Genomic DNA, 134237 nt, shown 5'->3' with positions numbered 1-134237 from the left:
TACCAACCCTTTAACCAGCTCCAAGGTCAATCTAACCCTTCCCTCCCACGTAGCCCTCCAGTTTTCTACCCATCCATGTGCCTGTCTAAGAATCTCTTAAATGTCCCAAATGCATCTGCCTCTACCACTACCCCTGGCAGTGCGTTCCACACACCCACCACTCTCTGTGTAAAATACCTACCTCTAACGTGCCTCCTTACACTTTCCTCCAAACGTTTAAAAGTTGTGCTCCCTCATATTAGCCAAATTCCTCCCTGGGAAACGGGTTCTGCCTGTCCACTCAATCTCTACCCTCTTATCGTCTTGTGACTCTACCAAGTCACCTCCCATTCTCCTCCACTCCAAAGAGTAAAGCCCTAGCTCGCACAACCCAAGGCACACGCTCTAATGTTGCAGATTTATTTTTAAAAAACCCTGTTTGGGCCACATCTGGAGAATTGCATTTGGTTCTGGCTGCAGGTCACCCTTGGGCGAGGTGTAGCACCTGCTTAGCCCCCCCCCATCGATCGGGGTGAGGTGAAGATATGGGAGCAGGTGGTGGATGGTCGTATGAGCAGCCGGTGCAGGTCACAAGTCCTGGCTATGTGACACCAGGCAGACAACCTCTGAAGAGCATTGATAATGGCTGGGGTCACCCGTCTTTGTAAGGACACTGTCCAGAAGGAGGCAATGGCAGAAAAATTTGCCAAGAACAATCATAGTCATGAAAAAAACTCATGATGGCCTATGTCATACGACACAGTGATGATAGTGAGTTTGGCCCAACATTGAGGGTCAAAGATCTATTCCTGTGCTGCTCTGTTCTCTGTTCAAACACTTAATCGCAGGATTTGGCAGAGAGTGGTCAGGACATTTACAAAGACAGGTGTAAGAAAAGGGCCCGAAGGATCATTGGGGACCTGAGTCACCCCAACCACAATCTACTCCAGCTGCTACCATCTGGGAAATGGTATCGCAGCATAAAAGCCAGGACCAACAGGCTCCGGGACAGCTTCTTCCACCAGGCCATCAGACTGATGAACTCACGCTGATCTGAGTGTATTCCTATGTTATATTGACTGTTCTATTTATTATAAATTACTATGATTGCAACACTGCACATTTAGACGGGAATGTAACATAAAGACTTTTACTCCTCATGTATCTGAAGGACGTAAGAAATAAAGACAATTCAATCCAATTCACCTCTTCACGCAGAAGCAAATGCCCATTTGAAGTAAGCGTTCTCCAGCTGAAGCCCAACACAAAGATATCACCCTCAGAATAATTCATTTGAAGGAAAAGCTTGGAATTTTATAAATTGAGACACAAGAGATGCTAGTGCCTGGAGCAACAATCTAAATGCTGGAGGAACTCAGTGGGACAGGCAGCATCTTTGGACACGACCACTACAGATGAAAGGTCTCAATCCAAAACGTCAACTGCCTATTTCCCTCCATAGATGCTGTCCGACTGGCTGAGACCCTCCAGCATTTTGTGCCCTACAATTTTATAAAATCTGTTGTACTCTGAAGCTGTCCCAGCCTGTGAAGACCTCAAGGTCAATGCGGAGTTTATTGTCATAAGCACGAGTACCTGTGTGCTCAGGTGCAATGGAAAACTTACTTACAGCAGCATCTCAGGCACAGAGCGTGAGATAAGCAGCGTTCACAATAAAAAGCACTAATTATATGTTATTTTTACAAGAAAGAACACAATTAGAACAATAAAGTCAATTTTAATGCAAGGTGATCAAGGTAGTCACGGTGATTGGGATTTTGTCAGTTGGTTCGAGAACCGAATGGTTTCAGGGGACTGTTTGCTCTTGAACCTGGTGGTAAGGAACTTCAGGCTTCTGTACCTCCTGCCCGATGGTAATTGTGAGAAGATGGCATGGCCCTGACGGTGGGGATTCTTGACGCCGGATGTTGCCTTATTGAAGCAGCGGCTCCTGTAGATACTACCAGTGGTGGCGAGGGATGTTCCCATGATGTATTGGAACTCTTTAAAGCTTAGCCACTTTTGTAACTATCTAACATGCAATCTGTACACAGCTAAGCTCCCCACAAAGGTCAACGTGACCGGTAACCAGATAACGTTCTTATTTTAGTGACTGTTGTTAGTGTAGCCACGAGACATCCAGAGCAATTTCTAGGACATCGCACGAGAATAAAACTGGATTGAGTATTTGTAACGTTCAAGAATCTGCTGATTCCGTAGAAGTTTCTCACAACTAAAGTTCTTTCTCTGTGCCACAGAGTTTCATTCAGCAATCAGGTTCAAAAGCTCAGCACATTTTCTGCACAGCACAGCTCCATATTAGTCAAAGCAAAAGTAAATTTATTATCCAAGTACAAAAACGTCACCATATACAACCCTGAGATTCATTTTCAAGTAATGCAATGGAATTTAAGAAAAAACTATAAATAAACAAAATCTGACAACCTATGTGTAAAAGGAGACAAATTGTGCAAACTACAAAAAGATAAATAACGTTGAGTGGGAATGTCTGAGTTGCCGAGTACTTGGGAGTGAGAAAGAAAATGGGGGAGGAGCACCAGAGGGAGGTGATGGACAGGCAAAGAGATAAGGTGAGAGAGGGAAAAAGGGATGGGGACTGGTAAAGGGGGAGATGGGACTATTGCCTCCCTCTGGTGCTCCTCCCCCTTTTCTTTCTTCCATGGCCTTCAGTTCCCTCCTATTGGACTCCTCCATCTCCAGCCCTGTATCTCTTCCAACAATCAACTTCCCCGCCCTTTACTTCACCCCTCCCCCTCCCAATATCACCTACCACCTTGTATTTCTCTTCCCACTCCCCCGACCTTTTTAAATCTACTCATCTTTTTCTTTTCTCCAGTCCTGCTGAAGAGTCTCGGCCTGAAACGTCGGTTGTACAGTCGGCGTTTCGGGCCAAAACCCTTCGGCAGAAAGAGGCAGTCGTTTTCGCAGAATGGGAGCCCAGGGGAATGGCCCTCTCCAAAGTGGGCAAGGTGAGGAGGTTTGAGAACTTCCACGCACGCGAATTTGGAAGGAGCCTCTTCGGCAGAGGACAGTGGGGGAGTGGGATCTACTCCTGCAGGAAGTGGTTGGGGAAGTTCGGTGGCTAGAGGCATTGACCTTTAACTGTGCAAATGACGATTTTCTCACATTTTTTAGGGAGCAGAAATATACACAAAAACAAAGTATTCAAGCACAGCATTTTCTGCTTTCAGGCATTTAGAGTCGTAGACCCTTACGTCACAGAACAGGCCATTTGGCCAATCATATCCATTCTGATGTTCATGCTCAACCACTCTAATTCCATTGGCCTCTGTTACGTATGTTTCCTTCTACACTTTCCCCATTTAAGCTTCTGCCTTAAACATAACAATTATATCAGATTCTACCACCTCCTCTGGCAGCATGTTCCATATGTGGTTAAATTCCTTCCTCTCACATTGCAGTTTGAGTTAGTGGTTAGGAAGGCAAATGCATTTATTTCAAGAGAACTAGAAAATTGCAGAAAGAATGTAATGCTGGGACTTCATAAGGTATTGGTGTATACCTTATGAATTTGCACTTGGAGTATTGTGAGCAGTTTTGGTCCCCTTATCTACAAAGGATGTGCTGGCACTGGAGAGGAGCCAGAGGAGGTCTATTACAGTGATCTTGGGGACGAAAGAGTTAATGTATGAGGCTGGCTCTGGGCATGTACTCATTGAAATTCAGAAGACCAAGGAGAGAATCTCATTAAGACTTACCAAATGTCGGAATACCTCAATGGAGTGGATGTGGAGATGATGTTTCCTGTGGTGGGGAGTCTAAATCCGGAAGACGCAGCCCCAGAATAGAGAGGCATGCATTTAAAATGAAAATAAGGAGGAATTTCTTTAGCCAAAGGGTGGTGAATCTGTGGAATTCATTGCCACAGGCGGCTGTGGAGGCCAAGTCAATGAGTATGTTTAAGACAGAGGTTAATAGATTCTTGATTAGTCAGGGCATGAAGGGTTATGCAGAGGAGGCAGGAGAATAGATCAGCCCTGATGAAGTGGCAAAGCAAACTCAATGGGCCAAATGGCCTAATTCTGCTCCTATATCTTATGGTCTTCTGTTTATGGTCATCTTAAACCTGTGTTCCGTTTTTGCTTGATACCCTGAGAAAAAGCTTCTGTCTACCCTATCTATGCCCCTTATAATTTAAGAAACTTGTTTACCAGCCTAAAAATAAGGCCCAACTTGTGACCAGTGACCTCAGTGCCCTTACAACCTGTGTCTGGTAGTATTGGTCAACAGTAGTGACATTAAAACTGGGGCTGGACACTTCTTATCTCTGCACTCTTGAAAGGACAAACTTTGATGTATTGCTTAAACTCACAGTCAACATTCTCGAACAAGTATTTTTGACGGGGTTCCAATTGCATGAATAATGTTGTATTTGATGACAGGATTTGTTCAGTTAGATAGAACAACTCTTGTCATATTTTCCACTTGGAGCATTGAGCAACTTTTGACATTTTACCAAGTTAAATAAAACAATGGTTTATCCAGCTAATTTTGTTTTGAGTCTTCAGCACACTGTGCTGAACGCTTTGGAAGCGTGATATAGGAAAACGTAAGCAGAACAGTAGGGTATTTTTTATGACATTCATGCCGTGTGTTCCCTCGGCGAAAATTTTCAGCTCAGTTCACACAAGCCGCCAGCCTCTTTGAGGAAGTTTGGGGTAACCCTCAGCGACAGATAACTGTCAGGAAAAAAACTTGCCTTTCACTTCCTCTGGAAAACCCAGCGTAGTTTCAACCAATGAAATCTGACCTTTGCTCCAAAGGAGGACCTATTCTCAAATGTTTGCACACAGCGAACTTCCTGTAATGTATCGCTGTGCAGATAATCTATTCCTGCAATGCTGGTTTAACACCTCTGCTATTCTTTGAAAACACTCTTCCATATCAATGTCTATAACAGGGAGACCCATCAGCCACAACCCACTTCTCATTGGTGCCATTAGACAGGAGATACAGGAGCCTGAAGACCCACACCTCCAGGTTCAACACAGTGTCTTCCCATGGCCATCAGGTTCCTGAAATGACCTGAAAACCCCGAATACCAACTGAAAGGACTTTTATTATCAAAGTGTTTATGTACCATCAGGTACTACCGAGATTCATTTTCTTGTGGAAAAGAAGTACGATAGAATTTATGAAAAACTATACATAAACGACGGCTGCCACCAATGTGCAAAAGAAGACAAACTGTGCGAATAAAAAAAAAGTACTGAGAACATGAGTTGTAGAGTCCTTGAAAGTGAGTCTGGAGGTTGTGAGATCAGTTCAGAGTTGAGGTGAGTGAAATTATTCCACGCTGGTCCAGGAGCCTGATGGGTTGTAGGGTAATAACTGTCCCTGAAGCTGGTGATGTGGGACCTGATACTCTTGTACCTCCTGCCTGATGGTAGAAATGAGACTAGATCAAGGCCTGGGTGGATGCTGGTTCCTTGTTGCGATGCTCCTTGTAAATGTAATACAGAAGTATAGTGGAAGACATTCTGACTGGTTGCATCATTGCCTGATATAAGAACTCCAATGCATAGGAAACAGTTCAGAGTTGAGGTGAGTGAAATTATCCAAGTTGGTCTGGAGCCTGATGGATATACAGTAGTAACTGTTCCTGAAGCTGGTGATGTGGGACCTGAGGCTTCTGTACCTTCTTGCTTCTGTAGAGGTGAGAGGGAGCATGGTCAGAGTGGTGGGGAAGAACATACTGTACATATTTCAGACTACATTTATTTTCTCTCATATACCGTCTGGGTAGGCTCCAGCCTCTTGGCATGAACATTGAATTCTCCAACTTCCGGTAATTCCCTCCCCTCCCTTCCCCTATCCCAGTTTCACTCTGCCCCCTCCCCCAGCTGCCTAACACCTCCCTCATGGTTCCGCGTTCTTCTACTACCCATTGTGTTTTCCCCTATTCCTTCGTCACCTTTTCTGCCTATCCCCTCCCTGCTTCCCCTCCCCCACCCCTTTATCTTTCCCCTTACTGGTTTTTCACCTGGAACCTACCAGCCTTCTCCTTCCCACCCTCCCCCCACCTTCTTTACAGGGCCTCTGCCCCTTCCCTCTTCAGTCCTGACGAAGGGTTCCAACCCAAAACGTTGACTGTTTGTTTCCACGGATGCTGCCTGACCTGCTGAGTTCCTCCAACGTGTCATGCGTATTTATTTTCTCTGTCCTCTTGTCTGGGTGTGTTGTGTTTATTTTGTTGTGTCACTTATGTTTGATCCACGCTCAGTTAAGTTTGTGGATTGGAATTGGCTTATGATTGTCACGTGCACTTTGATGCAGTGAAAAGCTTGTTTTGCATACTGTTCATACAGATCAAATCATTACACAGTGCATTGAGCTCCAATATGGTTAAAAAAATAACAAAGCGAAATAAAATGTAACGCACCAGTCCTGATGAAGGGCCTGGGCCTAAAATGCCGTCTGTTCATTCCTCTCCATAGATGCTGCCTGACCTGCTGAGTTGCTCCAGCATTTTGTGTGTGTGATTCTCTGGATCTGCAGAGCCCCTAGTGCAGAATAATGAGTAAAAGCTGCCGAAAATGTACAGTGCCTCAGACACTCAGTGAGAGATATGGTATTTTACCAGGGCTCACCTTGGCTCTTCGCTACCTTTCCTTTGGATGCCTCCAAGTGCCGTGGTGTTGTTAGAGCACTGACTACACAGTGTAAGCTCTCCCCGTACGTAAAAGTCCAGAGGAGGTTTACAAGAATAATCAATTATATGATCAATCCAGTCTGTTCTCTGTTCGTCCATCACTGTCTGGTTTGGATCAGCTACCAAACAAGACAAGAATAGACTCCAAAGAACTGTCAGGGCTGGGGAAAGGATTATTGGTGTGAAGCTGCCCTCGATCCAGGACTTAATCTGCATCTAGAGTCAGGAAGCGAGCAAGCAGCATCATTGTAGACCCATCACACCCTGGACACCACCTGTTCCAACTCCTTCCTTCTGGTAGGCGCTTTAGATCACTGTATGCCAGGACAAATAGGTACAAGAACAGTTTCTTTCCGTATGCCATCAGTCTTATGAACACTTGAATTTCAGTCTGTTATAAACCAAGTCCACCTGTACATACACAGGTACACCTCATTGTATTAGTTCACGATTATTTGCACTATTGTTTTGTTTGCTTTTTGATTCTGTACAGCGAGAGCTCAGGGAAACCAGCATCAAATTCCCTGTATGTGTCCACATACTTGGCGATAATAAAGGATTCTGATTCTGATTCTATATGAAAAAGGGAATGAAAGGGTTAACATATGAGGCATGTTTGATGGCTCTGGGCCCGTACTCACTGGAGTTCAGACGAATGGGGGGAGGGTGGAATCTTTCTGAAACCAAGCAAATATTGAAAGGCCCGGATAAAGTGGATGTGGAGAGGATGTTTCCTGTAATGGGGCTGTCTAGGACCAGAGGGCACAGCCTCAGAATAGAGGGACGTTACTTTAGAACAGAGATGAGGAGGAATTTCTTTAGTCAGAGGGTGGTGAATCTGTGGAATTCATTGCCATAGACAGCTGTTGAGGCCAATTCACTGGGTATATTTCAATTGTAGTTTGATAAGTTCTTGATTATTAAGGGCATCCAAGGTTACGGTGGGGGTGGGCTGGAGATATGTCTCTACCACAGGTCACCTTTGGTCAAGGCGTAGTACCTGCTTGGCCCCTGGTCAAGGTCACATGAAGCTACGGGAGCCGGTGATGGTTAGTCGTATGAGCAGCCGGTGCATATCACAAGTCCTGGTTATGCGATCCCAGATGCCATGCAGGCAATCTCTGAAGAGTATTGATAATGGCTGGGGTCACCCATCTTGTAAAGACACTGCCCAGAAGAAGGCGATGGCAAACCACTTCTGTAGAAAAATTTGCCAAGAACAATCACGGTCATAGACCATGATCGCCCACATCATACGACCTGGCACGTAATGATGATGTCATACAACACGGCACGTGATGATGATGATGAAAGATAAATGGGAGAAGATGGAGAATGGGGTGGAGGGGGATAATAAATCAGCCATGATCGAATGGTGAAAGAGACTCGGGTCCTTAATGATGGATGCAGCCCTTTTGGCCTAATTCTGCTCCAATGTCTTCTGGCCTTACGTAAGCATCACAGCTTTACCTCTGCTGGAAGCTGCACAGTGAAAGCTGACTGACAGCCGCCAGCGAGTTGGGGAGCCTCTGTGAATGATTAAAACAGAACTCCAAATAAGGAAATGCAAGTTCTGCCAGAGCAAGATAAGAGGTCAGCATCAACAGCTGTGCAGTAACAGCTGCAGGAAGGACTGATGTCCAGATGGTAGAAGGTCAAGAAGGCTAATTGGTCACCGCAGACCTGTTAAAACCTGTGCCCTAAGGTCTATTGGAAGTGACAGTGGAGAGGGCGATGCCTCAAAAAGGTGATATCCATCATTAGGGATCCCTGACCACCCAGGACATGTCCTCTTCTCAAATCTACCATCAGGGAGGAGGGACAGGAGTCCAAAGAGACTAAAGACACACTCAGCATTTTTAGGAACAGCGTCGTTTCCTCCGCCATCAGATTTCTGAATAGACATGCCACAACTGGGGTCTCGTCACTAAGTCAGCATGCTGTCTAATGTATCATGCACTGTTTACTGTTTATCTGTGCTACATGCATCTTGAGTTATATTTCAATCATTTATTTATGGTAATCTGCTGTGTATGTTATATGTCTTGTGGGTTCACTATATGTATCAGCATCCGGTTGAATACCAGCAGCTTATATTGTGAAATTTGTTGTTTTTGCAGCAGCAGTACAATGCAATACATAATAACAGGGAAAAAAAACTGTGAATTACAGTATCTATGTTAGTTAAATTAAACAAATAGTGAAAAAATAGAAATTAAAAAAAGGTAGTGAGGTAGTGTTCATGGGTTCAATGTCCATTCAGAAATTTGATGGCAGAGGGGAAGAAGCTGTTCCGGAATCATTGAGTCTGTGCCTGTAGGCTTCAGTACCTATATATATTTCTTAGTTTAAGTTATAGTATATTTTATATATGGCACTGTATTGCTGCTGCAAAACATCACATTTCATGACATCATGACATACACCAGTGATAATAAACCTGATTCTGATTCTGATAATCATCCCCAGGTGGGTGAACACCCAATCCGTGCCCATTCTATACATGGTGAATGAGACTGGAATTGGTTTGTTATTGTCACATGTTCCAAAGTACAGTGAAAAGCTTGGCTTGCAATCCGTCCATATGGATCATTAAAAGATTAGCCTTATTTATTTGTCACATGTACGGTACATCAAAGTAATGGGGGAGGGGGTTGGTACTGCTCAGGAATGAAATAAGCTGCTGCTGAAAGTTGTAAACTCAGTCAGCTCCATCTTGGGCACTAGCCTCCCCAGCATCCAGGGCATCTTCAAGGGGTGGTGCCTGATAAAAGGCTGCATCCATCATGAAGGACCCGAGTTACTGACATGATGATGGAAGCCTGCGCACTCCCAGAGATGGAGGACCTTCATTGCTGCCCTAAACGCCAGCGGTGTAACGGGAAGTAGAAGAAGAAGAAGGAATTTAACAACGGAAAGCATGTAGGAAGCTCTTGTTAAAGGTGTTCATAAAAATTCCAGGACGTCAGGCAAAACTAACTTGGTTTTGTGAATGGAAAATCTCTTAACCAACTTTCTGGAGTATTTTGAGTGGAGAAAGATGCAAGGGTCTGTGTTATGGTTCACCCAGAACAACTGCATTGTCAGAGGACTCTCTGATTTATGGGCTATTCTCTGGGACACACACACACACACACACACACACACACACAGAGAAGGACGTCAAGTGCGGCTGGAAGATCATCAACTTGGTCAGAGATGCCCTTTGGTCTGTCAGAAGCTTGTTGGTCTGTCAGCACGTTGAGATGTCCGTATTGGAATGCTGCTGACTGGCTGCAGGTGTAGGTGCTGAGCGACGCACTGAAGCTCAGTGCAGACACTGCAAGGGCTCAGTGGAGAAAGACCGCAGTGTAGGGTCCCTCCGCTACTGGACAAGGAGGGTCTGGGTTGGGTGAGAAAGCCCCTCAATTACTGTAGTAGTGTATCACCCCAGGGGACCACACGAGTGGCAACAGTCCTACTGGCTTTAAGGAGTGTAATAAAACTCTACTTAACACATTGTCTAGGAATGTAAGAGTGAAAAAGCTTATTCTTGTAAACATTTTTATTAAGAATAAAGTTTAACTTGGTATAAAACATTGAAAAAGTAGGACGTGCTGAGGGTAAAGGGGAACTGGTTGTTTCCTCTACTTTTATCTCTAGAATCAGAATAAGAATCATAATCAAATTTAATATCACCGGCACATATTGTGAAATTTGTTGCCTTTGTGGCAGCAGTACATTGCAATACATAATAATAGAAAGAAAAAGATCAATTACAGTAAATATATATAATTCTATTATTCTATTAACTATTATTCATAATAGTAAAATTAAATAAGTAGCACAAAAGAAGTATTGAGGTAGTGTTCATGGGTTCAATGTCCATTCAGGGATCAGATGGCATTTGACATGTTAATTGCAGCAAATGAAAACCCGCAGAGTAGAAGGTAACATGTCAGATTGAATGGAGACAGGGTGACTGACAGGTGAAATAAAGTAGGCATTACTGGATCTTTTCCAGGTTAGAAGATTAAAGATTAGCTTTATTTGTCACCTGTAGATTAAAACTTCGAAACATACAGTGAAATGCATCATTTGCATCAAACCAAATCAGTGAGGATTGTGCTGGGGCAGCCCGCAAGGCTTTCCACGCTTCCGGCGCCAACATACCTTTACAAATAATGGCAGGAATTGAACAAGATTGGTGAAAACTGTGACAAGCGGTATGCCACAGGCATTGACGATGGGGCTTCCACCTTTCTACAATTTACGTAAATGACGTGGATACAAGGACTGGGGGCATGTTTACTAAATTTACTGATATCAGAGGCGGGTGGGAAAGTAATTGGTGAAGATGGAAGAGAAGGCTACAGAGGGACAGGTTCAGTGAGTGGGCCGAGTGCTGGTGAATGGTGGGAAAACGTGAAATAGCCAATTTTGACAGCAAAGGAAAGGATGATGTCTTACTGAGAGGATTTGCAGAGCTCTGAGATGCAGAAGGATCTTCGTGCCCAGGTTCATGATTTGAGAAAGACTGGTTTGTAGTTACGGTAATCATTTGGAGATTAACTGATTTATTATGTTTATCTCTTGGGGTGTCAGGGTGGAGATACATCTCTACCAAAGGAGGTGTGAGGTGCTCCTTCCCTCCGCTAACCTGCAGGTCACCCTTGGGCAAGGTGTAGCACCTCCTTAGCTCTTCTCCCCCCCACACCCCCGGTCAGTGTCATATGAAACCATGGGAGCAGGTGGTGGATGGTCATATGAGCTGCTAGTGCATATCACAATTCCTGGTTTTGTGACCAGTGACGCCAGGCAGACAACCTCTGAAGAGTATTGATAATGGCTGAAGTCACCCGTCTTGTAAAGACACTGCCCCGAGGAAGGCAATGGCAAACTATTAAATTTGGCAAGGACAATCATGGTCATGGAAAAGACCATGACCGCCCAAGTCATATGACACGTCACATAACGAATGGATGCTCTCTCAGGGAAATGGCATACTGTAACAAGAAAGTTTAGAGTAAAGAGCACATAAACAGTCCCCTCAGCCCATCTTGTCCATGCCCATCCCATCTGCCCACATTAGACCCATACCACTCCAGGGGTGGTGTGGTAGCACGGTGGTTAGCACAACACTTAACTGTACAGGCGACCTGGGTTCAATTCCTGCTGCCTCCTAAAAGGAGCTTGTACGTTCTCCCCATGACTGTGTGGGTTTCCTCCAAGTACTCCGGTTTCCTCCCACAATCCAACAACATATGGGTTGGTAGGTTAACTGGCTATTGGAAATTGTCCCGTGATGAGGCTGGGGTTAATTCGGAAGTTGCTGGATGGTGTGGCTCGAAGGGTTGGAGGGGCCAATTCTGTGCTGTATCTCAATAAACAAATAAATTACGAAATATAAAAATGTATAGACACAAACATATACACACAAATCCATATACTGTCTATGTATATATTTTTAATGTAAAATAAATAAGTAGTGCAAAAAAAGCGCAAAAATATCAAGATAGAGTTCATTAAAATAAAAAGTCTCATTCTGCGTGGAATTTCACCTACTTGTCACTGACGTAAAGCAAAGCTACTTTGCCAGTCATCCTGAAACCACATCCCAGAAAGGGAATGGAGGAGAAAATGGTAAAGAAAATATTCTGCTCAGTGAAACTCCATTGTTTTGCTGAAAGAAAATCTCTGAAGAAACAGCAGTGTTTTTCTGCTGAGTGTCCGTCCCTGTGTTCACAGAGACTCCTATATTTGGCAGGGCCGCAACCTAAACAAGAAGTGGAAACTCCACACGCCCAGAATTACTGGAAATAGTCGGTGCTCAGATATAATTCGTAATAAATCGAGGCTTGGGCTGCAACCGTCCAAAACAACAGCTGGCTTCTTCCAAGCCTCCCGGCCATACTCACACAAACAGACAGGAAATGGGATTTTGATACCCTCACTGCTTTGCTGTAGTTTGGAACGTCAATCACTCATTTCCAGCTGAATTATTTCAGGAAGCATGAGTTATTTTGTGCCTTAATTCACTTTATACAGTGAGCTCGGTGTTGATTATTCAACTTTTCCCATCAGGTTTTCTCTCTTTGTTCCAAAACAATGAGTTGCCTCATCAATCTAACAACCCCCCTGTCCTGCCAAACCCGTACGTTCACTGTTCTCATCTGGAGATATAAATGGGCCCTTTGTGATGTTTTCCTGGGAGTGTTAAATCAAATCTAGACAAGTATTTGAGTGAGTCTACAGGAACGATGCCAAGGGAGCTGAATGTATCCAGATAAATAAATATTCACATTCCAGTAACAGAACATGTGTTTTGTTAATTTATATTCTGTTGCAAAGCTATTTAACTTTAACTCTAGTCCAAGTCCAGTTTATTGTCATTTAATTATCATTTCGTTTTCTGATGACTCTGCCATAGTTGGATGCATCAGCAAGGGAGATGAGGCTGAGTACAGGGCTACGGTAGGAAACTTTGTCACATGGCGTGAGCAGAATTATCTGCAGCTTAATGTGAAAAAGGCTAAGGAGCTGGTGGTAGACCTGAGGAGAGCTAAGGTACCGGTGACCCCTGTTTCCATCCAGGGGGTCAGTGTGGACATGGTGGAGGATTACAAATACCTGGGGATACGAATTGACAATAAACTGGACTGGTCAAAGAACACTGAGGCTGTCTACAAGAAGGGTCAGAGCCGTCTCTATTTCCTGAGGAGACTGAGGTCCTTTAACATCTGCCGGACGATGCTGAGGATGTTCTACGAGTCTGTGGTGGCCAGTGCTATCATGTTTGCTGTTGTGTGCTGGGGCAGCAGGCTGAGGGTAGCAGACACCAACAGAATCAACAAACTCATTCATAAGGCCAGTGATGTTGTGGGGATGGAACTGGACTCTCTGACAGTGGTGTCTGAAAAGAGGAAGCTGTCCAAGTTGCATGCCATCTTGGACAATGCCTCCCATCCACTACATAATGTACTGGTTAGGCACAGGAGTACATTCAGCCAGAGACTCATTCCATCGAGATGCAGCACAGAGCGTCATAGGAAGTCATTCCTGCCTGTGGCCATCGAACTTTACAACTCCTCCCTTGGAAGGTCAGACACCCTGAGCCAATAGGCTGGTCCTGGACTTATTTCCTGGCATAATTTACATATTACTATTTAACTCTTTATGGTTTTATTACTATTTAATTATTTATGGTGCAACTGTAACAAAAACCAATTTCCCCTGGGATCAATAAGGTATGACTACAACTACATGTATAGCAGCAAATGAGATAATGTTTCTCTGGACTAGGGTGTAAAGCATAGCACACACAACACATAACACACATATGACACACAATAACTTAGGAAAGTAGGAACTAAATCTACAAATGAATTACGCATAGATAAACAAAGTAAAGTGCATAAATTAAGTATTGTAAGGTACAGAACCAATTATCTGGTGACGCTTCAACTGTGATGCGGCAGGGAGTTCAGAAGCCTAACGGCCTGAGGGAGGTAGCTGTTTCCCGACAAGATCGTTCTTGTCTTTATGCATCAGAGCCTCCTGCCTGATGAGGATGTTGGATGGGTGGGTGGGATGCCTGACAGTACAAAGTCCTGATAAGTGTCCCCGATAGATGGTAGGGAGACCCCTATGATCTCCTCGGCTGTTCTCACAGTCCTTTGTAGGCACTTCCACTCCAATACTTTGCTGCTATGACTTCAAACACTGTTTCAGTAGATATAGACACAGGAAACTGCAGACGCTGGAACCTGGAGCAAAAGACCCAGTGGGTCAGTCGGCATCCATGGAGAGAGATGTATCAACGTTTTGGGTGGATCGAGATCCTTCATCCACTGAGGTTTCTCCTGCTCTTCAACTCTGACCCTGACCTACCAGGTGACAGCTGTTTGACAGCAACACACTAAGAGCTGGAGGAACTCCGCAGGCCAGTCAGCATCTGTAGAGGGAAAAGATAAAGATTAGGTTACTCTGTCACATGTACAGTGAAACATCAAAACGTGGTGAAGTGCGCCGTTTTGCGTTGACGACCGACACAGTCTGAGGATTGCGCTGAGCAACTCACAGGTGTCACTAACATAGCATAGACTCAGCTCACTAACCCAAACTATCACTGCTCGTCCTTGTAATACAGGAGGAAACCAGAGCACCCGGAGGAAACCCACGCGGTCATGGGGAGAACGTATAAAATCCTTGCGGACAGTGGCGGTAACGGAAACCCAAATCGACAATTGCTGGCGCTGCAAAGGGATCGCGCTAACTGCTCTACTACTGTGACAACCAACATTTCTGGTCCGTGGAAGGGTCTCGTCCTATCTCATACTGGTGTGTGCCTGTAATGCTGCTGCAAGCAAATTTTTTATTGCACCTGTACATCAACGTATTTGTTCACATGACAATAAACTGAACTTGAAATGCCTCTGACTGAACCTTGACAGTGCACTTTTGGTTCACAGTCAGAATCATCAGAATAAGCTTTATTAGCACTGACATACAGTACTGTGAAAAAGTCTTAGGCACCCTGGATTTCTTACATAGCTTCAGATATGATCTCCGCTGAGTCCTGATCTCAGTATCATTGAGTCTGTCTGGGATTACCTGGAGAGACAGAAGCAAAGATACAAAGTTGATTTGATTTAGGTTTTTTTTACTGTTATTGCTCTTTATAGTATTTTTTTTGATATTTAGAAACTTTCCATTTCATTCTTTTGAAAGCATCTTCGCTTTACAGTATATTTTTACATGTGCCTAAAACTTTTGCACAGAACTGTAGATCTTCAGAGCTGTTGATACCCAAAAACTTGCTTACCCTTTTCACTGCTGATCCCTCGATGAGGACTGGTGAGTGTGTTCCCTCGACTTCCCCTTCCTGAAGTTCACAATCAATTCCTTGGTCTTACTGACGTTGAGTGCAAGGTTGTCGTTGCGACTCCACTCAACCAGCTGATTTATCTCACTCCTGTGTAACTTCTTGTCATCGTCTGAGATTCTGCCAACAGTTGTGTCATCAGCAAATGTTTACAGCAATGTTTAAAGGTCTTAGGCACATAGCTAAGGTTCCTAAGACTTCTGTGCAGTACTGTAGTAATTTTATGTATTGAACTGTAGCTGCTGCTACAAAAGTAAAAGCAAATTTCATGACATATGTGGGTGATGATAAACCTGATTCTGATATGGGTCTCTATTGTGGACTGAGAGTGGGAAGGAGTCAGGGAGAGGGGAATCATGGTTGGGGAGAGGGGAGGGAGTGGGAATCACCAGGGAGACAATCTGTAATGATTAATAAACCAATTGTTTGGAAATCAAATGACCTTGCCTGGTGTCTCAGGGCTGGGGTGTGTCTGCACCTGTGTCACTGGCCCACCCAGCACTCCTTCTCTGCCATCTGTCCCACACACCTCCCGCGTTGCTCCTCTATCGCCATTCCCAGCTTCCTTTGATCTGGACAGATTCACAAGCTCACTCTCCACTCCATGATGACAAATACAGTACTGTGCAAAAGTCTTAGTCGCCCTACCCTTGCTCAGTACTCTACACTTGGAGTAAGTTACAAGGATATTTATGGGGCTTGAGGACCTGAGCTATAGGGAAAGGTTGAATAGCTTAGGACTTACTAATATATGCCAATTGCTTGTATACTTCTGTAACACGCAGTAAGGTTTCACTGTAATGGCCTCTCTGCAATGTTCCACTGCTAAGGTAATGGTTTCTCTGTAGCAGCAATGTTTGGGTTATGACTAGAGATAACAGGGCTTTGGAATGTGTGCTATCCAATGAGAGGCATGTTGTTCTTTATTGTGGAGTCTAAGAGCAGGGATTTCGTGGTCATTTGTCAGCAAGAGATGAAGTGAGCGAGGGTCTGACGGTCAGCGACGCTCGGGGGAGGTCAACGGGGAACGAATGGACGAATCCGTGAGCACCAACGTGCATATTAGGCTGTTTCATTAAAATGGGCCCTTTTTCCTTTTATTTACTTTACTAACCCTATAGTCAGATTAAGATTTATAAAGTTCAATCGTTTAATTGCATACAGTGTACTGTCTGATATTTTGCAGTTCGGATTTGTAACCGGGCTACACATCACGCAACATCCACACAAATGAGATTTCTCAGTTTGGCTGGGCCAGAGGCTGCCTTCCCCTGGACATACATTTGCTGGCCAAACCCAACAGTTACACTTCTATCAAATTGCCCCTCATTCTGGAGTGTAAGAGATTGAGCGGAGATTTGATAGAGGCATACAAAATTATGAGGAGTGTAGATAGGGTAAATGCAATCAGGCTTTTTTTCCACCGAGGTTGGGTGAGACTAAAACTAGATGAAAACTGGATGAAGGATGAGATATTTAATGGGAACCTGAGGGGGAATTTCTTCATTCAGAGGGTGGTGAGAATGTGGAACGAGCTGCCAGCAAAAGTAATGGATGCGGGCTCGATTTCAACATTTAAGAGAAATTTGGATAGGGACTGCAGATGCAAAGGGTTTGGAGAGATATGGTCTGGATCTAGGTAGGTGGGATTAGGCAGAAGATCAGATTGCATAGACCCGATGGGCTGAATGGCCTGTTTTCTGCCATGGTGTTCTATGACTCTAAGCCTTTTTACTGTTTCCATGTGTTATAGGTTGACATTGGTTTCTGTTAGTTTACAATAAGATCATAAGACATAGGAGCAGATTTAGGCCATTTGCTCTGTCATTCCATCGTGGTTGATTCATTATCCTCCTCAAACACATTCTCCTGCTTCTCCCCGCCACCTTTGATGCTCTTACTAATCAAGAGCCTATAGACTTCAGCTTTAGTATGCCCAATGACTTGGCCTCCACAGTTGTATGTGGCAATGATTACCGCAGAGCCACCACCCTCATCATCTCCGTTCCTCCTTACCTCTGTTTTAAACGGATGTCGCCTTCTGGTCCTAGACTCCATCACGATGGGAAACATCCTCTCCGTGTCCACTCTAACTATGCCCTTCAATATTTGATAGGTTTCAACGGATTCCCCCTTCATTCTTCTAAACTCCAGCAAATACAGGCCCTGAGCCATCAAACATTCTTCACACGTTAACCCTTTCATTCCCAGAATCATTTTCATGACCCCCCCCCCCAGTCCTTCTCCAATGCCAGCACATACTTTCTTAGATAAGGGGCCCAAAACTGCTTGCATATGCCAAGTGTGGTCTGCCAATGCCTTATAAAGCCTCAGCTGTAATAATCTGCAAACCTTTCAACAATGTTTGCACAACAGACTTTGGCCACTGTTTTGAAGGGTGTGACCAGCTGATTTATTTTGAAAAGACTCAACTCCCTGAGAAATCTGTGGACACAGGGATGGTTTATGTTTGTTAACAACACAATAGTGGTTTCTCAAGTTCAACCTGCAATCAAAGATTGTTAATGTCTACCTCTGTAAAAATTAGCCTCACTCAACAGCTGTGTCTCCTGTATAATGACAGCATGTACTTTCACCCCATCTCTGACGTAAGAAGATATCTCCAGTGTTTTATGGGAACAGTTTTCAAACCGCGTTTGATGCTGAGCCAGAGAAGGAGACATCTGCTCAAGTGTTTGGTCGAAGCAACAGATTTGAGGAATACTTACTCCATTCGGTCCATCAATTCAATCCTATCACCTAAGAGCACAGTCCCATTAATCCCACTCCCCATCTCCTTCCTCCCTCTTTTTGATACTTTTTATCACCAGAACATGGCCTCTTTTCATTACTATCATTAGGGAGGAGATACAGAAGCCTCAAGACTCACACTCGATGTTTTAGGAAAAGGTTCTTCCCCTCTGCTGTCAGGTTTCTGAACGGTCCACGGACTCGTGAACACTGCCTCGTTATTCTGTTTTTTGCACTATTTATTTTGGAATTTACAGTACTGGGTAGCGGATTGGAGGTATGTCTCTACCAAAGGAGGTGTAAGGTGCTCCTTCCCTCCACTAGCCTGCAGGTCACCCTTGGGCAAGGTGTAGCATCTGCTTAGTCCCCAGATCAGGGTCACGTGAAGCCGTGGGAGCAGGTGGTGGATGGTCGTATGAGCAGCTGGTGCACAAGTCCTGGTTATGTGACCACTGACACCAGGCAGTCAATCTCTGAAGAGTATTGATAATGGCTGGGGTCACCCCTCTTGTAAAGACACTGCCCAGAAGAAGGCAATGGCAAACCACTTCTGTAGAAAAATTTGCCACTAACAATCTTAGTCAGGGAAAGATCATGATCACTCACGTCATACGACATGGTAAATAATGATGATGAATTTATAGTAATTTTGTACCTTGCGATCTACTGTTGCTGCAAAACAATACATCATATAAGTCAGTGGTAATACACTGGATTCTCATTCTGACTGACCCACATCAACAGATAATTTTCAATGTATCAGCACATCACTGGGATGTGTGAGGAAACTGGAGCATCTGGAGAAACTCTGATCAGTCATAGGAAGAACAGGCAAACTCCACATGAAGAGTATTAGAGATTAGGATTGATTGTCTGTCTCTGTTTATATATAATCTTTATTTTCCTATAAATCCCTGCAAGAAAATGAATCTCAACGTATCATACAGTATATGTACTTCAATAATAAACTAACTTTGAACTTTAAATTTGGTTCCTTACAAGGAAAATTAATCTGCATCAGATTAAAAATATTCTGTTTAGATGTTGAAGGGGGGCTGCTTCATTGAGCACCTCTGCACCATCTACCACAAGCCAGACTTCCCAGTGACCAAACATTTAAATTCCAATTCCTATTCCCATTCCGACGTGTCCGTCAATGATCTCCTCATGCACCAAGAGGGGGCCACCTTCAGGGTGGAGGAGCACAATTTATATTCCACCTGGGTAACCTCCAACCTGATGGCATGAATATCGATTTCTTGAACTTCCAGTAAAAAAATCTGCCCCCCACCCCATTCCTCTATTACCCTCTCAGATCTTCTACCTCTTCTCACCTGCCTATTACTTCCCCTGGGTCCCACCCTCCAGCTGTTTCTCCTATGGTCAACTCTCTTCATTCCAGCCCTCTACCTTTCCGACCCACCTGGCTTGACCTATCATCTTCTAGCTAGCCTCCTTTCCCTACCCCCAACTTTTTACTATGGTGTCTTCCTCCTTCCTTTCCAGTCCTGAAGAAGGGTCTTGGCCTGAAACATTGACTGATTATTCATTTCCATAAGTGCCACCTGATCTGCTGAGTTCCTCCAGTGTTCTGTTGGTCTGGATTTCCAGCATCTGCAGAATCTCTAGCATTCATGGTAAAATTCATGACTTCAAAAATATGCATTATACCATGTCTTAGTAAACATAAAATAATATTCTTTATTTGCACATGGAATAGACTAACTTAATAACTCAAGATTCAAGCAACACACACAAAATGCTGGAGGAACTCAGCAGGGCAGGCAGCATTTTGTGTGTGTTGCTCCGATTTCCAGCATCTGCAGATTTTCTCGTTTGAACTCAAGGCCCAGGATTGTTTATTGCCATTCTTCGGGACACGAGTGTAAAGGAGAGCGAAATGATCCAAAAGCACAATAAGTACAAGCGTAATGCCCTGGTTCATATTTTTACTGTTATGCTGTATGTATTTCATTTTGGCAGTTCTGTAAGAGCAGTCTGCTCTGCTTTCATGCTTGTTTGGTTTATTGTTGAAGATAAGAGATGAGGAGAACTGTGTGCCATCCAACTAGGATGGCTGGATTTAGGGGGGGGTTTCTCTGGTGAGGGACACTAATGTTGGGCTTGGTGGCTTTTGTTCGAGAGGGGATGAAGAGAGAAGATGCTGGGGAGAACTGGTCGCAGCGTACAATCTGGTGGGAGACCTGTTTGCTCGAGATGGATTGCGAGCGACGTTCGGAAGGTGGTGTGTGTTTTCACGAGGGCCCAGCGCGTGAGTGACAGAGAAGTTGAAGATGAGCTCTAACTTGTGCACAGTTGACTGTTTAATTAGAATGGGCCCCTTTCTTTTTTGTTATTCTTTACTAACCTTTTAGTTAAGGTGCATAAATATAATTCCTTTAATTGTATACAGTGTACTTACTGTATGTTATTTCATGGCATTAATTTGTAGCAGGGTAGCAAATGACACAGCGTCCACACAAATCGGGGTTTGGGGTGGGATTGCGTGCACCTCAATCTCACTATTGGCGGGGCTGGAAGTTGTCTTCCCTGGACTTATGCAGCCAAGGAAACCAGGTTGCTTCATAAGGAACACAATAAATATAAATTTAAAAATACTCTTATGAAACACAATGTACAAACAACTGAGTGTGGTTGTATGATTACACAGAGCGAATGTACATACATACACTGACAAATGGTTCAGAAGCAATTGTGCATAAGGTGACTCTGACAGGAAATGGTAGAGTCACAGTGACACTTGGCAAGAGGAACTCTTCGAGTTAGTAATAGGACAACTGATATCACAACAGGACAGTGACTGTGTCAGTGTGGGTATGAGGTGTGGAGTGACAGTGAATGGGGGATGAAGGGGTGGTGAGGGACTGTGGAGAGGAGTGTGTCAGTGTCGGTATGAGGAGTGGAGTGACAGTGAATGGGGGTGAAGGGGGTGGTGAGGGACTGTGGAGAGGAGTGTGTCAGTGTCGGTATGAGGAGTGGAGTGACAGTGAATGGGGGTGAAGGGGGTGGTGAGGGACTGTGGAGAGGAGTGTGTCAGTGTGGGTGTGAGGTGTGGAGTGTCAGTGTGAAGTGACAGTGAATAGGGGATGAAGGGGGTGGTGAGGGACTGCGGAGAGGAGTGTGTCAGTGTGGGTGTGAGGTGTGGAGTGTCAGGGAAAGGGGGATGAAGGAGGTGGTGATGGACTGTGGAGAGGAGTGTGTCAGTGTGGGTATGAGGTGTGGAGTGTCAGTGTGAAGTGACGGTGAATGGGGGGGATGAAGGGGGTGGTGAGGGACTGTGGAGAGGAGTGTGTCAGTGTAGGTATGAGGTGTGGAGTGTCAGTGTGAAGTGACAGTGAATGGGGGATGAAGGGGGTGGTGAGGGACTGTGGAGAGGAGTGTGTCAGTGTAGGTATGAGGTGTGGAGTGTCAGTGAATGGGGGATGAAGGGGGTGGTGAGGGACTGTGGAGAGGAGTGTGTCAGTGTCGGTATGAGGAGTGGAGTGACAGTGAATGGGGGTGAAGGGGGTGGTGAGGGACTGTGGAGAGGAGTGTGTCAGTGTCGGTATGAGGAGTGGAGTGACAGTGAATGGGGGTGAAGGGGGTGGTGAGGGACTGTGGAGAGGAGTGTGTCAGTGTGGGTGTGAGGTGTGGAGTGTCAGTGTGAAGTGACAGTGAATGGGGGATGAAGGGGGTGGTGAGGGACTGCGGAGAGGCGTGTGTCAGTGTGGGTGTGAGGTGTGGAGTGTCAGGGAAAGGGGGATGAAGGAGGTGGTGATGGACTGTGGAGAGGAGTGTGTCAGTGTGGGTATGAGGTGTGGAGTGTCAGTGTGAAGTGACGGTGAATGGGGGGGATGAAGGGGGTGGTGAGGGACTGTGGAGAGGAGTGTGTCAGTGTAGGTATGAGGTGTGGAGTGTCAGTGTGAAGTGACAGTGAATGGGGGATGAAGGGGGTGGTGAGGGACTGTGGAGAGGAGTGTGTCAGTGTAGGTATGAGGTGTGGAGTGTCAGTGAATGGGGGATGAAGGGGGTGGTGAGGGACTGTGGAGAGGAGTGGTGAGAGACTGTGGAGAGGAGTGTGTCAGTGTGGGTATGAGGTGTGGAGTGACAGTGAATGGGGGATGAAGGGGTGGTGAGGGACTGTGGAGAGGAGTGTGTCAGTGTGGGTGTGAGGTGTGGAGTGTCAGGGAAAGGGGGATGAAGGGGTGGTGAGGGACTGTGGAGAGGAGTGTGTCAGTGTGCGTATGAGGTGTGGAGTGTCAGGGAAAGGGGGATGAAGGGGTGGTGAGGGACTGTGGAGAGGAGTGTGTCAGTGTGGGTATGAGGTGTGGAGTGTCAGGGAAAGGGGGATGAAGGGGTGGTGAGGGACTGTGGAGAGGAGTGTGTCAGTGTGGGTGTGAGGTGTGGAGTGACAGTGAATGGGGGATGAAGGGGTGGTGAGGGACTGTGGAGAGGAGTGTGTCAGTGTGGGTGTGAGGTGTGGAGTGTCAGGGAAAGGGGGATGAAGGGGGTGGTGATGGACTGTGGAGAGGAGTGTGTCAGTGTGGGTATGAGGTGTGGAGTGTCAGTGTGGAGTGACAGTGAATGGGGGATGAAGGGGGTGGTGAGGGACTGTGGAGAGGAGTGTGTCAGTGTAGGTATGAGGTGTGGAGTGTCAGTGTGAAGTGACAGTGAATGGGGGATGAAGAGGGTGATGAGAGACTGTTGAGAGGAGTGTGTCACTGTCGGTATGAGGTGTGGAGTGACAGTGAATTGGGGATGAAGGGGGTGGTGAGAGACTGTGGAGAGGAGTGTGTCAGTGTGGGTGTGAGGTGTGGAGTGACAGTGAATGGGGGTGAAGGGGGTGGTGAGGGACTGTGGAGAGGAGTGTGTCAGTGTGGGTATGAGGTGTGGAGTGTCAGTGTGAAGTGACGGTGAATGGGGGATGAAGGGGGTGGTGAGGGACTGAGGAGAGGAGTGTGTCAGTGTGGGTGTGAGGTGTGGAGTGTCAGTGTGAAGTGACAGTGAATGGGGGATGAAGAGGGTGATGAGGGACTGTGGAGAGGAGTGTGTCAGTGTGGGTATGAGGTGTGGAGTGACAGTGAATGGGGGATGAAGGGGGTGGTGAGGGACTGAGGAGAGGAGTGTGTCAGTGTGGGTGTGAGGTGTGGAGTGTCAGTGTTAAGTGACGGTGAATGGGGGATGAAGAGGGTGATGAGGGACTGTGGAGAGGAGTGTGTCAGTGTGGGTATGAGGTGTGGAGTGACAGTGAATGGAGGATGAAGGGGGTGGTGAGGGACTGAGGAGAGGAGTGTGTCAGTGTGGGTGTGAGGTGTGGAGTGACAGTGAATGGGGGATGAAGAGGGTGATGAGGGACTGTGGAGAGGAGTGTGTCAGTGTGGGTATGAGGTGTGGAGTGACAGTGAATGGGGGATGAAGGGGGTGGTGAGGGACTGTGGAGAGGAGTGTGTCAGTGTCGGTGTGAGGTGTGGAGTGACAGTGAATTGGGGATGAAGGGGGTGGTGAGGGACTGTGGAGAGGAGTGTGTCAGTGTGGGTATGAGGTGTGGAGTGACAGTGAATGGGGGATGAAGGGGTGGTGAGGGACTGTGGAGAGGAGTGTGTCAGTGTGGGTATGAGGTGTGGAGTGTCAGGGAAAGGGGGATGAAGGGGTGGTGAGGGACTGTGGAGAGGAGTGTGTCAGTGTCGGTATGAGGTGTGGAGTGACAGTGAATGGGGGATGAAGGGGTGGTGAGGGACTGTGGAGAGGAGTGTGTCAGTGTGGGTGTGAGGTGTGGAGTGTCAGGGAAAGGGGGATGAAGGGGGTGGTGATGGACTGTGGAGAGGAGTGTGTCAGTGTGGGTATGAGGTGTGGAGTGTCAGTGTGGAGTGACAGTGAATGGGGGATGAAGGGGGTGGTGAGGGACTGTGGAGAGGAGTGTGTCAGTGTAGGTATGAGGTGTGAGGTGTCAGTGTGAAGTGTCAGGGAAAGGGGGATGAAGGGGGTGGTGATGGACTGTGGAGAGGAGTGTGTCAGTGTCGGTATGAGGTGTGGAGTGACAGTGAATGGGGGTGAAGGGGGTGGTGAGGGACTGTGGAAAGGAGTGTGTCAGTGTGGGTGTGAGGTGTGGGGTGTCAGTGTGAAGTGACAGTGAATGGGGGATGAAGGGGGTGGTGAGGGACTGTGGAGAGGAGTGTGTCAGTGTGGGTATGAGGTGTGGAGTGACAGTGAATGGGGGTGAAGGGGGTGGTGAGGGACTGCGGAGAGGAGTGTGTCAGTGTGGGTATGAGGTATGGTGTGTCAGTGTGAAGTGACAGTGAATGGGGGATGAAGGGGTGATGAGAGACTGTGGAGAGGAGTGTGTCAGTGTGGGTGTGAGGTGTGGAGTGTCAGGGAAAGGGGGATGAAGGGGGTGGTGATGGACTGTGGAGAGGAGTGTGTCAGTGTGGGTATGAGGTGTGGAGTGTCAGTGTGGAGTGACAGTGAATGGGGGATGAAGGGGGTGGTGAGGGACTGTGGAGAGGAGTGTGTCAGTGTAGGTATGAGGTGTGAGGTGTCAGTGTGAAGTGACAGTGAATGGGGGATGAAGAGGGTGATGAGAGACTGTGGAGAGGAGTGTGTCAGTGTGGGTATGAGGTGTGGAGTGACAGTGAATGGGGGATGAAGGGGTGGTGAGGGACTGTGGAGAGGAGTGTGTCAGTGTCGGTATGAGGTGTGGAGTGTCAGGGAAAGGGGGATGAAGGGGTGGTGAGGGACTGTGGAGAGGAGTGTGTCAGTGTCGGTATGAGGTGTGGAGTGACAGTGAATGGGGGATGAAGGGGTGGTGAGGGACTGTGGAGAGGAGTGTGTCAGTGTGGGTGTGAGGTGTGGAGTGTCAGGGAAAGGGGATGAAGGGGGTGGTGATGGACTGTGGAGAGGAGTGTGTCAGTGTGGGTATGAGGTGTGGAGTGTCAGTGTGGAGTGACAGTGAATGGGGGATGAAGGGGGTGGTGAGGGACTGTGGAGAGGAGTGTGTCAGTGTAGGTATGAGGTGTGAGGTGTCAGTGTGAAGTGTCAGGGAAAGGGGGATGAAGGGGGTGGTGATGGACTGTGGAGAGGAGTGTGTCAGTGTGGGTATGAGGTGTGAGGTGTCAGTGTGAAGTGTCAGGGAAAGGGGGATGAAGGGGGTGGTGATGGACTGTGGAGAGGAGTGTGTCAGTGTCGGTATGAGGTGTGGAGTGACAGTGAATGGGGGTGAAGGGGGTGGTGAGGGACTGTGGAGAGGAGTGTGTCAGTGTGGGTATGAGGTGTGGAGTGACAGTGAATGGGGGTGAAGGGGGTGGTGAGGGACTGCGGAGAGGAGTGTGTCAGTGTGGGTATGAGGTATGGTGTGTCAGTGTGAAGTGACAGTGAATGGGGGATGAAGGGGTGATGAGAGACTGTGGAGAGGAGTGTGTCAGTGTGGGTGTGAGGTGTGGAGTGTCAGGGAAAGGGGGATGAAGGGGGTGGTGATGGACTGTGGAGAGGAGTGTGTCAGTGTGGGTATGAGGTGTGGAGTGTCAGTGTGGAGTGACAGTGAATGGGGGATGAAGGGGGTGGTGAGGGACTGTGGAGAGGAGTGTGTCAGTGTAGGTATGAGGTGTGAGGTGTCAGTGTGAAGTGACAGTGAATGGGGGATGAAGAGGGTGATGAGAGACTGTGGAGAGGAGTGTGTCAGTGTGGGTATGAGGTGTGGAGTGACAGTGAATGGGGGATGAAGGGGTGGTGAGGGACTGTGGAGAGGAGTGTGTCAGTGTCGGTATGAGGTGTGGAGTGTCAGGGAAAGGGGGATGAAGGGGTGGTGAGGGACTGTGGAGAGGAGTGTGTCAGTGTGGGTATGAGGTGTGGAGTGACAGTGAATGGGGGTGAAGGAGGTGGTGAGGGACTGTGGAGAGGAGTGTGTCAGTGTGGGTATGAGGTGTGGAGTGTCAGGGAAAGGGGGATGAAGGGGTGGTGAGGGACTGTGGAGAGGAGTGTGTCAGTGTAGGTATGAGGTGTGGAGTGACAGTGAAAGGGGGATGAAGGGGTGGTTGGGGACTGTGGAGAGGAGTGGCAGGTAGTGAGGTGGAAGTGTTGATCAGCTTGGATTCTTTTAGAATTACACTTAAACTTGTGGCAAAGTGTCTTTTTAATTAAACAATGTTTATTTATTTTCTCTAATGACTACTACAGCATAAATTTAACCTTTGGCAGATCCATCATTCCTGATTTGGATCAGGGTAACTGACGTTGGGTTTTGAAGTAATAATAGAGTTCAGCTGTCTTTACATGGGCTAGCAGGGATAGCTAGTTCCACCGGAGACTGTCAGCACTCAGATCAAAAGTCCGCTATTTACGCAGAGAGCACCTCCCAACTTTACAACCAGTTAGTGCTGGGTACATGTAGTGCAAGTTCTCAGAAGCAATGACACGTTTCCCTCTGACGACACGGATTGGAGAAACCAGAAGCAGGGTGTAGTCATGTTCGTCACAGCCCGCAGCAGACAGGAAACATTCCTTTATTGGAGAGCGCTTAAACAGAACTGAGGCTCCCGGCCTAAAGCAAACAATAATATAAAATATCTCCTACAATGAGGAGAATTAACATTGTAGGTCCCAAGGTAAACTTTTACAGTTTGTAAATGGCAAATGGTTGGAAAATGTGCTTAAAAGCATAAATTCTCTGAGTCAAAATCAAATGCCTTACTTATATCTTTCAATAATCTTTTGTGAGTTTTGTAAGCAGCTGCCAATCCTGCTAAAATTTGTGGTTCTTATCTCTCTTTGAACGCCTTCAATAATCGTTTCAAATTTCAAAGTACGTTTATTATCAAAGTATGCAGACATTATACAACCTTGAGATTCGTCTCCAAATGGGCAGCCACGAAACAAAGAATCCTGGAAAAAAAAGCCCCATTACGTGCAGAAAAATAATCATGCAAACAATAAAAGCACGCAAACAGCATTCTGAACTGAAGTCCACAGCGAGTCCATCTCCAGACCCTTAGTTCAGCGCCGAGTGAACATCACAGAGTTTTGTAGGCTGCTGCCAATTCCAATGGCATTTGTGATTTCTTCCCTCATAGACTATAGAACAAAGAATAGGAACACAGAACACAGAACAGGAACATAGAACTTAGAACCTAGAACAGTACAGGCTGTTCGGCCCATTTATCTTACAGTTTCTTATGACATCGAAAGAGCCCACTGAATATATGTTGGCTTTCAGATTATCTCCAGCAGTTCCATTCTCAAACACTTGCAGTCAGCAGGCAGAACTGTGGCAACTGTACAAGATGTCGCTGAGACCATACTTGGAGTGTTGTGTGCAGTTCTGGGTCACCTAGGAAGGGTGTCTTTAAGCTGGAAGGGGGCAAGAAAAGACACAAACTCAGTTTATTGCCATACACACAAGCTCATGTAGGCATAGATGCAATCTACAAGCCCGTTACTGGGACTGGAGACGCTGAGTTGTGATGAGAAACTGAATAGCCTGGGATGTTTTTCCCTGAAGTGAAGAATACTGAGGGTTGATCTTCTCGGCACAGTAGACTAGCGGTCAGCATAACGATTTACAGTGCCAGTAATTGAGTTTCAATTAATGCTGCTGTCTGCAAGGGCTGTTGAATCTCTGTTTAATTTCTGATCCTTGGGGTTCTTCCAGGAGTCGGAATGACGAGCAGTCTAATTCCAAGATTTCAGTTTATTTTAGAGTACAAACGAACATATGAGTACTAAGTAAACTAAATAAAGAGCTGAGAAACAATGCCAAGGGATGTATGCATGCAAAGACAAAGGAATAAAGAAGAAGCCAAGAAGCCCAAGATAACATCTCTGAAAAATAGACTTCTCGAACTTTTTTCCATAGATGCTGCCTGGCCTGCTGAGTTCTTCCAGCACTTTGTGTGTGTTCCTTTGAAAAATCTATCACTTTTATAGATAAGACATTCCTTAGGTAGAGATAAATTAGTTAACAGGCTCCACAATTAAAGCAATTTCATCACGTGGGTAATGTGCTAATACTCAGTCAATGAAAAATGAGAAAGGTAACACACCGTTAGTTTAGCTGCTATACCGCTTTCTGCCAGTGAGTGTGAAAAATACGCGAGTTTGTTAAAAAGTACAAATCTTATAAAAAGTAGTATTAAAAGGAACAGTGGTTTCCAACAGGAATTTCTACGTTCTCCCCATGACCGCATGGGTTTCTTCCCACACATCAAAGAAGCACAGGCTAGGGTTAGTGAGTTGTAAGCATGGTGTGCTTGCGCAAGGACCGTGACGACTCTTGCAGGCTGCCCCAAGCACATCCTTGTAGAGAGCTGGTCGTTGATTTCACTGCAAGTTTCGATGCTTCAACATACACATGACAAATAAAGCTAATCTTTAGAGGGGTACAAAATCATAACGGGTGTAGATAGGTGAGTGGTCACAGGGGTAGGAGAAGCTAAATGAGATGGACTATATTTAAGGTGAGGGAGGTAAGGTTTAAAGGGGATCTGAGGTATATCTTCTTCAGGTGGTGGATATGTGGAGAAAGCTGCCAGAGGAAGTGAAAGTTGGGTACTTGCTGAATTTCCTTAGTGTTCTGAGGAAGTAGAGACATTGCTGTACTTGAAATGATCAACAACCACAGGAGCACTGTTATTTTGCCTGGCCAGCTGAACGAGTGGCCCCAGGTGTGATATGTAGGGAAGGGCTAGCAAGCTGATTTATTTATTTAGAGATACAGGGCAATAACAGGTCCTTCCGGCCCAGTGTGCTTCTGCCGTCCAATTACACCCATGTGATCAATTAACCTAATAATCCATACGTTTTTGGAATATAGAAACTGGAGAGCCCGGAGGAAACCTACATGGTCGTGGGGGGAAATGTTAAAACTCCTTACAGGCTTGGGTGGGATATGATTGCGGATCGCTGGCACTGTAAAGGCGTAACACTAACCGCTATGCTACCATGCCGCCCGTCCCATCGGGCAGAAAATACAGAGCCACACGCCCAAAATGCTGGAGGAACTCAGCAGGTCAGGCAGCATCCGTGGAGATGAACACACAGTCGACGTTTCGGGCCGAGACCCTTCTTCAGGACTGGAAAGGAAGGGGGGGGAAGATGCCAGAGTGAAAAGGTGGGAGGATAGCTGGAAGGTGAGGGGGTGAAGCCAGGTGGGTGGGAAAGGTTAGGGGCTGGAAAGGAAGGAATCTGATCGGAGGGGAGAGTGGACCATAGGAGAAAGGGAAGGAGGAGGGGACCCATGGGGGGGGGGGTGACAGGCAGGTAAGAAGAGGTGAGAGGCCAGAGTGGGGAATAGAAGAGGGGAGGAGGGGAAAGAAGAAAACGCAAAAGTTTGTAAGCACATACTGCGAGGCTCAAGGGCAGCTTCCGCCCCTCTGTTATAAGATTATTGAATGGTCCCTTAGTGCGGTAAAATGGACTACTGACTTTACTATCTATCTCTTATGATCTTGCACCTTATTGTCTACCTGCCTGCACTTTCCCTGTAGCAATTTGTTCTGCATTCTTTTCCATGATCCCACCTGAGTGTACTGTGTAATGAAATGCTCTGTGTGGGTGGCAAGCTGCTCACTGGATCTCAGTGCATGTGAAAAGAATAAACCAATTCTAACAGTTTACCAACTTAGCTGAAAAATTTTAGCTGACATCAGGAACCACGAAGCAGCCAGGAAAGCAATGGGAGTAAAATTCCTTGGATTCTGCTCCCAAAATATGCAAACATTTGATGTTCTTTGTTAAATGGCAGGGAGCTGATTCATTTCATTATTTTCCATGTGTCACTCACCTCACAGTCAACTGTTCTGCAGGTCTGTGGCTTCGGAGTCCGAGCAGTAACAATCAAAATGTTCATCCTGCCAAAAAGAAGACCGCAGGAATTTGAAATGGAAGATCTTGAAAAACATGGTGAGCCCACTCACATCTGGAAGAGATTTGTGAGTCAGTCATAAAAACAAGAAATTCTACAGATGCTGGAATCCAGAGCAACATACACAAAATGCTGGAGGAACTCAGCAGTTCAGACAGCACCTACGGAGGTGAACAAACAGTCGACGATTCAGGCCGAGACCCTTCATCAGGACGGGGAAGGAAGGTGGGGGGGCAGAAGCCAGATTAAGAAGGTGGGGAGGGAGAGCAGTACGAGCTGGCAGGTGATAGGTGAGACAGGGTGAAGGGAAGGTGGGTGGGGGAGGAGGGGTGAAGTGAGAAGTTGGGAAGTGATAGGTGCTGAAGAAGAAGGAATGCAAAAGGTGAGGACAGTGGACCCTGGGAGAAAAGGAAGGAGGTGAAGAACCAGAGGGAGATGATGGGAAGGTGAGGAGAAGAGAAGGGGCGTAAGGAGGAACCAGAATGAGGACTACTGTCATCAAAACAGTAAGATGCAAGGTCAATAATCCAACATATCATACCAGTCCTGATGAAGGGTTTCAGTCTGAAGTGTTGACTGTTTATTCCCCTCCATGGAGGCTGCCTGACCTGCTGAGTTCTCCCAGCATTCTCTATGGACGTCCACTATCTGCAGAATCTCTTGTGTGTTGTACAAGAGGGCTGTTCAATAAAAACTGTCCTTGAGCCTGGTGTTACGAGAAACTAGCCCACACTGGGGCCTGAAGCATTCACAGCCACATCTCAGCTAATCAGTGTCAGCGCGATGGAGGCTGAAATACCAGTCTTTTCTGGCGTCAGATTTAAATTACGGACCTCACCAATCTGAGTGATCTATTTTAACTGAAATGCTTATCCGTCCTAATAACATTCAACAGATACACTAAAATATGGCAGAGTTTGCCTCTAATGATTATGAAACCTGACTTTATCGTCAGAAATACTGCTGACCGAGTGGGTTCAAGTTCCTGAGTGTCAACATCTCTGAAGATCTATCCCAGGCCCAATATATTGATGCAGCTATAAAGAAGGCACAACAGCGGCTATATGTCATCAGGAGTGTGAGGAGATTTAGTAGTATGTCAACAGAGATTCCAGCAAATTTCTGCAGAAGTATGGCGAAGAGCATTCTGACTTGTTGCATCACATCACCATCTGGTATGGAGGCTCCACTGCACGGGACTGGAAAAGGCCGGGTGTTCTCAGCCAGCCCCAACGTGGGCACCAGCCTGCCCACCATCAAGGACATTGTCAAAAGGCATCACCAAGGACTCCCTCTACCCAGGCGTGCCTGCTTCTCATTACACTCATCCACCATGAGAAACAGGAGCCTGGAGACGTACACTGAAGAATTCTCCAACAGCTTCTTCCCATCTGCAGTCAGATTTCTGAACGGCCCATGAACCCAAACTATTTTGCTCTTTTTGCACCACTTAATTATTTTCCTTATCTTTCTTTTTGTAACTTACAGTTTTTTTTAATGTATTGCACTGTACTGCGGCTGCCAAGCTGCAGGTTTCATGGTATACAGCAGCAATAATAAACCTGATTCTGAAATGCTGTTTAAAAACCGGCAGTTTAACCTTGCAAGACGAATGTGGTGTGTTGAAAGCCACATGAACGGCGTGAGCTGGCCTCGGTAACGAGGGGCTGCAAACACGTGAAGTGCTTTGGTCATGTCCAGATGCCACGTCTCTGCTCCCTGGTCTGCCCGGGCCGACAGCCGAGCAGCTGGGCAGCAGAAAGATCAGCAGCCTGCTGACAATTCCGTGTGTCTGTGTGTGTGTGGGGGGAGGAGGGCAGGCGAGGGTTAAAGAGTGGCAAATGGCCTGTTTATCTTCACCGCTAACTGTTAATGAAGCCACTTAGATAAAACCTGAAAGGCTAGTTCCCCAAATTAGTGTTTAGATGCAGCGGGGAATGCGGTAAACAGTCACAGTTACAGTTGTTTATACTGGCTTTCTCCGTGGCTCAAATTCTTTAGGATTTGAGGAGATTTGGTATGAGCCAAAAACTTTTGCAGATTTCAGTTCTACTTCCCATTCACATTCCAACATATGGGTCTCCTCTACTGCCACAGTGCGGCTACACTCAGGTTGGAGAAACAACGCCTCACATTCCAACTGAGTAGCCTCCAACCTGATGAAAGGAACTTCGATTTCTGGAACTTCTGGTAATTTGCACCCCAACTCTCCTTCACCTTTCCCCACTCTTGTTTCCCTCACACACCTTCTCTTCCTCACTGCCCAGCAACTCCTCCCCTTTCCCTTTCTTCAATGGTTTTCAGTCCTCTCCTATCAGACTCCCCCTTCTCCAGCCTTTACCTCTTTCACCAATCAACTGCCCAGCTCTTTACTTACCACCTCCCCCTCTCCCGGTTTCACCTATCACCTACCACCTTGTACTTCTTCCTCCCTTCCTCCCCACCTCCTTACTCTGACTTCTTCCCCCTTCCTTTCCACTCCTGATGAAGGGTCTCGGCCTGAAACGTCGACTGTTTATTCCCATCCATAGATGCTGCCTGACCTGCTGAGCTCCTCTAGCAGTTGTTTCTATTGGTCTTGCAGACTCCTACAGACCTACAGACGGGCAGCGTAGTAGTGCAGTGGTTAGTGCCAGACAGCACTGATCAGGGTTCAATTCCTGTCAGTGGCAGTAATCAGTTTGTGCGCTCTCCCCATCACCACGAGGGTTTCCTCCGGGTGCTCTGGTTTCCTCCCACAGTCCAAAGAGATATGGACTGTGGAACAGCTACGCTGGCACCAGAAGCATGGTGGCACTTGCTGGCTGCCCCCACCACATCCTCGGACAGTGCCGGTCATTGGTGCAAACGATGCATTTCACTGTACGTATTGATGCACATTTGATAAATCCAGTTAGTTTTTGATCTTTAAGTGGAGAGCATTCTGACTGGGCGCATCACTGCCTGGCGTGGGGACTTCGATGTGCAGGATCAAAAGAGGCTGCAGAGGGTAATAGGCTCAGCCAGATCCATCACAGGGACTATATCCCCACCAGACGAAGCAAATACAAAACAATGTAAAATGCAGGCAAGCCTGCTTCACTGTCCAGTAAGATGGGTTTTGAGAGTGTTACTCACACATCTTCCCATTGGAACCCATATGCCTAGGAATCCAGGAAACTACTCACCCCTTCGAACAAGGTCCTCTGACACGGAAGGAGGTACAGAAGCCTTAGGTCCCACACCACCAGGTTCAGAAGCAGTTATTAACTCCTCAACATTAAACTGATTCTACAACCTACGGACTCATTTTCAAGGACTCTAAAACTCATGTTCTCAGTATTATTTATTTATTATTAATAATATTCTTCTTCTTTTTTGTATTTTTATTTATTTGCACAATCTGTCTTTTGCATATTGGTTGTCAGTCTTTATGTGTAGTTTTTCATTGATTCTATGTATCTACTGTGAAAAATGAATCTCAGGGTGACATAAATGTGTTTGGATAATAAATTTAATTTGAATTTTGAACCCTTCATTAGCAGTTTTGCAAAACTAGTTTGTGTGCGCTCACTCAGATGCTCAGGGAAGGGGATGTGAGTAAGTGCGAGATAGGTGACGTAAAAGGAAGTGTGGTTTCCTTTTATTTCCATTGTTGGTAAATTCAATCGGAGGACAACATAGAGATGTATAAATACCATTCTAGGCTCTTTAAACTGTTTTGCCTTGCAAATATTCTTGAAGGTCCAGGTATTTTGATGTGCTTCCCTAAAAATCAGAGTTGTAAATTCAAGTTTATTGTCATTCAACCACACAACATTGTTCCTCTGGGGCCAAAGTGCAAAACGCAGTCCATACAGTTACAAGCAGCACATATAGCAACACACAGTATGTACAGTCAGACACAGCATGCACTGTACATACAGTCTCACACAGCATATACAGTCACACATACAGTACATACAGTCACACACAGCACAGTCACACATACAGTACATACAGTCACACACAGCACATACAGTCACACATACAGTACATACAGTCATGCACAGCACATACAGTCACACATACAGTACATAGTCATGCACAGCACATACAGTCACACATACAGTACACACAGTCACACACAGCACAGTTACACATACAGTACATACAGTCACACACAGCACATAGCCACACACAGCATATACAGTCACACACACACAGCACATACAGTCACACACAGCACATACAGTCACACACAGCATAAACAGTCACACACAGCACATACAGTACATACAGTCACACACAGCATATACAGTCACACACGCAGCACATACAGTCACACACAGCACATACAGTACATACAGTCACACCCTGCACATACAGTCACACACAGCATAAACAGTCACACACAGCACATACAGTACATACAGTCACACACACAGTACATACAGTCACACACACAGTACATACAGTCACACATACAGTATGTACAGTCACACACAGCACATACAGTCACACCCAGCACGGTCACACACTGTACATACAGTCACACACATGGCATAGGCTAAAGATTGACAGGTTGACATAAAGTGCAAGGTGCATGTCTTTGTAAGACAGTGTATTGTCACTGACACTATCTCATTATGTTCATTGCTGTGCAGCTTCAGAAACCTTGTCATTTTAAGTGCAGCAGAGACGACAGGCTTTGCTTTTCCTGTAACGTTTGTTGCCACGAAGGTTTCATCCTACTCAAAAGGTTTCACTGTTTTGAGTCTGCTCTTTCAGATTCGCCCCTGAACCAGACCACCGTACCTCAAAAGAGTTTCGAATCAAGTTCCTTCTGAATATTAGCACCTTCCAACAGCAAGACTTCCATTCATTTGACAATGCAAACAACTAAAGCATTTCATCAGACCATCATCAAACATATATCGACATTGGGCAACATAGCACAGTACACGTCCTTTGACCTATGATATTGCACTGACCTAAGATCAACCTAACCCTTCCCTCTTTCATAGCCCTCCTTTTCTTATGATCCATGTGCCTATCTAAGAGTCCCTTAATGCCCTTAACGTTTCTACCACCATCCTTTGCAGCATGTTCCATTTCTCTTACTTCTGACATTCCTCCCTATACTTTCCTCCAATCACCTTAAAACTATGCTTCCTCTTATGCCGTTTTCACCCTGGGAGAAAGTTTTTGGTTGTCCACTTGATCTGTGCCTCTTATCATCTTCACATCTCTGTTGAATCGCTTCTGATCTCATGACAACTTGCTATGCTTGATCTGTGAGGTACATTGGATACGCTAAAATAAAGGAGGAGAGGAAAAGAAGAGATTTGTGGCGGCATGGTAGCACAATGTTTCACAGCACCAGCTACAGGACTGTGGCTCAACTCTTGCTGCTTTCTGTAAGGAGTTTGTACATTCTCCTCATGACCTCTTGGGTTTCCTCCCACATTTCAAAGAGTTAAATTAAAGTAAAGGCATCCGTTAGTCTTGCGAGACCATGGATCTGCTCCTGGAAAGTCTTCACTCTCCAGGGCGCAGGCCTGGGCAAGGTTGTATGGAAGACCGGCGGTTGCCCATGCTGCAAGTCTCCCCTCTCCACGACACCGATGTTGTCCAAGGGAGGGGCATTAGGACCCATACAGCTTGGCACCGGTGTCGTCGCAGAGCAATGTGTGGTTAAGTGCCTTGCTCAAGGACACAACACACTGCCTCGGCTGGGGCTCGAACTCACGACCTTCAGGTTGCTAGTCGAATGCCTTAACCACTTGGCCACGTGCCCACACCAAAGAACTAGGGGTAGTAATTTGTGGGCATGCTCTGTTGGTGCTGGTAGAGTAACTGATTTGATTTGTCACAAGTGATTTATTTCACTGTATGTTTTGATGTACAAATGACAAATAAAGCTCATCTTTCTTCCTAGAGAATGACCTTTCATTGAGGAACAATGTTTAAAGCTGCAGGGAAGGAGGAAGTGGAGATGGGAAAGGGAATGTCTGTGACATGATGAACAAGGAGAGTATGGTGGTGGAGATGGTTGATGAAAGTTCATTGATATAGAGTGTTAATTCTCTCCCCACAGATGCTGCTTGACCTACTGAGTGTTCTTTGCACTGTCTTTACTTCAGATTTCCTGCATTTGAGGTCTATGTTTCTTCCTCACCTGTTACTATTGATGGAGAGGAAATGGATGAGGTGAGGACCTACAAGTACCTGGGGGTGCACCTGGATGATAGACTTGAATGGAGCGCCAACACAGAAGCTGTGTACAAGAAGGGCCAGAGTCACCCCCCAGTTCCTGAGGAGACTGAGGTCCTTTGGAGTGTGCAGGCCTCTCCTTCACATGTTCTACCAGTCTGCTGACATGAGTACAACCTTATATTTGGTGGGGTGCTGGGGCAATGGCATCAACACGGGTGATGCCAACGGGCTCAATAAACAGATTAGAATGGCTGGCTCTGTTATAGCAGTCAAACTGGACACTATGGTAGAACAAGGAATCTGTGGTAGAACAAAGGACCCCACGGAAAACCCTGGCAATTCTGGACAATGTTTCTCACCCTCTGCATGTCACCTTGGCTGAACAGAGGAGCACTTTTAGTAATAGACTAAGACAACTGTGCTGCTCCAAAGAGCGCTATGTGAAGTCATTCTTACCCTTGGACGTTAGGCTCTATAATGAGTCAACCTATAGCCAGGGCAGTAATGACCCCCACCCCCCGCCCCCCGTTAGACTGTTTGAGGTAACTTATTTTCATTCTTTCTACTTTTCTAATATTTATATCTGTGCACTTGTAAAGCTACTGTGACACTGTAATTTCTTTTGGGATCAATAAAGTTTCTATCTATCTATCTTGTTGGTTGGAAATTTGGAAAATTTTAAGGAAGAAATTTCGATGCTCAGCTCCTTAATGTAAATATAATTGGGAAGGTGCAGAGGTCTCAAGGTGGAGGAAGGTATACAGTATATCTAAGATATTTAAATGGTTAGAGAAAGGGAGGGGTAATGCCATGGAGTGATTTGAATAAAAGCTAATGTTATAAGAAGTCTTTCAGTTTGATGTCAACAGGCAACGTCTGAACTAATAAAACTCATTTACTTTTCATTGTTTCGGCTCTCTTTCCCATCTGCACCTACCTGTCATACAATGTACCCAATGCTCCTGAATCAGACGGTTGACACTTCATGGACAACACATGCCTAACGACCAGAAACACTCCAGAGTTCTTGGTGGAGATGTAAACCAAGTTAGAGATGGTGATACAAACAAAATGGTATTTATAATTATCAGTGCAAAAATAGCGAGGCAGTGTTCATGAGTTGGTTCATTGTCCATTCAGAAATCTGGTAGTGGGGCGGAAAAAGCTGTTCCTAAAACATTGAGTGTATGTCATCAGGCTCCTGTACCTCCTTCTTGGTGGTAGGAATTCGGTGTATTGTCACTGACATACCAATATATATCATGAAATTCGTTTTATGGCAGCAGTACAGTGCAAAGCATAAAATATACTGTAAGTTGCAATATGAAATAGAACAAAAATGTAGTAATTAGGGATTTATGTATTAATTGAGAATAGTGACACAGGCTGGGAGGTGATCGGTGGATCCAGATGAGGGAGGAATAAGAGGCAATTGGAGGAGGGGATTGGGAATAGTGACACAGGCTAGGAGGTGATCGGTGGATCCAGATGAGGGAGGAGTAAGAGGCAATTGGAGGAGCGGAGTTTGGGAATAGTGACATAGGCTGGGAGGTGATGGGTGGATCCAGGTGAGGGGAGTGATAGGCAGATGGAGGAGGGGGAAAATGGGATAGTGACAGAGACTGGGAGGTTGTAGGTGCAGATGTCAAAGGGCTGTAGATAGAGAGTCCAGACCAGAAAGGAAAGTGGAACATGGAACAAGTGAGGGAGGTGGGCTGAAGGCTCCCTCGATTCTCTTAGGATAGTAGAACATTCCGGGATAGTATGATGAAGCTGATCTCAAGCACCCTTGCCGATTATTTACTCTCTCAACCAGCAATTCGCACGGGTGTTGCCCTGAATAGAAGTCTGCTACCAACTGTCTGCCACGCTCCTTCTTTGCAGAACTTCAAAGTGTTTCAGTGGCTGTAAATTGTCCCAGTGAAGGTGTGAAAGGTATGTTAAGTCTTTCGCTCCTTCATTGTGTCGAGTCCTCCCAAACACTGGCCAAATTTCACTTCCTCGCCGCCCCTCCCCCTCGACACTTCTCGGGCTGAGGCCGAATCAGCCTCCTCTAACCTCAGCATCCTGCTCGATTCTGAGCCGAGTTTCCAGCCTGCGTACTTTCCATTCACTTCCACTTCCCCTTTGTCTCTACCTCAGTGCACTGGCCGCCACTGCAGGGTGCACATGCGCCCTGCACTCACTGGCTCCGATTCAGATTCATCCGTTCATCACGGACAAGAAAGCATACTGTGATATGTGCCATTTGCATTAACAACCAGGGCTAGGGTCAGTGTTAGGGTGAGGGAAGGCTGTGCCGGGGCAGTCGGCCAGTGTCGCCACACTTTCCGGCGCCAACATACCATGCCAACGATGCCAGGCAGGACAACGCAGCACATAAGAAACAACAAAACAAGTCCCTGTCCACCCTACCACCCAGAGACCGACACAAACAGTCCTCTGACCCCAGGACAGGCCTCTGGGCCTCTAGCAGCCTTGCAGACAATGGGCTTCCAACTTACCCGGTGGAATTCAGTCCCAGGGCTTCAGCCATTGTGCCTCGGCGTCCAGACTTCCCATCGACCTTCAGGCTTTGATCTTCATTATCGGCCCCAAGACCAGACAATGATGGGATCCGAACTGCAGGCCTCACGCTCCAGCTTCTAGAGCCACCAAGGGGAGAAGCACTGCCCTTGTCTTTAAACACCTTCGCGGTTTCTGCCCCTGGCTTTGTGGTATCTTGCAGTCCCAGTGAAGCCATCTCACCTGTTCCCCTTCCATTCATCAACTGACGGAGGCACATCTTCAAAGTGCTGACTCTAGACGGGAATACAGACTGATGTTACAATTAGAACAGTCATGATCTTTGTATTTACTTCAACCCCCTCTCCCCTACTCACCTACCCTCCCCCTCACCTGGCTTCACCTATCACCTGCCTGCTTGTACTCCTACTCTCTCCCCATCTTTATATTCTGGCTTAGGACATACAACATAGAAATCTACAGCACAGTACAGGCCCTTCGGCCCACTATGTTGTGCCGACCATGTTACCTACTCTAGAAACCGCCTAGAATTTCCCTAGTGCATAGCCCTCTATTTTTCTAAGCTCCATGTACCTATCTGAGAGTCTCTTAAAAGACCCTATTGTATCCGCTTCCACCACCACCAGCAGTGCATTCCACACACCCACCACTCTGTGTGAAAAACTTACCCCTGACATCCCCTCGGTACCTACTTCCAGACTATGCTCCCCTTGTGTTATTCATTTCAGCCTCTGGCTATCCACAGGATAGCAACAAAAGCAGCTAAACAAGTCCCTTTCCACCCTTTGATCCACCCTGCCACCCACGGCTTCTTATTCTTCCAGTCTCGATGAAGGCTCTCGGCCCAGTATGTCATATGATACCGTTTATCCCTCTCCACAGAAGCTGCCTAACCCGCTGAGTTCCTCCGGCACTTTCTGCATGGCGCTCATGATCTTTGCGCCATACGACAGCTGCAACAAACTTCACGAAAACAAGAGATTCTGAAGGCGCTGGAAATCCAGAGCGACATATAAATAACCAGTCGATGTTTCAGGCTGAGAAGTTTCGATCGGGGCTGGCTTCACCCAAGTTCAACAGATTTCACGTTTATAAAGTCAGCGAAAATAAACCTGATTTTGATTCTGACTGTGAGTGACAGACCTGATTGTAGAGGAAGGCTGTCCTGGGAGGGAGTAGGGTTGTGGGTGGGGGGGCTTACCTCTCTGGCCTAGATTTTTGGTGCTGGCATCTCTACAACCTGGGATCCCCTGCATCGCTTCCACAAGTGTTGTGTATTTAATACTTCAGTAATATTGTAAATACGATGCTGATTAAACATTCTTTATTTGTTTGAATAACTCATTACAGGTTATATGTAAAACCACATGCATTGTATATGTTATCACGTTACCACGTGTTATGTGCACGCCTCGCTTAAAGACAAACGAAGACTGGCATCTCTCAGCCCTCTTGTTTTTCCTTGGAATTAATTTAATATTTTGAAGTTACAAAACATTACAAGTGGTTCATCCAGATCTGAGATGAAAGTACTGCACGGGTAATTTTTGCCCCAACCACCAATTCATCAGCAACACACAGGAAATGCTGGAGGAACTCAGCAGGTCAGACAGCATCTATGGAAAAGTGTAAACACGCGACATTTCAGGCTGAGACCCTTTTCGGAAAGATGCCAGAATAAAAAGGCGGGGGTGGGGGGGTGGGGAGGGAGGCTAGCTGGAAGTTGACAGGTGAAACCAGGCGGGTGGGAAAGGTCAAGGGCTGGAGAAGAATGGATTAATTCAGTAGCTTTGGTGCTGTCAATTGAGAGATGTTTGACTTCAGTGCACAGAGATGAGAAGACACCAATTCTCTGACTGTTCCCAGAATCAGAATCAGAATGGTGTGAGTCCTGACGAAGGGTCTCGGCCCGAAAACGTCGACTGTACCTCTTCCTAGAGATGCTGCCTGGCCTGCTGCATTCACCAGCAACTTTGATGTGTGTTGCTTGAATTTCCAGCACCTGCAGATTTCCTCGTGATGATGTGAGATTTGTTGTTTTGCGGCAGCAGTACAGTGCAAGACATAAAAGTTGGGATAAGTCATGATAGATAGATAGATTCAACTTTATTTGTCACATGTATAAACATACAGTGAAATGTGCCGTTTGCGTTAATGACCAACACAGTCTGAGGATGCGCTGGGGGCAGCCCGCAAGTGTTGCCACACATTACAGCGGCAACGTTACATGTAGCAAGGTAGTGAATTGAATTTATGTACAGTATTGTCTTTATTACTTACATCCTTCACATACACGAGGAGTAAAAAAATTTTGACGTTACGTCTCCGTCTAAATGTGCGATGTGCAATTTCTAGGAATTTATAATAAATAGTATGTACAACAGGATAGTCAATATAACATGGAAATACAGTTGTGTCAGCATGAATTAATCAGTCTGATGGCCTGGTGGAAGAAGCTGTCCCGGAGCCTGTTGGTCCTGGCTTTTACGCTGCGGTACAGTTTCCCGGATGGTAGCAGCTGGAATAGATTGTGGTTGGGGTGACTCAGGACCTTTGGGCCCTTTTTTACACACCTGTCACTGTAAATGTCCTGAATAGTAGGAAGTTCACAACTACAGATGCGCTGGGCTGTCCGCACCACTCTCTGCAGCGTCCTGCGATTGAAGGAGGTACAGTTCCCAGACCAGGCAGTGATGCAGCCAGTCAGGATGCTCTCAGTTGTGCCCCTGTAGGCCCCTGATGGGTTCACGGACCGTTTAGAAATCTGATGGCGGAGCAGAAGCGGATGTTCATATAACAAATTCTGCAACTGAATAGACACAGTGAACTCACCAGATTCTGCAGACGCTGGAAATCTGGAGCAACAGACACGCAAAATGCTGGAGGGACTCAGCAGGGCAGGCAGCATCTATGGAGTGAAATAAATAGGCGACGTTTTGGGCCGAGACCCTTCGGGGAGGAACCCTGCTGAGTTCCTCCAGCTATGAACCTACTGTGGTTGTAGGAGACACGGGAGACTGCAGGCACTGGAATCAGGAGCGACAAACAGTCTGCTGGAGGAACTCAGGTTGAGCTGCATCTGTTGAGGATGGGTTGGGTTTGGGGTGGGGGGGGGGACGATGCAGGATTTTGACCTGAAATGTTGGCAATTCTTTTCCACCTAAAGATGCTGCTCGACCCACTGAGTTCCTCCTGCAGTTTGCTTGTTGCTGCTGTGGTCATTATCTTGCTGATTTGATTAATCCTGCCATCGTTGCTTTGACAATCTTGTTATTTTCTTGCAGAAAAAATACAGCAGGCCACTCAGACGTGCCCATGCCAGCTCAGAGAGCAATCCTATTCCCCACTAATTTTTTCCTGCGACCTGTGGGAGGAAACTGGGGCACGCCAAGGAAACCCACATGGTCGCAGGAATGAGCAAACTCCACAGTCAGCACTCGAGGTGAGGACTGAATCTGGGTCACCGAGGCAGTACCCGTTTTGTCATCACGCTGACAAAACTGCTTAAAGTTGCTTCCAAGTTTAAAAAAAGAGTTACACATGCAAAAAGCAGATTTCCAGAACCTGCATCAGGAGCTGTTGTGTGTGAAATGTACACTCCCTGTTTCAAGCACTTGCAATTATACCAAGTCCATTAACATGGAAAATAGTCACAGGGAGATTCACATGTTTGAGATTAATTGAAGAATATGATATGGGCCAAAGCAGGATCTTTATAAGTCCTGACTAAGGGCTCCAAGGTTCTTCTCAAAGTCATTCCTCTACCTTCAATTGCTCAGTCTGCTCGTCCTTCTGTTGTTTCTCACTACCTCTTCAAAGGTCCACTCCCTTTGTAAAGCACATTGTGGCTTTGGCATATTGTCACTCTCTGTTACTCAATTGTTACTATTACCATTATTACTCAGTTGCTACAAGGAACATTATTGCCTACCTGTTGCGAGGAATATTTGTGTTGCTATGTCATTATTACTCAATTGTTGCTCGAACCGTTATTATTCAGAATTACTCCTCGCTTACTATAATCGGACCACTCGGCTGACGTCACCGAGAACGTCATCCTTCCTTTTTTCGACTGCCTCGATCCTATTGGTCGACGTTGCAGTTGTTGCCAATGTTCCCCGGGACCAATGACAGGCGAAGGACCCGTCCTCTCGGCCCTTCCCTCGGGCACTGGCCGAGCGCCCTCGCTGTGATTGGGCGATGGCGCCGCCTGTCAAGGTGGGGGTGGAACCACGCTCTGATTGGTGGAGGGCTCTCCCCGGCTCTATAAGAGGGCGGCTGCGAGCGCTCTTTGCGTAGAGCTAGAATGGAGATCGCAGCTGCAGTTGGTTTTGTTAGCCGGTTACTCCGTAACACCGGGCTCGTCAGTCCCGCACAGCTCCAGGTCTTCGGCCGCTCGCTGCACGACGCGCTGGCTGGTAAGTTCTCTAGGGGGACAGAGGAACCGCAGAGGGGAGAACATGAGCGAAGAGTCCGCCGCGCAATCGGCGGGTACGGCCAAAGGGCTAATAAACCTATAACGAGCTCTTCTCATAAACTTTAACTAGCACCATTCCTCTGAGCCAGCGATTCGATTGTATCCAATTAAACTTTTAAAACTTGTGTAACTAAGTTGCTATCTCTTTCTAAGAAAGCCAAAATGCTAGAGGAACTCAACAGGTCAGACGGCATTTATGGAGGGGAATAGACAGTTGACGTTACGGGCCGAGACAACGTCATGTGGATCTTACTTGAGTAATCTAAACCATTTTTTACACTGTCCCCGATGTTTACTATACGACTCCCTGGTCCGTAGATGCCCAAAGTGACTACATCGCGTCCATGGCACGATAACTCGCTGCGTTATCTTTGTATTACTCGGCCATTTTTCTTCCCTCTCGGGACAAACGGGTCTGTTCAAGTTTCCTTTGAATTAGTCTGTATTTAAGTTCGTGTAGCGACGATTTGAAATCTGGTGCGGATTAAACTCGAACTATTTTAGAAGAATCTCTTTTAAATTGTGCGTGATTCTGAAGCTGTTTATAAGAGCACTTTTAAAACCCGAATAGAATTCCCTTGAGCAACAAACGCACAATACCGGAGGAACTCAGCAGGTCAAACAGCCCTTGTCTTTGATAGAGATCCTTCATCGGGTGGGGATTTATTGCATTTTTCACATGCAGTTAATAAGACGTTTTGTTAACACCAAGGGTGTCTCGGGGTAAACTTGAAGGACCTAGAATCTGGTTTGATTTTCTTTAGTTGATCTAAATTGCCTTCAGCTTCTGCTGTTGATTCTTTCGTATTCATTAACTGGTCTACTTTCTCTTTCAGAGCACTACAGACATCACTGGTTCCCAGACAAGCCGTGTAAAGGCTCCGGTTACCGTTGCATCCGAATAAATCACAAAATGGACCCGTTGATTGGCAAGGCTGCCAGCAGAATAGGACTCAGCAGTCAGCAGCTCTTCAGACTTCTACCCAGTGAGCTGACCCTCTGGGTCGACCCGTATGAGGTCTCTTACCGCATCGGCGAAGACGGCTCCATATGTGTTCTGTACGAAGCCACGCCAGGCAACAACCTTGGAATGTTAACCTGTAAGGACGAGTTAAACGTGGGCCATACAAGTCCTCCCAAAAACTGCTGGATGACCGTTTCAAGCTGAGAGGCGCTGCTGTAGTTGAACTATTTACACCTTAAGTGGATTTTTTTCTAAATTCAGTGGCTTAAAATCATTGGATCTGATCAACACCACAGAAGTGGTGTCTGGTATGGCTTAACAGTTATCTGAAAAGGTATTTCCCAAAGGGGTATCAAGTAGCTTCTAATCCAGTTGTGAAATTATTGTTAAAATAGTTTCCTAACTGGGTTGTCATGGCTACTTTTGAGTGAATATGGTTGGCACCTAATTAAACTTTATTCTGAAAATGCAACGTTGAGCGTTGGAAACTTGATAAAGCACTGGAAAAAACACTTTAATCCTATGTTAATCTTTTTCACAAATGTGGTGTATTGATCAAAAGTTTAGTTTTCAAATTTGTATATCACTGTTTACAAGTCTGACTCTAGCAAGTTTTTTGAAACTTGCTATAAGTGCACACATCAGATTTGTAAAGTTTCATTGGAGTTTTGCCACAAACCTGTGTTTTTAAAAACCAGTTTTGCATATGTTTAAGGAGACACTGCCTTGGGCGAAACTGTGAATGACTTGCAGGAACTTGTTCAACTGACAAGGTTTTATAATGCTGTTCAAAATGAGCTTTTGGAAAAAATCCCTTTGGTAATGTATTGAGGGTTTATTCTAGTTCTCTGTACATAAGTTGTCTAAGCTATGTGGAAAAACTGTTGTACATTTTTAAGTATTGTACAGCTGTATTGAAGAAATTGTACAGTTTTCTAAAACTTTTAATTAAAGTATACTTTTTGCTTGGAAACATTCTGGTGCATGAATGGGGTTGAGTACAGCAATGTTGTGGGAGGCACACAATCTTGGGTTGCCATATTCCTTGGATGGTTTGCCACTTAATCATAAACATCTTCACCTGTTGCCTCCAGTTGTCCTTTAACATTGAAGAATCTTGCACTTCTCTATACATCTGTTCACAGCTTTGTCTAATCATAACAACATGGCCTTGACAATTCCTCCTTTTTGATGGTGGAACTATGCTATACATAGTAACATTGACTTGGTGAGTGTCAGGTTCTGGTTAAGTGCAAATTGAATCTGTATGTGTGCTGCCTCAGAAGGAATCAGCCTTCTGTAACACTAGTTGTAGTACAAAGGGAATACTGCAGGATATTTTTGTGTAGACCTCCTTAATCGCTTAAAGATTATAGAAAGAAGGCAGGAGAGTGGGTTGAGGATAGTAAATCCATGCTGGGATGGTAGAACAGATGTGATGGGCTGAATGGCCATATTCTGCTCCTGAGTCTCATGAGAGTTGTGCTGTTTATCCCTAAGGGTTCCTGACCCTTTAATTAAATGATGCAGTTACGAGGGGAGTCTGTGTTCCCTTGCTCTAGGAAGAGCATTTTGTTGCTGTGGTGAAATGATTATGACAACATTACATGCCCAGTCTTGAGCTCAGCAAACTCAGCAGCACTAGCTTCTACTCCTTTCCAGTCCTGTTGAAGGGAATTGGCTGGAACCGACACTGGTTTGTTTCCCTTCATGGATGCTGCCTGACCTGCTGAATTCCTCCTGTATTCTCTGTGTTGGGAGGTGAATGGGCCAGAAGGATTTTTTTGGAACAGCAAAATCAGCTTAGGAGGTAAGATATTTGCAATTGTGCCATGAATTGATGGGAAGAGATTGCAGGGAGCAGGCAGACTGGCATTACTGAGTTGTGGGCATGATATATTGATATCAGAAGTGTGGTAACATGTGAGCTGTCCCCAGCACAGCCTCAGACTGTTGGTGGTTGATGTCAATGATGCATTTTACTGTTCCAATGCATATGTGACAAAGCCAATCTTTAACCATCCTGAAAACTAATCAGATGTCTTCACCTCCGAATCAGGATCACCATTGCTGATGTATGTTGTGAAGCTTGTTGCTTTGCGGAGGCAGTACAGTGCATACTGTATAAAAGATAGATGGAGTGGGTAGGGTTGAGGAAACAGCCTGCAGAGAGACTTAGATAGTTTTGAGGAATGGGCAAAAAAAGTGGTAAATGAAATACAATGTTGGAAAGTGTATGGTCATGCACTTTGGTGGAAGAAATAAATGGGCAGACTATTATTTAGGTGGGGAGAGAATTCAAAATGCAGAGATGCAAAGGAACTTGGGAGTCCTTGTGCAGGATACCCTAAAGGCTAACCTCCAGCTTGAGTTGGGGATGAAGAATGTGAATGCAATGTTGACATTAATTTCTAGAGATACAGAATATAAGAGCAGGGATGTGATGTTGAGGCTCTATAAGGCACTCATGAGATCACACTTGGAGTACTGTGCAGTTTTGGGCTCCTTATCTTAGAAGGATATACTGACTTTGGAGAGGGTTCAGAGACGATTCATGAGAATGATTCCAGGAATGAAAGGGTTACCGTATGAGGAATGTCTGGCAGCGCTTGGGCTGTATTCCCTGGAGTTCAGGAGAATGAGGGGGGGATCTCATAGAAACGTTCTGAATGTTAAAAGGCCTGAACAGATTAGATATGGTAAAGTTTCCCATGGTAAAGGATTCTAGGATAAGAGGGCACGACTTCAGGATTGAAGAATGTCCATTTAGAACTAAGACCCAAAGAAATTAAGTTTAGTCAGAGGGTGGTAAATCTGTGGAAATAGTTGCTATGAGTGGCTGCGGAGGCCAAGTCACTGGGTGCATTTAAGGCAGAGATAGGTAGGTTCTTGATTAGCCAAGGCATCAAAGGGTATGGGGTGAAAGCAGGGGAGTGGGGATGGATGGAAGAAATGGATCAGCCCATGATTGAATGGTGGAGCAGACTCGATGGGCTGAATGGCCTACTTCTGCTCCTATATCTTATAGTGCAATACATAAAAAATACTTTTAGTTACAAGAAACATATAACAATAAATACCTGTAATGCAATCTACAGTGTTGTATTTCTTTGCTTTCCACTTCTTTTTTGATTATGAATGCCTGCAAGAAAATGAATCTCAGGGTAGTATTTTGTGACATATACATACCTTGATAATAAATTAGCTTTGAACTTTAAGCAAAAAATGAGGTGTTCATGGACTGTTCAGAAATCTGATTGTAAAGCTGGTGCAGGAAAAGTTAATAAACTTCAGAAACCTGCCTGTAAAGCTGCACCTTTTCCCTGCTCTATGGGAATTTTAACTTGTTTAGCGTGGGTGGCATTGTTTAGAGCGGGTTGAATAGACCTGCATCGTGCTCCCAACAACTGAGCAAATTAATGGAGAGTCCCTGCTGAACCACAATTCGGTTGTTCCTATTCTTACATTGATGCAATGCTGTGATAACATTGGCAAACTGTGATAATGATCTTAGTGAAACCCAAAGCCCGCCCCCCCACCCCACTAAGCAGGAGTTGACAAAAGTTAATCTGATAGTGTGAGGTTCACTGTTAATTACTACTCCAGCCGGGACCAGAACCACAGGCAGAAACGAAACCATTGCGGCTTTCCATGAACAGCACCAGATTCCAAGCTTGAAATGAAAATAGGAGAGGGCCATTCAGCCCATTTGAGTCTGCTGCTCCATTCAGAATCTGCTTTGTTACCGCCGACTTAGGTGATGTGAAGTTTGTTGTTTAGTAGCAGTACAGCGCAAAAACAAAGAAAATTACTACGAATTACAAAAATTACTGAGGTAAATTTGGTGGCCCAGCAGCACAGAGTTCAGCACTACACTATTATGGCTCTAGCGACCCGGGCTCAATTCCATCGCTGTCTGTGAGGAGTTTGCACGTTCTGACTGTGACTGGGTGGGCTTCCCCTGGTGCTCTGGTTTCCTCCTGATTCCACGGTCTGCATGGGATAGAATGGCAATTGGATGTAAGTGGGCAGCAGAGGCTCATTGTGCCAGAAGGACCTGTCACTGCGCTGTCTCTCTAAATAAATAATTAAAACAAAAATAAAAGAATAATGTAGTTACTCAGGGCACTGGGATCCAGAGTTCAGTTCCTGACCCGGATCTGGGCCGTACCCTCCAAATATCCGGACCTGCCTCTTGGTTTTTTTTTCACTACCTTACTTTCCATTTTCTATTTATGATTTATAATTTAAATTTTTAATATTTACTATTGATTTGTACTCCAGGGAGTGGGAAGCACAGATTCAAATATCGCTGTGATGACTGTACATTCTAATATCAATAGTTTGGTGACAAAGTATAAAGTTGCAAGGTCATCTATAAAGAGTCTGTACATTCTCCCTGTGGAGAATTGTCCTGCTATCCAGGAATCAGTCTGTTGGGTCTTAAATGCACTCCGTCCATGGCAGTGGCATCCATTCTTAGACAGGGAGATCAAAGCTGTCTACAAAACTCAGGGTCTTGTCTCACCAGTGTCCTATGAAACCGGAGCAAAAAGCAAACCCTGCACTCACTGGGCCAAGCACGTCTGTGGAGGCAAAGACATGGTCCATGTTTCACTCCGAGATGGATCCAGCCATGACGGAAGGCCCCAGTCTGAAACGTCGACCATCCCTCCGCCTCCACAGATGCTGCCTGACCCACTGAGATCTTCCACCACTTTGTTTTATGCACCATTTCTCTCTATCTCTCTTTTCCCCTATCTAATTGTAGCTGAAGATCCTTGCTTCTGTGGTCAAAGCCTCTGGCAGTGACTACAATGGTTGGCACAGATACTATGGACTGAAAGGCCTCTTCCTGTACTGTTTTATGTTCCACATTAACCTACCAGTGGCCTTCTGAACTGTTTTCTGCACACATTTTTTTTTCAGTGGCTGGAGGGTCAGAGGCAGAGAAGGGTAGACAGAAGAGATTCTGCAGGTTCTGGAAATCCAGAGTAACACACACAAAATGCTGGAGGAACTCAGCCCATTAGGCAACATCTATGGAGAGGAATAAAGGGTTGACGTTCTGGGCCGAGACACTTCATCAGGACTTCGGGGAGACAGAGTCTTTTATTTCTCTGAGGCAGGGTGAGGGTTAAATAATACCAGAGAACCTGCATTTGAGGTGAGAGGGGAAATGTCTTAAAGAGATGTTTGGGACAAACTTTTTCCCAACAGAGTGATGGGTGACTGGAATGGGCTGCCGGAGGTGGTGGTGGAAGCAGAGACTTAGGAGGTTTGTAGAAAAACGCATGAGTATGCAGGGAATGGAGTGATATGGACTAAGCACATGCAGGAAAGAAGTGGTTTAATTCAGGGCTTCTCAACCTGTGATCCATGGACCCCTGGTAAATGGTAGAGGTCCATGGCATAAAAAAGGTTGGGGGACACCTGGTTTAATTTAACATTGTGTTTAGTACAGATATTGTGGGCCGAAGGGCCTCCCCCTGTGCCATACTGTTCCATGTTCTGTTTTCTATTAAAACAGACACTTTAAATAGTAAACAGAAAGGGTTATTAAAGCAAAAAAAAACTTAGCAACATCTTTAAAGTTTCCTTCCCCAGGCAGTTAATCCGATCAACCATTCTAGTTAGCCCCACCCCCCTCTATCTATTATCTCAGTCAGAGTAAACATTTTTATAATGCTACTTACATTGTAAATACATGCTGATATTTATGTACTTACGCACATTTTATCCCATATCTGTGCTTTAACCTCTTATTTTTAAATACATAATCCTTTATTCTTTATAATTGTTGAATGTTGTTTTTTTTGTTGCACCCTAACCAACACACCACAGCAATTTCTTAGAACATGCCAATCCTTGATCGTTGATCTTTGTTCTGTGTTCTATGGATGTGATATGCCTGAAGGTTTCCTTCCCCGGCATACGCTGCTATGATTGGTTCATGAATTAATGAACATATGACTAAGTTCAAGTGGTCTACTAGCAGCTCCCTGTAGCTTTGATGGACTTTCTCGATTGCTTGTGACAGGCAGTTGCTTCAAATGGCCATTCACCATACGGTTTAAATCACTGACGTCTTCTCTGATCTATTGCAAACTTAATACGGAACACCGTGCAGCATCAGAGGTGGAAGTAGCTCGGGCTGCCCGCATGCTTCTAAAAGAAGAAGAGAAGCAGGAGAGGATATTGAAGCCTAACTAAGGCAGCATCAGGTTTCAGCCAAGGGTTTTATAGTTACCACCTTGTCAGAAGCCGAGGTCGAGGATTTAATTCCCATCTCAGAGCGGCCAGAGCAAAAAAGCACAGAGTCAGAGGAATCAGTCCGGTTTAATGTCACTAGCATATGTCGTGAAATTTGTTGTTTTGCAGCAGCAGTACATTGCAATACATAATAATAAAACTATAAATTACAATAAGAAAATATATATATTATATATAAATATAATACAATAAGAAAAAATATATATACAATACTCTTCAAAAATCACCAGCATATATATAGCTAGGGTGCCTAAGACTTTTGGACAGAACAACAGTACTGTGTATTAGGTGCAGGGACTTTATCTAACGCACTGTACTGCTGCAAAAAAAAACGAAATTTCATGACATATGTGAATGATGATAAACCTGATTCTGATACAGGTCTCTTTTGTGGTCTGAGAGTGGGAAGGGGGCAGGGAGAGGGGAATCATGGTTGGGAAAAGGGGAAGGGAACAGGAAGTACCAGAGAGACCTTCTGTAATGATTAATTGTTTGGAATTAAGTTACCTTGCCTGGTGTCTCAAGTCTGGGTGCATCTCCACCCATGGCATTCCCTCCAGCCCTGCCTCTGGCATTCCTTCTCTGCCACCTGTCCCACTCCCATCCCGTGGCTCCGTACCCTGACAGCATTTTCCCGCCAGATTTACAAACTCGCTCTCCGCTTCACGTTGACAAATACAGTGGTGTACAGAGGTCTTAGGCACCTTAGCTAACTTTTTCACAGTACTATATATGTAAATAAATGAAATTAAATACTTAAATAACTGGTATGAGGGGTATATAACCCATAATGAAATATAGCCTCTTTGTAATTGTATCAATATGTTGGGCCCAGGATAGATCTTCAGAGATGTTGACACCCAGGAACTTGAATCTGTTCACCCTTTCCACTGCTAATCCCTCAATGAGGACTGGTGTGTGTCCCTGAAGTCTACAATCAATTCTTAGTCTTCCTGACCTCGAGTGTAAGGTTGCTGTTGTGACACCACTTAACTAGCTGCTCAATCTCACTCCTGTATGCTGCATCCTATTGTACAAGCAACACTAAGGGAATATTCTGCTGAAAGTCCCCTCCTCCCATCCTTCAAGGAAGATGTTAAACTGAAATCTGTTTTTTAATTCCAGAAATAAATTTAAAAAAAGGTCCTGTGAGATTGCTTAGGGGAATTACACCAGTGCCCTGGCAATACTTAGCTTTTAATAAACAGCTCAACAGTGGAGGCAGATGCATCAAAACTCTTAAAAGATGTTTGAACAGGTACTTGGATAGGAAGGACATAGAGTGATATGGGCCCAACGCAGGCAAGTGTGCTAGCCCAGATAAGCATCACATTTGCCATGGGGTGAGATGGGTGGATAGAGACAACATCCCATGCTCCATCCATCTGTAGCCTACAACACTGAGGGATTTGGGATTTTTTTTGTGGCTGTATGTATTTCTGCTCTCAGAATTAATTACGCACTGTGCACTGTTGGTACTATGATTTGCAGCTTGGCCCCAGAGAACGCTGTTTTGTTTAGCTGGGTTCATGTATATAGATGAATGATAATCAAACTTAAACTTGAAATTGAACTATTTGTGTGGTGTACCATTCTATGATTGCTAAAACACTAATTCTGAAACGCTAACTCTGTTTCTTTCTTCGCAGATGCTGCCTGACCTGCCAAGTATTTCTAGGATTACCCGATTTTACTAAAACTGGTATCTCCACGGGCTCACCCCTTCGCGTCTTCATGAGATTTGTCAGGCCCACAATCTCCGGAGATCCCTGGCTCCTCCAGTCTGGCCTCTTGTTCATCAGGACTCATGAAGATCTGTGAGAATGATCCCGGGAATGACGTGAACATCCGTATCATAGAGTCGTTAATTCATACGGCACGGAAACAGGCCCTTCTGCCCAATCAGTCCACACTGACCATGCTGTGCACCTGAACCAGCCCCACTTGCCGGTGTTTGTTCCACATCTCTCTAAACCTTTCCTACCCATGTATTTGTCCTAATGCCTTTGAAATGTCAGAATTGGACCCACCTCGACCATTTCCTCTGCCAGCTCGTTCCACAAACTCACCACCCTCTGTATGAAAAAGTTGCCTCTCAGATTGCTTTAAATCTTTTCCCGCACTCCTTACACCTCTCCCCTCCAGTTTTAGAGTCACTCACAGCTGTAACATCCACCTTACCTATGCCCTTCATGATTTCAAAGATTCAAAGTACATTTATTATCGGAGAATATACAAATTATACACCTTGAGATTTGTTTGCTTACAGGTAGCCACAAAGCAAGAAATGAAAAGAACCCAATTAAAAAAAAAGACCAACACCCGATGTGCAAGAGAAAGAAAAAAAAACACAATCATGCAAACAACTGAAGTGAACAACAACATTCCAAACCAAATTTCATAACCCTCTACAAACTTCCTTTGCTCCGGCATTGCAGTCCCAGCATATCCAGTCTTTCCAAAGAGCTCAAGCCCTCCAGACCCAATAACTTTCCAGTGAATCTTTCCTGCATCCTCTCCAACATGAGGTGAGATGCCAACCCTGCAGTGCTCAACACTGGGCCTGACTGAATTTTGACTATGTTTTACACTGTTAAACAAATACTCATTACAGTCTCCCAGTTACACCCATTTCATAGGGAGGGTTTGCCTCGTTTGTTTCTGTATAGAGTTGGATCTGGTGATTTCAATCCGAAGGTTCTTTGAAATTCAAGAACAAGGTGTGAGAATTGGTGGTTACAGCTGTTTTAATAAGTTGTACATGAACAAAGAAAGCAAAGAAAAACAAGCTCGAGATTGTCTCAAGCTCAGACTACAAGTCAAATTCAAGATTATTTATTATCATTTGTCAGTCCGTTTATTGATTCATTATTTGCCATGTCATATAACAAGGGTGATCATGGTCTTTCCGTGACCTTAGTCACTCTTGGCAAAGTTTTCTACGGAAGTGGTTTGCCATTGCCTTCTTCTGGGCAGTGTCTTCACAAGACGGGTGACCCCAGCCATTATCAATGCTCTTCAGAGATTGTCTGCCTGCTGTCAGTGGTCGCATAACCAGGACTTGTGATATGCACCAGCTGCTCATATGACCGTCCACCACCTGCTCCCATGGCTTCACGTAACCCTGATCGGGGGACTAAGCAGGTGCTACACCTTGCCCAAGGGTGACCTACAGGCCAGCGGAGGGAAGGAGCACCTTACATCTCCTTTGGTAGAGATGTATCTCCATCCCGACATCAAATAGGTAAATTAGACTACAAGAAAAATACTAGAAAAATAGCAATTCTTCACCCTAATCCAACAATAGTGAGCTGCAAGAGTCAGACTAAACATTGATGAAGTTACGTTGACCTAGACAGAAGATGACAACACTTCCCAGGGGCCCCGTATTGAATAAATATTTTATCTAAACCAGTGGCTCGACTTTCTTAGGAGTTTGAGAAGATTTGGTGTGTCACCAATAACTCTGGCAAATTTGTAGAGATGTACTGTGGGGAGCATTCTGACCGGCTGTATCACCATCTGGTATGGAGGCTCCAAAGCACAGGATCGGAAAAAGCTGCAGAGGACTCAGCCATCTCCATCATGGGCACAACCCTCCGCACCACTGAGGCCTTCTTCAAAAGGAGGTGCCTCACAAAGGAGGCCTCCATCATGAATGACCCTTGCTGTCCAGGCATGCCCACTTCTCATCAATGAGGAGGTACAGGAGCCCGAATACTCACACTCAACGATTCAGGAATGGCTTCTTCCCCTCTGCCATCAGATTTCTGAACGGTCCATAAACCCATGACCACCACTTTGTTATTCCTTTTAGAATCACAGAAAAGTACAGTGCAGAAGCAAGCCCTTCAGCCCATCTAGTCTGTGCTGAACCATTTAACCTACCTACTTTCATCAACCTGTGCCGGGACCATAGCCCTCCATATCCCTGCTGTCCATGTACTATTCAAACTTCTGTTAAACATTGAAATCGAGCTTGCATGCACCACTTGCACTGGAAGCTCATTCTGAGTGAAATTTCCCCCCATATTACCCTTAAACTTTTCTCCTTTCACCCTTGACCCATGACCTCTAGTTGTAGTGCCACCCAACCTCAATGGAAAAAGCCTGCTGCCTTTAGCCTATCTGTACCCCTATATATTGGGCATGGGCTCACTGGGCCAGAATGTTTTGATACCATGCTATCCCTCTAAATTAAAAAAATAAATAGATATAGGTAGGAGGTAATAAGCTTGATTCTGAATTTAGATTAAAGAGTAGAAGACCTGAGAGTCTCTGCCCATTTTAATAAGAGACACAAGTGAATCCTGGACTAGTTGTCTAGAAGTAAATAAATAAAACGTAATTTCAACAGTCCACAGATTTCTTTTGCTCACAACAATAAAGTCTTTGATAATGGATGAGCGCAGTGGAGGCCTCATAACGGGCAAAGACTGAACTATTTTTGACAGCTTGATGTTCCTGGAGGTGAAACGAGAGAGGCCTTCCAATAAATGGAGAAAAACAGCCCAGCCTCTGCTAACTGATTCTCAGAAGCCGGCTAGCTGGTGTCAGCTTCAATTGGAAGCCTCAGGCAGACAGCCGCCCACACGTGCAGTGACATTTATGAGCAGACTGTGGAGATGCTTGGAATCGTGAGCACTGAGTGGCTCTGTTTAATTGGGTGTGACTCCCGGCCACACTGACTAATTAACTTTATGTGCATGCGACCCCCCCCCCCCCCGCCGCCTCACCCGCCGACCTTGACCTGTGGCTACAATCTTAGGGAAAGATCTGAATTCGGCAGCAGTTCTGTGGGGAGGAGGAGGTTAGGGGACGAAGAAAAAGGGTGAGGAGTGATGAGGCGTAGGAGATAGGAAAGGTAAATGAGGAGGGGAGGAGGAAGATGATTTGGGGGAAAGGATGAGGAGGAGAACAGGGAAGAGGTGGAGGAGGAAATGGCAGGTATAAATGAAGGAGAGAGGAGGAGGAAGGTGAGAAAGAGGGAGCGAAGATATAAAACAGGGAAACAATAACTTCCAGCCGAAGTTCTCTCTAATATTTTTTATAGTAGCACCAACCAACTGTTGCTCTGAGCAGAAAATTTTAACACAGCCTGAAAAATGAGCAACACTTTAAATGTGTTTTTACTTGTAATATGCATACCATAAATATTTAGAATGAAAATTGAAAAATCACATACTTTTGATTTTATTTATTAAATGAAGCATGACACGGGTGGAGATATGTCTCTACCAAAGGAGGTGTAAGGCGCTGCTTCTCTCCGCTAGCCTGCAGGTCACCCTTGGGTGAGGTGTAGCACCCGCTTAGCCTCCTGATCAGGGTCATGTGAAGCCATGTGGTCGTATGAGCAGCTGGTGCATATCATGTTCTGGTTATGTAACCACTGACACCAGGCAGACAATCTCTGAGGAGTTTTGATAATGGCTGAGGTCACCCATCTTGTAAAGACACTGCTCAGAAGAAGACAATGGCAAACCAATTCTGTAGAAAAATTTGCCAAGAACAATCATGGTCACAAAGGGACCATGATCGGCTACGTCATATGACACAGCACATAATGATGATTCTTAATTAAACTATGGTAGTGTAGTGGTTAGCACGACGCATTACAAATCCAGCGACCCGAGCTTAATTCCCGCCGTTGCCGGTAGGAGTTTATAAGTTCGCCCTATGACTGCATAGGTTTCCTCTGGGCGCTCCGGTTACCTCCCACAGTCCAAAGACATACTGGTTAATTTGTCGTTGTGAATTGTCCCACAACTGTGCTCGAGGTTTAATCGGGGATTGCTGGACGGCGCCGCTCGTAGGGCTGGAAGGGCCTACACCGTGATGTATCCCAATGAAATTAAAAAGAATAAAACTAATTCCTTCTGCCTGCACATGCCCCATATCCCTCCATTCCTACGTATTTGTGTTCCTAACAAAGAGACTCTTAAATGCCTCTATTGTCTCTGCCTCCACCACCATCCCCGGCAGCTTTTTCCAGGCACCCAGCACTGTGTGTAAAAATCTTGCCTTGTAAACCTCTTTTTGAATCTACCCCCTCTCACCTTAAATGTCTGGCCTCTAGTATTTGACAGATAAATCCTAGGAATAAATTACAGGCTGGAATATCAGTCTATGTCTCTTGTAATTTTATAAACTTCGATCAGATCTCTCCTCAGGCTCTGATGATGCAAGTTTGTCCAACCTCTCTTTGAAGGGTTGAGCATGGATTTTATATCCTAGCTGTCCACGTAGTATGCAAGACAAGGGATTACGAAATGGAGAACAAGCTGTTGCCCATGCAGCAGGCTCCCCCTCTCCACGCAGCTGATGAACCCAAAGGAACGGCAGAGAGCGATACAGTTTAGCACCAGCAGCATCGCAGGGGTTGCCAGTCATCACTGAACTCAACGTAGGACTGCCTTAGAGACTCCAGATTGGGGCTTTTCCTCGCTATTTACTTTCGAAGCCTTTCCCATGAATGAGTATAGCCGCAAGGCAGTAGAGGTTTGAGATCAGAGTTTTCCTTCTCCTAGATGAGCTGCCAACCACGGCTGACGAGCCCCATCTGCCTGAAGCAACTGATTTTAAGGCGCCAGTAACCCAACTTTGCCCCTTCTCCTGTCAGTAGAAATGATTCCTCTGGGCTTAGAGGCTAACGCACATGTGAAGGCCACTGGTAACATTTGATAGATAGTGGGAGCTTATCCTCACTACCTCCTCCGGCTATGACAGCCTTAAGGAATCTCTCTAATCCAGGCCTAATCCAGTTGAACCCTCTCCAAAACCTTTACATCCTTCCTGGTGATGGAGCAAATAGAATTGAATGCAAAGCTCCAGGTTTTATAAAGTTGCAACACAACTTTCTGAAAATTGAACTCAATGCCTCGACTAATAAAATAAGCATATTATCCATCTTCTTTACCACCCTATTAACTTGTGTGGCCACTGTCAGGGAGCTTTTGACTTGGAATCCAAGATCTCTCTATACGTCAAAGAAGCCAGCTTCATTGTTTAGCTGGATACAAGACTAATACCTTTCACAATCCAGCTGTGAAGGGCAGTGAGAAGAGGGAGCAGAGTCAAACAGTCATGCAGCACTTAAACGGGCTCTTCTGCCCAACTGAACCATGATGTCCACAGCATCCTCCCTGCTGGTCCTAGTTCAGCCCACAACCCTCTACGCACCTTCCCCTCCACACACCCATCCAAACGCCTCTTAAATGTTGCAATTGCACCTGCCTTGCTCTGGCAGCTCACTCCAGGTGCTCACGACATTTTGAGTAAAGAAGTTACCTCTCAGGTCTCTCTTAAATATCCCTGCTTTTATCTTGTATCAGTGCCTCTAGGTTTGGACTCCCCAACCCTGGGGGGGACGGGGAATCTTTGACTGTCCACTCCATCTAAGCCCCTCATGACTTTGCGAACTTCTGTAAGGCCACCTCTCTCAAGCTCCAAAGAATAACGATCCACCCTGGCTAACCTCTCCCTATAACTCAGTCCCTCTCGCCCAGGCAGCATCACAGAGACACAGAAACCCTACAGCACAATACAGGCCCTTCAGCTCACAAAGCTGTGCCCAACATCTCCCTACCTTAGAACTACCTAGGCTTTAACCACAGCAGTCTATTTTCCTAAGCTCCATGTAGCCATCCAGGAGTCTCTTAAAAGACCCTATCGTTTCCGCATCCTTGTAAATCTCTTCTACAGCCTCTCCAGCTTGACAGTGTCTTTCCTGTCAAAGGGCGACCAAAACTGTTCACAAAGGTCGTCTCAGCAATGACCTATATACCTACACTGTAATGCCCCTGCTCCTAAGCTAGATGCCTTGAAGACCAGAATGCCCTCTACACCATGCTACCTATTTGCACGGACGCTTTCAATGACCTGTACACTTCTACTCCCAGGTCTCTCTTGTCAGTGCCCTGTCATACAGGATTCAAAATCAGAATCCTGTTTAATACCACCGGCATTTCTTGTGAAATTTGTTGTTATGCAGCAGCAATACATTGCAATATATAGTAAAAAAACTGTAAATTACAGTAAGATATATATATATATATATATTTATGTCAGAAACCAAATACATTTAAACTCAGTTTTTCACAATTCCTGACATTTAATCCTAGAAAACATTCCCTGTCTTAGGTCAGTTAGGATCACTACTTTATTTTAAGAATGTGAAATGTCAGAATAATAGTAGACAGAATGATTTATTTCAGCTTTTATTTCTTTCATCACTTTCCCAGTGGGTCAGAAGTTTACATACACTTTGTTAGTATTTGGTAGCATTGCCTTTAAATTGTTTAACTTTTGGATAGCCTTCCACAAGCTTCTCGCAGTAAATTGCTGGAATTTTGTTCCATTCCTCCAGACAGAACTGGTGTAACTGAGTCAGGTTGGCAGAGGAGAAGAAACTATTCCTGAGGGGAGGATTATACAGTGTGGATGATGTCGAGGATTGAAGCCCAAGTCTTGAATCAGAAATCAGGAGGTTGAGGCCCATTGGCCGAAGTCCAAATGTGTGTCTTCAGGCTCCTGGACCTCCCTGATGGTAGCAATGAGAAGAGGGCATGTCAAATGGGTGATGGGGGCCTGAATGATGGACGCTGCCTTTTTGAGTCATCGCTCAAAAAGATCAAGATTCAAAATTCAATTTTATTTGTCACATGTACATCGAAATATGTGAAACACATTACTTGTGTCAACAAACAACACCACACACACAGGCACAGAGACACACCACACATACACACACATACAGACACAGAAACACACCACTTACACACACACACACACACACACACACTCACACACACATATACACACACACACACACACACACACACACACACTCTCTCTCACACACACACAGACACACTCACACACACATACACACACACACACACATACTCACACACACATATATATACATACACACACACACACACTCACACACACACACACACTTTCACACACACACACACTCACACACACACACACTCTCACACACTCTCACACACACACACTCACACACACATACACACACATACTCACACACACACTCACACACACATATATACATACTCACACACACACACACACACTCACACACACATATATACATACACACACACACACTCTCACACACGCACACACACACACATACACACACTTTCACACACACACACACACACACACACACACACACACACACACACACACACACACACACACACACTCACACACGAGTTCTCCAACCCAGCGGACTCTGCCTCAGGCTCACAGACACTGAGATTTGATTTCCATAGTGGACTTGGGCTCCGGCCAATGGGCCTCAACTTCCAGATTTCTGATTCAATCCTCGGGCCTTGATCCTTGACATCATTGTCACTGTATAAGTCCTACCCTAGTCTGATTGCTCAGAATTAATCATCTCATAAAGTGAGAGGGACAGACAAGGGGAAGTCTGAGTGTTTTCCACATTCCGTTCAGTGTAGGGATTACAGGGGCAATCTGGGCACTGAGGCTGACCACAGCTTCGCACTGTGGGTGTGTTTGAAACCAGGAGGAGAAGCAGAAATGATTTTAAAATGCAGAAGAAGCAGGAGAATGAGATGTTGTTGGCAAAGGGAAGTGCATCTCCCACAAAGGCTCAGCTGATGCAGCAGTTGGACTTTTGACAGTGAAACTAGAAAACAGGACCTCAGCTCCGGTGTCCGTGCTTCAGCTGGGCGCTAAAGGAAGGGATGGCATTTCCACAGTAAACGTCAGCATTGCCTACAATTCTGGTCACCAACATCAGAGGGAAGACGGGATGGTACTGGAGAGGTGTGGGGGAAGTTCCTGAAGCTGTGGGAATGATTGGATAGTTTTGGGGTAATTTTCTTTGGCATATCAGAGGCTGGCCGGAGACTTCATTGAGTTGTGTAGAATTAGGATGGACCTAGATAAATGGAAGGGTAGCAAGGTGGGGATACGTCTCTACCAAAGGAGGTGCAAGGCGCTCCTTCCCTCCGCTAGTCTGCTGGTCCTCCTTGGGCAAGGTGTAGCACCTGCTTAGCCACCGATCAGGGCCACGTGAAGCCGTGGGAGCAGGTGGTGGACGGTCGTATGACCAGCTGGTCCAGATCAGAAGTCCTGGTTATGCGACTACTGACACCAGGCAGACATTCTCTGAAGAGTATTGATAATGGTTGGGGTCACCCGTCTTGTAAAGACACTGCCCAGAAGAAGACAATGGCAAACCACTTCTGTAGAAAAATTTGCCAAGAACAATCATGATCATGGAAAGACCATGATTGTCCACACCATACGGCGTCATTTTTCTACAGAAGTGGTTTGCCATTGCCTTCTTCTGGGCAGAGTCTTTACAAGATGGGTGATGATGTCAAACGACAGAGCACACAATTATGATGTCATACGACATGGCACATGATGATGATGACAATGATGATGATGAGATTAATAGGAAGGACTAATTTTCACTGGAGGATGGTATGTGTGTGAACTCGCTGCCTGAAAGCATGGTGGAGACAGAAACCTTGTCACATTTATAGTTTCATAAAGTAATACAGCATGGAAACAGACCATTCGGCCCATCTTATCATTGCTGACCAAGATGCCTATCTAGATTGCTCCTATTTGCCTTCATTTGGCTTATATCTCTCTAACAGTACCAGTTAAGAAGCTCTTGGAGGGTTGGGGTTTGGAGGAATACGGGGTGAATGCAGGAAACTGGGACATGCTGGGCAGGCCTCGTGGTCAGTATGAACTGGATGGGCCGAAGTGTGTGTACATTCTGAAATGGTCTATGGCTCTAAAGTCTACCCTATCCATTTGCCCCTTTGGGTGTCTCTTATCTGTTGTGATTGTGCCTGTTTCTATCACTTTCTCAGCAGCTCAGTCTTACTTTGTGTGTAGTTTTTCACTGAATCTGTTGTATTTCTTACATCTACTGTGAATGCCCGCAAGAAAATGAATCTTAGGGTTGTATACAGTGACATATACATACTTTGAAAATAAATTTACTGTGAACTCTATCCATTGTGCGAAAAACTGACCACTGAGGCGCCTTTTAACTCTTTCCCCTCGCTCCTTATGCTTTCCAGCTCCAGATTGTTCTCCCTAGGGAATGGACGACTATCTACGCCCTTCATAATTCTATAAACCTCCATAAGGGCACACCGTAGCCTCCTCCATTTCAGAGCAAACACTCCCAGCCTACGCTACCATGAGACTTTAAACATAGGAGCTGAATTAGGCCCCTCAGCCCTTTGAGTCAGTTCCACCATTCCATCATGGTTGATTTATTATTCTTCTCAACCCCATTCTCCCGCCTTCTCCTCGTAACCTCTGACGCCCTGACTAATCAAGAAACTATCAAGTTCCACTTTAAATATACCCAGTGATTTGGCCTCCACAGCCGTCTGTGACAACGAATTCCACAGATTCACCACCCCCCCGGCGAAAGAAATTATGTAACTTCAATGCTGCAGGCCGGGCAACATTTCTGTGAATCTTTTCCGCACCTTCTCTGGCTTAATCACACCCTCCCTACTGTGCTGTAACCGGAATCCCACGTAAAACTCCATGCGTGGCCTCTCACTGTTTTGTACAGATACATCAGAAATCCCAACCCCTTTACTAAGTGTCTCAGCTGGTGAAGTCAGGCACAGCACACATCCAGCAGCAGCAGAAGAAGCCTTTTGAATGGTACTCACGTATCTGTTTTTAAACCCACCACCGGCAGGTCGATCCAGGCACCCACCACCCTGTGCAGGGCTGGACTTTAGGCAGGGCTAGGCTGGGCTGCAGCCCAGGGGCCTGAGCTGCAGAAGGGCCCAAAATAGGGACCCATATCATCATGGCGGACAAAAAAAAAACAAGGGTGGAGCACAGAAAAGAAAAAAGAAACAAGAAAAAGAGGACCATGAGCAAGAAACATTAAAAAAGACATTGACATTGACAGATTTTTTTACACTTGTTCTCGATGATCCATTGCTCTTGTCACAGTCTGAGACCGGTGGACAAACGGAGGCTTGTTCAACAGCTAGCACTAGCACCAGCATTAGCACAGGACCACCGTCCTTGCCACAGTCAGCAGCTAACGTTGAAGAGGCAGAGAGCATGACTTTGGGATTCCCGACCACAGAGGCCTCCGAACAACCAGGTCGGGCCGCTATGAATGTTAACGTTACCGCTACTGAGGATCCTTACAGCACTGATCCTGCTCGCTGGGGAAAGGAAACGCTAGATGATTCAGTCCGAGCATACTGGGCTACGAAAGGGCCGGAGTCCTGCCAGAATAAAGATGTGGATATCAAAGCTTTGGAACACGTATACAAACAGCAGAGACGTTTTTTCTCCAAATTTCACTTCAAATGCAAACTCGTAAATGGTGAGTACATATCAAGGCAATGGCTCTTATATTCCCCTCCCACTGGCTGTGTGTGTTGTTTTGCTTGCCGCATCTTCAGTGATGGTAACTGTCAGTCCATCTTTGAAACTGGCTTTAGCGACTGGAAACATGCCGCTGAGCGCATAGGAGAGCATGAAAATAGCGAACACCACAGGAAAACGATACTGACCTGTGTTACACTAGCGTCTGACAGCGGAAGAATAGAACTGCAAAAACAGTTCGAGTCAGAGTGTGTCTACTGGACTGACGTATTGAGGAGAGTGTTGGTGGTTGTGAAGTTTTTGGTCGAGAGGGGACTGGCTATCCGAGGCTCCAGTGACATACTTGGCAGGCCTGATAACGGCAACTACATAGGCTCAGATCCACAATGGGACAGGACAGGCTGAGTCATCTTACTCTGATGTCACTTGAAAGTGATCTTGTTCAGAAATTGGATTTTAGTGATCTGATCAAGGACTTTGCTGTGAAGAAATCCAGAAGAACTAGGCTTTAATTTTGGAAAACAAGCATCTGACTTTGTAAATATCTAGGCTTGTGTGTCAGTGCTGTCCCTGTTTTTGTGGCAATAGGCTAATAGTTGACTGTTTACAAACTTAGTAAGTAATAAGTGGTCTTTACTCTGCAAGCCACACAGCACAGCAATAGGTTAGTATGTGCTAGATCTCATTTTTCAAAAAGATTGTTGGAGTATTGTCAAGTTTCCTAGTTTGCCACAGTGGCATCTCTCTTGGCCTTTTTGTCTCTCATTTCCACTTTACTTTCTCAGAACACACGGTTGAGAAAAATACCTAGTTAAAAATGCTTTGGTATTGTTTGAGAAATAAGGCTTACGGTATGTGCAGCAATAGCTAAATAAAGATTTAAGACTGGGTACATCACACTTTGTCTCCCTCATAACTTTACTAAGCCAACTAAGCCTACGTCAATTTTTGAGTGCTTTAGATGCTGTCCTTCAAACTAAGAATCTGCATTACTTTCTGTCCTCCCTCTTAAGGCCTGTAAGTTTATAGCCTACGTATTGTACTAAACCAGTGTCTTGGTCCACAGCTTTGATATTTAGACCAGTACGACCTTTGCTCCTGTTCTTGCCTTGTTTTGCTTGGTACAGCAGCATTTTACGGTGTCAGCAGGGGCCCATCAGGGCCTCCAACCCAGGGGCCCTGGCCCCACTAAATCTGGCCCTGCCCCCCACCCACCTCAAAGTTCTGGCCCCTCGTATTTGACATTTCAACTCTGGGAGAAAGATTCCGACTGTCTACCCTATCTGAGACTCTCAGAAGTTTATGAACCCCCCAGGTCTCCCCTCAGCCTCTGCTGCTGCTGCAGAGAAAACAATCGGCTTGCCCTCTGATCCAGGCAATGTCCCAGAGGACATCCTTTGAGCCCTCTGCAAAGTCTCCACATCCTGCCCGTAAATGGGGTGACCAGAACTGTAAAACAATTCTAAGTTCGGATAGGTACATGAATGGCAGGGGTATGGAGGCTATGGTCCCAGTGCAGGTCAATGGGAGTAGGCAGTTTAAATGGCTCAGCATGGATTAAATGGGCCGAAGGGCTTGTTTCTGTGCTGTACTTTTCTACGACTCTAATACACGAAGTGCAGCCTAACCAGAGCTTCAGACGACTGCAAAATGACACCCTGACTTAGACTCAGTGGCGGAGGAGAGCATGCCATATGCCTTCTTTACCACCTTCTCTACCACCTTCTCTACAAGATGAAAAGAGGCATAGATCGAGTGGACAGCCAGAGACCTTCCCTCGGGAAGAGATGGCTAATAAGAGACGCAATTTAAAGGTGTTTGGAGAACAGTGCAGGGGGAACGGGAGAGGTAGATTTTTTTTAACACACAGAGAGTGGGGAGTGGGTGTGTGGAACGCACTGCCGGGGTTGGTGGTGGAGGCAGATACATTAAGGATGTTTAACAGACTGTTAGACACAAGGATAAGAGAAAAATGGGGGGCAGTGTGCGAAGGCTGGGTTAGACTGATCTTAGAGTGGGTTAGGAGGTTGGCACACATCATGGACTGACGGATCTGTACTGAATGCGATGTTTGATGTTCCACGCTTTTCTTGCATTGCCGCTTTCTGGGAGGGATGGACTTGGACTCCAAGATCCCTCTGTACACTTGATCTGATTTTGGTTTGTTATTGTCAGACCTAGGGAGACACAGTGAAAAGCTTGTCTTGCATACTGTTCATACAGATCAAACACCATTACACAGTGCATTGAGGTCGAACAATGTAAAACAGGATGTGGATTACAGTGCACCAGCTACTGAAAGTGCAGGGCAGGTAAACAAAGAAGTGCAGGATCTTAAGAGGCGGACTGTGAAACTGAGAGTTCGTCTTATCGTACAAGAGGTGCATTCAGCAGTCTGATAACAGTCGGGTTTTCAGACTGTCCTTAAGCCCAGTGGTACGTGCTTTCGCCTTTTGTATCTTGTGTCTGTGGGGAGAGGGGCGAAGAGGGGATGCCCGGAGTGGCTGGGGTCATTCCAGCTTTTCATTCCTAACTTACTTAACTACTGGATTTCAACTTCCTCAAGTCCAGTGTCTGACTGGACATTGGCTCATGGACACTACCTCACTACTTTTTTTAAAATTTCTGTTTCCAAACTTCTCTTAAACATTGAAATTAAACCCACATCCAGCACTTTCTCCGGCAGCTCACTCCACACTCTCACCACCCTCTCACCACCCTCGAAGAGGAGAAGTTCCCTCTCAATGTTCTCCTTAAATATACCTTTCACCCTTAACCCATGACCTCTCAATCTAGTTTCACTCAACCTTAGTGGGTGAAGTCTGCTTGGATTTACCCTTGAGTTTACCCCCCCCCCCATATAATTTTGTTTAGCTTTATCAAATCTTCCCTCATTCTCCTGCGTTCCAGGGAATAGTCGAAACCTGTTCAATCTTTCCCTATAACTTAAGTCCTGGCAACAATCTGCTGGTCCTCCTAAGACATTTGGTAAGCTGATTATTGGAAGGCAGCCTCTATCCTCTATCAGGACTGCTCTATCAGCAAATATCCTCTATCAGGACTGCATTAACATTTTCAATTTCTGAGCAGGCCTCCCTTGATAATAATCAATTCTGAATATCGCTTCTTGATCGTTTCCAATGAATGCTGAGAACAAATTCTTCCTTATTGATAAAGACTTCATGCACACATTCAGAATCTTAATCTCAATTGCCTGGTTGCAAAGTAAGAAACAATGGCAATGCATTTTCATATTTATTGAAGTATGTTTCATCGTGGTGAGCTTTATTGACTAGCATTAAACTAAATTTATGTTTCTGCTTGTAATTATGTTTATATGCAAATATATGCTAATGTCTGGTCACAAACAAGAGAAAATTTGCAGGTGCTGGAAATCCGAGCAACACACACAAAATGCTGGAGGAACTCAGCAGGCCAGGCAGCATCTATGGGAGAAGTGTACAGTCGACGTTTTGGGCTAAAACCCCTCAGCAAGAATGGAGAAAAAAACGCTGAGGAGTAAATTTAAAAAGTGGGGGGGCAGGTGGGATAGAGAAATGCCAGGTGATAGGTGAAACCTGGAGGGGGAGGGTGAAGTAAAGAGGCCACACTTAGGTTGGAGGAGCAACACCCTATATTTCGTTTTGGGTAGCCTCCAACCTGATGGCATGAACAACGATTACTCCAACTTCCGGTAATATCTCCTTCACCATTTCCCATCCCCTCTTCCCTCCCTCACCTTGCCCACCCATCACCTCCCTCTGGTGCTCCTCCCCCCTTTTTCTTTCTTCCATGGCCTTCTGTCTCGTTCACAAATCAACTTCCCAGCTCTTAACTTCGTCCCTCTCCCTCCTGGTTTCACCTATCACCTGGTGTTCCTCTCTACACACCTTTTAAATCTACTCCTCAGCTTTTTTTCTCCAGTCCTGCCAAAGAGTCTCGGCCCTGAAACGTCGACTGTGCTTTTTCCCATAGGTGCTGCCTGGCCTGCTGAGTTCCTCCAGCATTTTGTGTGTTTTGTGAATATCTGGTATACTTTCATAGCCGTGTTTTCGTTTTCAGGTTTGTATTCACTTCTGTGTTGCCAGGTAGGCTTTTCCTTCCCGCATCTCTGAGAATATAGAATAGTGCAGCACAACAGAGGCCGCTCGGCCCACAATGTTGTGCTGACCTTTTAGCCTGCACTAAGCTCAGTCTGAGTCTCCATTTTTCTATCATCCATATGCCTGTCTCAGTGTCTCTTCAAGGGTCCTAATGTATCTGCCTTGACCACCATCCCGGCAGAGTGTTCCACACACCCGCCATTCTTTGTGTAAAGAACTTACCTCTGACATCGCCCCCGCTATGTGTGTTACTGTCCATTATGCCACTGGCATTTAGAGCGGCAATGAAGGTCCTCCATCTCTGGCGGTGTTCAGGGCTTCCTTCATCATGTCAGTAGCTTCCCGTCAGTTTTCACTGCCGTCAGTCATGCAAGTCCCTGGTGGAGACTCAGGAACACCCACAAACTCGGATGCAGGAGGTTTCTTCATTGCTGTTTCCATAGCAATTTAGTTTGACCAGTCAGGGTTGTTTGCCTTGAACTGAACCCCCTATCCTGGAGGACCGCTGGGTCATTCTTAGTCTGGCCTCTACCCTTTGACCTGTTTGGCATGGGTGACCCTACCAAGAGCCAAAGTATAAAGCCCTGACTCCAGCTAACACAGCTCTCCGGGTCATTGAGGCACGCAAGCCTCCAAACCGCTACTGGGCTGTGGTCCTCTTGAGGATCCCACCCCCTATACGTTCTTCCAATCAACGTTCTGCCCTGTCTTCCTGGAATTAGTATCCTGAGCAGGGGATGCAAGGAGATTTGGTGATCTGCAGCTTCCTGGCTATTCAGGATGGTGAAAAGCCAGTCAGAAAGGGCTTCCCCCAGGGACTTGGACGGATAGAGGAGGGAGTTCACATGGGGAATGGGTAGGGCGTGATGTGGGTTGAGGGGCAGGGAAGTCGGTTGGCCACATCTTTGGGTGTGGTGGGGGGGGGGAAACGTGCAAACTCCACACAGTCAGCGTCCAATGTCAAGACTGAACCCACGTTGCTGGATCTGTGAAGCATCTGCACTACCCTCTGCACCAGCGGTGCCATCCTGTTCCGGCTAGGAGGAGGAGGGTGACGTGGAGCATGGGGTTACTTTTGTGTGGACTTCAGGTGTGATCTTGATAGAGTTATAGAACACAACAGCTTAGAAACAGGACCTTTGGCCCATCTAGTCCAAACTGTCACTGTCCCAACAACCCGCACCAGGACCATAAGACCTCTATACTCCACCTGTCCTTGTATTTATCCAAACTTCTCCTAAATATTGCAACTGAACCCACATCCACCTCTTCCGCTGGCAGCTCATTCCACACTCCGAGTGAAGAAATTCCTCCTTAAATATTCTACTTTTCACTCTGAACCCATTGTTCAAGTTTAATTGTCTATTACCCATACATGAATACTGCCAAACGAAACAACATTACTCTAGTCACCTCTCATTCTAGCCTTACCCAACCTCAGTGGAAGCAACGTGCTTGTGTTCAGAGGCTGACGGATGGGGAGATTTGAGTAAGATGACGGACGGGTGAGCTCTCTCTCTACAGAGACAGTTAAATGTGCTCGTCAAGGAGCAAGAACGGACAGCTTGTTATCGTTCAGACACTTCTTGGAGACCTCAGTGCGTTGGAAAATAAATGGCCATAATAGCTTGGCAGCAAGCCCAGCTTCCTTTCGCCCACAGACAACAACAGTTAAACAAAAGGATTGTGAGGATGTTTTTTTAATGCGGTAACACCCTGTCTCACAAAGCGTGGCTGGCTGCTTGGTGTCAACAAGCAAGCACAATCACTCGCACAAAGTTCCCCTGCTTTTTGGCCTACATGGGTGGACTGCTGTGCAGGTCACGCTGCAACCCCAGTTGTTAGTAGGCGCACTGTGAAAGTGACGTGGGGGCATGAGGCAGCAGCCTTGAGTCTACAGAGCAAAGCACGAGATACTGGAGGATCCCGGTGGCTTATGAAGTGTGGACAGTTGACGTTTCGGGTCGAGACCCTATATCTGAATTACAGATGATCCTAGCTTCGGGTTCTGGCTGTGTGGAGTTTACATGTCCTCCCTCTGTGAGATGATCCATTCTAATTAGCCCCCCCCCACCCTGCCAAACCCACTTCTGTCTATTGCCTCAACCACTGCACTGCAGAGTAAACACTTTAAACCACTGTTTATAATGGTGTTTACATTGTAAACACAAGCTGATATTTATGTATCTATGCATGTTTTATTCCATATCTGTACTTTAACCTCAAACTTTATTCTTCATATAATTCTTTGGTCTTTATAATTGTTGAAAGTTTTTTGTTGCATGTCATTGCTTGACCAACACACTGCAGCAAATTCCTAATGCACGTAAATAGACACCCAGTGGCCACTTTATTAGGTACCTCCTGTAATGTGGCCCCATACTGCTGCTGTAGCCCATCCACTTGAAGGTTCAATGTGCTGTGCGTTCAAAGATGCTGTTCTGCACACCACGGTTGTAATGCATAGTTATTTGTGTTCCTGTCAACTTGACCCTGTCTGGCCATTCTCGTCTGACCTCTCCCATTAACAGGGTGTTTTCACCACAGAACTGCCGCTCACTGGATATTTTTTTTTCACACCGTTCTTCCTGACCTCTAAAGACTGTTGTGCGTGAAAATCGCTGGAGATCAGCAGTTTCTAAGATACTCAAGGCACCCTGTCTGGCGCCAACAAACATTCCAGAGTCAAAGTCACTTAGACCACCTTTCTTCTGCATCCTGACATTTGTTCTGAACAACAACCGAACCTCTTGACCATGCCTGCATGCTTTTATGCATGGAGTTGCTGCCACACGATTGGCTGATTAGATATCTGCATTAACGAGCAGGTGTGCAGATGTACCCGATAAAGCAGCCACTGCGTGCAGATGTCGAATAAAATTGGCCTACAAGGCTGCTTGGTCCTTGTAGAAGGTCCTAATGAGGAGTCTCGACCAAAAACATTGAACGTCCATTTTGCCCTCCACCCCTCAGAGTTGCTGCCTCGCTGGCTGAGTCCCTCCAGCAGGTTGTTTCTCACCCAGGATTCCAGCGTCGTCAGTCTCGTGAGTCCCCACCTAGCGTTTACGGAAAGCAGGCTCAGACAGTCTGTGGGGAGATTATGTTGTGGGTGTAACTCAACTTCTGCTGAGATGCCCCTATTGAACGGAATTTGATATCGTGTCTTGAAGCAAATAACTGGCGACCTTAATGACATCGTGAACTCAAAACCAAAAGTCAGAGTCAAGTGTAATGTCATATGCACAGGTACAATGAAAAACGAACTTACAGCAGCAACCCAAACACAGAGAATCAGGGAAGCGGAAAAGTGACAAAGGCAATTATCCAAGCATGCCGTGTTGACTCGTAGCTCAGAAGCTCTGCAAGTATATTTGTTTAAACATCCTATTGACAGGTCTGTGATCATACGTCACACAGAGGGTCTGGACCTTCTGTGCCGCCCCTAGACCCAGAGAAGAACTCAAGAACATTAGAAAACAGGAGCAGGATTAGCCCACTCTGTCCTGAAGGCAGAGGGTAGCAAATCTTTGGACTTCTTTTCCCAGGAGGACTTAGGGACACGGTTCAGTTTGTTGCCTTCTGACTGTACATATATACAACCAAACGAAACAATGTTCCTTCGGACCACGGGGCACGCACAAAATGTATATCACACAACACATGAAACAAAATATTACCACAAATGTTAGTAAGTTCTGGTCCTGATGCAGCCTAGAAAGCACACCAGTGCCTTAACTTCCTCGTGAGGGCAAGGAAATTCAACATGTCCCCGTGACCACAGGAAAATGTAGTGACTTATCCAGTCCATCACGCAAACCAGCCTCCTCTCCACTGACTCTGCCTGCATATCCCACTGCCTCAGGATAACAGCCAGCATAGTCAAGGACCCCCCCCACCAGGCATTCTCTCTTCTCCCCACTACCATCCTGAAAGCACGTACCACCAGGCTCAAGGACAGCTTTTATCTGACTGTTATAAGGCTCTTGAACAAACCTCTTGTACGATAAAGGTGACCTCTTGATTCACAATCTACCATGTAATGGTTCTTGCACTTTATTTGTTTACCTGCACGGTAACTGTAACATAATATTCAGCATTCTGCTTTCCTTTTTGTAGGACCTCAAAGTACTGATGTTTGGAATGATCTGTCTGGGTGGCATGCAAGCAGAAGCTTTTCATCGTATTCCGTAAGTGTCAGAATCTCAGTCAGATTTGTATTCACTGACTTGCCCGTTCTGAACATAGAACTCAGACCAGTACAGCACAGGAACAGGCCCTTCAGCCCACAATGTTGTGCTGCCCCAACTAACAAGTAAATCAAACAAACCCAAAAACGCATCCCTCCTACCTACACAATGCCCATATCCCTCCATCTTCCTCTCATCCATGTGTCAATCTAAACATCTCTTAAAAGATTCTAATGTATTTGCCTCTACCACCATACCACATTCCAGGCATCCACCACTCTCTGAGTAAAAAACTTACCCCTCACACCTACCCCCTCTCACCTTCAATGCATTAGACATTTCGACCCTGAGAAAAAGATACTCCTTATCTACTCTACCAATGTCTCTTATAATCATATAAACCTCTATTTGTCATGGTCTGGTCCGTGAAGTCCGCATTCCGGCTCACGGTCCGGTCCATTAACCCTTGCTCCAGGTTTTCCTGTCTACCCTGTTTCTCTTCCTGTTGAGCACTAATTGAGACAGCTGATTCTCATTGGGGCTGGCTGCATAAATACCTCCAGAGACCAGGGTGTAGCTGCTGGATCGTTCTTGTCCTTATGCCTTGTATCCTTTCCCCTGCCTTCTGTTTCCTTGCCTTGTCTTGCCAGTAACTCTCGCCTCGCCTGAAGTTCTTGTCTCGCCTTGCATTGCCTGAAGCCTTGCCTTGTCTTGCTGGTAACTCTCGCCTCGTCTCGCCTGAAGTCTTGTCCTGGAGCCACCCTCTACCTAGCTCCCTTCCTGTCCCTTGCCTCCGCTGGGTAAGTCAGGCCATCTTGCTGTTACCCTGCTGTTGGTTCTGTCCCTTCCTGTCCCTTGCCTCTGTCGGGTAAGCCAGGCTGTCTTGCCGTTACCTAAGGTTGGTTCTGTCCCTTGCCTCCCTTGGGTAAGCCAGGCCATATTGCTGTTACCCTGTGATTAGTTCTGTCCCTTCCTGTCCCTTGCCTCGTTGGTTGGAGATCCGCACCCTGGCCAGGTTATCCGCATCCTGCCCAGGAGTACCGTGCCCTGCCCAGGAGGAGCTTCAAGACCCCAAGCCTCAAGCCTCACCCCAAGCCAAGCTTCAAGACCCCAAGCCTCAAGTCTCTGGTCTCAAGCCTGAAGACTCCAGCCTCGTCCTGCCTGCCAGCCAAGTCACGTCCTTGCCTAGTTCTGGGGTTCGAGCCAGAGGCAAGACCCAGGTTCTGAGTCCTTGTCCGGTCTCTAGCTCGGAGTCCAAGCCTGGGCTCTTAGCTCTCTTGTCCAGTCCTGTTCTGGGTTCCCAGTTTTCGTGTCCCTGTACTTGCCCTCGCCCTGTATCCTAGACCTGTCCCTAGTACTTCAGTGTCTGTGTCTTGCACTTGGGTCCGTTCCCAGCCACCTACTTATGACACTATCAGATCTCCCCTCAGACTGCACCACTCCAGAGAAAACAACCCAAGTTTATCCAGCCTCTCCCGATAGCACATGCCCTCTAAACCAGGCAGCATCCTGGTAAAACTCCTCAGCACCCTGCCCAAAGCCTCAACATCCTTTCTATAGTGGGGTGACTGGAATTGTACGCAGCACTCCAGATGTGGCCCAGTATAAGGAGACAAACTTGCAGTAATTGACAAAAATAAGCATATGGTGCAAGAAGAAAGAATAATGGCATAGAGTTCATGGGTTTCATGTGACAATTAAAGATCAAATTTTAGGTTTATTTGTCACACGTACTTCGAAAGTTCCATCATGAAAGAAAGAAGGAAAGTCAGGTCCACCATGGGCTCAAGCCTCCTTCGCATCCAGAACATCTTCAAGGAGCAACACATCAAAAAGACGGCATCCCATCATTAAAGACCCCCATCACCCAGGTCATGCCTTGTTCTCATTGCTACCATCAAGGAGCCTGAAGGCACACGCTTAACGTTTCAGGAACAGCTTCTTCGCCTCTGCCATCCGATTTCTGAGAGGACACTGAACCAATAAAGGCTACCTCACTGCTTTTGCACTACTTATTTAATTTAACTATATATATATATATATATAAATTCACAGTTTGCGTCCACAACCAATACAGTCCGAGGATGTGCTAGGAGTAGCTTACGAGTGTCTCCATGCTTCTGGCACCAACATAGCATACTCAAAACGTACAAACTCTAGCCAGTGCATAGAAAAAAGGAAAGAACATTACAGTATAGTACAGGGTTGTACCAACTTTTTGACCTACTCTGACATCAATCAAACTCTCCCCCCCCCCACCCACATAGCCCTCCATTATTTCTGTCACCTATGTGTCTAAATAAGAGTTTCTTAAATGTCCCTAGGAGTATCTGTCTCTACTGCCATCTGGGTGCATTTTTGACACACCTACAATTCTCTGTGTAAAAAACCTACCTCTGACATCCCCCTATACTGTTCTCCAATCACCTTAAAATTATGCTTGTATTAGGCATTTCTGCCGTGAACAAAATGTCCCTGGCTATCCATTCAATCTATGCCTCTTATCATCTTCTGTACTTCCATCAAGTCACTTCTCGTCCTCCTTCACTCCAAAGAGAAAATCTCTAGTTCACTTGACCTATCCTGACAAGAACATGCTCTCTGATCTGGGCGGCATCCTGATAAATCTCTTCTGCACCCTCTCGAAAGCTTCCACATCCTTCCTACAATGAGACGACCAGAACTAAACACAATACTCCAAGTGTGGACTGACTGGGGTTTTATAGAGCTGCAACATTACCTAGTGACTCTTGAGCTCAATGTCTTTGGAATGTGGGAGGAAACCAGAGCACCCGGAGGAAACCTGCATGGTCAGAGGGAGAGCATACAAACTCTTTACAGACAGCAGGTATAATTGAACTCTGAACACTGGCGCTGCAAAGTGTTGTGTGAATTGCTGCACTATCGTAGTGCCGCATAAAGCAACTACTAGTTACTGTAGAGAGCAATTGATAGATTTCAGAACATTGCTGGAAGCAAGTGCGGTTAGTTACAAACTACAAGAGATTCAGCAGACGCTGGAAAATATGAAGCATCGACTGTTTATTTCTTTCCATAGATGCTGCCTGACCTGCGGAGTTCCTCCAGCGGTTTGTGTGTGTTCCCTTTGGTTCCTTAAGGTTGTTGTAGCTGGGGGTGGTAGTGGGGATAAGTTCCCCTGTACCTATTAAGTGGGGTACACCTCAAGTAGCCTCTGACAACCAATTCCTGACCTTCATGTGTGGCTTTAGCGACTAAGCCCGCTGGAGTAGGTTCTACTGACAAGAGAAGGAGCAAAGGCGAGTTACTGGCACCTTAAAACCAGTCACTTCGGGCAGATGGGGTTCGTCAGGCATGGCTGGCAGCTGATCCAGGAGAGGGAAAACTCTGATCTCAAACCTCTGCTGCTTTGAGCCTATACCCATTCACAGGGAAGGCTTCGGGAGTAAACCCTGAGGGAAAAATCTGGAGCTGGAGTCCCTAAGGCAGTCCTACATTGACTTCAACGTTGACCGGCAACTCCTGTGACACCACCGGTGCCAAATGGAATCAGTCTCTGCCGTTCCTTTGGGTTCATCAGCTGTGTGGAAAGGGACAGCCTGCTGCCTGGGCAACTGCTTTCTCTCCGTATCGTACTGCCCTGGACTGCGTGCTGGCAGACAGCTAGGGCACAACATCCATGGTTGACCCTGATCAACGGAGGGCCTACTACTCTTAGTGTTGATCAGATGAGATGGAAGACTGGGTGACCACCTCCCACCTCTCTATCCGATGCTCTTGTATGCAACGGGGAGGGAAGGTGGGCTGGTAGCTCTGATTACATTTCCACTCCTTGTGGTCAGCAGATGTTGCCAAATTCTGACCACGCTTGTGCTCAGATCTTTCAGTACTGCGATGTTTCCACACTGAGAAAGGAGAAATGTGAGATATTGACATGACGAGTGACTAATTCTTACCAGTGGATATATTTCTTACATTAAAGTTGCTGGTGAACGCAGCAGGCCAGGTAGCATCTCTAGGAAGAGGTACAGTCAACGTTTCAGGCCGAGACCCTTCCGCAGAATTCCTGTTGTTTGCGTTTTTAAAATTCACTACTGCGAAGCCTCTTCCGGTGATGCCTACTCCGAAGAAGTTTAGATCCTCTCTTCTGACTGTACCTCTTCCTAGAGATGCTGCCTGGCCTGCTGCATTCACCAGCAACTTTGATGTGTGTTGCTTGAATTTCCAGCATCTGCAGAATTCCTGCTGTTTATATTTCTTACATTGCCCTTTTTAGCTTAAAATCTGAAAGGATATGAAAGGTTTAAAGGGATACAGCCCAAGTGCGGGCAAATAGGATTAGCTTAGATGGGCATCTTGGCCAGTATAGGTGAGATGGGCTGAAGGGCCTGTTTCCCTGCTCTATGACTCCATGAGTCCTTGACACTGATCAGTGGGGAGAGGCTGAGGACAGTAATTGGGACCGAAGGTCTCTGAGTTAGGCTTCCTCTCCCTGACTTCTGGGACCAGTGAAACTGGCTGCAGTCATGGAGTCATAGAGGAACACAGCAGAGAACAGGCCCTTCGGCCCAACCAGTCTATGCTAACCACAACCCCCACCTGGATAGTCCCAATTTCCTGCTTCCAGCCCATAACCTTCGAAGCCCCACACCTCCACGTACCTATCCCAGCGCTTCTTAAATGTACTATTGTACCTGCCTCAACCGTACCTCTGGCAGTTTGTTCCATATGCTCACCTCCTTCTTTGTCAAAGAGTCACCTTTCAGGTCCTCTTTTCCCCCTCTCACCCTGAATCTCTGACCCCCCCCTCCTAGTTTTGGACTTCCGTAACTGACTGCCCGCTATGCCATTGGCGTTTAGGGCAGCAATGAAGATCCCCCATCTCTGACGGTGTTCAGGGCTTCCTTCATCATGTCAGTAGCTTCTTCTCCACTTAAACAAACTACTTTCAGTCATGCAAGACCCAGGTGGAGACTAAGGAATACCATCACACTCAGATGTAGAAGGATTCTTCATTGCTTTTCCCATAACAATTTTGTTTTACCAGTCAGGGTTGTTAGACTTAAGCTGAACCCCAGAACCTGGAGGAACTTTGGACTGCCCTACCCTGGGGAAAAGACTGTGAGCATCTATGCTTCTCATTATTTTAAACGCTTCTAAAAGGTCGCCCCTCATTCCCTTATACTCCACATAGCCTGACCAATCTCTCCATTTTCATTTTTCTATTTTTAAGTCTAAACCGTAAGACAACTCTAAAAGCAAGACCTCTCAGAGCCCAACAAGATCGGCACAGACTGAAAGTAATAATTCTACAAGCACTGGTAAACAATGCATGAACGAAGATAGGTAGAGTCCTGCCCCATTACACAAATCACATTGTCCTGCTCAACCAGTGAAGGTCGCTGAGGACGGCGAGATAAGAAACAAATAAAATAGAACAATAAATCAACAGACTGCTTTATCGCCTCGAAATGGCCTGATCGGGAATCCCCTTGCCCATTTAGTTTTAGTGAACCAGTGAATGAAAACGGTGCAAAGGGACTTGTCAGTCCTCGTGCGGGATCTCCTAATTTGCAGGGTGGTGAGGAAGGCAAATGTGATTTTTAGCATTCATTTCTAGAGGATGAGAGTATAAAAGCAATGTTGAGACTTCATAAAGCACTGGTGAGGCCTCACTTTGGAATATCGTGAGCAGTTTTGGGCCCCTTATCTAAGAAAGGAAGTGCTGACATTGGAGAGGGTTCAAAGCAGGTTCGCGAAAATGTTTCTGGGATTGAAAGGCTTGTCATACGAGGAGCGTTTAATGGCTCTGGGCCTGTACTCACTGGAATTCTGAAGTTACCCCTCACATTGTACCCTAGCAAATGGTGAAAGGCCTTGATAGAGTGGATGCAGAGGCGATGTTAGAACATAGAACATAGAAAAGTAAAGCATTGTACAGGCCCTTCGGCCCACAATGTTGTGCCAACTCTCAAACCCTGCCTCCTCTATAAGCCCCCACCTTAAATTCCTCCATATACCTGTCTAGTAGTCTCTTAAACTTCACTAGTGTATCTGCCTCCACCACTGACTCAGGCAGTGCATTCCACGCACCAACCGCCCTCTGAGTAAAAAACCTTCCTCTAATATCCCCCTTGAACTTCCCATCCCTTACCTTAAAGCCATGTCCTCTTGTATTGAGCAGTGGTGCCCTGGGGAAGAGGTACTGGCTATCCGCTCTATCTATTCCTCTTATTATATTGTACACCTCTATCATGTCTCCTCTCATCCTCCTTCTCTCAAAAGAGTAAAGCCCTAGCTCCCTTAATCTCTGATCATAATGCATACTTTCTAAACCAGGCAGCATCCTGGTAAATCTCCTCTGTACCCTTTCCAATGCTTCCACATCCTTCCTATAGTGAGGTGACCAGAAATGGACACAGTACTCCAAGTGTGGCCTAACCAGAGTTTTATAGAGCTGCATCATTACATCACGGCTCTTAAACTCTATCCCTCGACTTATGAAAGCTAACACCCCATAAGCTTTCTTAACTACCCTATCTACCTGTGAGGCAACTTTCAGGGATTTGTGGACATGTACTCCCAGATCCCTCTGCTCCTCCACACTACCAAGTATCCTGCCATTTACTTTGTACTCTGCCTTAGAGTTTGTCCTTCCAAAGTGTACCACCTTACACTTCTCCTGGTTGAACTCCATCTGCCACTTCTCAGTCCACTTCTGCATCCGATCAATGTCTCTCTGCAATCTTTGACAATTCTCTACACTATCTACAACACCACCAACCTTTGTGTCATCTGCAAACTTGCCAACTTACCCTTGTACCCCTACATCCAGGTCGTTAATAAAAATCACGAAAAGTAGAAGTCCCAGAACAGATCCTTGTGGGACACCACTAGTCACAATCCTCCAATCTGAATGTACTCCCTCCACCACCATCCTCTGCCTTCTGCAGGCAAACGAATTCTGAATCCACCTGGCCAAACTTCCCTGGATCCCATGCTTTCTGACTTTCTGAACAAGCCTACTATGTGGAACTTTGTCAAATGCCTTACTAAAATCCATATAGATCACATCCACTACACTACCCTCATCTATATGCCTGGTCACCTCCTCAAAGAACTCTATCAGGCTTGTTAGACATGATCTGCCCTTCACAAAGCCATGCTGACTGTCCCTGACCAGACCATGATTCTCTAAATGCCCAGAGATCCTATATCTAAGAATCTTTTCCAACAGCTTTCCCACCACAGACGTAAGGCTCAATGATCTATAATTACCCGGACTATCCCTACTACCTTTTTTGAACAAGGGAACAACATTCACCTCCCTCCAATCCTCCGGTACCATTCCCGTGGACAACGAGGACATAAAGATCCTAGCCAGAGGCTCAGCAATCTCTTCCCTTGCCTCGTGGAGCAGCCTGGGGAATATTCCGTCAGGCCCCGGGGACTTATCCATCCTAATGTATTTTAACAACTCCAACACCTCCTCTCCCTTAATATCAACATGCTCCAGAACATCAACCTCACTCATATTGTCCTCACCATCATCAAGTTCCCTCTCATTGGTGAATACCGAAGAGAAGTATTTATTGAGGACCTCGCTCACTTCCACAGCCTCCAGGCACATCTTCCCACCTTTATCTCTAATCGGTCCTACCTTCACCCCCGTCATCCTTTTTTTCTTCACATAATTGAAGAATGCCTTGGGATTTTCCTTTACCCTACTCGCCAAGGCCTTCTCATGCCTCCTTCTTGCTCTTCTCAGCCCCTTCTTAAGCTCCTTTCTTGCTTCCCTATATTCCTCAATAGACCCATCTGATCCTTGCTTCCTAAACCTCATGTATGCTGCCTTCTTCCACCTGACTAGATTTTCCACCTCACTTGTCACCCATGGTTCCTTCACCCTACCATTCTTTATCTTCCTCACCGGGACAAATTTATCCCTAACATCCTGCAAGAGATCTCTAAACATCGACCACATGTCCATAGTACATTTCCCTGCAAAAACATCATCCCAATTCACACCCGCAAGTTCTAGCGGTGTTTCCTATGGTGGAGAAGTCTAAGACCAGAGAAAACAGCTTCAGAACAGAGGGGCATCCTTTTCGAATGGAGATGAGGAGGAATTTCTTTAGCCAGAGAGCAGTGAATCTGTGGAATTTGTTGCCACAGGTGACTGTGGAGACCAAGTAATTGGGTATACTTAAGGCAGAGGTTGATAGATTCTTGGTTAATCAGGGCATGAAGGGAAACGGGGAGAAGGTAGGAGATTGGGGCTGAGTGGGAAAATGAATCAGCCATGATGACATGGTGATGCAGACTCGCTGGGCCAAATGGCCTAATTCTGCTCCTATATCTTATGGTCTTATGGTACAGTGAGGTACATTTACAATGAAAACTTACCTGTCCCATCAGCTGGTCTGACCTATCACCTGCCAGCTTGTACTCCTCTCCCTCACTCCACCTTCTTATTCTGGCTTCTTCCCCCTTCCTTCCCAGTTCTGATGAAGGGTCTCATTCCAAAATGGCTACTGTTTCTTCCTCTGCGCAGATGCTGCCTGACTCGCCGAGTTCCTCCAGCATTGTGTGTGTGTGTGTGTGTGTGTTGCTCTGGTCCTCCAGCGCCTGGGGAATCTCTGGTGTCATTGAAAAACTCAACTGCAGTTGCATCGCAGAATCAGAATCCGGTTTAGTATCAGTGACATATATTGTGAAATGTGTTGTTTTGTGGTAGCAGTACAGTGCAGTGTGTTGGCGCGTGGCCAAGTGGTTAAGGCCTTTGTCTAGTGCTCTGAAGGTCGCCAGCTCGAGCCTTGGCTGAGGCAGTGTGTGTGTCCTTGAGCAAGGCACTTAACCACACATTGCTCTGCGATGACACCGGTGCCAAGCTGTATGGGTCCTAATGCCCTTTCCTTGGACAACATTGGTGTCGTGGAGAGGGGAGACTTGCAGCATGGGCAACTGCTGGTTTTCCATACAACTTTGCCCAGGCCTGCGCCCTGGAGAGTGAAGACTTTCCAGGCGCAGATCCATGGTCTTGCAAGACTAACGAATGCCTCTATATATATATATATATATACACAGTGCAGTACATAAAAAGTTTCCAATAAGAAATATAAATAAATAAATAATTGTGCCAACTAGTGAGATGGTGTTTATGTGTTCATGGGCCTTTCAGAAACGTGATTGTGGAGGAGGAGAAGCTGTTCCTAAATCATTGAGTGTGTGTCTTCAGGCTCCTGTACCTCAAAGTTCAAATTAAATACATATATGTCACTATATACAACCCTGAGGTTCATTTTTGCAGGAAATTCAATAAGTCCAAAAACCATAACAGGATCAATGAAAGGCTGTACCAACGCTGGCGTTCCGCCAGTGTGCAAAAGACAGCAAACTGTGCAAATATACAGAGAAAGAAACAATAATAATAAATAAATAAACAATAAATATCGAGAATGTGAGATGAAGAGTCCTTGAAAGTGAGTCCACTGGTTGTGGGAACATTTCAATGATGAGGCAAGTGAAGTTATCCCCTTCGATTCAAGAGCCTGATGGTTGTACAACACACAAAAAACGCTGGAGGAACTCAGCAGGCCCGGCAACACCTATGGAAAAGAGTACAGTCAACGTTTTGGGCAGAGACCCTTCATGAGGACTGGAGAGAAAAGAAAAAATGAGGGGTCAGAGTTAGATGGTAGGGGTGGACGGGTGTCGTCAGGCTCCTGTACTTCCTCTCTGACGGTAGCAGCGAGAAGAGGACACTTCCTGGGTGATGGGGACCCTAAGGATAGATGTGGCTTTCCTGAGGCATCACCATTTGAAGATGTCTTCAATGACGGGGAGGCTCGTGCCCGTGACAGAGCTGGCGGAACTACCACGCTCTGCAGCCTCTTTCGATCCTGCGCGTGGCAGCCGCCATACCAGGCGGTAGTGCAGCCAGTCAGCATGCCCTCCATTTGGTTCAGACAGACTGTGGTTCAGCCCTCCGTTGTATAGAGTGCTGACTCATCACCCGATTCATCAGACAGAAGCAAGCGGGCCTTGTTTAGCTGTTGGCGCTTGTTGTGTTCTGTGTTGTTCTGCTGAGGATGGTTGGGTGTGCTGTGCTCGAGACAGAATGTGTGGCCAAGCTTCCCACACATCCTTGGGTGTGCTAGTTGTTAACACGAACGACACATTTCACTGTATGTTTCGATGTACACGTGGTAAATAAATCTGAATTTAAATTTGAATCCGAAAAGGTTAAAAATACAAGTTATGAGTTACACCGCTCTAGCCTTGTTGTTAAGGGTATAACGATGTAGTTTCTACCTGAATGAGGCGTGGCTGTTCACACGAACAGAAATGGAACAAAAGTTCAAAGCTTATGGTTGTTTTGATAAGCAAAGCTAACAGTGTGTGAAATGTCAATGCTGATGTGGATTTTGGCCAGGGTAATACAAATATGAATTACAAATTGTTCTAACCTTTGGCTAATTTCCAGCTCAGTTCGTATTGGAGGAAGGAGGAGGTGTATTTGTTGCCTTCCTCCAGTCCAGACAATGTCCCCTCGCAAAGGGCAGACATAGAGTTCACCGTCCCTAACCACCCTGGACTCTGACCATGCTGAATACTACAAGTGTCTCACTGCCAGATGTCGACCCAATATTCTCTCGGTGTCCTCTCCACCCTTAAACACAGTTAGCCATTCTCGAAATGTGGGTGTCGTTTGTAAGTTTGGCCTCAATTGCCCCTTCCTAATCATTCCAGAACTGAGCGGCGTGTTGCCTCTGTGCAGAGAGTGGATAAGAGTTTGTTTACACGGAGAGGGACGGAGTCAGATGGGGTCCGGAAAGGACAAGGGCAGCAGATCTCCTCCCTTGAAGAACATTGGTGTGTTTGGTCAACAACCCAACAAAGGGTCAGCACAGTATTGTGAGTTGAAGGGCCCGTACTGAGAACTGGAATCAGCATCTGTATTGGAATCACAGTATGTGTGTGTATTTGTAAAAGGTAGTACAAAAAGGGAGTGAAAGAGGTGAGGTAGTGTTCATGGGTTCATGAACTGTTCAGGGATCTCATGGTGGAGGGGAAGAAGCTGTCACTAAGATGTTGAGTCTGTGTTTTCAGGCTCCTGTACCTCCTCCCTGATGTTAGTAATGAGAAGAGGGCTTGTCCTGAATGGCGAGGGCCCTTAATCATGGATGCTGCCCTTCTGAGGCATCGCCTTTTGAAGTTGTCCTTGATGCTGGGGAGGCTGGTGCCCACGGTGGATCTGGGTGAGTTTACAGCCCCCTGCAGCTTTTTCTGATCCTGTGCAGTGGCCCGTCCAGACCAGACGGCGATGTACTGTTCTAGGCTCTTTGTTCTAATCTGGTGGTTTCATGGTCACCATTAGTCGAGCATCTTTTTAGCTCCAGAATTGTTCAGTGACCTGCAATCGATTTTTCTTTCTTGTATCTCTGAATGTGTCCAGGCTCTTCATTGCATCTACTAACTGGGCCTCCACATTACAGTTGTTGGCTCAACCTCCCCGAAACCTCTTGTTCAGTGAGCCCGCACCAGTGAACTTGATCTTGTTGTTAACAACAGGAATTCTGCAGATGCTGGAAATTCAAGCAACACACATCAAAATTGCTGGTGAACGCAGCAGGCGAGGCAGCATCTCTAGGAAGAGGTACAGTCGACGTTTCAGGCCGAGACCCCTTGTCAGGACGAAGCCTGAAACGTCGACTGTACCTCTTCCTAGAGATGCTGCCTGGCCTGCTGCGTTCACCAGCAACTTTGATGTGTGTTGCTTGATTTTGTTGTTGTTCCTTTCCACACCTTGTGGTGTGTTGGGTGGCAACCTAGCTGTTTCTTTAGTGTTTCTGTCTGTTTTTTACGAGGCTGAGTTGCTAGCCTGACGCTCAGCCCAGCAGGGATGGAAAGCGTGCAGGGGCCGGCCCAATTCGAACCTGGGTCCACTCACCTCAAAGTCCAGTGTGGCTGCCACTATACTACCGGCTCACCTAGCCAACTCAATGCTTTGCACTTGCCTAGCTTGTCCACAAGTTTATTCTACAATTCCTGCTGTTTGCCTCAGGTCCCACCTCACCTACTTTCCATCAAGGATAAACATTAGCAATCTGTATCAGTGGAGGCTGTTATGTTTTGTAACATCGAAATGTTAATCTATTTCAAAGGCAGACACAGAAGTCCAGGTCTACAGGGTGTAACTTCGTCTTTACTTTAAGTGAGGTGTGTGTGTACCATGTGATATCGTGATGATGTATGCAATTCATGTACTTTTACATATAACCGGTTTCATGAACAAGAATGCTTAATCAAACATATTTGTTTGATTATTTATTTATTTGTTATATGTAAAATTACATGAATTGCAAGAATGAAATGATGGGAGCTGAGGTTGACCACATCTGTCATATGTATATATATATGTATGTGTGTGTGTATATATATATATATACATATGACAGATGTGGTCAACCTTAGCTCCCATCGTTTCATTCTTGCTGACCCATCATAGAGTCACAGAGTTATACAGCGTGGAAACAGACTCTTGGCCCAATTCATCCATGCCAACCAAGTTTCATAACTTAAATATACATAACCTGCATGTGTGTAAAATAGACATAATGGTACTGGTGACAGATTGAGGGGTTCCTCAAGGTTGTCATGGCCGGGGGTGGTAATGGGGACAAGCTCCCACTACCTATTAAATGCTCCCAATGGCGTACGCCTCAAATAGCAAGTCCAGATCCTGGCCTTCACGTGTGGCTTAGCCACTAAGGTCGGCGGAACCATTTCTACTGACAGGAGAAGGGGCAAAGGTGGGTTACTGGCGCCTTAAAACCAGTCACTTTGGGCAGATGGGGCTTGTCAGTCGCGGTTGGCAGCTCATATAGGAGAAGGAAAACTCCGATCTCAAACTTCTGCTGCCTTGCGACTATACCCGCATGGAGAAAGCTTCAGGAGCAAACCCTGAGGAAAAATCCAGAGCTGGAGTCCCTAAGGCAGTCCTGCGCTGAGCTCAATGCTGACTGGCAACTCCTGCAACATCGCTGGCGTTGAATTGTATTGGTCCTTTGGATTCACCAGCTGTGTGGAGAGGGGGAGCCTGCTACATAGGCAACGGCTTGCTGTCCGTACCGTACTGCCCTGGCTTGTGTATCGACCGAATGTAGACAGCTAGAAAGCAACATCGATGATCAACCCTGCCCAACGGAGAGACCTTTCAGATTGATTGGGGGCGGGGGGGAACTAAAATATATTCCGAGGTAGTGTTAGGATTTTTAGGTCAGTTCAAGAAGCTGATGGCAGTGGGGAAGAAGCTATTGTTGAACATTGAGGTGTAGGCTTTCTGGCTCCCGTACCTCCTGCCTGACGGCAGCATCGAGAAGGTGGTATATCTTGGATGGTGGGGGTCCCTGATGATGGATGTCACCTTCCTGTCAATACATCTTCCATACATCTTCCAGTCAAGGTGGCGCCAGTGTTCAATGCTCCCTTGGTCGACATCTTTCAGATGGCAAATGAAAGATCCCTTTTACGTCTGTTTTTTTCATCTTAAGTATGTTTCTGGGACTGTTACAGTTTGAGTGACCCAGCGCTTTGCTGTCTCCAAGGAGATTCAGGGAAGCGTGTGCGTACTGGGACGGCCCCGATGTGCAGAAACTTCGAGACCGGGTGTGAGCTAATGTTCGACTCCATTTTGCTGTTTAATTGCCGATTAAAGCACCAAGGAAGATTGAGACATCAAGGCGAATGCAGAAGGCGAACGAGATGCCTGCCCATTGATTGCTGTCGGTTCACTGTGGCAGGCAGGTAGGCCTCTCTGCCTCACGTTGTGTCCATCTCTCCTGATGAATATCGTAGGATGCTACCATGGTTCTGCATTTATCGATTAGACCATTGCATTTAGGGACAGTGGACTTTTTTCAGATTTATGGTTTTTATATTCTGTGTTTTTATCACCTGTTCCTTTTCTGATTTATTTTGTGAGGGGAGGTTGTTTGGGGCGGGGGGGTTGATGTTCTGTTAGTTTTTTATGCAGTGGAGGGGTTGTCTTTTTGGGGGGGTGATGGTCCTCCTCTGTTTTGTGCGCGGGGTGGTGATGATCGGGATGCCATTCTTTTTTGTTTGGTGGGGGGTGGGTCTGATGTTTGTCTCTGAACGAATTTCATGTTCTTTCTTTGTTTCGTGGCTATCTGGAGGAGACAGATTTCAGAGTTGTATTGGGATACATGCTTTGATTAGAAATGGACCTTTGAACCTGAGACATGGCCTCCTCTATATGTTCATTATGGTGGGGAGAGCTTTACCCGTGATGGAATTGATGGGTCCACAACTCTCTGTACCCTCTTGCATTCCCGCGCATTGGAGTTCCCATATCAGGCAGTGATGCCACTGGTCAGAATGTCTTCCACTGCATTTCTGTAGAAAGTTTACAAGAAACACTACCAAAAGAAAACAGCATTCTTCATCAAGGACAATCCCCTCCAACCCCCCTCCCCCAACAATCCAGGTCATGCTTTCTTCTCATTACAACCATCGGGAAGGTGTTACGGGAGCCGTAGGTCCCACACCACCAGGTTCAGGAACAGCTATTACCTTCAACCATCAGGCTCCCGAACCAGTGTGGAAAACTTCACTCACCTCAACTCTGAACTGATTCCACAACCTACAGACTCACTTTCAGAACTCAACAACTCATGTTCTAAGTATTATTTATCTTTTATTAGTACTGTTTCTCTTCTTTTGCACATTATTTGTCAGTCTTTGTTTATGTATAGTTTTCCATAAATTCTATTGCACTTCTTTATTTTCCTGCAAATGTCTGTAAGAAAATGAATCCTAGGGTTGTATATGGAAACATATCGTGCTTTGATATTAAATATACTTTGAACATTTGAACTTTGACAGAGTCTTTGATGACATGCCGAATCCCTGTAAAACTCTAAGGAAGTAGAGAGGCTGGACCGTCTTCATCTATGTGTTGACTTCAGGTCACCCATCTGAATATCACCTTGGTTTGTTACCTGGAGTTGTTAGCAGTGGTTCTAAACACACCGAGGTGGGCCAACTCCTGCACGTTCTAATCCACTGCGGTTGCTAGGCCCAATATGATGGAGGGGGTTGCAGTGTGCAGCCAATACTGTCACACAGAGTGCTTGAGACCATGGTGAACCTTTCCCTGGAGCATCGATGCATGGATAGCGAGAATCTGGCCTCCACTCTTCTCTTTCCTGGCAACTTTCCAAGCACGTATCACGTCGGAAAAGGAATGTGGCTGAACATTAATTGCAATCGGTATTAGAACTGGTTTATTATTGTCACATGTACCAAGATGCGGTGAAAAGCTTGTCTGTCCTGCCGAAGGGTTTTGGACTGAAATGTTGACTGTACTCTTTTCCGTCGATGTTGCCTGGCCTGCTGAGTTCCTCCAGCATTTTGTGTGTGTTGCTCTGGATTTCCAGAGTCTGCAGATTTTCTCTTGTTTGTGGAAGGCTTGTCTTGTATACTGTTCGTACTGGCTGGCCAGTGGTGTAGTGGTATCAGTACAGGACTTTGAGGCAAATGGTCCTGGGTTCGAATCCAGCTGGCCCCTTGCACGCTTTCTATCCATGTTAAAAAACGGACAAACACTGAAGAAATGGCAAGGTTACTGCCCGAGGTGCAGAGGGGAACAACAATACCGTTCATCCAGATCAAATCATTACTCAATAATAACAATGCAGAAAGTGCAGTGCAAGATTGTGAGGTCAAGCCTCAATCTTATCATATGAGGAACTATTTAATACTCTTATTACAGTGGGGTAAAAGCTGTCCTTGAGCCTCATGGTACGCGCTTTCAGACTTTTCTCTCTCTCGCCTGGTGGGAGAGAGATACTGGAAATGAGAATGACCAAGGAGGATGGGGTCAAACAGGAGAAAATCTGCAGATGCTGGAAATCCAAAGCAACACAGACAAAATGCTGGAGGAATTCAGCAGGCCAGGCAGCATCTGTGGAAAAGAGTAAACAGTCGGTGTTTCGGGCCAGAGTCCTGGTGACGGGTCTGAGCACGAAATGATGACTGCTCTTCTCCATAGATGCTGCCTGAGCTGAGTTCCTCCAGCATGCCGTGTGCACTTCTTTGATCATGCTGGATGCTTTACCGAGGCAGTACTGAAGTGTAGATAGAGTTGATGGAGGGGAGGCTGGTTCCTTGGATATGCTGAAATGGGTCCGCAGCTCAATGTAGCTTCTTGTGGTCACGTGTAGAGCATTTGCTGTACCAAGGCACAATGGATTCGGATTGGATGCATCCTATGGTGTATAATGAAAATGAGCAAGGGTTGATGAGGACATTCCAAGTTCTGTTAGTCTCCTCAGGAGGCAGAGGCATTGTCGAGCTTTCTTGGCCATGGCAAAAGTTCAGAAAGCAACTGACAACGCCTCTCAGTTTCAGATCCAAGTCCTGAATCTTTGTGCTGTGAATTTACTGAAAATAAGCACAGGTATTTATGATTATTCAAACAAAAATATCACCCAGAAGGCGTGTTTCCCCAAAAACATTTCCGATTGGTTGCAAAAACAACTGAGGTCACCCCAGAGGCAAATCTGAGCACGCTGAAGTCGAACAAGTGAATGCAATGGAAACTCAATTGCATTTATTAAAAATATGGCTGCGTAATCAGCTTTTTCCAGTGAAAGTGTTTATCCAGGGCCAAAGTAGGTCATGTTGGAAACAAGGCTGTATGATCTGAGCCAGAGAATCTGGTTCCAAAGATAACAGCTCAGTCTTAAAGAATGAAACAATACTCAGACCCATTTACTTATTTTTTATTGCTTTCCTTGCCAAGTGTCATATCTCCCTCCCTGCCCAATGGTGCTGTGTATCTAGGTAACAACTTGATAAATGCTGATAGCCTTTCTGAACGCCCATAGTTCAAGATAATCAAGGGCAGATTAGTAAATTGAGTTTTTATTTAAGTTCAAAGGAGTTGTGACGTCCAAGTTTTTTACAAAGGGGTTGGTGGGAGCATGGAACATGCTGCCCGGGGAGGTTGAGGCAAATACATTAAGGACTTTTAAGAGGGATTTAGATAGGCACGTGAATGTGAGGAGAATGGAAGGAAATGGACATTGTGTAGGCAGAAAGGATTAGTTTTGTTGGCCACTTGATTACTAATTTAACTACCTATGTATCCAAGGCATCTTCAACAAGCGATGTCTCAAAAAGGTGGCATCCATCATTAGGGACCACCCCCCACCCCACCACCCAGGACGTGCCCTCTTCTCACTGTTACCATCAGGAAGGAGGTACAGAAGCCTGAAGGCACACACTCAATGATTCAGGGACAGCTTCTTCTCCTCTGCCATCCGATTCCTGAATGGACATTGAAACCATCAAAGTCCAAAGTTCAAAGTTCAAAGAAAAAGTTATTATCCAACTACATCTCCTCAAACTCCGAATGAAATACAGCCGCTGTCTTGCCTTCTTTATAGAAATGCTGGGACCAGGTTTGTTCCTCAGAGATATTAGCACCCACGAACTTGAAATTGCTCACCCTCTCCACTTCTGATCCCTCTCTGAGGACTGGTGTGTGTGTTCCCTCAACTTACTCTTTCTGAAGTCCCCAATCAGCTCTTTGGTCTTACTGATGTTGAGTGCAAGGTTGTTGCTTCGACTTCACTCATCTAGCTAGTATATCTTGTTCTTGTACGCCCTCTCATCACCATTTGAGATTCTGCCAACAGTGGCTGTATCAACGGTAAATTTAAAGATAACACTTGAGCTGTGCCTAGCCACGTCATCGAGGGTGCAGAGAGAGTAGAGCAGTGGGCTAAGCACACAGCCCTGAGGTGGGCCAGCGTTGATTGTCTGTGAGGTGGAGAAGTTATTACCAATCTGCGCAGATTGTGGTCTTCCATTTAGGAAGTCAAAGATCCAGTTGCAGAGGGAGGTACAGAGACCTAGGTTCTGTAGTCTTCTGATCAGAACTGAAGGAGTGATGGTGTCAAATGCTGAACTGTAGTCAATAAACAAAATCCTAGGTATTTGTGTTATCCAGGAGATCCAAGGCCACATGGAGATTGTGTCTGCCGTAGACCTGTTGTGGTGGTAGGCAGATTGCAATGGGCTCAGGTCCTTGCTCAGGCAGAAGCTGCTTTTAGCCTTGACCAACCTCTCAAAGCACTTCATCACTGTAGACGTGAGAGCAACTGGACGATAGCCATTAAGGCAGCTCACCCTGCTCTTGGGCACTAGTATAATTGTTCCCCTTTTGAAGCAGGCCAGAACTTCCGACTGTAGCAGTGAGAGATTGAAAATGTCTTTGAACATCCCTGCCAGTTGGTTGGCACAAGTTTTCGGAGCCTTACCAGGTACTCCGTCCATCGGGGCCTGCCGCTTTGTGAGGGCCCATCCTCCAGAAAGACAGCCTAACATCCGCCACCGAGACAGAGATCACCGGGTCACGGGGTGCAGCAGGAATCCTAATAGCTGTAGTTATATTCTCCCTTTCAAAGCAAGCTTAGCCAGCATTGAGCTCACCTGGGAGTGGCGCGGCACGGCCGTTCATGACGCTGGGATTCATTTTGCAGGAAGTTATGGCCTGCAAACCCTTCCAGAGCTGTCGTGCTTTCGATGTCGCCTCCAGCCTCGCTCGGAATTGTTTCTTCACTCTTGAAGTAGCCCTCCGCAAACCACACCTGGCTTTCTTGTACAGACCTGGGTCGCCAGACTTGAATGCCGCAGATCTAGCCCTCAGCAGGCTACGAACCTCCTTGTTCATCCACGACTTTTGACTTGGGTATGCACGGTATGTTCTCGTGGGTACACAATCATCCACACAGTACTTAACAGAAGTGGAGAGAGTGAGAAATTTCAAGTTCCTGCGTGTCAATGCTGCTGAAGATCCATCCTGGTCCCAATATATCAACGTAGCTGCAAAGAAGGTACAACAGCAGCTATATTTCATTTGGAGTTAGAGGAGATTTGGTATGTCACCAAAGACAGTCGCAAATTTCTACAGGTGTACTGTGGAAAGCATTCTCACTGGCTGCATCGCTGACTAGCATGGGGCGGGGAGCCGGGGCAGAGAGTTGCAAACTTAGTCAGCCCCGTCATGGGCACTAGCCTCCGGAGCATCCAGGACATCTTCAAGGAGTAATGCCTCAAAAAGATGGTATTCACCATTAAGGACCCCCATCACCCACGACATGCTCTGTTCCCATTTCTAACATCAGGACGGAGGTAAAGGAGCCTATTGGCACATACTCAACGACTCAGGGACAACTTCTTCCCCTCTGCCATCCAATTCCTGAATGGACATTGAACCCATGAACACTACCTCACTACTTTTTTATTTCCATTTTTGCACTACTTACTTAATTTAATGATTTAATATAAAGAATACTTGCAGTAATTCACAGTTTTTTCTCTATTATTATGTGTTGCATTGTACTGCTGCCACAAAGACAACAAATCTCATGACATTTGGCAGTGACATTAAGCTGGATTCTGATTCTAATTCACGTAAACATGGTTGAAAGAGTCCAGAGAAAACTTATGAGGATGTTACCGGGTCTGGAGGACCTGCGGTATAAGGAAATATTTAATAGGTTAGGGCTGTATTCTTTATAACTTAGAAGATTGGGGGGAGATTTGATAGAGGTATACAAAATTATGAGGAGTGAAGATAGGGTTTTTCCACTGACGTTGGGTGGGACGACAACCGGGGGTTATGGGTTAAGGGTGAAAGGTGAGATGTTTAAGGGGAACATGAGGGGAAACTTCTTCACTCGGAGGGTTGTGAGAGTGTGGAATGAGCTGCCAGCACAAGTGTTGCTTGCAAGTTTGATTTCAATGTTTAAGAGAAGTTTGGATAGTAGGGGTATGGCAGGCTATGGTTCCGGTGCAGGTCATTGGTAGGAGGCAGTTTCAATGGTTTTGTCATGAACTAGATGGGCCAAATGGCCTGTTTCTGTGCTGTACTTCTCTATGACTTAACGCCTTGTAATTGCTGTGAGAGAGAGAGATAAATACAAATTTTCTTGTTTCCTGTGAACACCTGTAAGAAATGAATCTCAGGGTACTATATATATATATCTTGATAATAAATTTACTTTGAACTTTGAACTTTAAAACTAATCATCTGGTTACAAGAGAAGGAGGAGTGAGTAATGGTTACCTGAAACCGTTGAGTCAGGAAGACTTTTCTTCGGGGCCTGGATGGGCTCCAAGTGGTCAGTGTGGGAGTGAGGGGGAATTAAAGCAGTGGGCTGGTGGGGAGTTGGGAGCCATTGATACAGACCGAACACAAATTCTCTTTAATAGTATCCAATCTGCAGTTAGTTTGGTCTCCTGTGGCGTAGATCACAGTAAAAAATAAATAGGCCCTTATTTCTGAAGTAATGTTATTGCACTACAGCTGGAAAACTCTATCCAACGAAGAGCAAAACGAGAACACATGGGGTTTGTGGTTTCCCTGTTCTGCTGAACCAAGTCAGCGATGCAGTACATGTTTATCGAGGGAGGTGTTGTTGTACAACTGGTTGGGGCCGGATGTGGTGAGGACTTGTTGTACTACCACAGAGCAGCTGACGGCGTTACCAGAACGTGGCTTCAGCAGCAACCTTGTCTATAACCTGCAATTCTGTGAAACTGCAGCTACATTTACAATCAGCAGGCCTATCGCTGAGACTTTGTGTGTAAGATTGAAACCAGTTGTGGGTGTGATGTCCCATGCATCTGAACAGGATGTTTGAACATTTATGGCAAGAGACGCTCTACTAATTTGTAAACAGAAGATGTTTGATGATTGTATCAGGCATGTATCAAAGTTGCCAACACAAGAAAATCAGCAGATGCTGGAAGTCAAAAGCAACACACACAAAATGCTGGAGGAACTCAGTAGGTCAGGCTGCGTCTATGGAAAAGAATAAACAGATGACATTTGGGGCTGAGACCCTTCTTCAGGGCTCCTGATGAAGGGTCTCGGATGGAAACGTCGACTGTTTACTTTTTTCCATGTATTAAAGTTGTTTTTAACAAATGACCTGCTTCAGCACCTTTAGATTTGAGGGTGTGTAGAATGATTGGGCATGGAACTGGTGGACTGACAAGTGGTAGAATAAAATCAGACAAGAATAGCAACTGCAATAACAATCAATTCCAATTAAATAGCACCCTTACCATCGCAAAAATAGTTTAAAAAGTACAATAAAAAAAACCGACACAGCGAATGGAGAAGAAGGTGCCTGAAAGAGGCAGGAAAGATTAGGGACGGAATTTCAGTTTTGCTCTAAATGGCAGAGTGGAAGAAGTCAGAAACAACTATGTTCTCAGAATTATTTACGTACTTATTCATTTCAAGTTTATTGTCTTTCAACCATTCACATGCATACAGCCAAATGAAACAACGCTCGTCTGAGGCCAAAGTGCAAAACACAGTCCATATAGTCACAGAAAGTACATATAGTCATACATACAGTCACAAACAGCACATACAGTCACACACAGCACATACAGTCACACACAGTACATACAGTCACACACAGCACATACAGTCACACACAGCACAGTCACAAACAGCACATACAGTCACACACAGTACATACAGTCACACACAGCACATACAGTCACACACAGTACATACAGTCACACACAGCACATACAGTCACACACAGCACAGTCACAAACAGCACATACAGTCACACACAGTACATACAGTCACACACAGCACATACAGTCACACACAGTACATACAGTCACACACAGCACATATAGTCACACACAGCACATACAGTTATGGTCCAGCACATACAGCCATAAAATAATATTAGGCCAAGTCCCTGAGAGGCATGGCCTGAAGGTTGACATGAAATGGGAGGAGCATGTTTGTGTGAGACAGTGTAATGTGACTGGAACTGTAATAATAAAGCAAACAGTCATACAAATATGTGAAACAGTGGCAATAAAAGATGGAAGATGTCCAATGCAGGATGAGAGTGTGTCTGTGATTTGGGGAGTCGGTGGGGGAAGGATGGCAGTGGCTTCAGACAGGGTGTACATGTGCGCTGGCCGGCAGCAGTGGGTTCTTTATTTCTGTTGTTATTATTTATTTTTTCTCAGCTCAATCCAATAAAACCTGAGGTACAGGCATAGCCAAGCACACTCATTTCTCTATTACTAGGAACCTTTGGACTATTCTAGTGGTGTTTAATATTGTGGCTTTCTGAAGATTGACATAGATATTACTGTGTAGGCCTGATTGTTTAATGTTATTGTGTTGTGCCTTTGGGATGATACCAGTTGTAGATATTACTATCGGGACAATGTATATCCTGTTCATATTCCATAGTCTTTCAATTTCCTCTTTTCATTCAGCATATTTCTGGTCTGTTTCACGTACTGATTTCTGTCTTTTATGTGTGTTTGGAATGGCTATATCTATTAAGTAAGTTGTTCTTGCTAGTTTATCCTGTAATATCTGGAAGGTTCTTATGGATTGTCCTATCAGTAATAACTGATCAGTTGTAATTCAGTCTGTGGTATTCTGACTCTAAATCTGGATCAGGCTTGTATTTATAATATTATTATTATTATTTGTTTTTTTTGAATTTGTACAGTTTGTCTTATTTTGCATATTGGTTGTTTCTCAGTTGTTTTTCATTGATCCTATTGTGCTTCTTTGTTCTACTGTGAATGTCTGCAAGAAAATGAATCTGAGGGTTGTTTATAGTGACATATAAGCACTTTGAACTTTGAGCCAGCTGGCTGAAACTGAAGGATTGCTGAGAATCTGGGGAAGATGGTGAGGGTGGAGGGACGTGGCGAAATAGGGAGGGGAATAGTGGGCGATACAAAAAGTGAATATATGAAGGTCAAGCCAATGTTCAACTGGGAGATAAAGTAGGTCAACAATAGGGGTGAGTTGCGGACCGGATGGTGTGGGTTAGACCACGGGTCAGAAATGGTGAGGATTCTGCCTGCTTCTGAAGCCTTAACGCCTTTAATTTGAGCGTTGACCTTTGAGCGATGCTGAATTCAGAGTATATGTGACATTATAAATAGGAACACCTACACTGAGCATCACTTTATGTAAATACAATCAGTCTATGTACTGTGCAAAAATCTCAGGCACTATTTATAGCGAGACTTTTGCACAGTTCTGTAGTAATGTTATGTACTGCACTGTACTGCTGCTGTAAAAAAATCCACAAATTTCATGACATATGTGAAACCCCGCTGGTTTCCTTGCCTGTGTAAGTCTAGGGAATACCCAAACTCCGGTCCTGCCAAACCCGTGAGGTCGGAACGGCTCTCCCATCCCAAACCCTGGTTTGTGTGGATGCTGTGCAGTTTGCTTCCCTGTTACAACTCAGTGCCAAGAAATAACAGACAGCACACTGCATACAATTAAGGATTTATATTTATGAATCTTAACTTAACTAAAAGGTTAGTAAAGGAAAGTATGAAAAAAAAGGGCCCATTATAATTAAACAGTCAAATGTGCACAAGTTGGAGCTCAACTCTTCAAAAAGTACTCACTGATCCTCAGTAGAACCTGGCACTTTGCTCCATCGAATCACAGGCCCCCTACCGGTTCTCTCCAGCGTCTTCTCTCTTCATCTCCCGCCGAAAACAAAAAAAAAAGCCAAGACCAACCTTAGTGTCCCTCACAAAACCTCCCAGTTCCACCATCCTAATTGGATGACACACCTTCCTCAGCATCCCTTATCTTCAACAATAACCCAAACAGGCTGAAAGCAGAATGGACAGCTCTCACAGAAATGCCAACATGAAATACGTACAGCATAGCGGTAAGAATGTGAACCAGGGTGTGACATATGTGAGTGATTCTGATACTGGTCTCTATTGTGGACTGAGAGTGGGAGGGGGGGCAGGGAGAGGGGAATCATGGTTGGAAAAGGGGGAAGGGAGAGGGGAGGGAGTGGGAAGAACCAGAGAGACATTCTATATTGATCAATAAACCAATTGTTTGGAATCAAATAACCTTGCCTGGTATCTCAGGGCTGGGTGAGTCTGCACCCCCTGTCCCTGACACTCCTTCTCTGCCATCTGTCCCTCAGTCCTCCTGCATCGCTCCACCCTTACCTTTCCAAACATCCTTTGCACCGGCCTGATTTTCAAACACGCTCCCCGCTCCACATTGACAAATACAGTACTGTGCAAAAGTCTTAGGCACCCTATACCGTATGTGCCTAAAACTTTTGCACAAGACTGTATACAAGCTAATCTCATGTATATATGGTCATTGTGTTTATTGGATTGTTTTTATATTTATATTTATTGAGTTTTTATTGTGTTCTTTATGCTTATTGATTGATTAACTTTATTTGTCACATGTACGTTGAAATATCGAAACATAGAGTGAAATGTGTTGCTTGCGTCAAATCAAACAGGGCGAGGATTTTGCTGGGCAGAGCGCTAATGTCGCCATGATTCCAGCACCAACGTTAGCATGCCTTTAACTCACTAACCCTAACCTGTATATCCCTCCCCTCTCCCTCCCCTCTCCCCAACCACGATTCCCCTCTCCCTGTCCCCTTCCCACTCTTGGTCCTCAGTAGAGACCCATATCCAAATCAGGTTTATCATCAATCACACATGTCATGGAATTAGTTTTTTTTTGCTGCAACAGTACAGTGCAATACATAGGATTACTACAGTACTGTGCAAAAGTCTTAAGTATATATATATATATGACTTCCGTACAGTACTATACATTGTAGGACTTTGGGAGGACACCAGAGCACCTGGAGGAAAACCACACGATCACGGGCAGAACGTGCAAACTCCTTACAGACAGCGGTGGAATCAGACCCCAAACTTACAGATGGCACCGTAAAGTGTTGTGCTAGCCGCTAAGCTACCGTGCTGGTACGTGGGAGGGACGGTACGGAGGGAGTTTTAGTCTGTGTCTGAACCTGGGAGTGTGTCTTTTTTGGGCTGCGTCGGATCATTCCGTTCAATCATTTCAATCATTTTGTTCTCCTTTACACTCGAGTACTGAAGGATGACAATAAACAATCTTGAATGTTAATTACTGAATTGGCTCCGTAAGTCTGAAGCACCTGTGGCTGTCAGTCACCAGGGAGCTGGTACATGGATTCAATAAGCAAGCCTGGGAAATGACAGTATAGACTTGGACTTGATACATTACTTCATTCTTGTCTGAGGGAGAAACAAAATACTGAATAAGTTTCACAGGTTGACTATCCCCTCTTTCTCCAAAAAGATAACGTTGGAAATTCCCTGTGATTGCATTAAAAGGAATTGAGGAACTGAAAATCTTGCATAATTATTTCAAGTAGATAAGTTTTGAAAGGTCGGAGAAGGGCAAGTCTAAGCACCCACACTCAATGTTTTAGGAACAACTTTTTCCCCTCTGTCATCAGATTCCTGAATGCTTGTTGGGGGATTTCAATATGCAGGTAGATTGGGAAAATCAGGTTGGTGCTAGATCCTGAAAAAGAGAGAGATTTTGAAGAATGCCTGTGAGATGGCTTTTTAGAATAGCTTGTGGTTGAGCCCACGAGGGCATCAGCTAGTCTGGGTTGCGTGTTGTGTAATGAACCAGATTTGATTAGGGAATTAAGGTACAGGAACCTTTAGGGACCAGTGATAGAATTCACCCCACAATATGAGAGGGAGAAGCTAAAGTTGGAGGTGTCAGTATTACAATGGAGAAAGGGAATTGCAGAGGTATGAGAGAGGAGCTGGCCAAAGTTGATTGGAAGGGGATACTAGCAGGGATGACGGCAGAGCAGTAATGGCTGGAGTTTGTGGGAGCAATTCAGAAGGCACAGGATATATACATCCCATAGATGAAAAAGTATTCTAAAGGAAAGAAGGTACAACCATCGCTAACAAGAGAAATCAAAACCAACATAAATGCAAAAGAGAGGGCATATAGTAGAGCAAAACTTAGCGGGAAGTTAGAGGATTGGGAAGTTTTTAAAAACCAACAGAAGGCAACTAAAAAAGCCATAAGGGAGGAAAAGAAATATGAAGGTAAGCTGGCCAACAACATCAAAGAAGATAACAAGAGCTTTTTTCAGACATATAAAGAGTAAAAGAGAGGTGAGAGTAGATATTGGACCGCTGGAAAATAATGATGGTGAGGAAGGCAAAAGCAATATTAGCATTCATTTCAGGAGGACTAGATTACAAAAGCAAGGATGTAATGCTGAGGCTTTATAAGGCACTGGTGAGGCCTCACTTAGAGTACTGTGAACAGTTATGGGCCCGTTATCTACGAAAGGATGTGCTGACATTGGAAAGGGTTCAGAGGAGTTTCACAAGAGTGATCCTGAGAATGAAAGGGTTAATGTATGAGGACTGCTTGATGGCTCTGGCCTGTACTTTCTGGAATTTAGAAGAATGAGGGGAGATCTCTTTGAAACCTATCTAATATTCGAAGGCTTAAGTAGAGTGGATATAGAGAGGATGTTTCCTGTAGTGGGGAGACTCGGACCAGAGGACGCAGCATCAGAATAGAGGGACGTCAGTTGAGAATGGAGATGAGGAGGGATTTCTTTAGCCTGAGGGTGGTGAATCTGTGGAATTCATTGCTACAGTCGCCTGTAGAGGCCAGGTCATTGGGTGTATTTAAGGTGGAGGTTGATAGGTTCTTGATTAGTCAGGGCATGAGAGGTTATGGGGAGAAGGCAGGAGAATGGGATTGAGAGGGAAATGTATCAGCTGACCTGATGGGCTGAATGGCCTAATTCTGTCCTTATGTCTTATAGTTTTATGAATCAATGTACTCAATTGCACCACTCTTCACCAAGAGTCCTGATAAAGGGTCTTGGCCTGTAACACTGACTGTTTACTCCTCTCTATCGATGCTGCCTGACCTGCTGAGTTCCTCCAGCATTCTGTGTGTATCACTGTTCCTCTTTTGTGTTATTTATAAATTGTGTAAATTATAGTAATCTTTTGGGTGCCGGGGTGAGGCTACGTCTCTACCAAAGGAGGTGTAATGCGCTCCTTCCCTCTGCTAGCCTGCAAGATACCCCTGGGCAAAGTGTAGCACCTGCTCAGAACCCTCTCCCCTCCCCGGATCAGGGTGACGCGAAGCCATGGGAGCAGGTGGTGGACGCTCGTGTGAGCAGCTGTTGTACATCGCAAGTCCTGGTTATGCGATTACTGACGCCAGGCTGACAATCTCTGAAGAGTCACCCATCTTGAAAAGACACTGCCCGCTTCTGTGGAAAAATTTGCCCAGAACAATCAGTGTCAAAGACATAATGATGATAATGATGTTGAGTAACTTTTAGATCTTTTCCTATACTACTGCCACACAACAACAGATTTCATAACATACACCAGTGATAATAAACCTGATTCGGATTCTGAACCCTCCCAATAATCAAAGACATTTGCAAAAATGCGATGCCCAAGGAAGGTGGCATTCATCATGAAGGAGCCTCTCCATCTGGGAAATGCCCTCTTCTCATTCCTCCCCTCGGGGAGAAGGTACAGGAGCCAGAAGACCCAGTGCTCTGCTTTCCTCCCACATTCCAAAGATGTACCGGTTAGGGTTGTGTACATCTTTGGAATGTGGAGGGGTGGGGGAGAACCAGAGCACCCAGAGGAGACCCCCATGGTCATGGGGAGAACATACAAATTCCTCACAGACAGTGGTGGGAATTGAACCTGGGTCGACGATCGGATTACCGTTGCTGTAAAGCATTATGCTAGCTGCTGTGGTGACTGCTCCCTGCGGGTTTAATTGGTGCAGAGCAGAGCAGTTGCCTACCAGATTGAGACAAAACCCATCAAGATACTTCCTCTAGCACACCTGTAGAAGTCTGAGAGAACTTTTCTTTCTCTCTTGCACAGGCAGCCCCCTGTATCTTATAAACACAAGAGATTCTGCAGAAGCAGGAAGGCCACAGCAACATACACACACACAAAATGCTACAGGAACTCAGCAAGGCAGAAAGCATCTATGGAGAAGAATAAACAGTTGACTTTTCAGATTGAGACCCTCCCTCAGAACTGAAGAGGAAAGGGGAGGAGGCCAGAATAAGAAGGTGTAGTCATAGTCATACTTTATTGATCCTGGGGGAAATTGGTTTTCGTTACAGTTGCACCATAAGTACTAAATAGTAATAAAACCATAAATAGTTAAATAGTAATATGTAAATTATGCCAGGAAATAAGTCCAGGACCAGCCCATTGGCTCAGGGTGTCTGACCCTCCAAGGGAGGAGTTGTAAAGTTTGATGGCCACAGGCAGGAATGACTTCCTATGACACTCTGTGCTGCATCTCGGTGGAATGAGTCTCTGGCTGAATGTACTCCTGTGCCCACCCAATACATTATGTAGTGGATGGGAGACATTGACCAAGATGGCATGCAACTTGGACAGCATCCTCTTTTCAGACACCACCATCAGAGAGTCCAGTTCCATCCCCACAACATCACTGGCCTTACGAATGAGTTTATTGATTCTGTTGGTGTCTGCTATCCTCAGCCTGCTGTCCCAGCACACAACAGCAAATATGATAGCACTGGCCACCACAGACTCGTAGAACATCCTCAGCATTGTCTGGCAGATGTTAAAGGACCTCTGTCTCTTCAGGAAATAGAGAAGGCTCTGACCCTTCTTGTAGACAGCCTCAGTGTTCTTTGACCGGTCCAGTTTATTGTCAATTCGTATCCCCAGGTATTTGTAATCCTCCACCATGTTCACACTGACCCCCTGGATGGAAACAGGGGTCACCGGTACCTTAGCTCTCCTCAGGTCTACCACCAGCTCCTTAGTCTTTTTCACATTAAGCTGCAGATAATTCTGCTCACACCATGTGACAAAGTTTCCTACCGTAGCCCTGTGCTCAGCCTCATCTCCCTTGCTGATGCATCCAACTATGGCAGAGTCATCCGAAAACTTCTGAAGATGACAAGACTCCGTGCAGTAGTTGAAGTCCGAGGTGTAAATGGTGAAGAGAAAGGGAGACAAGACAGTCCCCTGTGGAGCCCCAGTGCTGCTGATCACTGTCGGACACACAGAGTTGCAAGCACACGGGGGGCAGAAGGAGTAGAAGCTGGCAGGTGATAGGTGAGACAAGTTGAGAAGGTGAGGAGGATCTTGTGTGACAACTCTTCTGTACAAATAGCAGGGAAGTCCATTAATTCTTTTGGTAGATTTCTTTGTCTTCCTCTACCTTCTGGCCCTCAGTCTCCTGGTCACCTCTCTGATAGTTGTGGTCCTCTCTAACTTGGGAAGGACTCACTTACTGCAGGGGGACTTCAGCAGCTCCTGGTGTGGGAATTTGAGATCTCGGCTGGCCAGGAGTACGCCCTGTGATTGTGTGTGGGGAACCGCAGATCCACACCGGACCTATAATATACCTCTCCTGATCCTGAGAGAGATACAGGCAACAGATACAAATGTTACAAGTGGTGAAGCCCTTAGACCTCAAATCCAGACACTTGGAGTGTGTATCATGTTTATTCACCATATACATTTACATGCACAGGTATAAGGAATTTGTTGGGTGTGTTTCGTCAGGGCGAGATATGCAACAAAAAAGAACATTCAACAATTGTAAAGAATAAAGAATTCTGTTAAAAATATAGTTAGAGGTTAAAGTGTGGATATGGAATACAAAGTGCATAAATATTCATTTGATGACAGTTCAAAAACAGATTTTGTTAGTGCAGTGATTGTGAGGGAATTTTTCACAAATTCCCCTCCAAGGAATTCTGGACTTCCTCCTTTCTTCGCAACACAAGTTCCTCATTTAGTGGCAAAACATGACAGGCCTTTGTAATATCGTCACTGACAGCTCTGTGTAAGCAAAACTAATCACTAACCAATGCCAAATTTAGACAATAGCTCTTTTCATTTCTTCTGGCACTGACTCAAGTCCTTTGATGAGGGCTGTTGGTGACATTACCGTGGCAACTTGTCACATTGGCCGGTTTATTCTTGTCCGTGCAATAACAATGCTGGAATCAATGTCGCAGCAGGTAGAGCTGCTGCCTCACATCTCTACTGACGTGGGTTCAATCCTGCCCTCTGGCACTAGCCCTTTGGAGTTTGCCCATTCTCCCTAGGACTGCATAGAGCCATAGAATAGAGCCATAAGAAGTACAGCACAGGAACAGGCCCTTTGACCCATCTAGCCCATGCTGGACTGTTTAAACTGCCTACTCCCATCGACCTCCACCCGGACCATAGCCTTCCATACCCCTACCATCCATGTAGCTCACCAAACCTCTTTTAAACATTGAAATCGAGCTCTCCTGCACCACTTGTGCTGGCAGCTCATTCCACTCTCTCACCACCCTCTGAGTGAAGAAGTTTCCCCTCATGTTCCCCTTAAACTTTTCACCTTTCACCCTTAACTCATGACCTCTGGTTGTAGTCTCACCCAACTTCAGTGGAAAAAGCCTGCTTGCATTTACCCTATCTATGACCCTCATAGTTTTGTATACCTCTATCAAATCTCCCCTCAATCTTCTACATTCAGGAATAATGTCCTAACCTATTCTTATAGGTTATAGGGGGATCTTATTGAAACGTATAAAATTCTAAAGGGATTGGACAGGCTAGATGCAGGAGGATTGTTCCCGATGTTGGGGAAGTCCAGAACGGGGGGGTCACAGTTTAAGGATAAAGGGGAAGCCTTTTAGGACCGAGATGAGGAAAAACTTCTTCACACAGAGAGTGGTGAATCTGTGGAATTCTCTGCCACGGGAAACAGTTGAGGCCAGTTCATTGGCTATACTTAAGAGGGAGTTAGATATGGCCCTTGTGACTAAAGGGATCAGGGGGTATGGAGAGAAGGCAGGTACAGGGTTCTGAGTTGGATGATCAGCCATGATCATACTGAATGGCGGTGCAGGCTCGAAGGGCCGAATGCCCTACTCCTGCACCTATTTTCTATGTTTCTATGTTTCTATTCAATCATTCCTTATAACTCAGGTACTCCAGACTGGCAGCACCTTGTAGGTTTTCACTGTACTCTTTCAACATTATTTACATCTTTCCTGTCGGTAGGTGACCAAAACTGTACACAATACTCCAAATTAGGCCTCACCTAAGGCTCGTACAACTTCAACATAACATCCCGTGCCCATAGATCAGCATGCATGGATTTCCTCCCGCTACTCCAGTTTCCTCCACCCTCCCAACACGTCTATGGTGGTTGGTTAATTGGCTGATGTAAGTTGCCCTCCTTGTGGCGGTGAGTGGTGAGTCTGGGGTTGATCTGAGGGGTGGCATGGTAGTATAGCATTTAGCACAACACTTTATAGCACCTGCCATCACCAACTGGGCTTCATTTCCTGCCACTGTCTGTAAGGAGGTTGTTCATTCTCCCCTCGACCATGTGGGTTTCCTCCGGGTGATCCGGTTTCCTCCCACCTTCCAAAGAGTGACGGGTTAGGGTTAGTGAGTTGTGGGCGTGCCATGTTGCCGTGGTGACACTTGCCGGCTGCCCCCAGCACACCCTCAGACTGTGTTGGCTGTTCAATCAAATGGCTCATTTCACTGCATGTACTGATGTTTCAACGTACATACTCACAGAGTCATAGAACACTACACCACAGAAGCAGGCCAATCAGTCCATCTAATCTGTACGAAACCACTAACCTTCCTAGTCCCATCAACCTACACCCGGATCATAGCCCTCCCTACCTCTCTCGTCCATGTACCTATCCAAAATAGAGACAAATACACATGATGAATAAAGCTAATCTTTCAATCTTTTTATGTTTGACTGACCCGGCTGGTGGCGTAGTGGCATCAATGCCGGACTTCGGGACGAAAGGTCCCGAGTTCGAATCCAGCCGGCTCCCCTGCAGGCTTTCCATCCGTGCTGGGTTACGAGCCAGTGACCTCTTTGGAAACTCACCCGGCAGAAGGCAATGTAACTTGCCTCGTACGCGATTCCCCACTATGTCAGAGAGGCGTGGAGGGAAATCGTCCGCTAACCAGAGAAACTCCACATGCGACGTACCGTTCCTTTCCTTTTATGTTTGACTGTGGGGAGAGTGACATAGGATCAGTATAGGATTGGTTTACATGAACTCACTGGGCTGAAGGGCCTGTTTCTGTGCTGTAAATTCTTTCCCCTTAATGGAATCTGAAAGGCAGTTTAAATCACTGCTTTTTGCAATGGGGCATTGGAAGACATTCGGAGCAGCAGGTGGAGGAGCAAGTGTTCGAGAGCTTCACTGAGAAAACCCAGCAGCTTCAATTATAAACACAAGAGATTCTGTAGATGTTGGAAATCCAGAGGAACACACACAAAATGCTAGAGGAACTCAGCAGGTCAGGTAACATCTATGGAGGGAGATAAACAGTTGACATTTTGGGCGGAGGTCCTTCATCAGGACTAGAAAGGGCGGGACGGAAGTCAGAAGAAGAAGTGGGGAGGAGGAAGGCGTACAAACTGGCAGGTGATAGGTGAGGCCAGGTGAAGGGGGAGGGCTGAAGTAAGAAGCTGCGAGGTGATAGGTGGAAAAGGTAAAGGGCTGAAGAAGGGATCTGATAGGAGAGGACCATGTACCGTGGGAGAAAGGGAAGGAGGAGGGGCACCAGAGGGAAGTGATGGGCAGTTGAAGAGAAGAGAAGGGGTGAGAGGGCGTCAGAATGGGGAATGGGAAATGAGAGAATGGAGTGAGTTTGTAAATTACTGTAATCTAGAGGAATCGTGTTCTTACCATCAGCTGGAGTCTACCCAGACAGGATTTGAGGTGTTGCTTCTCCAACTAAATTTGGGGTAAAGCAATTAAGGTGGATTTAACTTTCCTATAGTATCCATTTGTCTCTGTCTCCTTAATGGATTTTGAAAGCAGCTGATCAAATAATGCATTTATTACAGTGTCTACCTGATCTGTAAACATAATGGTATCTGCTGAACCAATCTCAGATGCTTATTGGTGTGTACAATTATGCAAATTTTTTCTCGGCCATCTGTTCTCTGAAATCTTCCTGTGAGAGAGAAGTCTAGGCCTGTCACCCACCACGCTCTACCTGAGTCTGCAGGCTGGGGGATGGATGTAGAGACGAGCGTGGGGGTCTCAGGCCGGTGTGGGTGGGGGGCACAGAGTGCTTTTCTGTGCTTTGCACCATGTTAGATGCTGAATTGCAGGCTGGGAGCTTCACTTGGTTAGAATTCACGGCCTGGAATGACAAGGCTTCGGCAGACCCCCAACAGACCCCGCTGTGCCGAGTGGAGAGCGGGGCGACTCTGAGAGTGAACTTTTATCACGTCTACTGGCTTCACACTCCCTGCTGTACAATTTGTTACAGGCTGCTGAACTTAACTCCTGTCCCATGAGAGTCACAGCAAATGAAGCAGGACCATCACCGTATCCATCCCATACTGACCCTAGAACAGAGACACTACACACAGGAAGAGAATCTTCACCCTATCCATCCCATACCGACTGTAGAACAGAGACACTACACACAGGAAATGGCCCTTCACCCTATCCAGCCCATACTGACCCTAGAACAGAGACGTTATACACAGGAATAGGCCCTACAGCCCAGCATGTTGGTGCTGAACTCGATGCTGAATGAGGCTGATGCCAGCTCATGATCCATATCACTCCATCCCCCACACTGGTAGCATTTAGACTTTGTTATTGTTTTCCTTATTCAGGTTTGATACACTGTGTAATGATCTGATCCGCACAAACAGTGTGCAAGGCAAGTCTTTCACCGTATTTTAGATGGGCACATGAATGAAAGAAAAATGTGGGAGGGAACTTGGACTGATCTTGGAGTAGGTTGAAGGCTTGGCACAGCATTGTGGGCCAAAGGACCTGTACTGTGCTGTTCCATGTCTATGTGTCTGTCCTAATGGCACTTTAACCATCATCATCATTGTGTGCCATGTCATATGACATCATCTTTATGTGCCGTGTCATATGACATAGGTGATCATGATCTTTCCATAATCATGATTGTTCTTGGCAATTGTTTCTACGGAAGTGCTTTGCCATTGTCTTCTTCTGGGCGGTGTCTTTACAAGATGGGTGACCCCAGCCATTATCAATACTCTTCAGAGATTGTCTGCCTGGTGTCAGTGTCACATAACCAGGAATTGTGATGTGCACCAGCTGTTCATACGACCATCCACCACCTGCTCCCGTGGCTTCACATGACCCTGATCAGGGGCAAAGCAGGTGCTACACCTTGCCCAAGGGAGACGTGTAGGCTAGTGGAGGGAAGGAGCACCTTACACCTCCTTTGGTAGAGATGTATGTCCACCCCGCCACACTGTCTGTTAAACACCCCTTTCATATCTGTTTCCGTCTGCACTCCTGGAAGCCCATTCCAGGCATCCACCACTCTCTGTGTAGCCTGCCCCAAGCACCTTCTTTAAACTTTCCCCTCTACCTTAAAGCTACACCCTCTAATATTTGACATTTCTACTCTGAGAAATCCATTCAGACTGTCTACTCTATTTATGCCTCTGATAATTTTATACACTACTAGTAGGTCCCCTCTTGGCCTCTGACGCTCTAGAAAAAACAATCCAAATCTGCCAAATCTCTCCTCAAATCTTCTACCTCCTAAACCAGGCTGCATCCTCTTGAACAGGCCTCTTGTACGATAAGATGTACTCTTGGCCTCACAATCTACCTCGTTTACCTGCACTCTACTCTTTCTGTAGCTGTTACACTTTATTCTGCATTGTTATTGTTTTACTTTATTCCAGCTCAACGCACTGTGTAAAGATTTGCTCTGTGTAAACTGCATGCGAGGCAAGCTTTTCACTGTTTCTTGGTACATGTGACAATAATAAACCAACATTAATAGCAATCCTGTTGAGCGTCTTCTGAACGCTTTCCAAAGCCACCACGTATTTCTTTTTCTTAATGCCCCTTATCGTTATAGAGTCACCTGGCAGAGAAACAGGACCTTGGCCCTCCATGTCTTTCAGTTTTGAAGAAGAGTTTTGGCCTGAAATGATGATTGTTTATTCTTTTCCATAGATGGTACCTGACCTGCTGAGGTCCTCCAGGATTTTACGTGTGTTCCTCCATGTCCATGCCAGTTATCAAGCGCCTATCAAAATGGATCCCATTGGTCTATAGCCCATTATGCCTTGGTGATTTAGGTGTTCATCCAGATGCTCCGTTAACTGTTGTGAGAGTCTTTACCTGCACTAATTTGTTAGGCATGTTGTTCCAGATTCCAAACACCCTCCATGTTGACCTTTTCCTGTCTTATTCCTAAACCTGAACCTGCGTCCTCTGGTAATTTAAACACCGGGCCAGGTGGACTGAAAAAAGCATGGTGTCGGCCCCGGAGGTGAGGATCAGGCTGGATCTGCTCTGCACCAGTTACTCTGCTCTCCTCGGAGCTGAGGCTGTGGGTCTGCTCTGGAGTTTGTGTCTGTGAGTTTCACGACATTCGGCCTGCTGTGTGATGAACTGAGCCTGAGAATGAGTCCTGCTCTGGGCTTCGTGTCTGTGATCTCTGCGACATTCGCCCTGCTGTGTGATGAACTGGGCCTGAGGCTGTGTCCTGCTCCGGGCTTCGTGCCTGTGAGCTTCATGACGATTCGCCCCGCTGTATGATGAACTGAGCCTGAGGCTGTGGGTCTGCTCTGGAGTTTGCGTCTGTGAGCTTCACGACGATTCGCCCCGCTGTATGATGAACTGAGCCTGAGGCTGTGTCCTGCTCTGGGCTTCGTGTCTGTGATCTCTGCGACATTTGCCCCGCTGTGAGGAACTGATTCTGTGTCCTGCTCCGGAGTTCATGTCTGTTGACTCACTTTCGTTCTGAATGCTGTTACTTGCCTTTATCGTTTGTACGAATTGTATTTTTCCCTCTCTCTCCCTCCCCGCATTGGATATTGGTCTTTTTTTAAGTGGGTCCTTTTGTGTTTCTTCTTTTGTAGCTGCCAAAAAGCAGGTGAATCTCAGGGTTGTATAATTTATACATTCTTTGATAATAAGTGTACTTAGAACTTTGAACTTTTGTGTAATCTTTGTCATGGAGCATATTTCCTGCTGGACCTCATAATTGTGTACACCTCTCTCAGCTTTACTCTGCATGTTAAGGCTCGTTCGAAAGTGGAAGTATTTCGAGAGGCAGAGTCTCGAACTGAGAAGTTGACAATTCCTTCCCCAATGGATCAAGGTCCTGCCCAACCTACGGTGTTCCTCCAGCGGGTTGTTTGTCGCTCCAGGTTCCAGCATCCGCAGTCTTGGAGCAATCCCACTGACTAATCACCATGAACACCATTGCACTATTAACGAGCCCTAATATTTCCTCCAAGTCTATCCTTTTCTTGGAAGAAAAAGAACCTCCGGGCTTCACAATATATTCTTTTGTGTTCAGCAGTTATTTCAAAGTGTTCCCATGGGCTCAGCTGTATTAAAATGTTTTGATGCCTGCTCTCCACCCAGGAGGGATCTACATTTACTGTGTACACAGAGGCAGTGCGACAGGCCTTGAACGGGGCACCTGGCAAGGAGATGTTTTGCTGGAGAATCTATTGCTTGGGGAACAAGGAGATTGAGAACAGCTGGGTGTCACCAAGTTCACAATGAGGTCGTTTATTGGTGACATCATGATCTACTCTTATCAGAGTGATGTTAGGCTCAGTGGGATTCCTAGTTGGGAACAGAAAGGCTGCTGGGATCGAAGATGAGGAGAAACCTCACATCACTCAGACAGACATGAGATATGAACCAATGGGGATTTTACCCTGTCCTTGCACCCTTGAGGAAGCAGCCAGAGAACATTGCAAGCCTTGAAAGCTTTCTTCCAGCTTCTTATTCTGGCTTCTTCCAACTTCCTTTCCAGTCTTGGTGAAGAGTCTTGGCCTGAAACTTCAGCTGTTTATTCCCCTCCATAGACATTGCCTGAACTGAACTGGAATCGAAATCAGGATTAATATTACGAGCATATATAGTGAGATTTGTTGTTTTGTGGCAGCAGTACATTGCAATACATTAAAAATGATAAATTACAAATATAAGTTATATAGGTCATGTAAAAAGAGAGCAAATGAAACAGTGACACCCACAAAATGCTGGTGGAACGCAGCAGGCCAGGCAGCATCTATAGGAAGAGGTACAGTCGACGTTTCGGGCCGAGACCTTTCGTCAGGACTAACTGAAGGAAGAGCTATTAAGAGATTTGAAAGTGGGAGGGGGAGGGGGAGATCTGAAATGATAGGAGAAGACAGGAGGGGGAGGGATGGAGCCAAGAGCTGGACAGTTGATTGGCAAAAGGGATAGAAGGCTACAGAAGGGGGAGTATCATAGGACGGAAGGCCTTGCAAGAAAGAAGGGGGGAGGGGAGTACCAGAGGAAGATGGAGAACAAGAAAGGAGTTATTGTGAGAGGAAAAGAGAGAGAGAAAAAAATGTAATAAATTTAGGAATGGGGTAAGAAGGGGAGGAGGGGCATTAGCGGAAGTTAGAGAAGTCAATGTTCATGCCATCAGGTTGGAGGCTACCCAGACGGAATATAAGGTGTTGTTCCTCCAACCTGAGTGTGGCTTCATCTTTACAGTAGAGGAGGCCGTGAATAGACATATCGGAATAGGAATGGGATGTGGAATAGCACACATTTTAATTCCACATCCCATTCCCACTCTGATATGTCAATCCACGGAAGTCACACTCAGGTTGGAGGAACGACACCTTATATTCCGTCTGGGTAGCCTCCAACCTGATGGTATGAACATTGACTTCTCTAACTTCCGTTAATGCCCCTCCTCCCCTTCTTACCCCATCCCTAAATTTATTACATTTTTTTCTCACTCTCTTTCCCTCCCACAATAACTCCTTGCTTGTTCTCCATCTTCCTCTGGTACTCCCCTCCCCTTTTCTTTCTTGCAAGGCCTTCCGTCCCATGATCCTCTCATATCCCTTTTGCCAATCAACTTCCCAGCTCTTGGCTTCATCCCTCCCCCTCCTGTCTTCTCCTATCATTTCAGGTCTCCCCCTCCCCCTCCCACTTTCAAATCTCTTACTATCTCTTTTTTCCGTTAGCCCTGACAGAGGGTCTTGACCCGAAACGTCCACTGTACTTCTTCCTATAGATGCTGCCTGGCCTGCCGCGTTCCACCAGCATTTTGTGTGTGTTGCTTGAATTTCTAGCATGTTCAAATTTTCTCGTGTTTCCGAAATGAAACAGTGAGGTAGTGTTCACGCATTGGTTCAGTGTACATTCAGAAATCTGATGGTGGAGGAGAGGAAGCTGTTCATAAATTGTTGAGTGTGTGCCTTAAGGATCCTATACCTCCTCCACGATGGTAGTCATGTCCATAGTGACGAAAGTTGCCTGTTTGAGGCACCTCCTTTAGAACATGTTCTCGTTGCCGGGGAAGTTCGTGCCTATGATGGAGCTGGTTGAATTTGTCACCTTACCCAGCTTTCTTGGATCCTGTGCAGTGGGTCATAACTAAGTGTGATGCAACCAGTTAGAATGCTCTCCACGGTCCATCTGTAGAGATTTGCTAGGGTCTTTGGTGACATACCAGATCTCCTCAGACTCCTAATGAAATATAGCCACTGCCATGTCTGCCTTCTTTGTAATTGCATCAATATGTTGGGCCCAGGATAGATCTTTAGAGATGTTGACACCCTGGAACTTGAAACTGCTCATCCTTTCCGCTGCTGATCCCTCAATGAGGACTGGTGTGTGTTCCCGCCACTTCCCCTTCCTGAAGTCCACAATCAATTCCTTGATCTTACCGATAACGACTACAACGTTGACGTTGCAACACCACTCAACCAACTGATCTGTCTCACTCTTGTACGCCTCCTTGTCACTGCCTGAGATTCTGCCAACAACAGTTATGTCGTCTGCAAATTTGTAGATTGTGTTTGAGCTGTGCAGGTCATGGGTGTAGAGAGAGCAGAGCAGTGGGCTAAGCCCCCACCCTTGGGGGTGCACCATTGCTGATTGTCAGCGAGGAGACCTGCTGAGTTCTGCCAGCCTTTTGTGTCTGTTGCTCAAGATTTCCAGCACCTGTGGTCAATGGAGGGGAGGCAGATTCCTGTGATATGCTGAACTGTGCCCACAGCTCTCCGCCGTTTCTTGTGGTCGCGGGCAGAGCAGATGCCATACCAGGCCGTGATGCCTCCAGACAGAATGTTTTCTGTGGTGCATCGGTAAAAATCGGTGAGGTTGAATGGAGCAAGGCAAATTTCTGTAGCCAGTTGAGAAAGTAGAGGTTTTGGTGAGTTTCCAAGGTCAGTGTGGTTGGATCAGGACAGCTATTGGTGATGTTCACTCCTAGGAACTTTGAGCTCTCAACTATCTCAACCTCAACGCTGGTGATGTAGATGGAAGCATATGCACCACGCTCTTTCTGAAGTCAAAAACTAGAAGATCTTTTTTTTTGTTGTTAACGTTCAGAGGGAAATATTGCAATTTGCTCCATATAACCACCACCTCTACATGATAGATCCTTCCATTGTTTGAAGGATTTTCCAACTGGACCCAGCCGCTAGATTGTGTTTCTTCCACACAGAGTCTTTGCGGTGGCTGTACTGAGCTTCTGTGAGTCCATCAGCACGTCCATCAGAGGGGTGTTTGGGGTGTCAGGGAGGGGTAGCACCTCTGGTGGGGGAAAATGTCGCGCTCTTTTCAAGGCGGTTAGTCCACCTTTGGTCCCCACCTGGCACTCAACTCTCACCTGCGGCTCCCCATAACTGTTTGCATGTGACAGCGGCCACACCCCGGGCAACGGCTTCGACAAGCCGGCTAAACCAGGTGAAGGTAGTCGACGGGTCTCAAACCCTCGGTGAGATAGGGAGTTGTCTATCCCAGCATGTGAAGACAGACTCTGGCGGAGTGAGCGGACGAGACCAATGGAAGGTCCAACGGTCAAGAAGGCGGTCTCTGCAAGCGTCGTGGAACGTGTAGAGCAGGACAAGACACAGAAGACATCCTGGTCATCCACTGCGCCTAGTCCCATCTCCAGCCATCTCGACTCTGTCTTGCCACTGGATCCAGACGGGAATTGGGAAGAGAGAGCGAGGCTGACGCTGCGCAACTCTCCCTCACTTAAATCCAAACCATGCGCTAGTCTCGGCACCATCATAATGGTGTCAAGGTCCTCATCGACATCATGATGGACGAACACACTCCTGCAGCCTGGGATGTGAGAGTCAGTAGCATTCCCTTACGGACATCTCGATGTGCTCGAAGTTTCGGGCAGACCAGAGGGTGTCCTTCATCGCGTTGATCTTCCAGCAACAAGGTCCGTCTCCACGTGAGTCCCTGGGAACAGCTCATAGACCAGAGAGGCTGAGGTGAACCGGGACACAGGCTCTTGATTGCAATAAGATGGGCCCTCCCAGACAGATCCTTCCTGTATGGTCAACATATCACCCCATGACACACTGCCCTTGAGAGAGTTGTGTTCAGGGCGTGGTGGTCAATCACCTCTTATGAAGAATGCAAGGCAGCAGCAGTACTTCATTAGAAGTTTTGGTACATCACCAAAGACCCTTGCAAGTTTCAGTAGGTGTGCGGCAGAGAGCACTCTCCAGCCTGGGAGGGAAGCTCCAAAGCACAGGATCGCAAGAAGCTGTGGACATTTGTAGACCCCGCCACTGGCACATCCCACTGCACTCCCCCATCATTGAGGGATCTTCAAGAAGCGGTGCCCCAAGAAGAAGTCATTTATCACCAAGCGCCCTCCCATTCTGAGGCACCTGCTCATTATTGATGAGAAGACTTTGAGTGGGGCTTGTTTTGCCGTGGTTGTTTTTGTTGCTTGTGTTGCTCTGTGCACACGGCGGGCATGCTAGGTTGGCACTGGAAGGGGTGGCAACACTTGCAGGCTGCCCCCAGCACATCCTTTGGTTGCGTTGGTTGTTAGAGCAAATGACACATTTCACTACATGTGATAAATAAGTGAATCTGAATCTGAGTCATTGGGAAAGAGGAGGTGGCACGACAGCATAGCGGTTAATGTAATGCTTTACAGTGCCAACTATAAGATTGGGTTCAATTCCCGCTGCTGCCTGCAAGGGATTTGTATGTCTTCCCTATGACTGTGCGGGCTTTGGGCTGCCCCCAGCACAATCCTCCAACTATGTTGGCCGCTGACACAAACGACTCAGTTCACTGTACATTTCAGTGTTTCGACGTAGGTGAAACAAATAAAGTTAATCTTTATCTTTAAGAAGTTAGCATTCTCACACTCAGAGTTTCAGAAACAGGTTTGTCTACTCTGTTTCTGCTGCCTAGTCATGTGGAGTTCAACCCCTTCACTGCTGATTGGTACTCCCACCATCAGCTCAGGAATTCCCCTTCCTTTCCTTTATAAAACTCACTCCTTTGTATGAGCTGTAGGTTATTTGCTTCAGTATCTCCTTATAAGGTCTGGCTTTTGATTGTACTCCTGTGCAGCAGCTTCAGGGGCTTTCTAGTTTCAAAGGTGTGGTGTAGCACAATTATGACTGGCCTCACTAGTAATCCAGTCCTGAAGAACCTTGGCCCAAAACATCAAATGTTTATTCCCCTCTGTACATAGTGCCTGACTTTCTGCAGGATTTAATTTTTTTTAATATTATTTAGGCATATGGCAAGTTAACAAGCCCTTCTGACCCAATAAACCCATCATGTGGCCAATTAACTTCCTAATTCGTATGTCTTTGGAATGTGGGCGGAAATTGGAACACCCGGAGGAAACCCACGTGGTCACGGGGAGAATGTACAAACGCTATAGAGAGAGTGGCGGAATTCAGCTCAGGATGTTGTCACCTTGATGGTGTTACGCAAAATTCCATGCCACCGTGACCCCCGCACCCCCCCCCCCCGCCCATTATGCTTACTCTCTCACAAGTTGTGTGCCTTGATGGGCCATTTAGTTTAGCCTAAAGATTTGTGCATCCTATCCTCAGGTTCAGGAGGTCAGGATAAGGGTTTCCTGCATTTACTTGGCTTTTGAAGCAACACTTTTGCTGTCTGACTGATTCATAGAAACCATAGAAACTACAGCACAGAAACAGGTCTTTTGGCCCTTCTTGGCTGTGCCGAACCATTTTCTGCCTAGTCCCACTGACCTGCACACGGACCATATCCCTCCATACACCTCCCATCCATGTATCTGTCCAATTTATTTTTAAATGTTAAAAGAGAACCCGCATTTACCACCTCGTCTGGCAGCTCATTCCATACTCCCACCACTCTCTGTGTGAAGAAGCCCCCACTAATGTTCCCTTTAAACTTTCCCCCCCTCACTCTTAACCCATGTCCTCTGGTTTTTTTCTCCCCTTGCCTCAGTGGAAAAAGCCTGCTTGCATTCACTCTATCTATACCCATCATAATTTTATACACCTCTATCAAATCTCCCCTCATTCTTCTACGCTCCAGGGAATAAAGTCCTAACCTATTCAACCTTTCTCTGTAACTGAGTTTCTCAAGTCCTGGCAACATCCTTGTAAACCTTCTCTGCACTCTCTCAACCTTATTTATATCCTTCCTGTAATTTGGTGACCAAAACTGAACACAATACTCCAGATTCGGCCTCACCAATGCCTTATACAACCTCATCATAACATTCCAGCTCTTATACTCAATACTTTGATTAATAAAGGCCGATGTACCAAAAGCTCTCTTTACGACCCTATCTACCTGTGACGACACTTTTAGGGAATTTTGTATCTGTATTCCCAGATCCCTCTGTTCTACTGCACTCCTCAGTGCCTTATCATTAACCCTGTATGTTCTACCTTGGTTTGTCCTTCCAACGTGCAATACCTCACACTTGTCTGTATTAAACTCCATCTGCCATTTTTCAGCCCATTTTTCCAGCTGGTCCAAGTCCCTCTGCAGGCTCTGAAAACCTTCCTCACTGTCTACTACACCTCCAATCTTTGTATCATCAGCAAACTTGCTGATCCAATTTACCACATTATCATCCAGATCATTGATATAGATGACAAATAACAATGGACCCAGCACTGATCCCTGTGGCACACCACTAGTCACAGGCCTCCACTCGGAGAAGCAATTCTCTACCACCACTCTCTGGCTTCTTCCATTGAGCCAATGTCTAATCCAATTTACCACCTCTCCATGTATACCTAGCGACTGAATTTTCCTAACTAACCTCTCATGCGGGACCTTGTCAAAGGCCTTACTGAAGTCCATGTAGACAATATCCACTGCCTTCCCTTCATCCACTTACCTGGCAACCTCCTCGAAAAACTCCAATAGATTGGTCAAACATGACCTACCACGCACAAAGCCATGTTGACTCTCCCTAATAAGCCCCTGTCTATCCAAATGCTTGTAGATTCTGTCTCTTAGTACTCCCTCCAATAACTTACCTACTACCAGCGTTAAACTTACTGGCCTATAATTTCCCGGATTACTTTTCGATCCTTTTTTAAACAACGGAACAACATGAGCCACTCTCCAATCCTCCGGCACCTCACCTGTAGACAGCGACATTTTAAATATTTCTGCCAGGGCCCCTGCAATTTCAACACTAGTCTCCTTCAAGGTCTGAAGGAACACCCTGTCAGGTCCCGGGGATTTATCCACTTTAATTTTCCTCAAGACAGCAAGGACCTCCTCCTTTTCGATCTGTACAGTTTCCATGATCTCACTACTTGTTTCCCTTAATTCCATAGACTTCATGCCAGTTTCCTTAGTAAATACAGATGCAAAAAACCTATTTAAGATCTCCCCCATTTCCTTTGGTTCTGCACGTAGCTGACCACTCTGATCAATTTTATCCCTTACAATCCTTTTGCTCTTAATATACCTGTAAAAGCTCTTTGGATTATCCTTCACTTTGACTGCCAAGGCAACCTCATGTCTTCTTCTAGCCCTCCTGATTTCTTTCTTAAGTATTTTCTTGCACTTCTTATACTCCTCAAGCACCTTATTTACTCCCTGCTTCCTATACATGTCATACAACTCCCTCTTCTTCTTTATCAGAGTTGCAATATCCCTTGAGAACCAAGGTTCCTTATTCCTATTCATTTGCCTTTAATCCTGACAGGAACATACAAATTCACACTCTCAGAATTTCTCCTTTGATGGCTTCCCACCTACCGATCACATCCTTGCCAGAGAACAACCTCTCCCAATCCATGCTTTTTAGATCCTTTCTCATTTCTTCAAATTTGGCCTCGATTCCTCGATTGTTAGTTCCACAAGATCATAAGCACAAGAGATTCTGATGATTCTGAAAATCCAGCACAACCCACACAGGGAGAAGGTACTCAGGACTCACACCACCAGGTTCAGGAACATTTATTACCTCTCAACCAGAAGGCTCTTAATCCAAAGGGGATAATTTCACCCAACTTCACTTACCCCATCATAGAAATATTCCCACAAACAATGGACTCACTTTCAAGGACTCTTCATCACACGTTCTCGATATTTATTGCTTATTTATTTATTCTTGTTGTTTCTTCTTTTTGAATTTGCACAGTTTGGTGTCTACTTGAACGCCTTAATCGGGCGGTCTTTCATTGATTCTGTTATGGTTATTATTCTATAGATTTATTGACTATGCTTGCCTGCAAGAAAATGAATCACAGGGCTGTATATGGTAACATATATGTACTTTGATAATAAAATTACTTTGAACTTTGAACGTAAAGGCTCCACAAGTTAGGCAGCATCTATGGAGGGAAATGAACAATTGACGCCTTAGATCAAGATTCGTGCTGTTGCCTTCCTGTTCTTTTTCTTTGAGTTTCAAAAATACAGAGCAAAGAGGGTCAAATGGTTTCCAGTACAATGGGAGGAGGTGCCCTATCATATCCACAGGCAAACTCTCAAATCTATTTCTATTTCCACGCTAATCTACTGGCTTCCTCTGTGCTTTTAAGCCTGGTGTGAAATGTTCCAAGGTTTCAAAGTATGTATTCAGTATACAACCTTGAGTTCATCCTGCCACTGGCAGCCATGGAACAAAGAAACACCATGGAACCCACTCAAGAAAGCATCAAGCACCAAACATGCGAAGGAAAAGACCAGCTCAGGCAAACAGCAAGTAAATATCACACAGAATATTAAACAATCAAACCGTGACTCCCCGAAACAGTCCCGGAGTGGCAGCCACCAAGTCAGTTCAGGTTAGTGCCCTGTCAGTGGCTGCAAGCCTCAGCTGCAGAGCCATTTCTGCGCCGAAGCACCTCTATCGAATCACGCAAACAGCAGAAACGGTGTAAGCAGAGACACGTGGATCATGGACTGCAGAGTCCTCCAAAAATGAGTCCACAGCCGCAGAGCACGTTCTGCGCTGAGGACGCTAAACAGCAAACCGCAACGTCCCCCAAAGAAGTGTCCCACATCCACAAGCCACAACATGTCAATCCTATTCAGCAATTCAGCATTCAGAACGCATTTCTTCCCACTCCTTTCTGTGGACAGTCTCCCACTTTCAATTCTGATTCCTGATGAAGGGTTTTGGACTAAAATGTCGAATGCTTTATTCTCTCTGCAGATGCTGAACTCCCCCAGCATTTTATGAGTGTTGATTTAAATTTTCTCTGCACCTGTATAAGGGAGGGATATACGTAGATACTGCCTGGATTCGAGGACATGTGCTATGAGGAGAAGTGGGACAAACCTGGATTGTTTTCTCCGGAGAAGGGGAGGTTGAGGCGAGACTTGATAGAGGGCCATAAGATCATGAATGTTACGAGACACTCCCAACCTCGCCAGCTTCCGAGATTTAAACGTGCTGACTCTCTGGAGTATGAATAGCTGGCGCAGCCTCTTTCAGGGCTTAGGACGTTCCCGTTAATTGATAATCATGTTTTGGGCACCAAGAATTGAGTACTTAAGGAACACCTGAACATAGGTTCAGTGTTCAATCGTAAGCCTGCCAGTGATTTTGTCTAGTGTTTGCTCCGTGCTCAGTTTCTTGATTCCCGTTTGAGACCGCGACTCGATCCCAGCCTCGGATACTCCAGCATCTGGGTCCAAGCCGACCTCGTCAAGGACGGCTGGTATTTTTTCCTCAAAGTTGCAAAGTCTAATACCAGAGGGCATGCATTTAAGGTGAAGAGGATGAGTTCAAAAGAAATGTGCGGGCAAATTTTTACACAGAGAGTGATGGGTGCCTGCAGGTTGTGTTGGTGGAGACACATAGGATAGAAGTGTTTCAGAGGCACATGAATGAGCAGGGATTGGAGGGATGTGGGCAGGAGGTGTTGGTTTAATTAGGTGTTTAATGGCTAGTTTAATGAGATGGGCTGAAGAGCCTGTTCCTGTTCCATGTTCTAGGTCAGAGGTCCCCAACCACTGGGCCGCGGACCGGTACCGGTCCACAAAGCACGTGCTACCAGGCCGTGAGGAAACGATATGAGTCAGCTGCAACTTTCCTCATTCCCTGTCACGCACTGTTGAACTTGAACATAGGGTTGCCAACTCTCCCGTATTTGCCAGGACATCCCACATATTGGGATAAATTGGTTTGTCCTGTATTTCCCCCACTAAGGTAGAGCGTTCCTATGAAACCTTCCGTGCCGAAATGGCGTGAAGTGAAGAAGAAATTACCATTAATTTATATGGGAAAAAATTTTGAGCGTTCCCAGACCCAAAAAATAACCTAACAAATCATACCAAATAACACATAAAACCGAAAATAAATAACACTAGCATATAGTAAAAGCAGGAATTATATGATAAATACACAGCCTATATAAAGTAGAAATAATGTATGTACAGTATAGTCGGGAAGATGAAGGCAAAGCCGATTTGTAGGGGACAAAAAGCGGCACGTACACGCATGTGCACATCACATGCGCAGACAGGTGCCCGCGCAAGGCTTCATGGTCATGGTAGTCTTTCCTGGGGTGAAGCGTTCCGGGATTTGACTAACAACACACATCAAAGTTGCTGGTGAACGCAGCAGGCGAGGCAGCATCTCTGGGAAGAGGTACAGTCGACGTTTCGGGCCGAGACCCTTCGTCAGGACTAACTGAAGGAAGAGCTAGTAGGAGATTTGAAAGATCTCAAATCTCTTAATAGCTCTTCCTTCAGTTAGTCCTGATGAAGGGTCTCGGCCCGAAACGTCGACTGTACCTCTTCCCAGAGATGCTGCCTCGCCTGCTGCGTTCACCAGCAACTTTGATGTGTGTTGCTTGAATTTCCAGCATCTGCAGAATTCCTCGTGTTTCCGGGATGTGACTGCTACTTTTGTCCCTTATTTGGGAGTGAGAAAGTTGGCAACCCTAACTGTAAAAGACATGTTGAGCTGAGTTTAACCCTACTTGAATACCACCCCCCAACCCAGTTGGCTGGTCAGCAAGAATATTGTCAATATTAAACCGGTCCGCGGTGCAAAAGAGGTTGGAGACCCCTGTTCTAGGTGAAGGTGAAAATTAAGAATCGTGAAGCGGCAGAAGGAAATGAGAGCGTTTTATTTTGTAGGCCGGAGTTTGTCCCGTGACGGGTGCTACTTCAGAGACTGACAACACTCCAAGCAGGTGGGAGGCAAAATTATCCTCGTGACAGCATCGTCAAGGTGAAGTTCCGTTTCTTCTGTTGACCCTTGCAGGTGGCTGACACAAAACTGAGCCGCTGTGGTTACCATGGGGAAACAGCTGCTCCCCCTCACCCGCCGGCCCCGAGTCGTCTCAAGGCCCCTGCCTCTACTGATTTAACTGAACCCACTCGCTTCGACGCTGAATATTGCCTGCAGAGCACGGCCTGGGGAGGAGCTGAAGGCAGATTCAATAGAGGTGTTTAGACAAGCACATTAATAAGTTTCTATGTGACTCCTTTGTCCACACGTCCCTCCCCGCTGATCTCCATCCTGGCGCCAACGCACAGGGTCAGAAAAGGCTGCAGAGGGCTGTCGACTCAGCCAGCTCCATCACAGGCACAACCCTCCCCACCCCCGAGGTCATCTTCACCTCTTGTGTCCGGTGCTTCTGATGCAGCCTCCCCTACGCTGGCGAGACCTGTCATAAATTGGGGGACCACTTCGTAGACCATCTCTGCTCCATTTGCCAAATTGGAGTTTACCAGTGGCTCAACATTTTAATTCCCATCCTCATTACAGTGCGTCAGTCCGTCTTGTGCCAAGATGAGGCCACCCTCAGGATGGAGTAACAACACCTCATATTACGTTTGTGTAGCCTCCAACCTGATGGCATGAATATCGATTTCTCCGTCTGGTGAAAAAGATTCCCTCCCCGGCCCCTCTTCTTCTATTCCCTTCTTACCTCTTCTCACCTGCCTATCACCTCCTCCTGGTGCCCCTCTTCCTTCCCTTTCCCCCCATGGTCCACTCTCCTATCAGATTCCTTCTTCACCAGCCCTTGACCTTTCCCACCCACATGGCTTCACCTATCACCTTCCAGTTCTCCTCACCTTTTTATTCTGGCATCTCCTCCCGTCCTTTCCAGTCCTGAAGAAGGACCTTGGCCCAAAATGACGACTGTTTCTTCATTTCCACAGATGCTGCCTGGCCCGCTGGGATCTTCCAGCATTTTGCATGTGTTGCTTTGGATTTCCAGCATCTGCAGGTTTTGTCATGTTTATGGTCTTCAAGAGGTGATGGCTCAAGAAGGTGACATCCATCACGAGCGACCCTCACCAACGAGGACTTGCCCACATCTCATTGCTACCATTCGGGAGGAGGTACAGGAGCCTGAATACATAAGACCATGAGATATAGGAGCAGAAGTAGGCCTTTTGGCCCATCAAGTTTGTTCCGCCATTCAGTCATGGGCTGATCCAATTCTTCCAGTCATCACCACTCCCCTGCTTTCACCCCATACCCTTTGATGCCCTGGCTAATCAAGAACCTATCTATCTCTGCCTTAAATACACCCAATGACTTGGCCTCCACAGCTGCTCGCGACAACAAATTCCACAGATTTACCACCCCCTGACTAAAGTAATTTCTCCGCATCTCAATTCTAAAAGGATGTCCTTCAATCCTGAAGTCGTGCCCTCTTGTCCTAGAATCCCCTACCGTGGGAAATAACTTTGCCATATCTAATCTGTTCAGGCCTTTTAACATTCAGAATGTTTCTATGAGATTCCCCCCTCATTCTCCTGAACTCCAGGGAATACAGCCCAAGAGCTGCCAGATGTTCCTCATACGGTAACCCTTTCATTCCTGGATTCATTCTCGTCAATCTTCTCTGAACCCTCTCCAATATCAGTATATCCTTTCTAAAATAAGGAGCCCAAAACTGCACACAATACTCCAAGAGTGGTCTCACGAGTGCCCTATAGAGCCTCAACATCACAATCCTGCTCTTATATTCTATACCTCAGGAAATAAATGCCCATATTGCATTCGCCTTCTTCACCACCGACTCAACCTAGAGGTTAACCTTTAGGGTATCTTGCACGAGGTCCCTTTGCATCTTTGCATTTTGAATTCACTCTCCATCTAAATAATAATCTGCCCGTTTATTTCTTCCACCAAAGTGCATGATCATTCACTTTCCAACATTGCATTTCATTTGCCACTTCTTTGCCCATTCCCCTAAACTATCTAAGTCTTTCTGCAGGCTCTCTGATTCCTCAACACTACCCGCTCCTCCACCTATCTTTGTATCATCAGCAAATTTAGCCACAAATCCATTAATACCGTAGTCCAAATCATTGACATACATCATAAAAAAACAGCAGTCCCAACACCAACCCCTGTGGAACTCCACTGGTAACCGGCAGCCAGCCAGAATAGGATCCCTTTATTCCCACTCTCTGTTTTCTGCCGATCAGCCAGTGCTCCACCCATGCTAGTAACTCCCCTGTAATTCTATGGGCTCTTATTTTGCTAAACAGCCTCATGTATGGCACCTTTTCAAAGGCCTTCTGAAAATCCAAGTTCAGCACATCTACTACATCTCCTTTGTCTACCCTGCTTGTAATTTCCTCAAAAAATTGCAGTAGGTTTGTCAGGCAGGATTTTCCTTTTAGGAAACCATGCTGGCTTTGGCCTATCTTGTCATGTGCCTCCCTAACAATTGATTCCAAACAACTTCCCAAGCACTGATGTCAGACTAACAGGTCTATAGTTTCCTTTCTGCTGCCTTACACCCTTCTTAAATAGTGGAGTAACATTTGCAATTTTCCAGTCGTCCGGTACAATGCCAGAATCTATCAATTCTTGAAAGGTCATCATTAATGCCTCCGCAATCTCTCCGGCCACATCCTTCAGAACCTGAGGGTGCATTCCATCAGGTCCAGGAGATATATCCACCCTCAGACCATTAAGCTTCCTAAGCACCTTCTCAGTTGTAATTTTCACTGCACAAACTTCACTTCCCTGACACTCCTGAATGTCCGGCATACTGTAGACATCTTCCACTGTGAAGACTGATGCAAAATACGCATTCAGTTCCTCTGCCATCTCTGCATCTCTCATTACAATATGTCCAGCGTCATTTTGCATTGGTCCTATATCTACCCTTGACTCTCTTTTACCCTTTATATACTTAATAAAGCTTTTAGTATCTTCTTTGATATTAGTCGCCAGCTTCCTTTCATAGTTCATCTTTTCTTTCCGATTGACCTTCTTAGTTTCCTTCTGGAAGTTTTTAAAAACTCCCCAATCCTCTATCTTCCCACTTGCTCTGGCTTCCTCGTCAGCCACGGTATTGTTCTTCTTCCCTTTGAAAATTTCTTCTTATTTGGAATATATCTGTCTTGTACTTCCCTCATTTTACGCAGAAACTCCAGCCATTGCTGCCCTGCCGTCCTTCTTGCAAATGCCCCTTTCCAGTCGACTTTGGCCAGTTCTCCTCTCATGCCATTGTAATTTCCTTTATTCCACTGAAATACCAACACATTGAATTTTATTTTTTCCCTCTCAAATTTCAATGTGAACTCGATCATATTGTGATCACTGTACCCTAAGGGTTTATTAACCTTAAGCTCTCTTATCATCTCCAGATCTTTGCACAACACCCAATCCAGCACAGCCGATCCCCTAGTGGGCTCAACAACAAGCTATTCTAAAAAGCTATCCCTTAGACATTCTACAAATTCTCTCTCTTGAGGTCCAGTACTGAGCTGGTTTTCCCAATGCACTTTCATGTTAAAATCCCCAACGATTATCATGACATTGCCTTTCTGACACACCTTTTCTGTCTCCTGCTGTAATTTGTAATCCGCATCCTGGCTGCTGTTTGGATACTGTATACAACTGCCATTAGGGTCCTTTTATCCTTGTCATTTCTTAACTCAACCCATAGAGACTCTACACCTTCCAATCCTATGTCATCTCTTTCCAATGATTTAACATTATTTCTTATACACAGAGCCACACCACCCCCTTTACCTACTAACCTGTCTTTCTGATACACTGTACATCCTTGGACGTTCAGCCCCCGATGGCAGCCATCCTTTAGCCAAGTTTCAGAGATGGCCACAACGTCATATTTGCCAATCCGTAGCTGAATTTCAAGATCATCCATTTTACTCCTTATACACACACTGAACATTTCAGGAACAGCTTCTTCCCCTCCGCCATCATATTTCTGAGTGGACCATGAACCCAAGAACACTACCTCATTATTCAGCTCTCTTTTTCCAGGATTTATTTATTTATTTTTATATATTCTTGGTGTAATTTAAAGCAACACATGTATTGCACTGTACTGCAATTGTCCGTGTGTTTACTTCAGTCTGGGCTGATCTCCAACAACAGCAGTTCTTTCCTTCCTTTTCACCTTCCATCAAATAAAGGATTTTTCTACCTAAATCTAGTCAAGGATGAAAAGGAGCAGGGACAGTTACACCCATCACCTACCCGTCCCCCATGGTTAACTAAAGGCTGGAAACAGAGGTCTCCTGGAGGCCGAGACATTACAGTATATTCTACTCAGGTGGATGTTTTTCACTTATTTTATTGAGATACAATGCAGAACAGGCCCTTTGAACCATGCCGCCCAACAATACCCCGACTTAATCAGGGGACAACTTACAACGACTAATTAACCCACCAGTTGGTACGTTTTTGGACTGTGGGAGGAAACCAAAGCACCCGGGGGAAACCCACGCAGCCACGTACAAACTCCTCACAGCCAGTGGAGCGCAGGGTCTTTTGAAGATATCTTGAAAAGAGCAGAGAAATTCTGTCTGTTATTCAGAGCTTCAAATGGGCTTCTTCCCACTTCCTTTCCAGTTCTGACGAAGGGTTTCGGCCCGAAACGTTGGACTGTTTATTCCTCTCAGTGGATGCTGCCTGACCTGCTGAGTTCCTCCAGAATTTTGTGTGTGTTGCTCTGGATTTCCACCACTATCTGCAGAATCTCTTGTGATTATGTATCTCAGAGTGTACCCTGTGTGTCACGGTTGTCAGACGACAGAACCCAGGTGCAGAGGAACAACAGACTCTCATGTTGAGATAAAACCAAGAATTTATTCATAGGAATTCCAAATGAACATTGGTAGCGTGAAAAAACGATCAACAAAACATTTTAGCTTAATTGAACTATTGCAAAGCACCAGCACCATTATGCAATTAAATGCATTATATTTAATATACGTTAATTTGTTGTTTCTCTGAATTCCTACATGATACAATTATCTGAAATTATATTTGTGTTCAGCTTCAAAATGATAAACAAAAAAAAAACTTTGTGGAAGCAACACTTTTGGGAAAAATTTGTTATCCAGTGTTACCAGAACATAGAACAGTACAGCGCAGGAATACGCCCCTTGTGTTGAGCTAATATAAGCTATTGACACCTAATGCCTGACCTATTGAGTTACTCCAGCATTGCGCGTGTTGTACTGAATCCCTTCTGCCTGCAAAAGGTCCATATCCCTCATTCCCTGCACCTCCATGGGCTTATCCAAGAACTTCTTAAAGTCCTCCATCATATCAGCCTCTACCACCGTGCCTAGTAGCTCATTCCAGGCACCCACCACTAATGTGTAAAATCTTGCCCGCATGTTTCCTCTGAACTTTCCCCCTCTTATCTTACAGGTTTACCCGGTATTTCAACCCCGGATAAAAGATACCAGCTGTCTACTCTATCTACGCCTCTACTCTATTTATGCCTCTCACTGATAAGCTTCTATCAGTATCCATTGATGCAGGTGTCACGGTGAGCGCTGGCAACGACTGAACCCAGGTGCGGAGGAATGACAGACTTCCATGTAGAGACAGAAGCAAGAGTTTATTCATGGCAATTCCAGCAAAACATGTATGACTTGACCAAGTGACACTGCGAGACAAATCATTCTCAAAACACAAGGACCCCACGATCAGTGTTAATTGGGAGTCCACTTTAAATAACCACAGTGTACGGAAAACCCGCACCAGTCAAAATAAACTTCACAAGATTAAACAGAAGCACAAGGGCTTAAGAGACTCAAATTCAGACAGAAATTAACAAATACATGTGCACAGCCCCACAGGGCCCATGACCCTGTGTAAATGTGTTTTCTTGTGGATGAAGGAAGAATTTTATAAGACCATAAGACAAAGGAGCAGAAGTAGGCCATTCGGCCCATCGAGTCGGCCCAGCTTGGTTACTCAGCTCTATAGGACGTTCTCAGGTTCAGAACAGCTTCCATCCTGCTGTTGTAACACTATCGAATGGACCTCTTATATGATAAAGCCCAATGTCAGCAAGCCCGAGTCTACTGGAGGCTGAAGTAGATGGCCTGTCCTGGTTTATGTGGGTGGGTGCAAGGGAGAAATGGGGCTCGCTTTGCTGTTGTTTATTTATTTGTTCAGATACAGTGCAGAATAGGCCCTTCTGGGCCTTTGAGCCATGCTGCCCAATTTACAGGACAATCTACAATGACCAATTAACCAAGTACATCTTTGGAGCCGCTGGAGGGAACCCACGTGGTCACGGGGAGAACGTACAAACTCCTTATGGACAGTGGTGGGAATTGAACCAGTGTCGCTGGTACTGTAAAGCATTGTGCTATCCGCTACACCCTTTTCCTTTTTGCCTGTTGTGTTCTGTGTTGTTCTGCTGAATGTTGTTGGCACCAGAAATGTGTGGCAACACTTGACAGGCTGCTCCCTGAACATCCTCGGGTTTGTTGGTTGTTAACACAAATGACACATTTCACAGTATGTTTTAGTGGACACCTGATAAATAAACTTGAACCCTGAATCTTGAAATCCTGAAATAAAGATGCACTGTCTTCCTCACAATCTACCTCATCATGATCCTTTACCTTATTGCCTGCCTGCACTGCACTTTCTCTGTAACTGTAACACTTTATTCTGCATTCTGTTATTTCTTTACCCTTGTACAAACTCAAAGAAGTTGTTATAGCTGGGGGTGGTAGTGGGGATAAGCTCCCTAGTACCTATTAAATTGTCATAAAGGCAAATACAAGACACAGACACTTAAGTACTAGGAACAGGACAAGATTTATCAAAAAAGCAAGGGGAGTCAGGAAGAAACAACGCTGGACATGGACACAGGCTCTGGACAAGACAAGGACAACAGGCCTGGGCTAGGACTAAGACTAGGAAAGCGGGACCAGGACAAGGAACTTGGATCTAGGAGCCTGGGCAAGGACTCTGAGCCAGAGACTGGACAGGGACCCGGAACCTGGGTCTTGACTCAGGCTCGGACCCCGGATCTAGGCGAGGACAAGACGTGGCTACAGGACTGGATGTGGAACTCCTGCACAGGATGAGGCACATGGATAGGATGAGAATACAAAGCCTTGACTTGGACAGAACGAGGTTCTTGGACTAGGCTCAGACAAGACGAGGTTCTAGGACTTGGCTTGGACTAGATGAGGGACTCCTGGACTGGACGAGAGACTCCTGGACTGGACGAGGGAACTCCAGCACATGATGAGGGAACTCCAGGGCCGGGCTGGGCGAGGTACTCCACTCCAGTACAGGACGAGGAACTCCAGCATAGGACTTGGCTCTTGGACTAGGCTAGGCTCGGCTCTTGGACTCGGCTCGGTTAGGCCCTTGGATACAGAGCCGGGACTCCTTCTTGGAGTGCAGGGCCGGGACCCTTTCTAGGACACAGGACCGGGATGACTGCCGAGGAAACCGTCAGGAATTCAGATGGAGAAGGGGAAGGGAACAGTGCAGCTGGAAATCCTTGGTTTGCAGAGGTACTTATGTGCCACCCCAAAATGAGAATCAGGTGCCTCAATTAAGGCACCCAATGGAACAAGGGAAAACTGGAAAACCCGGAATAAGGATTCATGAACTGGACTGTGAACCAGAATACAGATTTCACGGACCGGACCATGACATAAATGCTCCCAATGACCTGCATCTCAAATAGCCTCTGACAACCAAGTCCAGCTCATGGCCATCACATGGGCTTAGCTACTAAGTCCGGTGGAATTGTTTCTACTGACAGGAGAAGGGGCAAAGGTGGGTTACTGGTGCCTTAAAACCCGTTGCTTTGTGCAGATGGGGCTCGTCAGCCGTGGTTGGCAGCTCATCAAGGAGAAGGAAAACTGATCTCAAACCTCCACTGCCTTGTGGCTATACCCACTCACGGGGAAATGCTTCGGGAGGAAACCCCGAGGAAAAATCCAGAGCTGGCGTTTCTAGGGTAGTCCTTCATTGAGTTCAACTCAGACAGACAACTCCTGTGATGCTGCTGGTACCAAGCTGTATTGGATCCTGCCATTCCTTTGGGCACGTGGTGAGATCAGATGCCTGGTGAGTGGGAGCCTGCTACATGGACAGTGGGTTGCTCTCCAGATTGCTAGTCCTATTTGCTCATGAGTGGCCCAAATCCCTCCAAAGCAGGGGTTCCCAAACCTTTTTATGCCATAGACCCTTAACATTAACCAAGGGGTCCGTGTATCCCAGATTGGGAATCCCTGCTCTAAAACTTTCCTCTCCATGTACCTGTGCAAATGACTTTTAAATGCTGTTTTTGTACCTGTCTCAACCACTTCCTCCGGCTGCTTGTTCCATCTGCACACTACTGTCTGTGTGAAGAAGTTGATACCCCGTTTTTAAATCTATCCCCTCTCATCTTAAACCTTGCCCTTTATTTTTAGGTTACATTTTTTGGGGAAGAAGACTGTGTGTATTCACCCTAGTGATCTTATACAGTAATTATGTGGGCGTCACGGTAGCGTAGCAGTTAGCGCAGCGTTATCACAGTTCGAGGCGTTCTGAAGTTCCAGAATTCAATTCCATTACTTTCTGTAAGAAGCTTGTATGTTTTCCCCCATGAACTGCGTGGGTTTCCTCCGGGTGCTCCCGTTTCCTCCCACAGTCCAAAGACGTACCGGTTGTTAGGGTTAATTAGTCACTGTGAATTGCCCTGTGATTCGGAGGGTTGCTGGGTAGTGCGGCTCGTTGGGATGGAAGGGTGTGTTCTGAGCTATATCTCCAAATAAAATTAAAAAATAACGTAGAATTTATTCATAAAATTAATTATAGGGGAAACATAAAGGACTGAGTCTTCTTTTACGTAAGTTGTACCATCAAGTGGTTCACAGACTTACAATATACCAACAACATGTCTGTGAAGTTTTTGAGAGGCTGTTAGAGAGGCCTCAGCCTTTCAAAACTGAACATAGTTTGTAATAAAGAATATGTACAGAAAGATATACCGGCTGTTCCCCGGGACACTGATGGAGACGGACGTCGGGTAGCACTGGCAGACCATCAGCTCAGTGAACGATGTGCTTTCACTCGTTAAAGGTGTAATGCTGAGGCTTTATAAGGCACTGGTCAGACCACATTTGGCGTATCGTGAACAGTTTCCAGCCCCTTACCTAAGGAAGGATGTGTTGGGGCATTTGAGAGGGTTCAGAGGAGGATGATCCCCGGAATGAAAGGGTTAACGTATGAGTGCCGTTTGATTGCTCTGGGCCGGTACTCACCGGAGTTTAGAAGAACAGCAGAGCAGACGCGATAGGCCAAATGGCCTAATTCTGATTCTTTGTCTTAACGGGGTTATGCCCTGCCTGAAACTCGGAATGCCGCCTGCCAGCTGACCCATTCCAGTGCAGCTAGCGCACCTTCAAAAGGCAGTCCGGGGCACGCTCTCTCCTCGCTGCTACCATCAAGGTGGAGGTACAGGAGCTCGAAGACACACACTCAACGATTCAGGAACAGCTTCTTTCCCTCCGCCATCAGATTTCTGAACGGACATGGAACCAACCCACGAACGGTACCTCAAGAGTAACACTGTTCCGTTTGTCTGTATCATGGTGAATGACAATTAAACTTGAACGTGATATTTTCTGCCTTTTTATTCTACCTATTTAATTTAGTTTTAAAAATATAATTCCGCCTGCCTGTAATTTATAGATTTTTATTATTATGTGTAGCAATTTACCGCTGCCGCAAAACAACACATTTCACATCAGCCAGTGGTCCTAAACTTGAATCTTGGTCTGATACCCTCCCACCTCCCTCCACCACCCCCCTCCCATACAGCACCCGGGGCACTTCAATTGGTCATGACTCGGGTCGAGCCCCTTGAAGCTGGGTGCGTAGTAACCAACCCCCCGCGCTCGGAGAGGCCGGGCGGCCGGGGAGCCACAGCCCGGGGTGCTGCTTTGCATACAGGTGCCGCGGCGACAATAACTGCGCCAGCAGCCCGCCTGCCTGCCAGCTCCCTCCCTCAATGACTTTGCTGACTGCAGTGGAAAAAGTATATAAAAAACACTATCAGCTTAAAGTGGTAAATGATCAGCCAAATGAGACCGCTTCAAAGTGGTGCACTTGTGCACTCAGTGTGTCGGATAGGGTAGCGCCCAACAATGGAACCTTTCACCGCTTCGGTCAGACACATATTCCACTTGGCTTCATAAATATATGAAATCTTACACAGTTTCTTTCACTCCAGTGCCCTTCCCCCCCAACACCTGTAGGCTATAGGCAGGAGTTTTCACTGCGCCGAGTTCAGAAGTGCAGCCTGAAGCCGCAGTCCTCTTAGGTTTTGTAATGGAACAGTGATACTTAGAGTATTTTTTTCCAAAGGACCCTGGCAAGGTTTCCCCTGTAAGCTTCAGCTGAGAAAACATTAACCAGCCCACGGAGCTGACTGTGTTTTCTTTTGTACACTAACAGCTCGGCTACACTTTAAGCGAAGAAACATACTGGAAACTGCGCTGGAATCCCGTCCTGGTCGTCCGCCGTGGACTGGGGATGCTTGTTTCAGCGCAGAGGCCGAAAGCTCAGATACCCAAAGTTAAAGTTCAAAGTAACGTTATCATCAAAGAATGGTCATGTCACCATACACTGCCTCGAGGTTCCTTCCCTTGTGGGCATTTACAGGAAAATAAAGCAATACTGTTGAAAATATGAGAAACTGTACATAACAAAGACCAACTAAAAACCATTGGACAAATTGCGCAAATTAAAATTTTAAAAATTCCGCTGAGACTGGGCGAGATTACAACTGGGGTCATGGGTTAAGGGCGAAAGGTGAAAGGTTTAAGGGGATCGAGGGGGAAACGTCTTTCCTCAGGCTGGTGAGAGTGTGGAGCGAGCTGCCAGCGCAAGTGGTGGATATGATTTTGACGTCAAAGTTTAAGAGAAGTTTGGATAGGTACACTGATGGGAGAGGTGTGGAGGGCTAGAGTCCAGGTGCAGGTCGATGTGATTAGGCAGTTTAAATGGTTTGGCACGAACTGGACGGGCCGAAGAGCCTGCTTCGGTGCTGAAGTTTCTACGTCTCTATGACTCTAAATCAATAAATATTACTGAGAATATGAACTGCAGTGGCCTTGAAGGTGGGCCACTTGGTTCCGGAGGCATTCTGGTCTGGAGATCAAGAGGTGCAGGTATGATCTCTGGAAAACCATCTCTCGGGGTAGGTGGGGATTCTGGACTCGACTGGAATCAAAGACTCATGCAAGACTTCCAGGAGGTTAATTTACAAGTTGAGTTTGTGGTAATGTCATGGTCCGGTCCGTGAAGTCCGCATTCCGCTTTGGGCTTGCGATATAAGTAGCCTTGGGATTGAGTGTGGGCTGCTGGTTTGTCTTGTCAGTCTCCCTTGGAGCAACTTGCTGATGGAAGGCTAGTGAAACCATTTGTGATCTCTAAGCCTGGTTGGAGGACCACTGCTTCATGGAGCCTTGTTGCCACTCGTTGGAGTGGTCTTTGCGGTATGGATTCGGCTGCCAGCTTTCGGTTTCCCGGGCCAGCTGAGTGGCTGCCAGCCACTCCAAGCTAGGTAGGGATCCGGCTGTTTCCGTAGCCAGCTGAGGTTGCTGACCGAACTGAGACTTGGAGCTACCTGGGAGCAGAGATGGAACTGTCTGTCGTTCTTTGGTGTTTGTCTCTTCTTGTCCTCGCCTCTGTGGGGTAAGCCAGGCCGTTTTGCTGTTACCCTGCGGGGGGATCTGTCTTATCTTGTCCTCACCTCCGTGGGGCAAGTCAGGCCATTTTGCTGTTACCTGATGGAGAGACCTGTCCCACCTTGGTGTGGAGATGAAGTTGAGTCCCGGCTTGTCTTCGGATAAGTCCCGGCTCTATGTCTATGTTCTGTCCTGTCTCATGTTAGTGTTGTGTTAAAGATGAGTCCCGGCTTGTCAAAGGATAAGTCCCGGCTCTATGTTGATGTGTGGTTCCCAGTCTGTCTATTAGCTCCAAGAACCCTAGCCTTGACAATCCTGCAGCCAAGCTCCAAGAACCTAAGCCTCGAGGATCCCAAGCCAAGCTCCAAGAACCCAAGCCTCGAGGATCCCTAGCCAAGCTCAAGACCCCAGCCTGCAGCCAAGCTCAAGACCCAAGACCCCAAGCCTCGAGAATCCCAAGCCAAGCTCAAGACCCAAGACCCCAAGCCAAGCTCAAGACCCAAGACCCCAGCCTCAAGCCATGTCATGTCCTTGCCTGGTTCAGGGGTCCAAGCCTGAGGCTAGACCCAGGTTCTGGGAATTTGTCCACTCTCGGGCTCAGAGTCTGAGCCTTGTCTCCAAGCTCAGGTCTCTAGACCCCAGCCATGTCCTGTCCTGAAGCCATGTCATGTCCTTGCCTGGTTCCGGGGGCCGAGCCCAAGGCAAGACCCAGGTTCTGGGTCCTTGTCCAGTCTCGGGCTCGGAGTCCAAGCCTTGTCTCCTAGTCCATGGTTCCTAGTCCTGGTCCTGCTTTCCCTAGCCCAACTCTGCATTCTTGTCCCTGCTCCTTGCCTGAATCCTGTCACGTTCCTACTCTAGTCAAGTCCTGTTTCTTGTACTTCAGTGTCTGTGTCTCACATTTGGGTCCGTTCCCAGCACCCCCCATGTGACAGGTAAAGAAGACAAATGCAATGTTGGCATTTATTTCAAGGGGATAAAATATAAAAACAAGGAGATAATGCTGAGCCTTAATAAGAAACTAGTCAGGCCACACTTGGACTATTGTCAACAGCTTTGGGCCCCGTACCTCAGAAAGGATGTGTTGTCATTGGACAGTCTGGAGGAGGTTCACGAGGATGATTCCAGGAATGAAGGGGTTAACATATGAAGACTGTTTGGCAGCTTTGAGCCTGTACTCATTGGAATTTAGAAGAATGTGTGGGGATCTCACTGAAACCTACTGAATATTGTAAAGATTAGATAGGTTGGGTGTGGAGAGGATCCAGAACCAGAGGCACAGCCTCAAAATCGAGAGGCAACCTTTTAGAACAGAGGTAAGGAGGATTTTTTTTTAGCCAGAGAATAATGAATCTGTGGACTGCTCTGCCGCAGACTGTGGTGGAAGCCAAGTCCATGGGTATATTTACGGCAGAAGTTGATCATTTCCTGATCGGTCAGGGCATCAAAGGATATGACGAGAAGGCGGGTGTACGGGGTTGAGGTGGATCGGGATCAGCCGTGATGGAATGGCAGAGCAGACTCGGTGGGCTGAATGGCCTAATTCTGCTCCTACGTCTTATAGTCTTATGGTCTTAAAGAGAGGTGCTCGACAACTGTGGCAGGGAGTGAATGCTATAACCTCCTATAAAATTAAATCTTGTGACATAGGGGACAGCAGGACTTTGCTTCCAGATAAGCTCAATGCCTTCAGTGCTCACTCCCGATGATCCTTTGGTTTCAGTATCTGAGGTTGACATGCGGGCTGCCTTCAAGAGAGTGAATCCAAGGAAAGCATCCAGTCCGGACAGAGTTCCTGACCTAGCTCTGAAGACATGTGCCAACCAACTGGCTGGCGTTTTCACCGACATCTTCAACCTCTTGCTCCAGCAGTGTGTGGTACCCACCTGCTTCAAGCAGGCTTCAATCATACCAGTGCCCAAGGAGAGTGTGGTAACCTGCCTCAATGACTATTGCCCAGTGGCACTTACATCCACAGTGATGAAGTGTTTTGCGAGGCTGGTGTTGAAGCACATCAGCTCCTGTCTGAGTGGCGACTTGGATCCTCTCCAATTCACCTACTGAAGCAACTGGTCTACAGCAGATGCTATCTCACCGGCTCTTCATTCAACACTGGAACATCTGGGCAGCAACGACGCATCCATCAGGATGCTCTTTATTGATTACAGCTTGACATTTAACACCATTATCTCCTCAAAACTAATCAGTTTTCTCTAAGACCTGGGCCTCAATACCCCCTTGTGCAGTTGGATCCTGGATTTCCCCAGTCAGCTTAGATTGGCAAAAACATCTCCTCCACAATCTCCATCAACACAGGAGCATTACAGAGATGTGTACATAGACCCCTGCTCTACTTGCTTTACTCCCTTGACTGGGTGTAGGATCAGTGGGGAGGGATGAATGGACAAAGGAGTTGCATAGGGAGCGATCCCCATGGGAAGCAGAAAGTGTCGGGGGGGGGGGAAGTAAAGATGACTCACCAGCCTCCACATCTAGTACATAATTCTCTGTAACTTCCACCATCTCCAACGGGTTCCCTTCAGCAAGCACATCTTCCTCACCCCCCATCACCTCCCTCTGTACTCTTTCCCCTTCCCTTTCTTCATGGCCTTCTGTCCTCTCCTATCAGATTCCCCCTTCTTGAACTCTTTATCTTTTTCACCAATCGCTTTCCCAGCACTTTACTTCACCCCTTCCTCCCCCACCATTTCACCTATCACCTACTACCTTGTATTTCTTCCTCCCCTCCCCCCACCTTTTTACTCTGACCTCATCTTCTTTCCCTGATCCTGATGAACAGTCTCAGCCTGAAATGTCTTCCATAGATGCTGCCCGGCCTGCTGAGTTTTGTGTGTGTTGCTGAGTACCTATCTAAGTGTCTTTTAAATGTTGTTATTGTACCTAGCTCAACCACTTCCTTTGCAACTTGATTCATGTACACATCACCCTCTCTGTGAAGACGCTACCTTTCATAGTAATCTCGGGATTACTGCCTGTGCCACGCGACAGTGAGAGTAGGAATGCGATGAGATGGAGGATAAATGCGTGGCTGAGGGATTGGAGCAGGGGGCAGGGATTCAAGTTTTTGGATCATTGGGACCTCTTTTCGCGCAGGCGTGACCTGTACAAAAAGGACGGGTTGCACCTGAATCCTAGGGGGACCAATATCCTGGCAGGAAGATTAGCGGGGGCTACTGAGGTGACTTTAAACTAGAATGGTTGGGGGGTGGGAATCAAATTAAAGAGGCTAGGCGTGAGGAGGTTAGTTCACTACAGGGGGATGAGAACCAGTGCAGAGAGGCAGAGGGGTGTAAAGTGAGGGTAGAAACAAAAAGTACTATGGAGAAAAGTAAAAGTGGCAGGCCAACAAATCCAGGGCAAGCATTAAAGAGGACAACTTTTCAACATAATTGTATAAGGGCTAAGAGAGTTGTAAAAGAGCGCCTGAAGGCTTTGTGTGTCAATGCAAGGAGCATTCGTAATAAGGTGGATGAATTGAAAGTGCAGATTGTTATTAATGATTATGATATAGTTGGGATCACAGAGACATGGCTCCAGGGTGACCAGGGATGGGAGCTCAACGTTCAGGGATATTCAATATTCAGGAGGGATAGACATGAAGGAAGGGGAGGTGGGGTGGCGTTGCTAGTCAAAGAAGAGATTAACACAACAGAAAGGAAGGACATAAACCGGGAAGATGTGGAATCGATATGGGTAGAGCTGCGTAACACTAAGGGGCAGAAGACACTGGTGGGAGTTGTGTACAGGCCACCTAACAGTAGTAGTGAGGTCGGAGATGGTATTAAACAGGAAATTAGAAATGTGTGCAATAAAGGAACAGCAGTTATA

At 46.0% G+C, this 134237-nt stretch overlaps 1 protein-coding gene and 2 long non-coding RNA genes across 6 annotated transcripts; 2 read left to right on the top strand and 1 right to left on the bottom strand.

Annotated features, from left to right (window-relative positions):
• Positions 1-2824: 2824 nt before the first annotated feature.
• Positions 2825-17948, bottom strand: LOC140210102 (uncharacterized). Of its 2 annotated transcripts, XR_011889154.1 has the most exons (4): positions 17553-17934; positions 15477-15656; positions 11800-14606; positions 2825-5669 (listed from the first exon to the last, which is right to left on the bottom strand). It is a non-coding gene; the product is annotated as an uncharacterized lncRNA (long non-coding RNA). The 2 variants fall into 2 exon arrangements; XR_011889153.1 differs by lacking the exon at positions 2825-5669 and having other exon boundaries at positions 10243-14606; positions 17553-17948.
• Positions 17949-43127: 25179 nt separating this feature from the next.
• Positions 43128-45255, top strand: LOC140210101 (protein BTG1-like). The gene is made up of 2 exons (XM_072278943.1): positions 43128-43259; positions 44155-45255. Exons 1-2 carry the CDS (start codon positions 43148-43150, stop codon positions 44484-44486), a joined length of 444 nt encoding a protein of 147 aa, XP_072135044.1. The 5' UTR covers positions 43128-43147; the 3' UTR covers positions 44487-45255.
• Positions 45256-60799: 15544 nt separating this feature from the next.
• LOC140210103 (uncharacterized) lies at positions 60800-128314 on the top strand. Of its 3 annotated transcripts, XR_011889157.1 has the most exons (5): positions 65177-65384; positions 71168-71238; positions 118572-118882; positions 119604-119786; positions 124099-128314. It is a non-coding gene; the product is annotated as an uncharacterized lncRNA (long non-coding RNA). The 3 variants fall into 3 exon arrangements; XR_011889156.1 differs by lacking the exon at positions 65177-65384 and adding an exon at positions 60800-62946 and having other exon boundaries at positions 118572-119786; XR_011889155.1 differs by having other exon boundaries at positions 118572-119786.
• The last annotated feature ends 5923 nt before the right edge of the window (positions 128315-134237 follow it).

Source organism: Mobula birostris, chromosome 14, assembly GCF_030028105.1.
Source record: "Mobula birostris isolate sMobBir1 chromosome 14, sMobBir1.hap1, whole genome shotgun sequence".
Lineage (NCBI taxonomy): Eukaryota > Metazoa > Chordata > Chondrichthyes > Myliobatiformes > Myliobatidae > Mobula > Mobula birostris.
The sequence above is the reverse complement of the archived record's forward strand: the minus strand, read 5'-3'. Positions and strand labels throughout refer to the sequence as shown.

Bases quoted from the DNA above. Each gene is read 5' to 3' on its own strand.
- LOC140210101 (XM_072278943.1), top strand. From the start codon at position 43,148: ATGGAGATCGCAGCTGCAGTTGGTTTTGTTAGCCGGTTACTCCGTAAC. The intron at 43,260-44,154 runs GTAAGTTCTCTA...TTTCTCTTTCAG, and splicing joins GCTGCACGACGCGCTGGCTG to AGCACTACAGACATCACTGG.